Source organism: Eretmochelys imbricata, chromosome 8 (assembly GCF_965152235.1).
Source record: "Eretmochelys imbricata isolate rEreImb1 chromosome 8, rEreImb1.hap1, whole genome shotgun sequence".
NCBI classification, from domain to species: domain Eukaryota; kingdom Metazoa; phylum Chordata; order Testudines; family Cheloniidae; genus Eretmochelys; species Eretmochelys imbricata.
This window is the reverse complement of record NC_135579.1, coordinates 74,658,299-74,802,477: the sequence shown is the minus strand read 5'-3', so window position 1 is coordinate 74,802,477 and position 144,179 is coordinate 74,658,299. Positions and strand designations below refer to the sequence as shown.

Below are 144,179 nucleotides of genomic sequence, written 5' to 3'. Positions count from 1 at the left end.
AGTAGCAGCCGTGTTGGTCTGTATTCACAAAAAGAAAAGGAGTACTTGTGGCACCTTAGAGACTAACAAATTTATTTGAGTATAAGCTTCCGTGAGCTACAACATCCGATGAAGTGAGCTGTAGCTCATGAAAGCTTATGCTCAAATAAATTGGTTAGTCTCTAAGGTGCCACAAGTACTCCCTTTCTTTAAACAGGATCTGTTACCCAAGTAGAGTACTGTCACTGGGCAAGCCAAATACAGTGTGTACGTTAATAAGCATTTTGACATATTTTACAATAGAATTTCCAAGTTGAGAATTAGAAGTGAGTTGTTGTTTGAACCTTGTTAACTTTAGCTCCTCTATACAAACACCAAATATTTTGAATAACTTGCAAGATGAATGAATATTTTATGGAAACTCATTTGATGTTAATTTGCCAGTGTTAAATTCTTGTATTTATCTTGCATCAGTAAAATATTCTGAGATCTAAACAAACTTTGGAGCTAAAAGTACATCATGGCAGTGGGGTGAGGCCTAGGGAAAAAACAGGAGATAAGTCAGAAAAGGGGGATATAAGTTCAGATTTTATAAGAATATTGTTTTGGAGATTTGAGACTGTTTCTAATCAGGCTTTGTACTCTTTTAGCCATATTGTGCTAATATTTTTGTGCAAAGCTATTTCAAGGACTAATGGTTTGTAAAAAATTAAAGAAATAAAAACTTAATGTTTTTGATTAAATATTTCTGAATTCTAGGGTAGATATAGCACATCTATGCCTTTACAACCTAAGTGTTATTCATAAGAAGAAATACTTTGATTCAGAGCTTGAACTTATGACATACATTAATGAAAACTGGGATAGATTGCACCCTGGTGAGGTAGGTAGTTGAAATATTCTTTTCTTGTTTTTGTTTCTCTTAGCAGTCAATACATTCACAAAACTACTGGGTGAGTGTCTGCGGCCTGCAGGAGGTCAGACTAAATTATTATAATGGTCCCTTTTGGCCTTAAAATCTGTGAAACCAAAGTAATGAGACATATGATTTTAATAGACTCCTAGAACTATTCAGCATAACGTTTAAGTGTTATAGACTTTTTTGAGCTATAAAATTTAGTGTGATCCAGATAACTATTGCATAGTTTGTTGTTGAGATGACCACTTTCATTGTTTATACCCAAGCACTGAATCTTTGTTTGTTTTTGTATCTTCCTTTTTTTTCCATTTAGAAATATATCACAAAACTGTAAGCATTTTCCTGCCCACTGACCAGGCAAATTAAGTACCCAAGAGGTTAAATAGATTAGTAAACTGTTAAAAGTAGCTGTCAAAGTAACTCTGTGTGAAAGCCAGAACACAAGCTTATTAGCAGCTTGTGACACCTGAAGTAGCAAATGTCTGTGAATTGGTTTTAAAATAGTCCTTAATAAGAAAATATTAGGGGAAAATGAAGAGAAACTGAAGTCTGCAAACATTTTCCATATATGACAGAAGCTGTTAATTAAAAACCACCTAAACATATGCTGTTCTTGTAAGAGTATATATTTAGTTTTTCAAAAAAAAGTGAATCATAATATTTTCTTTCCATATCTCAATAATTAAAATAAATTTTAGTGTTCTAAAAAACATTTGAAGCACTACATTACTGCAGATACATCTAAGCATGACTTACCTAGGATCTGTCAGTTAGTATTTTGAATCATTCAAGTGCTGAAATAGAATGCTTTTTGCATTCTAACCACCTCAAAAAATATTTGTTACTATTAATACTTTTGCCATATTCGGTGTTTTGAAAAATGTTGGCTGACATCTATAAGTTATGGGGTAGAAATTTTGTTTATAATTTAAAAAAAAACCAGTTCATCTTTCTCTTTTTTTTACTAAATTGCAAGCTTTTTTGTAAAATTTAGCCAACACATTTTTCACAGAAGATCAGTATGTCAGTGCCGCCGAGTATTGTCAGTAGACTGTTTTTACTCTTTTCCAGTGACATAAGGCAACCTATTGTTGCTGCACCACTGTGCTGCTTATTTTCAAGCTAGTTGATTTGCTGGGTAATTGCCTGAGGATTAAAGAAATTCAGTTCCCTAAACAAACCTACTCCCCGATAAGTCTGATTAGGGAGAACAAGTGTTAACACCTGGGGTTGTAGTTCTGCATAGGTAATGACAGACATAATTAAATACAGACAGGGCTGTTCCTAGGAGGGTTTGGGGCCCGGGGGACCCCCCCAATAAGCTCCAGACCCTGTTCCCACTCCACCCCTTCCCCAAAGCCTCTGCCCCCACCCCACCTCTTTCCGGCTTCTGCCCCCTCCCCCGAGCGATGCTGGGCAGTCTGGGTCCGGTTGCTCGCTGCTGCCGGTGCCAGGCCCGCCGCTAACCCCCCAGGCTGCCCTGGACCCCGTGTGCCCCTGAAGCGCAGGGCCCCACAAAGCATGGGGCCCAGGGTGGTTGCCGCGGTCCGTCCTATCGACAGGACAGCTCTGAATACAGATACTGTATTTAATTGGCTTTTAAAAGTTTATATCCTGATTCAATATTAATAATTCAATAAATTGAATAAATTAATATATCTACATAGTCCTTTTTGTCTAAGCCAAAGTAAATTTGAGACACAAAATTCAGGTTTTTTAGATCTCAAACCCATGTTCTTTGTCACTATTCCTGAATTCTGGAAAAACACATTCAAGTAACTATGTTCAAAAAGTTTTGGGTGTGGATACTTTTATTTGAGTCATAATTATGACCCATCTTAAATAGCAGTAATTAAACAGAATTATTGTGATAGAGGTATCTGGATTACTTGGAATCTGATGTATAGCATCTGTTTGCTAATTCTGAAGTTGATTGATCATTTGTAGGAAGAGCCTTTTATATAAATAATAAAGAACAGGTCAATGTGTTCTATGCTTTTTTTTCCTAAGAGTATTCAGAAATATAACTTATTTTAGCAAAAGTGTAAATGTGTTAATCTATAATGAAATACAGTAGCAGAATAGTAGAGAATGTGGTGAGTACTCACTTTTCATGGCATTTCAATAAGTTTAAAAAATTGAATATTCCAGCAAGCGCCATGACCTTTTAATACATTGCATGACAAGTGGACTTGATATCTGGTTTTAATTTCTGGTTTCTTACTATTAGGCCAGAAATGCTGCAGAAGTAAACCTTTTTATTTATAACTATCCTCTGATATAAACAAAACTTGTTGCTAAAACCATTATGGCATAGAGAGAATGAAAACAGGATATAAAGCTGGAAAATTCACTCATGTCTGTTAAGTGGCACTTCCAGCTGGTCAAGCAGCAGCGTTTGTAAGCTGCCAGAGGAAGTGCTTCCTTTACAGAATTTGGCCTTCTGATTGAAATGAACTAGGAGAGTATAGATAGTATTGTACAGTAGAGGAAAAGTGGAGTGGGGGGATCTTCAAGATTTGGGTATAAATGTGGTAACCTCCATGCCTGTCTTCCACTACAGGAGAAACAATTTTTCACTATTTTTTTTTTTTGTGCTAGTCAACTCTGTATTTTGATATTGCTGGTAAATCTTGGGTTTTTGCAAAGCAGTGATTTATTAGAAATGTATAGAGTATAAATGTTTCCTAGATCTCTCCTTGCATTGCTGAGGAGTCCATGGTGTTTAGAAATAACTTTTTGATTTTTCCTTCAGACTAGTGCATCTTTAAATTAATAAGAGGCTAAGTTTCTTGACCCTTATGTAAAATAGGAGGAACGTGGTGGACTGGAACCAGACTCCTAAAACTAACATTTCAGTGTCATTGTTTTTAGAGTGATAGAATTGTTATAGAAGTTTTGTACTGATTCTGTAGCTCAGGTCCTGCACAGTTGCAAAATCTGCTGTTGGCCCCAGAATTTCAGAGACTCTAAATCATGGGGTGCATGTGTGTGTAGATATACCCAAAAGCTAGCTTGTGTGAAGTCAATTTTTTCCTGGATATGGGTTCTGGTAGAACTTTTATCTTACACAGTGTTGCGTCACTTTTGTGGGCTTTTTATTATACTAATAAAAATGAAGTGTTAAATGTGGTGCCTTGCCCCTCTGCCACCACTTTTATAGATGTGGGGAAATAGAAAGGATTTAAAAAAAAAATTACCTTTGGTTTTCTCCTTGATTACTTTTCCTTTCCCCCTTTTATTCCTCCCTTTTTTGTATTCTTTAGAGGTATGTGTTTGTAATTTGTTGCAAATTGTAACAGTCAGCCCTCAGTTACATGATATTTGTCCTGATCATGAATTGTGGTAAATTATTGGGCCTGACTATATAGTCAAAGGTCCACATACTCCACAGCAAACTGGATGTAAATTCTGGGGAACTAGAATAGAATGTATGTGGAAGCTTCACTGAAATAAAAAAAAATAAAAGATGTTAAATATGAAAATGAGGAGAAGTCAGTACTTTGGAGCCAGTTACTTACTATTTAAATAGTAAGTTACATTTATTTTATGTTGTCCCCATATCTTCAGTTCTTAGGGTTAAGTCGTTTTTTTTTTTTTTTTGTATTGGCAACTCATGAATGCATTCTATAAGCTTTAAGGGGCAAAGATGCAGGTTTTGGTAGCTGGGAAGAAACCATTTGGGACTTGTGGCACCATAAGAGGAAGTTTAGGATTGTGGGGTAAACACTTTGAGCCTAATTCTGATTTACACTAAACCCTATTTACACTATTCAGATAGTGAAAGGAAGTGTTAAAGTGGGGGGTAAAACCTCTATTACTCTTCCTGAGTGGTGTTGAGCAACCTTAGATTAAATAATAATTAGGCCCCTTAGCAGGATATGTCTGCTAAAATGATCAGCAATTAAATAGTTAACAATATTGATATATAAACTGTCTTGTACTTTCAGGATTAACCCATTCATCTCAGTGGAATATTTAACACCACAGAGTTCTTGTTCCAGGATATCTGCAGGCTCATGAAGACAACACTGCATCAATTTATAGTCTATAATTCTATTGTATTTATAAGTTCTGGTTGAGGTTTTCTAAAAAATTGTAAGAGCTACAAGAAACAATTTCCTTTTAAAATGAAAGTTTAGATTCTCTGGCAAGGATGGATTCTGCAGCAAATCGCACAGCCTAGACTCATGGAATACATTGGGTACTAACTATAATAGCCCATGCGTGGGGTAAGGCAACTTTCACCATAAATTATATCTTCAAGACCTACTATGATACCAAACCAGTAGTCTTTAAGCAAGCAGAGCTCTGATCTAGGTCATTGGACCTTTATTACTGAAAATTCCAGTAAGTTAAATCACTTCTTAATACTTTACAGCTGGCAGACACACCAAAATCTGAAAGATATGAGCATGTGCTGGAAGCATTAAATGATTACAAGACCATGTAAGTTTGAGGTTTTATTATACATTTTAAATGCTCTTTCTACATCTTACTTTAATGTAGATTCCCCACACACACACACACACCCCTCCACAGTTGTCTTAGAAACTTTACACAGAATTATAACTATTGGTGGCTGCAGGTGGCATTTTTACTACATAGACTGAACTCTTTCTGCATTGAATATTTTGTGGTGATTGAGGTAGTTTTGGAAGCCAGATCACCAGCAAAACTCGATTTAACTTCCATCTTTTTCGCAGTCTTGGCATTACATATTGGGGTGGAGTGGGGAGACCACAATAGGATACACAGAAATAGCATTAGAAAGAGTATTCTAGTTTGTTAAATGTTCAGTTTGTGTACTTTTAAGATATTTTCGGCTTTCTCCAATGTCTGAATTTTAATTCTTAATCACTTAGGTTTATGTCTGGAAAAGAGATAAAGAAAAAGAAGCATTTGTTTGGCTTGAGAATTCGTGTTCCTCCTATGCCACCAAATGCTGCTTTAAAGGCAGAGAGAGAACCAGAGGGAACATCTCACGAGTTCAAAATTAAAGGCAGAAAATCATCCAAACCCATACCTGATGCAAGGTAAAATAAATCTACAGCATAGTGACTTCAGAACTTTGTAATGGAACTGAAATCATACAAAAATAGCTGTCAAAAATACCAATATTACCTTAATGTTGTATCATGCTAAAAGTTTCTTCACCCATTTTAGTACAACCCTAGGATTGATGTGTAACTAATTAGCGAGGCAGAGGTAGCACATACCTATTTTGTAGCTCCTGACTACTTTATTCTTAACTTCTTAATGACAGTAGAAGACTTTTTTTTTTTTTCCTCCAGCAGACTAACTTTGCATTAGATTGGATTTTGGGTCTAAAACAATATTGATTTCAAACTTCCATAAATATTTTAAATGGTCTGTTATCAGAGAGGGTCTCTTCCCCAAAGATTTTTAGTACCTATTATGCATTATTAAACATGTATGAAGGTGAATAACTTACTTCTGCACTTTGAGGGCAATTGCTTTAAGAATATAGAATGATCTGTACATTTATGCACTGAACTTTTGAGGTTGTTGTGAAATCAGGAAGTTGAGCTTAATCTACTTAACCTTCAGAAAGACCTCATTGAAAACAGTTTAATGTGGCAGCACCGAGAATAGATATGAGCTAAGCAGACCTTGCTGCTCTTTAGTAAACAAAAAACATTGCTTCTCCTTGGGGCCTGTTATTATGCGATGATTTTAAACAGGCGATGAGATTTCAAGTTGTAAATCAAATTCCTATCTTGTATTGTAAAAATTCAGTATCTACTTTTTAAACAATTGATTTTAACACTGTCAGAATTCTACATAAATTAAATGTGCTGTATGAATGTTTGAACAGACTAATATGCGCTCTTCCTAAATCATTGAGTTGTGGCATATGTCCATGAAAAGGTTTTGGGTTTTGTCTGTTGTCTTGATGTTGCCATATTACACTGCAGCAAAGATCTGCAACTTTTTGTCGATTTGGCAAATTTTAATTTACAAGGAAAAACTCATTTAGCATAACTGACTTAGAGTAAATGTCTAAACTTTTATTTATTTTACACTGATTAAATCTTTTCCTTGGACTAGTCACTCCAGTATTTTAAAACAAAATGTCATCTTTCTTCTAGGGAAATAAGTAATGGCATTGAAAGACAGGGGAAGAAAAAATCAGTAGGTCGTCCACCTGGCCCATATACAAGAAAAATGATTCAAAAAATTTCAGAGCCATCTTCTTTGGTATGCGTTCAAATAATTCTCTTTCTATACTTTAGAATATCATTTCTTAGGAATGACATAACCACTAAGTTTTAAGTTGTGGTTTTCAAAAATTGATTGTTTCCATTGAAACTATCTGAATTTTTTCCCCTACTTCTCAGGATAAGGAACCAGTCCCAGTGCTAGAGAACCCGGCCTTGGATTTACCCTGCTCTGTTGGGTAAATGAAAAAACTAAACCATCCTAATAGCATCTCATTTTTGCTTGTCAAATGTCAGATTAATTGGTTAATATTAGATTACTTTCATTACATGGCAACTGTGTTCTTATGTCTCAGGAGATCTGATGGAACTGCTCATTCATCCAATACCTCAGATGTGGACTCCACAGGTGTTGCCAGTACAAAAGAAACTACCTCATCTAGCATTTCCAGGCATTATAGGTAAATACTGAATTATCCATTAAAACGAAACATGCAGAAACATCTCTAACAGTACTTTATCATTAATTAACAAGCAGCACTAATGTTGCAGGCATCCTACAGAGTTTGTACTTGTTGAAACATTGAATTTTCTCTTTTTAAACAAAAGCTATTTTAAGGAGAAATTAGCCCAATTTCTCTTTGATTACTAATTACTTTTTAATGTTGAGATACAGTCTGCACTTGAACTGATTACAACAAAAGGAATAACTGTATGGCCATTTCTTCAAATTAGATTTCTAATGTTAATTGATACAAAACTGAGTTTGGTAGGACTAAGTTGCACCCCAAATTCATTTCACTTTAACAGCGTTTGTTTTCATAATTTCTATTAAAGAAAATTAAGTACCCAGCTTATATAAAATTATCAAGTACAGTATATTTTCCACTGGGATTGAATCATCTTGACACATGGATTTGATAAGTTAATCAGTTACTTAAGAAAAAACTGGTCTTCTGGATGTTCGGCAAATATCTGTTGGACGGTTTTCTGTCCCATATTTAACATTCCTAAAATAATCTGTCAAACTGAGAAACAGAGTTCATAAGGGTCTTGATTCATGTCTTGCAAGTTTTGTCCCCATTTTGTAATTTCAAATACATTTGATATGACTTGTCTTTTTTTCCAGTCTAAAGGTGGGAAGTGTCTTCATCTGTGGAATGACCGGGTTTTACAGTTCTGCAGTTTTATTTTTAATGTTCAAAACACACTGAATGAAACTTTTTTTTAAACGAACAAGTCACTTCATTTAAACATTCTTACGTGTGCACCAGTTTAGGGTCATAGCTTTATTTTTTTTAATTTACCAAGCCCATATTATGTCTTAGTGCACCAACCATTGTAGTGTGCAAAAATGTAGGTGTAAATATGCCTTTTTTCAAAGACTTAAATCCCTCAACCCTATAATATAACACTTAAACAATGCTACATCTTGTTCTTCTCTAGTCATCAGTACATCTAATCTGTGAATTTTGCGCATAGACATTTTTTTCGCCTGTGTGTAAAATGTCCGCGAGGAGTCAGAAATTTAAGACTCTATTGAGATTAACTATTGATATAGAGGAGACCATGCAAAGTTTTTTTTTTAAATTTTTTTAAGAGAACAAAAATGAGGTGCACTCGATTTAGAAAATATGATATTTTCTGTAACTGAGGGCTTATCTAAATGAGAGAGTAGCACCTGGTTTAGGTTACAGTGTGAATTTAAACAGATTAAGTGAAACTGGTGCAAATGCCTGCAGCGCCTTTCTCCATTTAAGAGGGGCAGTTAGGAACAGATTTAAGATAAGCCAAAAGAAAAGTCACTCTTAAACCAAAATAAGGTGCCCATACATGGGCTTGCACTAGTTTAATTAAATTGGTTTAAAAACCAACTTCAATTCAACAGGTGCAACTTTCTCATGTAGACAAGCCCTTAGATTGTAAGCCCCTGAAGCAGCCATTTATCGTTTATACCTGTTGCTCGATATTGATTAAAATATCAACAAATCATAACTAATGAGTTGTACAGATATTACTAAAATAGTAAAGCAGAATAAAACTACACAGGAGGCAAACTTTTTAAATAGACAATATTTCTAGGACTTAATGTTGGTGTCTTTTTTGTGTTTTTTTGTTAAGTAGCTTATCAGACTCCAGAAAAAGGACTCGTACAGGAAGAACTTGGCCTGCTGCAATACCACATTTGAGGAGAAGAGGTCGCTTTCCACGAAAAGCACTCCAGCCTCAGAATTCAGAAATTGTAAAAGATGATGACAGTAAAGAAGATTATCAGTATGATGAACTCAATACAGAGATTCTTAACAATTTAGCAGATCAGGAATTACAGCTGAATCATCTAAAGAACTCAATTACTAGTTATTTTGGTGCAGCAGGTAGAATAGCTTGTGGTGAAAAATACCGTGTTTTGGCTCGTCGGGTAACCCTTGATGGAAAGGTGCAGTATCTTGTGGAGTGGGAAGGAGCAACTGCATCCTGACTGTAAGACTGAACATTATGTTCACTGCACTGTCATCTGTAGGTACAGTTTATAACCCATGGCTCTGAAGGAGACATGTCTTTACTGTGTTTCTAAAAAAGAACCAATTTAGCCTTAACACGTACTTGTTAACATTACAAATATTGTGATAAAGATTTTTCTTAATCAGATCTGATACTTAAATTTTTTAACGTGACCATTGTTAGATTGTTTTAGGTTGGGATATTTTGAGTTACAATTGCTTATAAAGTGCATGGTGTTTAAAAGACTTCTTTTTTTCTAGATAACATTCCATGGTTACAGTTTTTTGTGATTAGGCAAAATACCTAGATAGCACAAATCTTTGAAGAAATATTGGTCTGTTTTCTTACCCAGATGTTTGCAGAAATGTATTTCTATTTCAGTATGCTCTAGATTTCATAAAGTGCAGTGTATATAATGCCTACTGTAAAATATTGAAATTTTCTTTCAAGCAAAGTGTAAAAAAATATATTGAGCCTGTAAATTGCTCTTTGACTAGACTTCATTGTCTTTTTAATATATTCTTTCCGTGTGTGTGTATAAATACACACTATATATACACGCGTGTGTGTATATATGTGTGATTGTGACCTATGCAATACAAATTATGGGATTCGGCAGCTTCTGAGTATGTGTCCCATAATTCTTTTATCAGGAATAGTTGCAGTATTTACACAGCAGCATTTCTTCTCAGGCTTTATTGGGTGCTGTTGCTTTCTATGTACTAAGGAAAAGTGTCAAACCAGTGCAGTGTCTCCTGGCAATGGGTGCAGTCATTGATGTTCATATGCTCTTGCTAATACAGTCAATTATTTTCCTTGTAAATCAGCCATTCAAAACATAAAGCAGGATTTGAAAATGTTGAACATGAACTCTATTAGAAGTAACATTTCAAAGTTTTTTGTGGCACATTGATTGTAAATTTTGTCTCCCAGTTATAAAAGTAAGTCAACAGGAGCCACACACAAGATTCCTATGATGTCTGTAGTAATTGTTAGTCATGTTGGATAAATGTAGAATGAACAAATTATTTTATTGCACAGGGTCAACAAACAGTATGTTGCCATTTGAAGTAACAGTACTGCTTTTATAACAACTTTACCTCTTTTGTTTTTATAAAATGTACCAAGTTTTAAATTGATAACTTTATTTTACTTGTAAAGAGACAGTTTATCACCAGTGTTAGATGTATTTTTCTTTGTCTGCTATTTTGAGGGGTTTTAGCCAAAGAGTAAACAGAAGAATATTGTTGTTTTGGTGGTTATTCACTTTTCTGTCTGTCTTACACACTTGGAGTTTGCCACCGAAATAATGTTATGTAATTTGTTAATTACATAGTGGTTTAAATGTACTCTCTGGTTTAGTACTTATTTATTCCATTACTACTTTGACTCTTTTTTTAATTTACTGCCTGTCTTGAGCATCTTCAAAAGATGATTTTTCTGTCACCTTATTGCCAAAGGAAGCAGAGAAAACTTTGTTGCCCTGTGCTTGGTTCATTGTTGGCCAGGTAATAAATGAGCTTTACAAAAGTGCTAATTAAGAACTGCCACTTCTGTTTACCTTCACTAAAATGTGGTTGTTGTTTTTTTCTCTCACACACCCTCAGCTGTTAATTTAAAGATGCCTTGCCTGTAGCTGTAATATTTTGAGAAAAGCAAGTTTGTTAATTTTTGAATTTTTATATCTTGGGGTAATCCAAAATGTAAAGCCTTTGTAACCTTACTCTCACACCTGTATCTGTCTTATTTCACTTTATCCAAATCCTTTAATTCTAACTGAACACCAGCAGTATTCTCAGTAATGCTTCTTTTTGAAGATAAATATTGGACTATACATGGGGGAAGGGAGAGGGAAATAACAATTGTCACACTTACATTGTCCATAGACTTAACTATTGTGAATGTCTTTGTTTCATTTTATTATGGTGGTTGACATGAGACTGATGTTCAGTTTGTATTTTTGGAGTTGCGTTTCTTAGAATTAAAAAAGACCAACATTAAATGTGTGTATTTTTTGATAGGAGTTTTGCTTCTGTATTCACGTGAAATACATACTAGTACTTTGAATTTTTTTCCATGTCCTCCCTCAAACTATAGCCATACCTCTAATTTTTTTGAGCCTGTTGCCTTGCAGATACACACAGAAGCAATAGATCCCTGAAAATGTTCCAGTACACACACGGAATGTTTTGGTAATAAGAGTTCTCATGGTGGTACTCTTTGCATCCTCCTTATATAAATACAAATATATTTATGGTCATGGATTGTTAAAAGAAAAAGACAAAGTTTGCTGTTTAACAACAATTTGTGTATCAATCATTGTTTTGATTTACATGGGTCTAAGTGTGAACTTTCATGCCCACTGATTTTGCAGCTCTTTACCCAGGTGTCTGATAAATACTTTGTCCATATTTATTTATTCGTGTTACTGTAGTGCCCAGAGTATCAGAGCTCCATTGTAGTAGGCTCTGGACAAACCTAACAAAGGCCCTGCTCTGAGAGCTTACAATCGAAGCGTAAAGTGGCTAAAACAGTCAAGGGGAGCACAAGGACACAATGGAAGTATATTGGTCACTGGAAAAACAATGGTTACAGCAAAACAGCTGCCTAACCATTGTCAAGTTTTATGTAGGCATCTCAACAGAGAGGAGTTTCAAGGAGAGATCCGAAAGAGTACAAGGGGGTTACTTTGCAGATATTTACGGGGAGCTCTTCTCATCCATAGTAGTGGTCAAAAGGGGCTTATTTGTAAATTTTTTAAAATGGGCAATCAAGTCTGGTACCATTTATGGAATGAAAGCAGGGATTGACATCTTGCTACCACATTAAAAATGATAGGGCAGAAATAAGTCATAAAGAGCCATGAAAGTGAAGACATGTAGCTTGTATTTGCAGTGAAGGACAAGCAATTGTAGGAATGCAAAGAAAAAGTTGATGTGGTTGAAGTAATAAATTAGGAAAGATTTTTTCAGTAGCATTTTGAATGGAGATAAGTGGTGCAAAATGGGATTTGTCTAGGTTGGAAAGGAAGACGCTGTAGTAGTCAAGGCACAGATGAGGGCTTGGACAAGAGAACTAGCTGTATGCATAGAGAGGAAAGGCTTGATCTTAGAGATGTTATGTAGGATGAAGTGGCAGACTTTAGACACAGACTAAGTATGTGGAGATGGTAGAGTTAAGACCACACTCAATGTAGTAGTGTGGTTATACTGACCCAAGCACTGTTGTAGACAGCATTGTGGTGACAGAAGGGCTTCTCCTGTCAGTATAGCCACTACCTCTCTGGGAGGTGAAGTACCTATGCTGACAGGAGAAGCTATCCTATCAGAGTAGGTAGTGTCTTCACTAAGCACTACAGTGGTGTAGCTGCGTTGCAAGTGTAGACAAGCCCTGAGTGTTTGGTTTGTGGTTTTTTGGTTTTTTTGTTTTGTTTTGTTTTGTTTTGTTTTTGGACAGGAGGAGACAGGTCAGGAGAAAAGAAGTAGGTCTGAGAGTTGTCAGCATAGAGATGATACTTGAACTAGTTCTCTCAAATGAGATCCCCCAAAGACTGGGTGTAGAGGAAAGAGGAGAGGGCCAGGGATGGAACTCTTGGGCACCTGTTCAGAAAGTTGGAGGTTGAATGAGAAATATCCACTGAACAAAACACTGAATGAGCAATTAGAGATGTAGAAAGAACCAGGAGGGAACAGAATCATGGAAGCAGAGGGAAGACAAGATTTTTGAGATTGAGAGGATGGTTGAAAGTATTTGACAATTTTGGGAATCTGTCTGTGGTGCAGTTTATTAATTCTGGTCGATATGAAATTGCTGTATAATGGAATCTCAGGGCCTTTGAAGTCAGTCCTGTGCTGTCAGGGCTATTACATATTCCCAATACCAGAGACAGTGGAGAGCCATTTAACCTCAGTGACTGTACTCTGAACAATGGGTACGCTAACAAGGGTTGCTTGAAGTGGGAAACCAAGATTGTCTGCATGATTGCAGTATGGAGATACCCAAACAGGAGAACAAGAGTCAACTGTTAATGCTGGGTCTTAGCCTGAAGCTCTGTGGTTTCTATGTCTACGCATAAAATGCTTCAGCAGCATCGCTGCAGCTGTGCCACTGAAGTACTTCAGTATAGACACTACAAAGGGTTCTCCTGTCACTGTTAATCCACCTCTCCGAGAGGCAGAAGTTAAGTCATCAGAAGAATTCTTCCATTGACCTAGCACTGTGTACTCCAGGGATTAGGTTGGTTTAACTACATCTTGGGGGTGAGGGGATTTTTCACACCCCTGAGAGACATGGCTATGCTGATGAAACTTTTCAGTGTAGACCAGCCTTCAGAAGTTATGGGGTAACTCAGAGACTTGGACACAGGAACCTTGGGCTGGAAAGAGGAAGAGAATGGGCATGCTTTTGTAGCGATCATCTTGTTTTACTGTGGGACTACCTGAAGAAGAAGGAAGCTGGCTGCACAACAGAAAAGACAACTCCATGGTTTGGAGGAGAAGTCATTGGCTTTATGAGGGGGGATCCTGGATGACTTTGACCTAAGCCTAAAGAGTGCTGAAGAATGGTGAGGAAACCGAGGCATTTCTTATTTTGCCTGGATCCATATCTCTCATGCTAAGTAAAGAGTAATTGGGTTTAGAAACCTTTGAAGCCTATGTGTGTGTGCTTCATCTATCATTTGCCCACGAGGCCAGAGTTTTGGGAGAGTGTGTCCTTAATGTTACTGAAAAGACTGGGAGGTCAACACTGGTCTTGGGGGCCCACAGCATCTTACTGCAAGGCCCAGTATCCACAAAGCCTTTGCCCAGAAAGCATGCTAGAGGGGCCAAGGAAAGAGTGATATAGTCTGCTCAGACCAGGAGAAAAGAACACCAGGGTCTCTACAGTGTTAGGGACTCAAACACAGTGGCCTGGTGAGTATCCAGCAGAGGGAGCTTTACCCTGGCTGCATGTGACAATAGAATTTTGAACTTTGGCCAGAAAGAGATTAGAGTATAAAGAACTGGATCAGTGGAATGGAAGGAGCAGAAGCCACATTGGAGACCACTTATGATGGAATTGGAAGAGGAACTCCAGACATCCATTGTAGACAGCCCCAATTACTACTCATGTTTTTTCTTCCTCCTCCACTTGCTAAGTGTGTGTGTGGAGAGGGTGCACAGGGGATTGAGAGACAAACTTCCTTGTAGTGTGAGGGGAAGTAGTTAAGGAGAGGGAGAAGTTGGGGAGGGAAGAGCTGGGGGATGCTGAAGCAGGTGCAGAGGCTAAAGGGGGAGAAAAGATGTGAAACTTCTTTATCAGTGAGGGAGAAAAAAGAGTGGTGGGGAAGAAAGGTTAGATGGGGGATGGGAGAGGGTTGTTACACTGGAATTTGTTGATCTGTTTGAAAAAGCAAGATTCTGTGCAGAGAAAAAAAATGAATGGGTGGGGAGGATTTGAAGAAGGGAGAATAGAAGATGGCAAATAATCCATTAGGACTGTAGGAGTCGGTCAAGGTGGAAAAGTAATTTGCTAAGGAAAATTGCAGAGTTTAAGAGAACCTTAGGAGGAATCCATATGGGCATGGAACTTCTGCTCGAGATCCCCTACTGTCTAAGAGCAGAAACAGATGCTGGGGTGAGTAAGGCTAGGGGGTGGCAGAGCAGACCTTGTGATGGGGGATAGGGGCCAATGAGTCAAGGGTGGAGGAGAGTGTAGAATGGAGTATCTACTCTGGGGTAATTCTGAGCTAGTGCATGTGTGTGGAATTCATGTCACCTGCAGCTTTCTTTGCTTCCCTGCAGAAAAATTACTTTCTGATAGGGAAGCAAAGGGAAGTTGTAAGAGCAGTCATGTACTACTCCCTAGCACTGCAGGTACATCATTTCAGGCAGCTGGCAGCGAGGTAAATCACTGCAGGGCTGGGGCCATGCCAGCCAGTGGCTCCTACCCTAGGCTGGGATCAGCTGCTAGTCCTGGCAGGGCTGCAGGCAGGAGAGGATGGGATTTCCTCTTCACCTGCCAAGGAGTGGCTGAGACTGTCAGACCCACCCCCAGAAACCTCCCAGGTCCAGGAAGCTCAGCATCCTCCCCTGCCCCCATCACTCCTCAGCTGTGGGGGGAGGGGTTACTGGCGGGAGAGCTGCTCCCCATCCACCCAACCCCCATGCATCTGGACCTCCCATACTGACGCCCCTGACAAGACTCACACTGTATACCCGGAACCCCCCTAGGCCTCCATACCCAAACCTCAGCCCCTGCCTCTGGACCCTTGCACCCAGACCACCCCCAACTGAGCTCCCTGGACTGAAACCCCTGCACCACCCTGAGCTCCCATGCCACTGACCCCCAACTAGCTGCACTCCGCCACCCACCCAGCCAAGCTCCACTGCCCTCACACACAGACCCCTCTGCTGAGCCTCAACCCCCTTCACCTGGAAGCTCGTGCAGAATCCCCTTGCCCCTGCACCTGGAACCCCCTCCAGTGAACCTCTGTGAATCCAGATGCCCCCACACCTAGACCTCCCACCAGAGCTGCCTGGACCCAGGTTGTACCACACAGAATCCTCTCACCCCACACCTGGATCCCCCCCATGCTAAGCCCCTTCACACTTGAATCCTGCCTGGTTGAGCCTGCCTACCCTACATCTGGTGAGCCTGGTGCAGAGCCCCAGTGTGTTTCTGGGGCAGGTCCAGACCTTGTGCTGTGTCAGGGTCGGGTGTAGCCTCACTGCTGAGTCTGTGGCCCTGGCGTGGCTGCAGGGTGATCTCCCACCTTTGTGCAGCTAGTGGCCTGTGTTCACCAGTGCCATGCTGGAGCCTCTGCATTTATTGAGAAATAAAACTTGCAGAATTTTAAAAGACTGTGCACAGAATTTTTAATTTTTTGGTGCAGAATGCCCTCAGGAGTAAGTATCAAACGCCCATGTCAATGGAAGAAATTGAAATTGATTGGACTGGAAATTGCAGGAGTGGGTGGTAAATAGGCAATATTTAAAAAGAGCAGATTCTGGTCAGAGAGGGGGAACTCCGTGATGGAGAGATCACAGAGCAGTGCTTGGTCAAGACAAGATCAAACATAGCTGTTCTGGTGGGTGAGTGAGTGAGGAGGGGGGAGTGCAGTGTTTGAGGCAAGTCATCTGAGGCAGGTGTGGATTTGGAATCTGGATTTGTATAGGTAGGGCATGGAGACTGGGATGGGGAGTGGAAGAGGAGTGGGTGGAAATGAGAGTAAGGATAGAAGAGAAATGGAGCTGTTATTGGGAGAAGAGGGTAGATGCTATTGTGATGGGTTGGATCACAGAAACCCCCTGGAGGCTGTCAACTGATGTGCCAAAACTACTTCTGCCCCTGCTTTCCCTGCCCTCCCAGCTTGGGAATTCAGTGCCCTGCCTGGTTTCAGCCAGACCCGCTAGCCTGCTGCAAACCCAGACCCAGGTCTGAACCACATCCCCTAACAGCTGTCGGCTTAAACTGAAAGCAGCTTAAGAAGTGTTCCTGTCTTTAACACGCAGATGCCCAACTCCCAATGCGATCCAAACCCCAAATAAATCCGTTTTACCCTGTATAAAGCTTATACAGGGTAAACTCACAAATTGTTTGCCCTCTGTAACACTGATTGAGAGATATGCACAGCTGTTCTCCCCCCTCAATATTAATACATACTCTGGGTTAATCAGTAAGAAGTGATTTTATTAAATACAGAAAGTAGGATTTAAGTGGTTTCAAGTTATAGCAGACAGAACAAAATGAATGATCAAGCAAAATAAAATAGAACATGCAAGTCTATGTCTAATACAGTAAGAAAACTGAATATAGATATAAACCTCATCCTCAGAGGAATTCAGTAAGCTTCCTTTTATAGACTAGTCTCCTTCTAGTCTGGGTCCAGCGATCACTCACACCCCCTGTAAAAGTTACTGTCCTTTGTTCCAGTTTCTTCCAGGTATCCTTGGGGGTGAAGAGGCTATCTCAAGCCAGCTGAAGACAAAATGGAGGTGTCTCCCAGGGGTTTAAATACTCTTTTTCTTGTGGGTGGAGACCCCCTCCTCTCTCCTATGCAAAGTCCAGCTCCAAGATGGAGTTTTGGAGTCACATGGGCAAGTCACATGTCCATGCATGACTCAGTTTTTACAGGCAGCAGCCATTGTCCACATGCTACCTTGATCATCCTCATGTAGACTTCTTATGTGTATTGGAGCCTTCCAAGATCCATTGTGCATTAAGTGCTTCTTGACTGGACACTTAACTTGCAAATTCCTTTCTAAAGAAGCTGACCAAATGCCTTACTAAGGCTATTTAAAATCAAACAAGTATACAGCCAATATTCATAACTTCGAATACAGCAATGACATATGCATACAAATAGGATGAATATATTCAGTAGATCATACCCTTTACATAGATATGTTACATGGCATATGTAGCATAAAACATATTCCAGTTATATCATATATATATTCATAAACATATTTCCATAAAGCCTTATGGGGTGCACCATCACAGCTATAATACAAAAAGAGGGGTGGGGTGAGAGCCTGGTTGAATAGCAGATGGACATAATTAGAAAACAGTTGAGCAAATAATCACTAAATGTGAACCAGTTAAATCAATAATGAGTCAATCTGATACAAGATTAATCAGTTAACAGCGAGCTATTTATGTAAGCAGACAGGCACATGCGGTGTGGAGATGCAGCTGTTGTCAGGTGGGTGGCAGCCAGTGAGGAGCAGTTAGTGTTGGATGTGCAGGCTCACTAAAAGGAGGAGCTGGATGATAGCAAACAGTGAAGGTTTGGAATGAAGCAGGGGAAAATAGCAGCTGTGCATGGCTACCATAGTGATAAGATAGGGCCTGGGTCACTGAGAACAGCCCTTAATATGGCAGTGTGGTCAGTTATATGGGGCAGCCAATGGGAGCGAGGGGGAATTAGGTGCCAGTCCTGAAGGTAGCAGTGAAGATATGGATAGAGACCCCAGTATGCTGGGTGATGGCAATGTGTTGCCCCCATCTTGGGAAGAATGTAGATCAGGCACCAGCACCAGGAGCAAGAGAGAAGTGACTGGTGCTTGTAGGATCTCTCTCCTTCCCCTACAATCATTTACAAAATGTCACTGCCAGAGGGTATAGAGGAGGTGTGTATATGTGTACATAAGGAGAGACTGTGAGTGAATGCAGTACTGAACTATGCTCATGACACTGAGTTGTGCACCTTTCTCATTTCACCTGGATTGTGCAGTCAGTTTTCCAGTGGCTGGCCCATGTTTTGGCTTGATTAAGAGCTAGTTGGCCAAGTCAAATAATGTTGAAGCTTTTTTCTGGTGGACAGTTGCCTGTGCCATTGGGAGACTTGTTTCACTAACTCCCCTCTTCCCACCCCCCCACCTCTGTTGTTACATTTGGGCAGATTGGAAAAAGGAAACTTCTTTGCTAAAAAAAATAAATCGTGAATGCAAACTTGAATTGAAATCTTAGGGAACAGACATATGCCTGTGCCCAACTATGCTTCTGTAAACCAATTTTCAGTCTATACATACACAAATTATACTAGTCCTAGGTTATGAGTAATAGTCATAAGTATTTAGAATTAACTCTATTGTACGATGAACTCTACAGTAGCGGTAGACACATGTATAGCATTGCACTGTGATGGATTTGGAGTTGCTCTGTAATAATTTATGAATACTGCATGTAGGTATATGAATACCTGTAGTTTTGGGATGTTTATGAATCTATTTTAATGCAACAGGGGGCTGTTGGGGAAAACCAACAGGAAAGGAAAGATGGTTCAAGATCAGCCACTTAACAGCAATGGCTTGAGAGTTGTTAAGAGTCATTGCCAGGATGGCAAATGGCCTATGAACTCTAGCAGCTCTGAAAAGGAATCCTCTCTTGAGAGTGGGGAGTTAAACTGAAACACAACCTGCTGTGGGTGTCTAAAGAGGTTAGGCTTGCCTAGGTTACTATTAAGGGACAGAGGTGTGGTAGCTGAGTGGTTAAGACGCTTAGCTACAAACCTAAACATTATGACTTTAAGTCTTGCTCTGTCTCACACTGAAAGACCACCTCCAGTTCACTCAGCTGAAAAGTGGGTGCCTGATCCAGCAGGTTGGGGCAGTCAGAGGTGGTCAGATATGATATTGTGCACATGGAACTGCTGTGCCTTAACTGCCTCAGCCTGATAAGTCCTAGGCTTGTGAGAAACTCTGACTTTGATGATAAGCCTTTAGGCAAGATAGACGTGCACAGACCGTTTTAAAATCCTGCTTCTCTAAATGCTTTGTTCCTGCTGTACATTAATCAATACTTAGGCTGACTGATCACTGTGCACCACTGGTCTCAGGCCCCCAGAGGGAAGAACCACAGGTGCCTGAACACAATAGGACCCGCAGGGTAGGAACTGATACAGAGTACTGGTAGTTAAGGGCCCAGTCTAAGAGTAGGACAACTGCAGAATTCTACCCCAGGCAAGGTAGAGGCACAAGGCCTGACATCTGAAGGGACGCTGTCAGAGGGCCGAGGTGCAGGTAGCCCTGTAACTGCAACACCAAGCCTACAGTATCTTGCCCAGAGCTAGATAAAAATTTTAGGTTGACTTCCCTTTTATGTACACATTTTTTCATTAGAATAGTTTATTAATTTAGTTGCCTGAACTCACTGCTAATTACTGTATCTAACAACGTTACATAGAACCTTAATGGTAAGTATCTACATTCATTCTACTGAGATTCTACTCCAAGTTTGCCTCTGCCTCTTTGTGACACCATCAGCCTGCAAATGTTCCTGAAGTTAATCAGGAGCTTGATGAGGATTTTTTTTTTCTTTTAACTGATGGGCAAGAAGTTAAATGTTTGTTCGGTTCCTGCAGATGTTCAGTGCTTTATATGCCTTCTGAGGAGAAGCTCACTAGGCAGGCAACTTAAGGCAATTGATAGCTGAAAGAATAGTGGATTATTGTTGGCATCTGGAAAATGGAATCTTAAAATCAGCTGCTATGGGAGTGGCAGACATTTATAAAGTTATTAAATATTACATTATATAAAATAAATATTAAATATGTAAAATTACTTAGCAAAAATACTCCAGTGTTTATTACACACAAAATGGATCAAATCCTGATGTTTAATATAGCGGTATGTATTTAACATTGACAGGATTTCAGATGGCCAAGCGAATAGAAACTAAAGAGAGGTACTACTTGGATATCAGCCCGGATATCCAATGAAGATGATTTCTGGGGTGAGTGAATACTGCCTTAATATTCATTGATACTTTTAATAAGGAGAATCCTGGATACAATTGCAAGTTCTGAAGGGAAATGTTCTTCAGTGGTTAGACTTTTCCACCTCTGTCCCATCTACCTGTCTCTCTCTCTCTCCCTCTCTCCTCCCCCCGCCCCCCCAATCCCAAGGATGGTCCCCTCCAGCCTTTGTAAGTCCTCAGAGCTTCCAAGTTCTTTATGCCTTTAGTCTTATTCTACATCTGTATCCCCTGGATCCCGCACCACCACTTTTTTCTCATTTTGAGGTCTCCTCTGCCACCCTCCCCAGTGTCCAGTTCCAGTCCAAGGAGTCCTCCTGTACGCCAGCTCCTGTCACCCTTTCCTCTTCTCCAGCTTTGGTTTCAATCTACCTCTCTCCATGCTCCTCACCTCTGTATTCCTGGCAAGCTTCTTCCTGCTGCTCCACCTGTCCTGGACACTAGCATTGTTGGCACTGAAAGCCCAGGAGAGACAATTTCTGTGCTCTCAGTTATGGTGCTCAGTGCCACAGTGGCCTCTGGAAACTGTCAGAAGCAATTGCAGGAAAAATTCTGCTCTGCCTTTGAGCCCTGGGATGAAACATGCTCAGTCAGGACCTGCAAACTCTACAGGTTTTTTTTGTGGACTGTGGGTCTTCAGATCCTGTATAGGTCTATGGAGAAAAGCCCAGCTTTGTCTGTGGGGAACAGTCCTCCGGTTCCTGTCCTTTCCCATTTTGGAGACAGTGGTGCTGACATTAAGTTAGTGGATGTCCAGACTCTATGCTGGACTTGCACATTGCCAGATTTAGTTGATCGGGCTTGAGGAGCCCCTCTGCCATCCATGTTTCCAGACTCTGCCTGTGCCAGATGGGCATAATTTTTCCCTTGTTTTTACTACTAGAGAAACCTGTACTTACAGGCAATCTAACTAACTAAAAATAAAAATAGCTACAGAAGAAAGGAAACAGCAAATGAGGAAAGACTTGAAGACACTGTGTGCAATCCAAGCTTATTGTTTCTTGCAGTTAAGAAAGAACAGAGAGCAAGTGGAGCTGTTCCCTTTTCACACCCTCAGAACCCTCTGTGAGGGGAGGAGGGAGGGTCAAATGACCCCAGTGGATGCTGTAGTGTAGAAGATTCCACAGCTCAGCACCTTGTGACACCATCCCCACAACTAGAAATATGTAGAGACCACTGGAAGAATTATTCTTTTGAAAAACATTTTAGAGGTAGGATATGTGTGAGGTTTTCTTGTCCCCTCTTGGGAACATATTGCATCCACAGAGGGACCTTACGCTTTGCTTTATGCTCTTCAGCCCAATGTAGGCAGTTTAATTGACTGTGGACAAGAATCCTGATTTGGCTTGTGTAACTGTGACCTGTCAGGATACTGGCCCCTTGTTCACACAGTCCATTAAACCGACAGTGTGAAGCTTTCTAGAAAATAGTCTAGGATTTTAGATATTGAAAGATGCATCTTAGGTTTTTGGCTCCATAAGCTATGATCACAAGTATTTTCCAGACCAACAGATTAGAAGCCTGCTCTCATTACCTTAACCTGAAGCAAGATTGGGGCTGCATGTGAATGGATGACAGGACTTATCTACAGACATGGCACTATAGAAAAGGCTCGGTAACAGGGCCCCATCCATGGATGGCAATGGTTGAATGAGCCTGCCAGGATCCAAAGCAAGTTACCTAATACTCTTGAGAAAGGAGAGTAGTTTTTTGCCTCGCTCTGGTAGATTATGGTGCTTTTTAACTCTTACTTTCTTTTAAGTGATTTCTACAAAATCCTTCAGTCAATGGCCATGTGTTCTGGTGATATCTACTAATGAATGACCAACCTCTTTTCAGTTGCTTTCAGCTAGACACTGAGTGTGATTTCAGAAGCTTATTTATTCTTGCAAATAATGAGAAAATTGGACTAATATCTTCCTCCCTTCCCTCCCAAAAGCTGGCCTACTCCTGCTGCCAGATGGCCCACTGATTTTTTTTATGATCACATAGGACCAAATTCTGCAGTTCTCACTCAATCAACATTAAACATTTAAACATTCAATTAAAAATTTCAAATTGATTATAGCACTAGGAGTTTTGCCTGAGTAAGAACTGTGGGATTCAGCTCAAAATTAGAAATCTGACTCTAAACAGCTCAACTGGGAATCCAGAATTCCTTTGTCATCTTCTCCCCTGCCCACTTCTCCTTAGAAGAGAGGTGGGTTGCTTTATGGAGGTATAAAACATTTTTTCTTGAATACAGTATCATAACTGTATTTGCAGACTTGAAATATGTAGCCCTTTTTGTCCTACTAAGTCCACCCAGTTAAGTCTATAACACACATCCCCTGAAACCTGGCAATAAGTATTTAACAGATGGAGAATTGCCTGCTTTTGCATGCATACAAGCTCATGGCAAAGAGAAGCTAGAACAGTAGGAGAGGCATTTCCACAACAGATGGTAAATGCTATATTGCCCCTTTTTGAAGAGAGAGAATGCTTTGTCATGTGCAAATTTCTAGCTCATGCCAGGATGTTTCTGCATTCTTTCATGGCAAGGGGAAGAATAAAAGGTCAGTGATTATTTCTGTTGGCACATATTATGGTTGTGTAATGTAATAGTTTACTGTCAAAGGGATATCGTATCTTGCAATAATTGAGACACATTGTGTAACCTCCGTGACCACTGTATTACAGAATTATTTAGTTACTCTGGTTCTTAACTGTGTTTTGTCTGCTAGCAATCTTGAAACTAGACTAAGCCAATTGCAGTAGCATTTATGAACCTTACCATAATTTCCTTAAGATTGCACATATTACTTTTCCTAAACCCTATGTATCCTCCTTACACATAGTATTGAAAGCTTAAAGAGTTCCAAAAATTGTTTGCATTTTTTCACTTTCCTTTCCCCTAAAACATTGGGGGAGTTTTGAGTTCCACAGGCAGGATGAAATTCACACAAACACCTGGCAACATGTTTCATTTCACAATCTCGGCTTGCTTTCATTGCGCAGTGTGTGATACCCTAGTATTTTATGAAAAAACTGAGAGTGCTTAGCCTTTAAAGGATCAAGCCCTGAGGGTAGAGTGTGCAAAGATGCAGTGCTCTTCCTACAACTGTTATAATTAGTGTGCACAAACACAAATTTAGACTTATTTATTGTAAAATCTAAACTTCTGGCATATAATTTTATTCAACATCCACAGACTTTAACCATTACTTAGCACAGAATAAAAACAGTTCATCTTACACACTAGATTTGTTTTCCTTATTTCAGTTAATATTTGATTTGTACCTTTTATACAAAACACAAGAACAATTTAGTCCAACATCCCATTTAAAACGTCATTTATTGTGTCTAAGTTTGAACCCCATATCCTTCACCCATGGCCACTGATAAATATTTTTCAGTTGACAAAGTCTCATACAGCTGCATCTATAGTATATCCTCTGTTTAAAACTTTTTGTTATGAGATGGGGATTTTGTTATGGAGAAGAAGTTACAATAGGAAGGGTTGTTCTAATAACCGAGTTAAGAGCTAGAATACAGTAGCCTAACGTCAGAGGTAGACTTCTTAGTCACAGCTTCATGGAAAGAATGCAGCATTTCACAGCTGTGGTGCAGCATCACATTTGTGGTGCGACGTTTAAGGCCGCATCACTTCTATCTTCTATTAAAAGGACAGAGCCCTAGGAACATGGGTCTGCCTGTACTCAAAAGAGCCTGAGCCTAAGCCTACTGAAGTCAGTGGGAGCCATTCCACTGAACGCCTTCGATGAGCTCTGGATCAGGCCTATAGGAGATCTTTTTATTACTTGTTCCCTGTTCTGCAAATACTTTAGGTATAGGGCATTAAGTCCCTGGAGAAACGGAATACCTCATGGTGCTTACCACTGCCCCACTCATCAATTAAGGGAGAAGAGAGTCCTACCCAAAAGAATGCTCTGAAGGGAGTCCTACCCAAAAGAATGATGTATCCCATGGTTCCCAACCAGGGATACGCGTACCCCTGAGGAGTACACAGAGGTCTTCCAGGGTACATTAACTCATCTACATCAGTTTCTCAACCTGGGGTCATGGCATAGGTTTAGGGAAGTTGAAAGGTCAGGGCTAGTGTTAAGGGGTGGCAAGCAGGGCAATTGCCCAGGGCCTCACACAGCTAAGTTACATGTTTCAATTCTGGGTGGCAGGGCTTGGGCTTCAGGGATATAGTAGTCTGGAAAGGGTGAGAACCATAGATGTATCCAATACACTGTGGGAGCATGTGTAATTCTGTGGACAAGTTAATGAAAGGAAGGTAAGGATGGTGTAATTCAATTTGTAAAAATCTCCAGACTCGTAAGTTCAATGGTGTCACCCTCTGCAACATGGCAGGAGGGACTCAGTGCTCCCCCTCCCCCCCCACTTGGTGGAATTTTGATAATACAAAGTCATTTGAAATGGATTACGGGTTGGGTATCATTTGGAAGCCCTTTCTCTCACAAACACAATGGTATCAACATACCAAACCTAGAACAATTATGTATATATTTGAGAAAATGTTTTTTTAATTATGATTTAACACAGGGATGCATGGCTTAAGAGATTGATCTTTGGCAATCATAAAGAATCTAGCCTTGACACTTATAACTGAAAACATTTATTCATCAAAGTCATCCTCAGTGTTGTCTCAGTCTAGAGCAGCACTGCTAGACATGTCACATTGATCCTTGTCTGTGCCACCCTCCCGCATCTCTGTACAAGGCAGGCTGCTGGCCAAACATTTGCAGGGTCGTGAGCATTTGATCAGCTGCGAGATTGATTTGGGAGTGCATAGTATTTCACACAACTTCTGTGAAGTGTGATTCCAAACCTGACCCATTTCCAATGACACTATGATCAAAATGTCCACCAACTGGAGGAGCTGGGAGGGGACGAACAATGAATCCCTCTTCCCACACCACAGAGGGTAACACCTTGAAATTATGATTCTGCAAATTTGTACAGATCAAATGACACCTCCCTTAGACCTTTCTATCACTAACTTGCCCATCGAATGAGAATTTACTATATTATGTTCCCAGACTAATAGAGGGCAGATCCAGCTGCCCCTGAAGTCATATAGTCAGTAGCACCTTTTAAAGTATTTTTTTCTTAAAAGCAGTAATTTAAAAGGGTTATTGCTAGTCTTCATTCATACATCTGAAATTGAAACTAAAGTGTAATCTCTATATATGATAGCCCCTGCTAGAGAAAAGTGGCCAATGCACCTGTGCCACAATGACTGCATTTTAATAAGTCCATGCACTGAAAAATGTTTTCCCATCCTCTTCTAGGAGATAATGCTGGGCCCTCCAGCATAATGACCTTCAGGCAGATGTGATCACAAAGGAGACAGTCTAGTTGTAGTGTTTCAATTCTTAACACCAAGTTCAAAGACAGGCAGTACACTTGCATACCTAGGCTAGACCAAATGTTTTAAATCTTTTTAAAGACAGCTGATGTGAACAGTGGTACAGCCCTAGCAGTCTTAACATGGACTTTCAGAGCTAACACAATTTTCTATGGGCACTTCCACTGGGTTGGCACTTGGCTTGGATCTAGGCTGATTACAAAATACTTAAAAACTGCACTCAAAATACTAAGGTTATGACAAAAGAAGACAAATGCACAGATGAGACGTATTTTTCCACTCCCTCAGCAGAAAGAAATGGTAGGTTTGATGCAAGCCACTTGCCTTTTTATTGAGAAAGATAGCAAACTGCTTCTATGATTGAGCATTACCTTGCTTAATCAATTCATGCTCCAAATAAATCTCAAAATTTAGGGCCAAATTCTGTTTTATTTATGCAAGTAGTCCCATTAATTTCACAGGACTACTCAGGGGAGTAGAATGAAAATATTATGTGACTACAGATTTGTTGGGTTTTTTTTGTGGGGCGGGTTTAGCTGAACAACTTTAGCTCTGAAGTCTGTGAACTGCTACACATTGTGGCATAAACCTGCTTGACCTCAAGGAGCAAAACATCTTAGCAAAATTAGTAATATAGAAAGGATTTTGGAAGTATATGAACATTTAATGTCAAGTTAATGTTTCCAGACAATTTTACCTAAAAACTATGAAAGGAACACAGTCATCTGAAAAAACTCACTTCTGTCTGAATGTATCTACTGTTATAATATCTAAGATTACAATAACTAAAGATTAAATAATGCCATTTTATTTTGTGCATCTGACTGTACTTTGTATGGTCAATTTCACTGTTCCAGTGGACCTTTCACACAGCAACAACCAACTAAACAGGAAAATGGGACTGTACAATCACAACAACTGGCAGAAGGACTTGGACAGGTATAGTGTCTGATGCTACTTTTAATTAGTTTATAAATTGACTAAATTTCACATTAACTGTCTCTTTAAAGTGCTGATATATATAGAGAGATATATAACTATATATATAAAAGTGAAAAAATAACTTCTCATTTTAACCACTTCACAAATGTTAACCCAGTGTTTTTGTATTATGCTATACAATAAAGACTCAAGGAAATTTTGTACATTTACATTTATGGAGAACTTACAATAACTATAGCCTACATAGGTGGGCCTCAATCCTTTGGCACATCTGTAACTTTACTCAATGCTTATTTAAAAACTTGTAAAAAAACAAATTATTATTTAGGCGGACATAAAAAGGTTTTCAAGTGACTATGAAAAGATGACTGTCTGGCAGGTATTAACATTGGTTTGCATTTGATCCACCATTCTGTGTATTATGCATAATCTAGTAAGAATCATTACAAATGCAACAAACCAACAAAACAGATGCACCAGTAAGACTGTTAGTAACGCTTGCAGAGATGGAAGGATGCGGGCAAAGGTATTCTGTTCATGTTAGTCACATGTGAATCAAGAACCTGATTATAATGTCTATTCAAAACAAGCAGCAAGGTAACACCAGTCCCTTTTGCTGTAGCAGTTTATTGCATTTTCCCCTCCTCTCTGGTTATTGCTATGATCACACTTGCTGTTAAGTTCTGCTTTTCCTCTTATCTTCAAAAAGACTTTTCAGCATGTAAACCTGAACAGCTGAAACCACCACCATTACTCCCAAGTTGACCAAGGACCAAAAATTCACTCTGTCAAAGTTGCTTTCTTGTATATTTCGATCACGAGCTTCAAATGCTCTGAGCAGCGTCTGAATCTGGAGGCTTTTGCTTAACCTGGCTTTGACATTGTTGATGGATTCCTGGTAAGGAACAGAATAGTGTTTTTTTTAGAATAAAATCATTTGGAAGGAAACAGAAGTACATTTTCTGCTAATATAAATACATATCACACTTCTCACACTATCATTCACATTGCTGGTTTTTATTTGTGCATGTGTCACTACCATTTTTTCATTTTGTGGTTAGGTAACAGTTACTTCACTGATGAAAGTTACACATTATGAACTTTTCATTAATATTTTTTAGCCTTATTGTGTATATTTTCATGTGTTTGAATTTAAATACGTAATATTTATCCCAGGCTCTGGACATCTTAACAAATCCATTAAAAATAATCCACAACAAAAGAAGTCTATTTAACAAAAGAAGACCCCTTTTCATATTCTCTGTGTATATATAAAGTCTGCTGCAGTTTCCACGGTATGCATCTGATGAAGTGAGCTGTAGCTCACGCTCAAATAAATTGGTTAGTCTCTAAGGTGCCACAAGTACTCCTTTTCTTTTTGCGAATATAGACTAACACGGCTGTTACTCTGAAACCTGAAGAAAGAGAGACACTTAGAGCAGAATGCCCTAAAAGTAAACAAATTTGGGCTATGTCAGACCCATGTGGGACATGAAGACCAAAGATGAGGTGCTCACAACCAGCACCATGTGACCATGTCCTATAATATACTGTGTCAAGCAAGCATCTGATATGGCAACTACATTATTAGAGGAAAGACACCATACTGTTGTCCTCTGAATGTTTAGATTAAATTAGATTAAATGTTTAGATTAAACCAGCACTATACTTTATGTAGAACTAGATGGACATAAACCAAAACTGCTATATTTAGATTTAATAATCAAAATTAGTCAAGCTATTTCACAATGTACACCTTCAAACCAACATCATTGCAAATCTGTATCTTTAAGATATCCGAGTGATCCATTATCTGTATCAGGTGGCTCATGAACAGTTCCATTCTGCACTGCAAAACAAAGCTAACTGTTCTCAGCTGGATTATCTGACCAAGATACCCTTTAACACAAAATGAGCTAGCATTAGTATACAGTATGTTGTTTTTATTGATTTATAGAGCACCTATTGATACAGCAGTCAAACTGTGTTCAGGTAATAGGTAACTTTATTTCTTGAGTGTGTTCTCCTACTGCTTATACTGTTGACTATTTCTCCTATGTATTTGTATGGCCCCCAGTTTAAAAAGGAGGACTGGCAGACTTTGTCTGAACATTAACTCAGATTCTTGCTTGTAAAAGTTGTGGCATTAACATCCCACCTCTGCATCTTTATACTCCTTTAGAAATTAAGAGTTAATATTTCTAATTATAATCTTTATCTTCTGTTGGGAAGTGAAGGATAATCTAATTTTCAATATTTTAAAATGTATTTAAAATAAATACAGAAAGGATTTGGCATCTTAAACATTCTATTAAGTTCTGGTTTGTGTTAGGAAAGAAAGACCTGGTTTTCATTTATTATAGGAAATAGGACCTGATACACAAACTAGATCATTTTCTACATGGATGTGTAGTCTGTGGGACAGCAGATGGTATGTAAATAAATTTTTAGTGCATGCTGATTCTGCTTTTTTGGAAGGACTCTATTTTCTCTGTCTAACTCAATAAGTTCAGGGCTCACTATTGTAGCCTGCTAAGCACTACTGAAACGAGCACAGGCATAACCTTATTGTCCAGGACTCAGTATTTGCTTCAAAGTTTGTGCAGAAGAACCTATACAACAGTTTGAAAAAACTGTCACAGCAATGAGAGCAAGCTTCTACACCCACAGTGAACTGAATGCTGTTGCGAGGGAGGTGGAAAAGGCTATGACTGGGATGCAGGCAGTGGAGATAGGGTAAAGCCAGTATATGGTTTCAGTGATACCACTTAAAGCAAATGGTGTATGGAGTGCCTGTCATTAGGATTTTCAGTTATTCTGATTTCGAACTAGGAGCAGGCTGGCTCCAGTGTGCTTATGAGTTGCACGCCCCCCTGAGGGAGGGGGTAGAAGGATAGTTGGGCAGCCATGAGGGCCAGCCACTGAGACAGAAACATTTCCAAGGGCTCCAAGAAAATAGTATCCCTCCCAGGTATTTTCTCAATGCCTTGGGACATAATGTGTGCATAGCATAATGTCTTTGCCAATTCAACAAACTACGGAAGCCACTCTCTGCAGTTGACTTCATTGTATTTCATCATCAACAAAATACCATGCTCATTAGCTTGACTGGTGGATTAACACTGCTCTCCCTCAACTCTCATCTGCATCCCTCCAAGGTTGAGTCCTCAGTTGTATTATTCAGATAAACAGCTCAGTCACTGTTTAGAAGTATTAGTTATATTAAAGCTTTACTTATTTCCTCTTTCCCCATCTTTGTTAATTGCTATTTATTCCCATTTACTATATAGTGACTAGGGCACTAAGCCAAGATGAGAACAAGAGTTATCCAACAGCATAATTATGAGACACATCAAAGGATATATCCAACAAGTGCTTCTGACTCTACCACAGAGACTGAGCAGAGCATCCCTTTGAGAGAAGTATTACCACCTTTTAGCTATTGGAGGCATTGTCCCTTTTCCAATGTGGAGAAGGGAGGCACGTGGCCAGTGAAAGGACTCAGACTACTGCATACACAGTCCCTTCCAACTGTGCAAGGTGAGGCATAAACACACACAAAGATTTCCCATCCAATCTCTCATTTGGAAGGAAGAAAATTGTGTTGTTGGACCTCACATAGCAGGGTAGTGGATGCGTACAAGTAGAAGAATCCTCAGGGCTACAGAAGATTCTTTAGATGAAACAATATGCAAAACTGATTTATCCTCTGGCAGATCGAGGACTGTATATACTTTGTGATTAACCAAAACACCACATGGAAGAAAAGCAAAAGAGTACCGTGTATATAGGCAGAGAAATTTGTCAACATTTCAGGGCAACTTTTGGGAATGGGGGCTAGCTTATATGCACGTGAGTTTGATCACTTCTCTTCCCCTCTCTCTCTTCTGCCTAAGAATGATGATGATATATATTTATACAGAAGTTATCATCCAACCACTTTACAAATGTCAGCTAATTAAGCCTCATACTATGTTATGCAGTAAGTGGTAGGTAGTAATCGTTTTGCCCATCACTGAAATGCAGCTATCACTGAGATGTACAGCAGCAGCACTATTGCTGTTCCTCTAGGAAATATGTTTGCTTATCTTATGAAGATGAAGAGGTAGCCACTTTACATTTGTGTATATATAGTTACCAAATAGGTCAGATTTATGACTTTCTTTGTGCCTTCAAGTCACTTGCTCACTCAAAATGAGCTTGAGCTTGATCCCAAATTCTATATGTACATGATCAAGTTAATTGCTCCAGGTCGAAAATAAACCTTAAGTCATCATAAGCACAGACACAAAACAATGAAAAAACCTGCCACTATACACGCACACTGGGATTCTGTTTTAATAACCATAGTAATATTTTGTACTTTTTAGTGCCTTTCATCCAAGGAACTTATTAAAATCACACTGAGCAAAGACTCAAAGCTCCCCTATGATAGTTATTACTCACAGACACTTAGGGTATGTCTAGCTGCAATTAGACACCCGCAGCTGGCCCATGCCAGCTGAGTTGGGCCTGCAGGGCTCAGGCTAATTGTGCTAGCTGACTCGGGCTTAAGGGGCTGTTAATTGTGGTGTAGACATTTGGGCTCGGCCTGCAATCCAAGTCCTGGGACCCTTCCACCTCGCAGGCTCTGAGAGGCCAGACTCCAGCCTGAGTCCAAACACCTGCACTACAATTAAACAGCACCTTACCCCGAGTCAGCTAGCATGGGCCAGCCATGGGGGTCTAACTGCAGTGTAGACATACCCAGTGAGGTTAAATCACTTGCGGTGGGCCACACAGGAAATCCATGGCAGAGCTGGAACTAGAATCCAGATCTTTTAATTCCCAATGCTGCTCTTTAACCACAGGCCCCCCTCAATATGGGACAGAGTGAACATAATGTCCTATGAGGAACGCAGCTGATCACTCTGTTTCCCAGCTGCTCAGGCCCTCACATAGAACAAGACTAAGGCATATTCCCATGGCAGAATTATATGAGTTTTTCAGATTCTCTTAAACCTCAACCATCTGATGCTGTAGAGCAGAATACTTACCAGAATATCTTCAAGTTTCATATCCAACATGTCTGTGCCTGTAATATACTTCTTCCAGTCCTCTTGTTCTCCTTCTCCCATATTATCGAGGACCAATTCAAAGAAAATCACCTTCTCTGAAATGGTGCTGAATGTGTTGTCAAAGCAGAACATGTAATCTCCATCTTCTGTTTCCACCCTGTATATGAGCAAACATACATCTTTAAACTACACTGTATTTTTAATGCTGGCTCTAAACTTACATTTTTTAACATTCTTCCTTATGTGATTATGACAGTCATGCAAACAGAAATAATTAGATATGCTATACATAAATAGAAATAAATGAAATGCAAGGACACACTAGGGAATGAGATAGCAGAACCGAAAATTACAAGTTTTTCTAAGAAAACAAACTCAGATGATCTTAAATCTTAGTATGATGAGTAGTAGCTTTCCTTCACTTTATTTTTTAAAAATTAAAGCTTTGAAAGATTAATGCTCACAATCACTTTTAAAAATAAAAGACAGCAGCCACTTCTTCTAGCTATGGAAAATAGAAATACCCTTTAAAAGTTTAAATTGACCACTGGTTGCAAAAGGAGCAGAGGGGATAGAATCTTCATCTTTACAAATGGTCCCTGCTCCACTGAAGTTAATTAATTTTAATTGTATCAATATTGGCCCCAAATATTTGAGAAGGTACATTTGATATCAAAGTTTAAAAAACCAAACCAAACCCTGGAAAGAGATCAGACTGCCAGTATGCCAAATAAATGATTACTTGAAAGAGCGAACAGATTACTTTAGTAGAGAAAATACCCTGCAGCAAAGACCTTTTGGAACTCCACAATAGGGAGAGCTTGGCTGTTGACTGCCAATAAACAGACCACCACCATGGCAAGTCAAACATCCTTCACTCCTGGAGGAACCTATCTATGACGTATTAATAGACTAATACAAAATTAAGAGTACCTATATATGAAATATTTGTGTGCTCAAGCTGCTTTGTAAAAAAGCCTATAATATAACAATAAACTACGTAATTGAAGCATGTGAATTTATCAAGCATTTTACAAGCTAACAAGCTTCTTATATTCTACATTCATGAAATTATTTAGATTAACAATACAACCAGTTTTTACAACTGTTAAGAAAAACTATGATTTTAAATACTCAATTCTAAGTTTTGTATTTGTTTGAAGCAACTATAATACTGCTGTATATAATACTGAGTTCAAGTTTGGAGATTTTAGACTTACGTGTGGACTCCATCTGATTTTCTCTGATGAAAAACTAGAATTTCACCTTTTGGAGATTCCAAGTAAAAGTCAACATCTAATCCTGCTCCATCTAAAACCTGTGCAGTCAGCCAAAAAAAAGAAAAAAGAAAAACTCCTGTTTGAATTGTTGAAAAGAAACACTTTATGTAAAGGAATCGATACAGAGAGAATTTAAAGGGTGAATTCATCAACCCTAGAGTTCAAACCAAGTTAACCAGAACCAGGTTTTTGCCAGAAAGATGCTACACAGTTTCAAATTCCAGGATCAGAGTTTGTAGTGCAGGAGACATGCACACTCACCACGCTAGTTACAGCCATAGAAAAGGAGATTCCAGTGGTTTTCTGCCTGTCAGGGAAGTACTGCAGATTTAGGATCCCAATCCAGCAAGATGCTGAGCATTCTCATCTCTCATCAAAGTTAAAAGGAATTGAAGGCATTTAGTATGTCACAGGATCAAACCCTTTGAGCTTATCAACACTAAAAAGTTGTACTGCTTTAACTATACCAGTATGGATGCAGTTATATTGGTATAAAGGGGCTCTTTATACTGGCATAGCTATTCCCACATGGAAAGGAAAATAAATATACTGGTATAAGCCATCTTTATACTGGTATTACTGGTCCATACTAGGGCTTTTATCATTATAACTATTTATAAACACCACCTTTACTCAAAAGAGTTAAACTGGTACAACTTTTAAGTGCAGACTGGACCTTCCTCACTCAGGACACAATCCTGCTCCTACTGAAGTCAACAGCATAACTTTCAATGACCTCAGTAGATGCAAGATTGGAGGTTTACTGAAAGGGAGGAGGAAGAAAATAATTAAGGAAAAAGGTGACCAGAATGAAAGATAAGTAGTGATATAACTTTGATATAGCGATATCATCTGAGCACAGTGTATCAATTTCATATTGTTTTACTACATTGTGAACATGTCTTTGGAGAATTTCAGTCAGAAAGAAACTGTTCTTGTCCTTTATCCATTTATTGTGTAAGTGCATCTGAAAAAAATACAGAAATCTGAAGGCAGGTCTGAGAATTGTGAGAGTTTTTTCACATTTCAACATACCTTTGTATATAGGAGGATTTGCTAATTTAAGTAAAGTTAAGCAGTCCTATCTATACAGAAGAATTGTGTTAGCCTTAATTGCATCTTGGCATTTGTGTGACAACAAGGTTAAAAGATGGCACAGCCACACAGTTAGGAATTACCTACTAGTGAGCTGTGGGTGGACACAAACAGTGTGTAAGGAGTCAACTGTATTAGTTAGAACCTAGTTGCAAACATTGTAAAAATCTGTGTAAACAGACCCTACAAGTCAACAGCTAATTTATTATAGAAGTATGGCAAGTTATAAAGCTGATCATACAGACTGATGGAGGGGAAAAACAACAGAAATTGAGTGAGAGCAGAGAAGACTACATATTTGCATGGAACTGCAGGAGGCTGATTACTAACTTTAACCCTGCTGGACTATACAGGACAATCTGCTGCCTAAAACAGACCCCATCATTGTTTTGCTTTAACAAACTTTTAGACTGAGACTTTAAGGTCGGAAGGAACCACAATGATCATCTAGTCTGACCTCCACACATAATTGCCTCAGCAGCATAAAAAGGACCTTAACTTTTTGCCTGCCTGCTACCATCTGCTTAGTCCTTCAAAATCTGGAAGACAAACATAGTTAGGTCAGGAAGTTTGCTGTGTGAGGATCGTTTGCATAACATTTGAACCTGAGCTCCTGGCAGTCCAGTGTGGACATTAGAGGCCCATCTAGCATTTTCCTTGATTTTTCCCCTTGGCCAAAAGTTTCCATCCTGTGGTGGGGGCTGGTTTCCAGACGCACCTCTGAGATCGCTGAACTAGGGTTGCCAGTTTTGGTTGGACTTATTCCTGGAGGTTTCATCACATGATATAGTCTTTAATTCCCACAGACTCCAGGACAATCCTGGAGGGATAAAACCCTAGGCTGAACCTCACTGTCCCGTCTGCCTTTCCCAGGCCTATTTGCTCACCCAGTAACCCCAGTGACAGGCAGGAAGACTCCTGGGTTCCCCCTACCCCGTTACTGCCAATCGCTGGGACGCGGGGTCCGGAAACGAGCTTTATGCCTGGCTAATAAATCTTCCTGACAACGGAGCCAGGTAGCCTCTGCAGGCCGCGCCGCGAGAGCACCCAGCCCTGCTCAGCCTGCAGGGCCCGCTCCCGCCTGGCGCCGCAGGAGGCGGCTGCAGCGAAGGCGGCACATCGAGAAGGCCGAGCGGGAAAGCTGCTCTCCGCCACGCTCGCAGCTGAGGATGCAGGGCCGGCTCCGCCCACTGTGGCTCGCCCCGAGCCGGGTCCCCTCACCTGGTACTCGACCTCCAGCGAGGCGCCCTGCCGCATGGGCTGGAAGAAGCACTCCTTGCGGCCGGCGGGCAGCGTGAAGGTGAAGTCGCTGTCCAGGGAGGGAACGAATCCGAAGGCGCCGGGCGGCGGCAGCAGCAGCAGCAGGTTGTGGAGGAGGAGGAGGAGCAGGCGGGACGCTGTCCCCATCCCCGCGGGCAGCGCTGGGCCTGGCACGGCGCGCTCCGGCTCTGCCCAGCCCGCGGCTGACAGGAACAGGATGTTCTCGCGGATACGGAGGCGGGCGTGACTCCGGCCTGCCAGAGCGCCAGCGAGGTGGCTGCGGCCGAGAGCAGCCGGCCCCGGGGAGGAGCAGCCCGTGCCCGCAGCCCAATCGCCTCGCGGCAGCCACGCCCCGGAAGCGTTCTCAACATCGCCCGGCGAACGCGCCCCTCCACCGTCCTGTCAGGCTCCCGCGGCAGGGAAGAAGATACCGCGCTGCCAGCCGGCACAGGGAAGGGAGGATTTTCTTCAAGGACCGCCCCCAACGGTCATCGGGTGGGAAATGTAGTTCGATGCCCGTGGAAGTGGGCGGATGTGCCCAGACATCAGGCTGCCATTCCCAGGGGGCCAGGAGGGAAGGAAAAGGCGGCGGGGGAGGAGGGACGGTGAAATACGCATGCGTAGTAGGAGAATTAGGGCTGTTGCTGTCCTCGGAATGTAACGGCCCGCGCAGTTCGAACGAACGGGCGCCGACGGGGCGCCTTTCGGGACAGCTTTAGAGCGCGAAGTGCCCTCGAGAGAGCTCAGCAGCGCGCCCCGAGGGGGTGCGGGAAGACGCGGCTCTACAGGGGCTTTCCTGGCGGTGAGCCAACCCCCTTACTTGGGGAAGGTAGGCGGGGGGCTCTGGGCTGCACGGTCACGGGGCTCCCGCAAGGTGGGCCCGGGTCTCACTCTGCGGCAGTTCTGCGGGGACAGTGCGAGCCCGGCTCGGCGGGATCCTCAGGCCAGGGCCGGTGGCGGCGCCGCTGCTCTTGGTCCTGCCTAGCCGGGGGCTGCATGGGGAAGTGGAGAGCTGCGTTGCTGAGCGACGCGACGTGCTGCGCTCCGGGGCCGAGGAGCCGGGGTGGGTTACCGGGCTGGTGTTTGACTGGCTTGGGTGGTGGTGGTTTTTTTTTTTTAACGGATTTGCCAGACAAATAATGTAATTTGGGCTTTTTTCCGTGGGTCTAAAGCCTGGCGCTATTCGGACAATGCACTGGGATAGCTAATATTACAGGTTTCTGTGCCCAGCTACAGATGCAGCAGTGGTCCCACTTCTGCAGTTTAAGCGATAACAGATCATAACTGTTGATAATACTGGTTTCAGAGTAGCAGCCGTGTTAGTCTGTATTCGCAAAAAGAAAAGGAGTACTTGTGGCACCTTAGAGACTAACCAATTTATTTGAGCATAAGCTTTCGTGATGATGCACGATGAAGTGAGCTGTAGCTCACGAAAGCTCATGCTCAAATAAATTGGTTAGTCTCTAAGGTGCCACAAGTCCTCCTTTTCTTTTTGTTGATAATACTGTAGCTGTGGGCCCACCGACGCGCAAGCCCACCGCGTGTGTGTTGTGTGGGAGGGGGGCGGGGGTTGAGTCAGCTAGAGTGAGGAGCCTGGGATGTTATCAATCTTATGTATGTGTTATCTCCTTAAATACTATAAGTGGCTGTTGAAGGGGGAGTTGCAGAGTTGCCTTGTGGTTGGGGGTTGAGGTTGCAGCAGGCTTGCCTTGTAGTGGGGGTGCTGGGCTTTTTGCATTTGAAAGGTGGTAAACCTAAGTGGTCACCAACCCGTGGCTGCTAAAAGTCTGGCAGGGCTAAGGCAGGCACCCTGCCTGCCCATGCCCTGCACCACTCCCGGAAGCAGCCAGCATGCCCCTGTATGGGGATAGGGAGTCTCCAGGCGCTGCTCCTGCCTTCAGGCTCTGCTCCCATTGGCTGGGAGGGGAGGGGTAGTGCACGGAGTCATGTGCGTGCACGCGCACACACACACACATACAGCCCCCCTGGGCCACAGGGATGTCCCGGCAGCTTCCAGGAGCGGGGCAGGGCAGGCAAGAAACCTGCCTTAGCCCTGCTGCGCTGCCACCTGCGGTAAGTGCTGCCCAACAGGAGCCTGCACCCCTCCCATATCCCAACCCCCTGTCCCATCATTGAGCCCCCTGGTGGAGCCTGTACCCCAAACCCCCTCCCGCACCCCAACCTCCACCCCATCCCAGAGCCCCCCTCCTGCACCCAAAGTCTGTCCCAGAGCTTTCACACTCATCCCCTCCTGTACCCCTGCCCAGGCTCAGCCCGGAGCCCCCTCCACACTCCAAAGCCCGCACCCCCTCCAGTACCCCCTTCCCTAGCCCGGTGAAACTGTGAGTGAGGGTTGGAGAGAACAAGCGATGTGGGGAGGGGGGATGGAGTGAGCAGGGCAAGGCCTCAGGGAAGGGGCAGGGTAGATCTTGGGTTGCACTTAAATTCAGAAAGTGATCTTGCGCTTAAAAAAAACTCCTATGGGCTGGGTAGGAGGGGCTCAGTCCTAGAGGCAGGGCTGGTACTGGGAGCAGGAGATCCGGGGACAACGACACACAAGGGTAAAGAAAGCACCATGCAAGGTTTCTTTCCTCTCTGCTGCTGTTGCAGATACTTGTATGAATAAAGCTTTCTTCCTCCTCACCCACCTGCTTCTGTTTGCCTGTCTAATCTGTGTATGTGTGTAGTGGCACTGGGCATGCTCGCTGGTGAAGGCCCCTCTCCCCAGAATTCCTTGCCAATGTGTCTTGAGTCTGACTGGGAGGAGCCACTTTAAGGGTGAGATGAGAGGTCAGTCCACTATACCAGTGGTTCCCAAACTTGTTCCGCCGCTTGTGCAGGGAAAGCCCCTAACGCGCTGGGCCGGTTTGTTTACCTGCCGCGTCCGCAGGTTCGGCTGATCGCTGTTCCCCGTGACCGCGGTTTGCTGCTCTGGGCCAGTGGGAGCTGCTGGACGACACTGGTGCACTCTGTGTGGGGCTACTGTTGAAGATCACATGGAAACTTCAGCTAGTGGAGAATATGACATCTTGTTCCATTAGTGATGTTCTTAGGTATGCAGGTACCTGGGTGATAAAAGCATAGTTAAATATACTTGCATGAGACACACACACAACAGTTGTACTGTGTAGATTGTACTGGCTATCAGTTTTTTTTCTGGTCTAAATGTAATGCATGGGTCTTCCACTTATAAACTCCTATGTGGTTTGGGTTCTGGCGATTGTCTCCTTGTGTACCATTCTGACCACTGAAAGTAGTTGCTAACTTGCTAATGGTCCCCCATCTGAATTGTGAGAGCTCAGGGCATTGTGTTTTCTATATGAGAGGTCTGGGTTCTGAAATTCACTTCTGCCTTTGATAAAAAAAAAAATTAGGGTACCTCACAGTGTCCATGTTCACCAGGGTGGATTTGAAATCACTATGATTTAAATTACAATTTAAATCACTAGTCAGGAAGACTTGATTTAATCATGGATTTCTACATAAAAGTGCATTTTTTTTGGTTGTTACAACCTTTAATACATATTCTTCACAACTCATAGATAGATGTAGGTTTCATTTTTGGAAGGTACACCCTATACATTTTTAAAGTGATTTATTTTGAAAACTTTTCAGAATACTTTTACAGCTATATCAGAAAATGAATAATTGTTTGGTTATTTCATTTATCAAAGCTAATTGGAGCAGGTATTTATGAAGTCATTGGGAGGTGAACTATCTCCAGTTCAACAGGTTAATCATTAATATTTGGAGGATTTTCTTGCCATGCTGTATTAGGAAGAGAAGATCACCAGACAGACATTTAAATTGTTTTATTTAACTAAGGGTATGTCTACACTACGAAATTAGGTTGAATTTATAGAAGTCGGTTTTTTAGAAATCGGTTTTATATATTCGAGTGTGTGTGTCCCCACAAAAAATGCTCTAAGTGCATTAAGTGCATTAACTCGGCGGAGTGCTTCCACAGTACTGAGGCTAGAGTCGACTTCCGGAGCGTTGCACTGTGGGTGGCTATCCCAGAGTTCCCGCGGTCTCCGCTGCCCATTGGAATTCTGGGTTGAGATTCCAATGCCTGATGGGGCTAAAACATTGTCGCGGGTGGTTCTGGGTACATATTGTCAGGACCCCGTTCCCGTCTTCCCTCCGTGAAAGCAAGGGCAGACAATTGTTTCGCGCCTTTTTTCCTGAGTTACCTGTGCAGACGCCATACCACGGCAAGCATGGAGCCCGCTCAGCTCACTGTCACCGTATGTCTCCTGGGTGCTGGCAGACGCGGTACTGCATTGCTACACAGCAGCAGCAACCCATTGCCTTGTGGCAGCAGACGGTGCAATAGGACTGGTAGCCGTCATCGTCATGTCCGAGGTGCTCCTGGTCGCCTGTGTGAGGTCGATCAGGAGCGCCTGGGCAGACACGGGCGCAGGGACTAAATTTGGAGTGACTTGATCAGGTCATTCTCTTTAGTCCTGCAGTCAGTCCTATTGAACCATCTTATGGTGAGCAGGCAGGTGATACGGATTGCTAGCAGTCATATTGCATCATCTTCTGCCAGGCAGGCAAGAGATGAGGATGGCTAGCAGTCGTATTGTATCATCTTCTGCCGAGCAGCCCTGAGATGTGGATGGCATGCAGTCCTTCTGCACCGTCTGCTGCCAGCCAAAGATGTAAAAGATAGATGGAGTGTATCAAAACAAGAAATAGACCAGATTTGTTTTGTACTCATTTGCAAGCCCCCCCCCCCCCTCGTCCCCCATCTAGGGGACTCATTCCTCTAGGTCACACTGCAGTCACTCACAGAGAAGGTGCAGCGAGGTAAATCTAGCCATGTATCAATCAGAGGCCAGACTAACCTCCTTGTTCCAATAAGAACAATAACTTAAGTACACCATTTCTTATTGGAACCCTCCATGAAGTCCTGTCTGAAATACTCTTGATATAAAGCCACCCCCTTTGTTGATTTTAACTCCCTGTAAGCCAACCCTGTAAGCCGTGTCGTCAGTCGCCCCTCCCTGCGTCAGAGCAACGGCAGACAATCGTGCATCTGAGTTGAGAGTGCTGTCCAGAGCAGTCACAATGGAGCACTCTGGGATAGCTCCCGGAGGCCAATACCGTCAAATTGTGTCCACAGTACCCCAAATTCGAGCCGGCAAGGCCGATTTAAGCGCTAATCCACTTGTCAGGGGTGGAGTAAGGAAATCGGTTTTAAGAGCCCTTTAAGTCGAAATAAAGGGCTTCATCATGTGGACGGGTGCAGGTTTACATCGATTTAACGCTGATAAATTTGACCTAACGTCCTAGTGTAGACCAGGGCTAAAACAACAACGTTATGTATTCTGGTTTTTTTTTCTTCAACAGCAAACGTATAATATTTTAACAAAACAAGCACATGAATGTTTGAATTTACTTAAGCATTCAAGTTTTTTTAAAATCAGGTTTGTTTTTATTAAAATTGTTTTAAACTAAAATAGTTAAAAGAAATATTTTTTTTTAAAAAAAACAAAACAAAAATTAAATAGACTATGTCAGCCAGGTCAGTATGAGAAACTTAAAATATTGACTTCTGCAGCTAACTCAGTCATCTTCACCTTCATTTTCCTGTTTGTTCATAATCTGGAAAAGAAAAACAGGCTTTCCTGCTTTTTCAGGTCCCAAACAATTTATCAGTTTGCAAGGAATTAGTCCAAAGGAAGAAAATATTCTTTCTACACCGGCAGAAGAAGCTACTGCTGTTAAAAGCCCACGAAAGCTTATGCCCAAGTACATTTGTTAGTCTCTAAGGTGCCGCAAGGACTCCTTATTGTTTTTGCTGTTAAAAGTGAGATGATCACTTCAACAGTCTCTGAATCCAAGAGTTTAAGTGACTTCCACCAGTTCACTGGTCTGACTTTCTTTAAAACATCATCAGCAAACATATATTTCTTGAATGGTTCACCCTTAGCTCTGAAGTTTATTATAGTTGGCATTATGGATGGATGATTGCTGGATGTCCATGTCATAGCCAACTCCTCTTCTTCAGCAGCTAAAGTTTGACTCTGGTACTGAGTATTGAGAATATTTGCAAGAAAATGAGCTGGAGATCATGTTTGTCCCATTTGTTTTTTTAATGCTTGTAATTTAATTCCGTCATTGCATATTTCTCTTTTAAGATCTCACTCAGTTCCTTCCAATTCTGAACAGCGTCAGCAACAGAACAGCTATTTCCTTGCATTTTGTTCTAGGCCAGTGGTTCCCAAACTTGTTTCGCCGCTTGTGCAGGGAAAGCCCCTGGTGGGCCGGGTCGGATTGTTTATTTGCTGCATCCACAGGTTTGGCTGATCGCGGCTCCCAGTGGCCGTGGTTTGCTGCTCCAGGTCAATGGGAGCTGCTGGAAGCAGCGCGGGCCGAGGGACGTACTGACTGCTGCTTCCAGCAGCTCCCATTGGCCTGGAGCAGTGAACTGTGGCCGCTGGGATCCGCGATCGGCCGAACTTGCGGACGCGGCAGGTAAACATACTGGCCTGGCCCACCAAGGGCTTTCCCTGCACAAGCGGCAGAACAAGTTTGGGAACCACTGTTCTAGGATATAGAAATAGGCTTCAGGGTACTCAGCATGTGTTCAAGATTTCTCTTAAGCCTAATGTTGAGCACTTTGGCTGTGACAGTGCCATCTATTTTTTCACGATTCTGTTCGCAAACTGTCATCAGATTAGGCCAGTTCTTGATATAGAGCTCAAAACAGACCATTACTGAGTTCCATCGCATATCTTGTGGGAGAGTTAGTTTGGTTCCTTCCACTTTTTTCAGAGCAGGTGCTGCAAAGTGGTTGTTACGGAAGTATTTTGCAATTTCAACAACATTAACCTTTATTTCTGGAACACTGAAGTCTTTGGTTAGGAGGTGTATCAAATGAGCACTTTAACTGTATGTTATTAGCTTGGGACTCTCTTCTAAATTTCTTCTCATCTTGGATACATTTGCAGCATGGTCTGTGACCAAGCTGCGTACTAGACATTTGAATTTTTTTTCAGTTTGTTATAGCTTTTACTGCTACTTCTTGTAAGTGTTCTGCTATGTGTGCATTTCCTGATGTATCAATTGTTTCTGTAAGGAAGACATTACTTTCTTCTGTTGTCACGCAAGCACATACAACAGGATCATTGTGGACATTGCTCCATCCATCAAGACTCAGGTTAACAGTTTTACCCACTAGACCTTTTGCATGCTGCTCAGTTTCTCTTTCATATGCTTTATCCAGCAATTTGCCTGTGACGTCTCCTTTGGGTGGACTGTATCCTGGTCTTAATGACTGAACCGTGTTAATGAAGTGTGGGTTCTCAATCATACGGAAAGGAGAGTTTGTTGCATAAACAAACCGGGCAATTTTTTCATCAATTACCTCTTTTTGTAATTTGCTGGGTTTTATCACAAATTTTTCTGTGGTTGTTTCTGGATGATGGAGAATTCTTTTTCTTTTTGCTACTGTGGCTATGTGAAATATATGATATGATTGAAACACTATCATTGGCAGATAACTCTGAAACTATAGAAAATGATGGTGATCTTGAAGGTGGATAGTCTTCAGAATCCTGTATGTTGAGGATGGATTCTCGTAAACAAAATAAGTCAATGCAGTTATTTAATTATTATTACCATACTGCTTATTTAGTATTCCTCATTGCATTCACTGACACTCAGTCCTACTTTAAAGGTGAAATTGTAATAGGAAGTTCTGCCTATTTCAGCTATTTATTTTTTATCACAACTGCATCTAAAATGGTAGTACACTAGAGTAACAGCTATATTTTTTTTGTTCAAACATGAGAATTCAAGTCCAGAAGGAAGATGGGCAGTCCTTAAGAAAGAAGTATGAAATAAAAAAAGTTTAACCACCTGAAGATCCTGCATGTTCAGACATGTTCCTTTCATAATCTTCAGCGCAGCTTCCTCCTGAGAAGGAGCGCTTCTCATGATGTTGTTTCATTCGGGCAACCAGGCCTTGCATTTCTTTGTTGCACTGTTTGCATTTTGCATGCATGCCTGTGTTACCCACAGGAAGAGGAACTTCATTAAAATATTCCCAAACTGGGTCTCTTTTATGGCCTGCTGCCATTTTAGGTTTTCCCTTCTAGTGAGAGAATGGTATGGTAGATCTCAAATCAATGAAGGCTACACTCAAAGACCTCAAGACTTCTGGAATATGCTGCTCAAACAGTTTCACTTTTGTTTCTGCTGCCTGTCCCTCCCTTCTCACATTTCTCTCCAGGCTTCTTCTCCTTGTCCAGATCTATACCACCCTGAACAATCTTCTATTCATTGAACTTTTTGAAACTTTTCACTTTTAGAGAGAGGTAAGGGATTGACTCTCTGTACACAAATTTGCAGAGGGAGAATAGGGTTGAGCTCTGTCTGTTGTTTCTCACTTCTATATATTATTTATTTAAAACATTTTTGCTGTTTAACAAGCATGTTATCTCTGGAGACACAAATCTACAGTTTGAGAACTGCAAAACTGAGCCTCTCTGATGGTATCTTCTAGACTGAGCACTGAGTCCCATTGGGTAGATAGAAAGATTAACCTGAATAATCTATACAGAAGCCCCTGGAACTCCATAAAATTGGGTCCCTGATCCATGAACTATTGGAACTTACTTTCAAAACTTTTCTTAAACATTAAATGAATATATTGTTTCATACTATAGAATTAGAATTTATAATTCCTATTCCATGATGAGATCTCTTTGAGCTATAATGTATCTTAATTGAAACTATCTTTAGATAGGTTTTTTCCCCCCCCTTAAAAAGCACTTTATCAAAAAAACCTGATTTAAATAAAATCCAATTCTTTTTTTAAATAATTGATTTTTATCCACCCTGATGCTCCAGGACTTTTTTAAGTAAGTGAGATGCACTGAGAGTTAAATATTTTTTTATTTTGTGCAGTGTTTCTTTAATTGAAAAGAGCAGATGTGCCTAATGACTATCAACAGTACATATTTTCTAGATCATAAGCCAATTCTTCATTCTATTCTATTTCTTTTTTAGAAAATAAACCTATTCTTCAGCTATTTGTACTTAGTAACCCTAGTATGCTCATTCCTGTCACTTCTCAGGCGTAGGAAAGATGTGCGTATTAAAACACAAATATATTTGTTAACAAAGAGAATAAAGAAATAGCTAAGTAAAAACAATTGTATATAGATATGCTTTCAAGTTTTTATTGGTATGAAAGGAGGCAATAAGTGAGACTTTGCATGTACTGTATGTAAGGAAAACAAATATACATAAAACCTTTTAAAATATTGAAAAAATATCTGCTACTTTCTAGAAATAGTGTACAATGATGACAAACTAAATTTTAATATTAAACTTATTTTAGACAAATGTAGAGTACCAATGGAATCCAATTTATGGATTTACCATAAAAAAGATGATGATGAAGAACTCTTGCTTGCAAATGTAGAGGCATTAAGGAATCAACTGAGGAAGACTGAGAGAAATCTACAAAATCTAGGGGAAGAGCTTTCCAGGTATGTGTGTATTTAAAAGAAAGAAGAGAACTAGGCTGTAAGTCTTTCCAGTAGTTTAAATCTATATTATTCACTATATTATTGTAACTCATTGTCTGTCTTTGTGTTTTGTTTCTGTTATATTTGGTAAAAACAGTACTGGAGGGGGAATGCTTATTATTGTTTTGTTTTTGTATCCTAGTACTAGTTCGAGTGAACAATCTGTCCACAGCTCTCATTTCAGTGAGTTTGTTGGACTAACATTGGAAGATCTTGATGAGCCGAGCTGCACTGAATTTCAAAATTATTCAGCTCACAAGAGTGCTGGTAAAATGTCCCACCAGAGCAGGGATTCTCAAAGAAAATCCCAAACCAAAGTAAGTGTTTATTTATTTTTGGTGCCATGTTTGTTTTACACATTTGTGATTTTTATGAACATTTGACTTTTTACCCTTTCATTTGTAGGCTTCTCAGCTAATATATAGTAAGCACTGGGGAGTTAGGCATGGTAACATATTGCTGATAAGTCATAGAAATAAGATGTTTAAAAAGTTAAGTAAGATTGGCCTACAAAGATGCATTGTTGATATACATATATATTTTTTTTAACCTCAAGTCTTACCCAGTGTCCGCTCCTTTTAATAAAAGTATGGAACAAGAAAATGAGCATCTTAGAGAGAAGCTGAATGCCCTTCGAGAGCAAAATGCATCTTTTACTTCCCAGAACCACTGTCTAATGAATAAAATTGAAACTATCAACTTTGAACTGACTCAGTCAAAAACGAGAGTGAGTATCTTAGAAGGATTACTCCTGGGAGAATTCTGTGCCTAAAAATTATATGTACAATATTTTAAAATTCTGCAAATTTTATTTGTCAAATAAATAAATAAATGTGGCTCCAATATGGCAGTGAGGCGCATAGGCCACTGGCTGCACTGAGGTGGGAGATCACCCTGAAGCCCCCCCTTCCTCTGATCACAAACTTGGCAGTGAGGCTGAACCTGACCCTGACACAGTGTAAGGGCTGGACCTGCCCCAGAAACACCCTGGGGCTCTGCGCCAGGTGTGGGTGGGCAGGCTCAGCCCATCAGGATTCAAGAGTAGAGGGGCTTAGTGTGGGGAGATAGGTTTCTGTGTGGGGCAATCTGGATGCACAGGGGCAATGGGACTCTGCTGGGGATCCAGGTGAAGGTGGTTGGGGCTCAGCACAGGGTGGGGTCTGGGTGTGGAAATATGGGGCTCAGTTCGGGGGGGTCTAGGTGTGGGGGGGCTCAGTGGGAGGGTCTGCAGAGGATACAGGTGCAGCTGGTTGGGATCAGTGGGGTGGGGGATTGGGGGTGGGGATTTGTCAGAGGAGGCCAGGTGTGTGTGGGGGGTACGGTTTGTCAGGGTGAGGGTTTGATGAGCCTCCTTAAGGGGGTAGCCTCAGCTGTCTGCCGAGGGCTCCTGCTTCCCTCCCCCATGATTGTCTTATCCTCTTTTTCTTCTCTATCCCCCTGCCCCCATTCTCCTCCTTCTGCCCTATTCCACCCTCCCTTTCTTCCCCACTGCCTCTTCCCCCCCTCCCCCCATTCTCTCAGTTCCCCTAGCCCCACTTTGCACAGAAAACAGGAAGGCTCCCAGCACACAGAAGGGGAGCACCACTGGCACTAGGACCCAGGAGTCAGTGTTCAGCCACAGAGTCTGGAGCAGAGAGGCATCCTCCTTCAGCTGGGCAGCTCTGCACTTGCAGAAATGGGGGGGCAGGAGGCAGTGGCACATAAACCCGTGTGCCTCCTACCATGCCTCACCTCTGTTTGGAGGGGGCAATCCTCCCAAAAACCTGCACCCATGGTCATCTCTCCTCCTCTTCCACCCCCCTCTTCACTTTGCTTCCCTGCTGTTTTCTACAGGGAAGCGCAGGAATTTGCGGGGGGCGTTTTCTGCAGGCGCATAGTAATGCCGAATCCCCCCCAGGAGTAAAGGATGAGTACGTGGTCTCTAGCAACACAAAATATCTTAGAAAAATAAATCACTGGTAACTATATTGTAGTTTTGAGTAGAATATACCGGTTCACCTTGGATTAATCTACTTAAAATCTATAAATAATCTATTATTTATTTGTATAGTAGTAGCAAGTAGGAACCCTAGTCAAGGACCCATTGTTCTAAGTGCTGTACAAACATAACAAAATGACAGTCTCTGCCCCCAAAAGCTTACAATCTAAGTCTAGTAATAAAGATGCCCTGTAACCTATACAGGAAGTAACTTGATAAATTATTTTAGCATTATACATAAATATATTTGCAGTATATCTGCCTGAGACAAATTGGGCTCCTATATACATATTAACAATGAGAACTGAAGAAGGCTGGTCTTATTTCCAAATAAAGAGCAATATGTCTGATGTGTAGAGAAAGTGAAGATGAGTTATGAGGGAATATTGCAGACCATGGAGAGAGGTAGATTGTTAATATAATTTACACATATATTTAAAAAATACGGATACTTGAATTAAAGAAATACTATTTTGCTTGTTTACACAGAATCTTTCTAAAATCTTTGCAGACTACAGCATTGCAGGAATATTGTGAAACGCAGTTACTGAGAAGTAAGCCACTCTATTGTGTGCATGTTGGTCTGCAGAATAAATATTATAGTATATTATAATTTGCAACTGTGCTTCTCAGACTCTATGCAGAGGACAAGTGATGCTGGAGAAAAAACAAAGAGGAAGAGATAACAGCTAGTGGGAGTGAGAGGGCAAAGAACAAACTACCATATATACTCGTTCATAAGCTGAATTTTTTTTAGTAAAAAAGGAAGCATCAGAGAAGGGGGCCAGCTTATGAATGGTTATAGTGTGGGAGAGGTGGGACACAGCCCCTTCCCCCAAGAGAGGGGGCAAAGAGAGGCAGCACAGCCAGAAGGGAAGAGGTGGGGCCAGAGTCTCTCCACTTCTGGCAATGCTGCTCTCCCCCAACCTCTGAAGCAGCTGCAGCTCCGGGGCTGGTAGGCTGCGGCCACGCTGCCCAGGCTGCCGGAGCAGCTCTGGCCAGGCCAGAGATGACATCCCCTAGCCCGCCCCAGCTAAGGTGGGAAGAGAGAGGATGGGAACAGTGTGTGGGTCCTGGGCTAGGGGTGGGGTCATATGGGGGGTGGTCACAGGGGGTTACTCCCTTGACCCCCAGCTTCTCCCCCCCACCTCCCAAAAAAATTTCCCCACCAGTTGCTGTCCTGGCCTGTCAGGGTAAGCAGCTGGTGGGCCGGGACACTTTGTTTACTTTAGTTTACCTCCGTGCCTGCGGACACTTGAGGTAAACAAACTGTCTCGGCTCGCCAGCAGCATATCCTGATGGGCTGGGAGCCAAAGTTTGTCGACCCCGGAATTATAGGGTCGGTTTATGAATGGGTCATAAAAATTGCCCATTTTTACTTCGCCATCTTGGGTGGGTGGGGGGGTCGGATTATAAACAAACCAGCTTATGATCGAGTATATATGGTACTCATTTTTCTGGCTTGTAAGGGGAAAATGGAGGAATATTAATTTTTGGAGGAAAAAATTGTTTTGGTATGTTAAAAAAGAATTTGTTTACAGTTGTCTCAGAGAGGAATGGTATTTATGGAACTGGTATTGTGCAAAACTGAAGGGAAAGCTTGAAGTCAGAGTGAATATGGTGTGGAAATATCCTGGCAATTTCTATAGCAGGGTTAGGCAGACAATGTCATTCAATTATGCAAAAACCTTTTGGCACAATTCATTGTAGGGTATGTTTGCAAATTTTAATGAAGTCCCAAATATGTTTATATTTCAGATCTCTTTTCTTGAATCAGCTTTAGGTACACATTCAGTCAGTATTCCTATGTTAGAAGAACAGATTGCAAATTTGGAAGCAGAAGTTACGGCTCAAGATAAAGTCCTGAGGTAGTAAATGTACTTTTCCCCTCCCTTATAAACCTTTTGGTCTACTTGTTTAATTCACCATATTTCCTGTTCCTGGGAAAAACTGATTCCTTCCAAAACTAGTGCTTTTCATCAGAACCATTACGGAGTTTTGAAATGTGTCCTTGAGAAGTTGCCGATTTATGTGTGTTATATTGGTGTTTTATATTAGTGTACGTAAGATATGATGAAATGTATTCTAAGAATTAAAAGTAATTGATGAAGATTTGGTAAAATAAACAAACTAAAGAATTCTAAAGTAAATAACTAGTTTATAACCTGGGGTAAACATAAATGTGCTCCTATCATTGAGATTATATATATACATTGCAGGAATATAGACATTTGTGCCCATTGTACAATGAGCAAACTTTTTGTCTTCTCAAATATATCCACTTACTACACTAGAATCAATCATGGCTGTCCAAATAAAACTTACCTAAGCAAAGTGTCCTGCTTGTCCCCGAAAGTTGTCAGTCACTAAAGCCACACATTGACTTACATGCTTCATTTGCTTAAGTATACTGTAAGAACTTGATCTCCCTGCTGAAGCAGATTTCACTGTCTGTGTAAGTAGCATTAGATTTGGCCCTTTTGGACACACTTGTAATCTTCAAAACCATAGAATACTTTAAAAAAACAGACAAAATTTCTCCTGGCAAACAAATACGAAAAGTCCTCCACTTTCGCAATAACACTTTCATTTTCTCATCCACATAACACAGAGAGATACACAGCTGTTGCAAACCCTCTTATGGAAGCAAGTTGAGACACTTTCTTTGCAAATATATTTTACATTGTTTTATATGTCTGTGGGTTTTTTTAAACTAATGTAATGATGCATGATAGAGCACTAAGATCGCCTTTGCACTTAGTGTGGCGGGCTATCACAAGAACACACTCAGTCCTCTGTCCCCTGCATTGCTAAGGATAAAACAGATATTCCACTGGTCGCTACTATGTATCTCTATAATGATTATATACAAATGAAGGCAGTGTCTTATAAATAGATTTGGAAGGATCAAATTTTTATCAATAAATGTCGGTAAACATCAATTTCACCATACACACACAAATCACTGAAAAAATATTTCCATGGATGATGATTGAAATTTTCTGATCGGCAAAGTAAGAAAAATGTTGCTTGAGAACTTATTAGAGTCAAAATCCAGTGATTTAGACTTTTGAATTAGGCTTGTTAGAAATGGACTAGCAAATGAATAGTAAAAACAGGTATGATTTGTTGAGTTAATGATATTTGATATGTGATGTTGACAGTTTGTGTGGTAATGGTTTATAAAACTCTTAAAAGACATTGAGATTCAAAAAGTTGTCGTTAAATAATTGTCTGACCTCCTCCACATAATTTTCTGCAACTGTGAAAATTTAAATCAATAAAAATTTAAGAAAGTCCTTAAATATTTATATTATCTCTCAAAATTATAATAAAGCGAATTCTGCCAAGCCTGCTTATAAATTGACTCTGAATTTTGTGTAAGGTGACTTTCCTGATTATTATTATTTTATTATTATATATTCGTATTGCAGTGGTACCCAGAGGCCTGGACCAAGATAGGGCCCCACTGTGCTGGAAGCTGTACAAACAGATAGTAAATGAAAATTCCTACCACAAATTGATTAAAATCTCAATACGCAGTTTAATAAGGATGAAAATAGGCAAAACTTACTTTACAAAATAAGTAACTTTATTAATTTTAATATCTTTAATTGGGTTAGTCCTTATTGTATTAGCTCAAATACAGGATTGTTGCTTTCTTTGGATAGAGAGGCTGGTAAAATGATTTCCCATATATCAGACTAGCTAGTCCCCCTATTGAACTTCATATATGGAAAAGGGAAAAAAAAATTGCTATTTGATATCTATCCACCAAACCAAATGCTTCTGATATAAAAAGCTACCCTGCTAATTTTTTTTTTTTTAAAAAAGTTGTGGTCTAATAATTCTTAATTTCTTTTTCTAGAGATGCAGAAGATAAATTAGAGCAAAGCCAGAAAATGGTGGTAGAAAAAGAACACATTTTGCAAAGGTTTAAAGAAGAATATAAAAAATTGAAAATGGATTTAATTGATCGAAGCAAGCAAGGGAAGAGGTGATTATATAATTTAAAAACAAGCAAAACTTTTTTAGTAGAAAATATTTTACTAATGTGCAAATGCCCCCTCTCCAATTATTAAATATTATTTTGTGCCACCAAGTTGTCTTTTCTTTATGGGTGTATTGTAGAAGAAAAAGGGAGGAAAATCAAGTTTGTTTAAAGGTGACCTGCAAGATTAAGATTATTATTATTATTATTTTTAATTTAAATTTGAACGGTGTCTGTTTTGTTTTTTTGGTTTTTTTTTATCCTGGCAATATCCAATGATCCCTGTCCCAGTATCACTCATTAAAACACACCTTTATTTGGCAGCGATAGGTTAGCTAAATAAACTTTTTTTCTTTTTTTTGTAAATACAAAAAAACCCCTGATGATGCAAAATCAGGTGAAAGTTGAAATACATGTTCAAAGTCTATTTTTGCTACAATAATTTTAACTCATCCTCACTACACTTGTATGGAAGCATAAATATAAAAATATAGACCCTGAACTTGCAAAGACTTATGCATCTGTTTAACTTTACACACTCAGAGTAGTCCCTGTGAAGTCATTAGGACTACTCAGTGCATAAAGTTCTTTACATATGTAAATTTTTGCCAGATTGAGATCATAAAGAGTTATCAAAAATACCACTTAAATGTAATGTGACAGTCAGTCTTGCTGTGGGTATAATATCTTTTGAATTTCCAGAGGTTTGGAAGCATCTCTCAGGCTTAACAGTGCAGTAATAGTATTTTCTTTTTTTAAAGACAAAAGAGAGGAAGAAATAAAACGGGTAGGCACTAATCCGTTTATATAATTGCACTTTCACAATCAAAGATGTATTTGGATTTGAATGTAGTGGATGCCATGTGGACCCAGGGCTTGAAGGGGTACAGCAGTGATTTTGCTCTTAAATTCTTAGCCTTATTATTGCTTGGATGTAGCTTATTTAATATATTTGCAGATATGCCTAATTTTTTTTTTAAACATGAAGCAGTAATTCATGTGATAAGTTAAAGTCCATTTTATTTAAAAAGTTGTATCTAAAAGAACTGGAAAGTTGAAAGGAAGCTCAGTTACCCTATGCTATTTAATTTATTCTTTGTATTTCAAGTTTGGGTAATTTGGGAGATAGTTATATCAGTATTGTACCAGTATTTAAAAATATGACACTTTTTTTTGTGTAGAGCTGAACAGCAAAGAAACGAGGCTCTGTTTAATGCTGAAGAGCTGACGAAAGCTTTTAAAAAATACAGAGAGAAAATAACTGAAAAACTTGAAAAGGTAAGACTTGATTATCTGTAGTTTTTGGCCACACAATTTGGATTTAAAATGGAAACTGGAATCCATTTGGTCATATCTAAATGCTAAATGTCAACAGCCTTGGTTCCATTGCATAAGAAATGGGGTAGAAGGAAGCCTACTGTAACTTATTTTACTTAGCCAACATTTCTGAAGTGTGTGAATAAAACATATTTGTAGCCAGCCCCACATTCAAAGGGTTAGCAGAAGAAATTTTTATTTATACTTTTTTAATCACAAAGGCTTAAGTGAATTTGCTGCATCACTGTACCCATGGTAGGGACAAACTATTAGAATAGGTTTTCTGTTCCCTGTGCCATGGCTACAGTGGGAAAGCAACTCTCATAAGCAGCATTAACAGTATATAGGGAGACTTTGGAAAAAACTGTCATTTAGAGTGCTTGATAAGTATTGTTACCCTTTTTGACCCAAGTGACTAGTCAAAGTGTGCGGCCCTGCAGATTGTTCCAGTTGGGTGGAGAAATTGACAGTGGTCTGGTGGCTTTGATGTAATCTTGTTTATTTACGAAGAATGTCCAAAGTCCTGTTTCTCTCAACATAGAAGGAACAAAATAAATGAGATGGTTTCTTTGCTCATAGCACCAAACTCTTTCAGACAGCTTGTTCAGGCTGTCTGTGTCTGGATTTCATTCTGCATGTCTCTGTGGTCCTTCAGTTTGACCTGCGTGTCTTTCTTCCTTCCTTCCTTACACCCATCCCCTTAGTCAGAGACTATATGGAGCCCTTCGCTCACTACATCCGCTTACTGCGTTGGCTCACGTACCCTCTTTGTCTTAATTGGAGCTCCATAGCTATCTTTCACAGGTATCTTAAATGAGGGGTGGCTGTCACAACAATTTAGATGAGGTTTAACCCAAACAACAACAGTATCATACAAATATATTATCACACACAACTCACCTTTTCTCCTTTTAGTTATAAAGTAAGCTCTGAACTCTTGCAACCAAGCTTTTTCTTTTTGTTTCAGGAATACGCCTTGAAAATTCTAAGGAGGTCAATGCAAAATTAGGATGAAGGGAAACCTAGGCTTGACTAATCCATCCCATGCCTCCAGCAGGAATACCTACTTATTCATTATAGCTATCAAGAAAACAAATAGCTTCCATAGGTAGATTATATGTCCATAGTGTGTTTTAAATTAAAAAAATAGTGAGTATGGCCATTTTTGCTAGGTAGTCTATTTCTCATGTGGAATCTGCTGGCTGAAAACCCCTTTTATCTGACATGTAAACAAAACTATCTTATTCACATTCGCTGCATTCTCTTAGCTGTGAGTACTAAATTAGGGTGGCCACGTTTTAGTCCCTCCTGGTTGTCTATAAATCATCCAGAGGAACCCATGCTGGGAGCAAAGTTGAGGAGAAATTGAGCATGGACTGTTTGTCCCTAATTTTACCTTCCATGGCTATTACGGTGTAAGTCTGTAATTTTTTCTCTTGGGTAGGAAAAGGAGTCAAGGAATCACATAAGCCTTCAGCAGTTGCCCCTGAAGGCGAATTTGCCATTGGTTAAGCTTCTTTGGTCATGGAGATTGGCAAGACTGTGCTGCATACCTTGACATCACTGCTGACCAAAAGTAGGCCCTAAAATACCAGAGAGATTCTTCCTTTTTTTCCTTGTCAACTAAAGAAAAAGCTTTTTTCTTGCTCTCCCATGCCTCAGAACAGCACTCAGTATGGTTACTTGTCTGTCTACTCTAAAGGAAATGAGATAGTAGCAATCTTTGCAGTATAAAGCAGCTTAATTTGTTTATTCTTTGTCAGAATATTCTTTGACTATTTGTGGCTTAAATCATTGTTTTCATCATTATACAACGTTTTTTAAGGTTCAAGCTGAAGAAGAAACTTTAGAGAAAAAATTAGTTAATTGTGTAAAAGAAAAAGAAAAGTTGCATGAAAAATGTGTTGCCTATAGAAATGAACTTGAAATCACAAAGAAACGATTAAGGTAAAAGTGTTTCTTCTTCTTATTTTTTTTTAAATTGATATATCTCAGTTTTACCATGTTTCTGGATTTCTCTATCTTCAAAATAGTTACAGTGGCATTGGCATATCTCTCAGCACCCTGACAACATTTCAGCCTTTAACTGGAGGGACCAATCCCAAGAATGAGAGGATAATCTAGTCTCCATGTTGTTTTATTCCTTAGCTTCTCTGCTTTTGGCACTGAGAAAAGACTACTGAGAAGTTAGTCTCTTTTAGACTCCCAGATGAACGAAGATAATTAATCAGTTTTTGTGTGGGGTGCCTTTCTGCCAGTATCTGATAGCCGAAGTCCTAGCAAAACTCCAGCCTTCTAGAGTTTTTGTTGAACTAGCCTTTATTGTGTGTGTGTGTGTGTGTGTGTGTGTGTGTGTATGTATGTATCTATATCTATTTGTTTTGTTTTTTTTGTAGCCAATTAAAGGATGAGAACTGTAGTGCAAAAGAAGAGATGAAGAGTCTAGAGGCAAAAAACACTGAAATTGTGTCACAGCTTACACAGTCTGAACAGAAGATCCTGATGCTTGAGGGTGAACTTAATGACAAAGTAGTAGTACTTAGAGAGAAAAGTGCCCTAGTAAGTGAAAATGCAGAGCTAAAAGCACTTATTGCACAGCAAAATGATCGCCTAAAATTATGTCATCAAGAAATTGAGGATTCAAGAGAAGAACTGAGCACCTTGGAAACTATTATCTCCCAGTTGTCGCTAGGTACATCTAAAGAGGTACAGTAATTGATAAATCATTATAAATTTGTATTGTGCACCTTGTAGAATCCTAATCTGGTACTATCTGGAAATGTTGCTTATCTTCTTAGGGGCTGTCTGTATATTGTTTTTTCTGCTTCCAAAGTGCACTGATGAAGATACAGTAATGTTTAATTAAACATTTTACTTTAGCTGAATCAAGAACGTGTGTGTCTGAACTCTCAAGAATGTAGAAACTGCAGTACTGGAGCAGATATCTGTCTAGTTTTGTACCCTGCCTCCTTCTGTGGCCTGCACTGATTCTTCAGTGGCAGACTTACTCTCCAAAACACAACTAAGTAATACAGTGTGATACTGGGGCTACTGTCTGTTGAACAGCATGAGGTTTACCAGATGGTGAAGGTGTATCCTCTGTAACAGCCTCAACAGGGGGTGTGGAGCAGTGAGAGCAAGGGAGAGACTTGCTGACAAACGGAGCTTGTAGATACATTTTCTGAATGGCAAACTTCTGGTGTCTGTGCCTTGTCATGGTGGGACAGCTTGTGTGCTCTAATGATCCCCAGACTCTGTGTGTGGGGGGGGCGGGCGCTTTTTGCTCCTAATAGGTTCAACCATGCTGGATTGGTCTGGGCTAACAACCCTGTCCCATAAAAAACACAATATGTTAGGAAACAGTGATGAAGAATTCGACCATTACTGTGTGTGATGGCCTTCAGGAGTCAATGACCTGTGTGACTGCCAGTGATGAAAGCCAAAATGAAGCCACTGGCATGAAGACTGAAATGCTCAACACCAAGACAAAAACCAAACATGTTTTTTGGAATGTACAGACAATGTATGGAATAGGAAAGCTAGCTCAGGTCACAGCAGAGATGAGACGCTACAGCTTACACATTTTGGGTGTCAGTGAGAGCAGATGGATGGGATCAGGAAGATTAACAACAGCCTCAGGAGAAACTTTGCTGTATTCTGGATGGGATGATGGACAACACCATGGGAGTGTTGCCATCCTTTTGAAGAAGGGAGTGGAGCATTCGAGAAGGGAATGAAGTCCATCAGCAGCAGACTTATGAGAGCCAGACTGAAAGGGAAACACAATAATATCACCCTGATTCACTGCTATGCTCTGACAAATGACAGTGATGAAGACGTAAAGGACAAATTCTACCTTGCATTACAGACGGAGTTGGAGAGAGTACCATGCCATGATCTAACTATCGTTGTGGGAGACCTGAATGCCGAGGTAGGTAAGGACAACACAAACAAGGACAGAGCAATGGGAAGACATGGGTGTGGCACCATGAATGAAAACGGAGAGAGGCTTGTTGTTTTCTGTAATATGAATGACCTAGTCATTGGCGAAACTCATTTCAACATTGTGAAATTCACAAGCTGACATGGTGTTCTTTAAATGGCAGAGATAAGAACCAGATTGACCATATGATAAATGGCAAATGGCGACGCTCACTGACAGATGTGAAAGTGAGAAGGGGTGCAGATGTTGGCAGCAACCACCACCTTGTGACAGCCTCCATGAAGCTAAAACTGAGAAGTGGTGGGTCCACCAAACAAGGGACATAGGCTTTATGACATTGAAGGCTTTCTGTGTTTCAGGGGACTTTAGCTTGTCATTCTGTAGTTAAAGAACAGGTTTCAGGCACTTGCAGACTTTGAAAAGGAGGGGAATGCAGATGAGGAGATCAACAAGAAGTGGGACAAAGTAACAGCAATTCATAAACAGAGCAGTGAAGCCTGTCTAGGCTACAGGCAGAAGGAAGGTGTGGATTATACCCAGCACATAGAACGCTGTAGAAACCAAATGAACTCTGAAGAAAAAAGGTTTAGACACAAAATCCCAGAAGGTAAAGGACAGATACTGTGAGCAGTATAGCAAGGCACGCCGGGAGGTCAAATGCCATGTGAGAGCGGACAAATGACATTATATTGATGATCTGGCAACACAAACAGAGGATGTAGCTGCTTGTGGTGAACAAGGAATGGTCTGTAAAATGTATCAGAGGGATAGCAGTGTTAGTCTGTAGCCACAAAAACAACAAGGAGTCACGTGGCACCTTAAAGACTAACAGATTTATTTGGGCATAAGCCCATAAGCATAGGCCCTGTCAGTACTGGTTCTCTACTTGTAAGTGGTGACAGGGTCAGGCCAGATGGCTACAGGAGAGTGGTAGAAGGCAGATATATTAGCCCCAGGTTAAATAAGTCCCTTTTCCCTGGGTAAGGTAACAAGGAAGCTTCCAGAACAATCAGGAACTTTCTGGAAACAATTAAGGCAGACAGGCTGACTAGAACACCTGCAGCCAATCAAGAAGCTGCTAGAATCAATTAAGACAGGCAGGCTAATCAGGGCACCTGGGTTTAAAAAGGAGCTCACTTCAGTTTGTGGTATGCGTGCGAGGAGCTGGGAGCAAGAGGTGCAAGAAGCTGAGAGTGAGAAGGCGTATTACTGGAAGACTGAGAAGTACAAGCATTATCAGACATCAGGAGGGAGGTCCTGTAGTGAGAATAAAGAAGGTGTTGGGAGGAGGCCATGGGGAAGTAGCACAGGGATTTGTAGCTGTCACGCAGCTGTTACAGGAGCCACTGTAGACAGCTGCAATCCACAAGGCCCTGGGCTGGAACCCGGAGTAGAGGGCGGGCCCAGGTTCCCTCCATCCCCCCCCCACCCCAATTCCCTACTTGATAACGGAGGAGTTGAACTGGACTGTGGGTTCCACCAGAGGGGAAGGTCTCTGGCCTGTTCCCCGATCCGCTAGGTGGATCAGCAGAGACTGCGGAGATTGTTCTTCTTCCTTTCCCCATGCTGGCCAGTGATGAGGTTAACTGAGTGAACGGCAGATTTGAGCCACGAAATGGCCAAACTGAGGGCTGCCGTGAACCTCTGAAGCGAGAAAATCTGCCAATAAGCGTAGGACCCACCAAGGCAGAGGAGGAACTTTGTCACATAAGGTAACTCCCTTCTCTTCATGTGTCAGTATATTTATGCCTGCATCTGTAATTTTCACTTCATGCATCTGAAGAAGTGGGTTTTTTACCCATGAAAGCTTAGGCCCAAATAAATCCGTTAGGTTTTTAGGGTGCCACCGAACTCCTCATTCATTTTTTTCATCTATAAAATGACGCGGCTTATTAGTGGTAAACGGCAGACCCCAACAAACACTGTCATCAGGGACAAACAAGGCCACCTACTACCAGAAAAAGAACTAGAAATGCGCTGGACAGAGCATTTCAAAGAATTCCTGAACAGGGAGTCACCTAAAGAGGAAGCAAACATCCAAGAGGCAGAAGAAGATCTTGATATCAGCACAGACACCCCAACTAAGGAAGAGATCATTCAAGTCATCAAATCCTTAAAAAATGAGGGTGCTCCTGGCAAGGGTAACTTGAATGCAGAATTGTTCAAGGTAAATCCTGAGTTAGCAGCATCTATCCTGGCCCCTCTATTTACATCAGTCTGGAAAAGGGAAAAAGTGCCAGATGAGTGAACCAAAGAAAAGAACTATCAGTGATTGTAATAACTGGCGTGGTATTACATTTTTATCTGTGCCAAGTAAAGGATTGTGTAAGATCATTGTCCAGCATATATCAGAGGCAGTTGATAGCGTTCTCAGAAAAGAGCAAGCTAGTTTCAGAAAGGGCATGGATGCACAGACCAGATCTTGACTCTATGAAACATGATAGAACAGTGCTTAGAATGGCAACTCTACATACATTTCATAGACTTTGAGAAGGCTTTTGATAGCATTCACAGGACCAGCTTATGGCACATTCTGCAGGCATATGGAATCCTTGTCCGTATAATCAACATAATCAAAAGCTTTTATTTCAGCTTTACATGCAGTGTTGATCACAGTGAGCTCAGTTTTGAAGTCAAAATAGGAGTATGTCAGGGATGTGTCATATCTGCAATCCTCTTCAACATTGCCATCAACTGGGTAATGCAGTGTACACACAGAAGACGTGCCAAGCGGCATTAAATGGATATCCTTCTCATCCCTTGAAGACCTGGACTTCGCATATGATCTCGATCTCTGATCACATACCCAACTCTATATACAAGAAAAAACAACTCGACTTAATGCATTCAGCCAGCAAAATGAACTGAAAATCAACTGCAATAAGACGGATATAATGACCTTTTAATATTGCCTCACCATCACCAGTATGGATAGAGGATAATGTTCTCACCAATTAGAAACATTCACATGCTTGGGCAGTACCATCAGCCAGGACGGTGGAACAAACCAGGATGTCCAGAACAAAATCAATAAAGCCAGGAACACCTTCAGGAGCTTAAATAAAGTCTGGAGAACATCAAAATACAACACCAAAATCAAACTCCCAGGATTTATCAGAGCTGTGTATTTTCAGTATTACTTTATAGTGCAGAATGCTGAGGAATGAGACTGTATGACATGTCCAAACTGTCTTCATTCCATACAACCTGCCTCAGAAAAGTCCTCCGTATCTTTTGGCCCAGAACAATCTCAAACCAAGATCTATTGGCACAGTGCAGCCAAGAGGCTAGGAGGACTATCATTGCCAGGAGGCACTGGAAATGGATTGACCATGGCTTCGGATGGAAACTGATTTCATCACCAGAGTAGCAATAATATGGACACCTGAAGGCAAGTGAAAACTAGGCTTCCTGAAAACATGGTGAAGAACTGTGGAAGCTGCACCGAAAAACCTGGGGCACAGCTGGGGAACCATTGAAAGACTTGACAGAAACAGACAGGAGTGGAGGAGCTTTGTCGCTTCCCTAGATGCCAGAGGTGTAATGGGAACATGATGATGAAGAAGAAGAAGAAGAAGAAACTTCATGAATCTCTGGCCCATCAAACTGGGACTTGCACTTGTGAACTTTATCAGGTCTGCAAGAAATTTGGTGGGTAGAGCATAGATGGGAAGGAGTCACAAAGAAACCTAAGATTAGATGCTGTCTGGAGGGTAATTTGATGAGCATAGAGGGAGGTGGACTGGGTAGCAGAGCCAGAGAGGCAGCACTGGAGAGCAGGAGTACATGGTGGATGCTGATCTCTCCATCTGCTTTTCATTCCATAAATTTACAGAGTTATGAAGAAAGTTGAATAACACTGTTTCTTTGTAATTTTTGAATCTCCAAAGTGGGCTGTCTCAGAGATGTTGTAATAATGCCAATTTCAAACTGAATGGATTTGGGGGAAGGGGGGGAGAGTTAGTAATTATTTTATCCGAATAATTTTAATAGCAAATTCAGATGTACTCTCAACTGTAATTGTGAAAAATTGGGAGATTAAATTCGCTCATTGAAATAAAGCAGAATTAACGTTCCTTTAAGTGAAAAGTTCAAAACAAGCTCAACTTTGGAGTCCATTACTGATACTCTGGAGTACAATGGAGTCCATTATTTAATGGCTAAAATTTTCAAATTTGAGTGCCTAAATTTAAATTTAGGCATCTAAGTATATGACCTGAGTTTCAAGGTGCCTGTTGCTCACAGCTCGATTTGATGAGACTTCTGATGCTTACCCCCTCCAAATGTCTTTTTTTTTTTTTTTTAGGAATCTATGTACATGTACTCACTCAGGCCAGGATGTTCAAATCTTTGTGCCTTGCAAAACATTCTGCTTGTACAGTATGTGAATTTATCATAGAAAAAGTTTATATTTTCATTAGTTCTTTTTTCTTAACTTGCAGTTTACATTGCATCACTCTAAACGTCAAATGGCCAGTTCCTCCGCAAAGGAAGCTATGTATGCCTCTTGTTGTGAATCAGACAAATCCCTGATTGCAGACCTAAGGTACATTTTAAGGGTCCTGAACCATAACAAGACTTTGCCAGTAGCAATACCTCCTGAATACTATTCTAAAGGGAGAAAAATACTTTCAAAGAATACATTCTCATAACATTTTATATCTTTTTCTTTGTGCTAGAATCAAACTGGCAATGAAAGAAGCAGAAATTCAGAAGCTTCAGGCAAACCTAACTGTCAGTAAAGTAACTCAACATCTTTCTAATGATTATGAGGGACAAGAAAGTGGCAGATTACATGGCCTAGAAACAGAGCCTGTAAAATTGATTGGAAATCAAACAGGTGAGCATGGTGAAAAATAGTGCACTTAAAAGCTATAAAATACCTTCTGACATAGTTAGTTATTTAAAAATGACTGCAGAATGCAAGTTAACATTTTTTGTGGGTTTTAATTTTGCTATTTTAATATTTTCTGTAACAAGATAACAGATGCCCTTATGGAGAGCAAGGTTTAGCTACCTTGGTGTTTGTTATAGTCTTGAGGCTCAATGTGCATTTTAACTTTATTTATTTATTTATTTTGGCTAATGGGCTCTCCCTTGCTTGCCCTGGCCCCAGACTCAAAATATATTACAAATGGAAAACGTAGGTTTCTCCCTTTTTTCTGTTACGATGGGGTCTCCAGTTATTAATTTTTTCTTTTGTTCTTTTTCTACCATCATTAGGGCTCTTCAGCTCTAGAAAAGTAGGGTTCTGATTGCCCTCAGTGCTGTGCTATAAAATGACTTCAGGTGTACATTCAGAGCAGTGCATTTTGCTCCCAAAGCCTAAATGTAACCTCCACAACAAGCACTGACTTCTGAGGGCAAAGTTTTCTGAGGTTACTCTTGAGCCCTGGAGATCATGTGGTAGTTTAACATGGTACTGTCAAACTAGTCCTTGTCTTCATCAGGCATGTCTTTTTTTTTTTTATAACTTGATTATCTCTAATTTTAATTGTCATCTATAAATAAAACCTTTTCAAAAAAAGAAGAGAGAAAATGTCAACAATTGGAACTCATCAGTAAACAGTTTGAAAAAGAGCATCGAAGATTCACAAGAGAGAGAGAAGAATTACGTGCTAAGCTGTCAAAAGCAGAAGAGGAGAATTCTTCTTTAAAGACCAGCATGGCCCAAAGAGCCAGTCAGTTTCAAATTATACAGGAAGAACTACTGGAGAAAGCTGCAAAAACTACTAACTTGCAGCGAGAAGTAAGTTGTTAGGAGGGCTGAAAAGTGTATAACCTTTGATCACTGAATTAAATGTAATAGTTGACATAGATTTTCCCCTTTTTTTGAAAATTTTCATTGCCTTGTTTGTTTTCTGATGCAAGACTATTTAGAGAGAATATGAATTAGTAAATTTATTGGGGGTGCAGGAAAATCTGAAGATAAAACTCAGATCTTTGTATGTTAATAACATCAGAAATCCCAGGTTATAAAGCTGCAGTTTAAATTGTTGCTATTTAGATTGTCAGTGTGTGCCCTCTTGTGGTAGACGTGTGAGAGAGAGAGAAACCTACTAGTGGATACCCAAATGCTGAGTATGTATTTAATGAGAAATATGTCATATATTTGCCAGAGACCAGAACTATTACTGGATAATCACAAGAGAAATTAAGGCAATGAAAGCTGTTACTCACCAATGGCATTAAACTGCATTAGCATTCAGATTCTTAACATGTATATACAGTTTCAGCATAATTTGTTTTATAATGGCTGTTTTACTGACCCTGTCAAGGTTCCTTCCCCACTCTGAACTCTAGGGTACAGATGTGGGGACCTGCATGAAAAAACCCCTAAGCTTATTTTTACCAGCTTAGGATAAAACTTCGCCAAGGTACAAACTATTTCACCTGTTGCCCTTTTATTGCTGCCACCACCAAGCGTCTAACAAATATATAACAGGGGAAGAGCCCGCTTGGAAATGTCTTTCCCCCCAAAATCCTCCCAAACCCTACACCCCCTTTCCTGAGGAAGGCTTGATAAAAATCCTCACCAAGAACACAAACCCAAACCCTTGGATCTTAAGAACAATGAAAAAACAATCAGGTTCTTAAAAGAAGAATTTTAACTGAAGAAAAAGTAAAAGAATCACCTCTGTAAAATCAGGATGGTAAATACCTTACAGGGTAATCAGATTCAAAACCTTAAGTTACAAAAAGACACAAAAACAGGAATATACATTCCATTCAGCACAGCTTATTTTATCAGCCATTTATACAAAACAGAATCTAATGCATATCTAGCTAGATTACTTTTACTAAATTCTAAGACTCCATTCCTTTTCTGTTCCTGGCAAAACACACAGACAGACAGAGAGCCTTTGTTTCTCCCTCCCTCCAGCTTTGAAAGTATCTTGTCTCCTCATTGGTCATTTTGGTCAGGTGCCAGCAAGGTTATCCTAGCTTCTTAAGCCTTTACAGGTGAAAGGGTTTTTCCTCTGGCCAGAATGGATTTTTAAAGGTGTTTACCCTTCCCTTCATATTTATGACAGACCCCAAATATTATAGCTTTCGAACATTTGACTCACTGTTGTGTCATAGTAATTTATAGTAAATTGCACACATTGAAGATAAATTGCCTTACAATTTCTTTTCTTTGTAACTAATAAAAAGTAATAGTTAATAACAAGTCAGTTTTCAAGAAAGCATTCACAAATAACTGAACAAACCTTAAATCAGTTGTCCTACATAATCTTTACCTACCATACTGCTCTTAGCAGGCTGTACTTACAGTACATAGGCACCATTATATCAACGTCACAGTTAGAAAAATATATACATGTACAGGTCTTTATAATCTTACATTTAGGAAAGAAAAATAGATCTCTTTTAATGGTTTATATTCTGTTTATTTTCAGATAACAAAGAAGTCCTCTCAGCTTTCAGTACTTGAAAAGCAGTTGGAAGAAAAGACAGTTGCTTATTCTGCTGCTGCTGCAAGATGTACTGAGCTGGATCAGGAGCTCATAGTAAGGAATTTTCATTGAGAAGTCATAATTGTGTAAAATCACACACATTTGGTGTGTTACTATATATTTTTAGTTATTGTGCTGGCATTATACATGTACAAACCAGATCGAGTGCAAGATCTCTTAGTACATATCACACAATTTTAATAACGCAAATAATCTTGCTTTAAATAGACTATCCTGGCATTTTTTACCCTTAAACACCCATGAAAATTCTTAAATGGATATAAATAGTTTTCTTTATATTACATGTGGAATGAAATCCTGGACCCATTGAAGTCCATGATGGTTTTGCCAATTACTTCAGTAGGGCCAGGATTTTACTCATATATTTTTTTTAAATCCAAGAAGCAGTTTTTTAATTGTCTTTTTTTCTACAGTTTTTTGCAGTATAGGAAAATATTTGTCAGTTAGAAATATTTAATGATTCAAAATCCAAATCTTTCCTGCATTGTTAAATTGAAAAGGAATTACAGTACAAAGTATTAAAATATTTTAGTTTTTATACTCTCTCTTAAGATTGCTCTCTTAACTTCCTTCATATTTAATATTCCCTGCAGTAAAATTACTTTATTTTCCTTTCATGGCCTCATGATATTTCCTGTAAGAGTAGGGGTTTGCCTTGGTGTCCTTGGCCAACATTTTCCTTCACTCACTACTGTGTGCCGTCATCTGTGCCAGCTGTCCATCTGGCAGCTGCCCTCCATGTCTGAGATGGATGCATTTCAGTGGTGCTTCATGTATACACTATACTTTTGTACACTGCTTTGAGATTTTATAGGGTGAAAGATGCTATATAAATATAAAACAATAATATTAATTTTCAGTTTTATCTGTTGTTCTTATGAGTCTGAGGCTTTCAAACTTCCTTACTGCTTACACAAAAAACTCATTACCTGATATCAAAAGATCTATATATTCCTATTAAGGATTTTAAAAAATATTTCCAGGAAAAGAATGGCCAGATTCGCAACTTGGAAACAAATATCAATGAAGAACATGAGCAAGTAACTATAGCCTTTGAAAAAGCAAAGTTAATTCATCTTGAACAGCACAAAGAGATGGAGAAACAGATTGAAATAGTAAGATTGTGCACTAATGTGTGTGTCTTATATATCTCTAATGTTTTCTATGTAAATTTAATTTCCATATCTTCATTCCTCAGTAATTCTGGGGTTAAAAAGTTCATGGTATCTCCTCTCTTTAGCATTCAGCATTATAAAGACTGTCCACCGGAGACTTGTGACTCTCTTCTTTGCCATATAGAAGTGAAAGTAAGACACCTTTATAACACCATCACCCCATTTCCCTGGACCCCAGGAAGACCTCTCTCCAGGGTCCTTAAGGTGGGGAGAAGGTGGAGACTGACTTGAGCATCTCTCCTCTAGCCATGAGGAGAATCCCCAGCAAAAATAATACAGCCCCAGGCAGTATTTTCTTTTCCACTGAGACTCTTCCCATCACGGGTCCTGGGGGTCAGGGTGATCTTTGATAATGTTCCTCCAGTTTTTTTAGAAACATTTAATAACTTTCAGATGACATTTTTTGAAACTGAAACCCTTACTGCTTGCAGTCATGGAAGATTTCATGTCATATTTTGCAAAAGTAGAGTTGTATGTCTTGTTGTCCTGACCAATTTCAGCATGCAAAGTAACTATATTCTGCCTATGTTCTCCTGTTGCTTTAATCAGTAATGTAATTTTTATACCTGTTCCTAGGTTGTACACTGTTTCTGATGGCATCAGTATGATCATTTTTGTGTTCACTCTAGGGGAGACTGCATTTTGGTGGTAAATGGACCCATAGGTGCAGATGTTTTTAAATCTCAAGAGGCTTGTATAAGAAACTACATGAAAACAATAAATAATGGGTTTTTTTTTGTGTATAGCTTCAGACTAAGCTGGCCATGAAACACCAGCAAATTAATGAGCTAGAGAAGACCATGTTTGTTTTACAAGAAGATATTGTATGTAAACAGCGTCACCTTGAATCATTGGATCGGCTGCTGATAGAAAGCAAAGAGGTAATATTGAGTATTTATTCTCTCTAAAAGCAAACTAAATGTTGATTGACTAATTTTTAGAGATGAAGGGCCAGGTTCTATCTTACTCTTTTAATTTTGCTGGGTACAGGAAAGGTGGGGTTAGACAAAGGTGATTTTTTGTTTTAATTTGAAGCCATCTTTGCCTGCTCCCTAATTCTGGCCTCTGTACCTGCTGCAACCTAGACTAGTCCCAGAGCTCCTCTAAATTGCTCTGACTTCAATGACCCTCCATGGCTCGTTATTCCAGCATAGAATAGCACTCTGGCCACATCCTGGGTTGCATCTCAATATGCCACTTCCACTAGGGACAGGGAAGGAGGCCAGCATAGAGCCTTACATCAGCTGTGTGTCAGGTGAAGAACTAGCCTATAATTAAGACCCTATGTACCTTGTGATATTGCGGATTCTACAATATTAGGCTTCCACTGCACTTTTGACAGTGGGAGCCCTGGCCACCCCAGAGCTGAGAGCAGGAGCCCTTGCTGTCAGCCCAAGGTGGCCGCTGTCAGCCCCAGACCCCTGCTCTCAGACCTAGGTGGCCAACAGCGGGAGTGCCCACTCTCAGCCAACTGGAAAATTGCAGAAAAGTAATAATGGGCTTTATTACTGCAAATAATAAATAATAATGGGCTTGTCTGCAACTCGGCTGCAATTTTTTTTTTTTGACAATCATCCTGCAATTCAAGTAGGGCCTTACCTATACTAAGAATATTCTGCAGGAGCAGCCTACTCTTTATACCCCCTTTCTGCCACGGGAGAAGTGTAAAGGGACCACAACATGACAGAATCAGGGCCAAATTCACTTAGAAGTAAAGTGCATGCTAATACAATATAAAGATAAACATTTTTGTCACTAACCAAATCTTTTTTCCGTTTTCCAGTATGCTGGTTTCCAGTAGTATAACTTTTATATATGCAGTTATATTCACATCTTGTCTCTTTTGGTAAATCTATGCAAACAGGAAACGGAAAAGCAAAATATCAAGAAAGAAGAAGCTTTGAAAATGTTGCAAAGCCAATTAACAGAAGAAACAATCAAAGTAAGTATGATTTTTGTTGTTTTTGATTGAATACCTTTTTTCTTTTTTGAATTGCAATATTTATGTAGCTCTTTTCCATTCCCTCTGGATGAGACACCTCCAAGTTACTTATAGAGCTCATGTAAATATTCCAAAAGGTGTCATTACCTTCCAGTCCTTCTCTCATCCTTCATTTAAGAAAGAATGAACGAAAGAGAAAAATTATAGTGAAACCTGCTTTAAGTGACTGCTGTATGTACCAACAAAGATCATTGGCCTTGCTAAGCTGCTCTCGTAGTACAAGTAGAGCAGAATTGGAATCACAATATTTGGAGATAGTTTGGGGAGTCTGTAAAGACAAAAGAGTGATGAATAAGTGTCCCATCACTCCCCTCCCCCAGGTTTCACTAAAGATGCAGTATTTATTTTAGGCTCAATAGTAACTGTAAAAGTAAACTGACTTCTTCAACCTCTTTAGCGTGTCTACTCCTTCTATTGGTGTCCGTCTGGCAAGCCTCTTCAATGCAGTACTGGCAACAGTAGTTTTACCAAGCAATACCATCTTGTGCTATGATACCATCTGAATTCATAACCTAATATTGGTTGGGATGAGAAGCCAACCAATATCATCCAGGAGCTGTAAGGAGTGGCGTTGGTGATTCAGTAGGTGGCTTGCTTCCATCTGAGTTTGTACTGAACCAGTGATCTGTTATAGGGTACTGCTACCAGTGATGTTTGTCAGGTGAATTATAAAATGAAAGTCCCTGACTACTTGTAATCAGAGAAAACTTGAATTTTTTTTTTAAGGGAGGGGAAAAAATAGTATGTGTGTGTTAACCTTATGGTCTAGTAAAATTCTAGTGTGGAAAACTGCAGACTGCCTATCTAAATTTTCCACGTCTGTTGCAATTTGATATAGAAATCGTCGCTTCCTACCCACAGCTGTTTAATGTTCCAATTGCTGCATTTCACCCGAGAGATAGTTGCGCTTCAGTTGGGGGAGAGGTCCCTAGTTATTGTTGTATATAAATTGTATATCTGTCTAAGTTTGTGATTTCAGGGTGGAAGTCCAAATTAGTAGTAGTATAAATGTAAGATACATTTTGTTGTCATCGTCATGCTATGCTGTTTTATGTTTACCTTGTCCTTTCCCTCCTGATGAAACTCAGGAACTGCAGTCTCAATGAAGAAAATAAGTGGATCTGCTATTTTGTAATAGCACAATAAAATGTTTTGGTTTTAGATATTAATCTACTTTTTTGAATGTTGACTTGTCATAATTTACTCAGAATGTATCATTCTCAACCTTATGAAGGTAATCCCATACATAAAGCTGGCATTTTATAGCCTTTTTATCACTTTCTCTGTAAATGATGCACAAGTGGATAGCTGACTCAGAATTGTGAATATATATATCTATCTATAGAGTCCTTTAAGCTGTAACTGTTGACAGGTATTGTAATGTCTTTGCATAATTGATGATTTTGCATGATTTAAACAAATACATAAATTTCATAAGGTTTTATATGAATATTTTTCATTATTTAAATGTTAGTAAATTTCAGAGAAATTTGTTTTTTTGTTTTGTTTTTGTTTTATATCCATCTTTGTAGTTATATCACTCAAAATGGCTGAATTAACAAACCGGTTCTAATGAATTATTTTAGACTTTGATCAATTCTGAACAACTAGTCATTGCTTATTTTAAATGGTCTCTTGCACCTAACTAGGTCAGACAACTAGAGTCAGCACTAGGCATTTGTAAGGAAGAACTTAGATTGTATCTGAGTCAATTAGAAGAAAATAAGGAGTCATTTGAAAAGCAGTTAAAGAAGAAGTCTGAAGAGGTAAACTTGAATTTGTTTTGTCAATTTAGTTTTTCTCTGTTACAGAGAAATATGAAATATTATTATGAAATATCAGAATTTGTGTCTAAAAGAAGGATATAGTAGGCAAGGAGAGAGGTGAATAAAATTTTAGCAGTAGGGATTGTGAAAAGGGGGCAAATTTTTGTGACCAAGAGGGAGAAGCAAATGAGAGTGGGTGTGGTAGGTGAAAAGTAGTAGTATCCAATATAAGGGAGTTGTTAATAGAGCCAGAGAAGCAGGATCAGGAGGAAAGATACATTCAGTTATGGAATGACTGAGATTGAGAGGGTTATAGTAGTTGTGTGAATGTTTAATCAAAAAGAAGTTAGTAAGGTGACTTGATTATAGTATAGGAATACCTTCATTTGGGGGGCGAGGGGGGACAGGTACTAAATAGCCCTTGAATTTTGTGGTGAAAAGCATAACAAGAACCAGTCGTTGGAAATTAAAGCCAGACATATTCAAATTAGAAATAAAGCATAAAATATTACCAGTGAGTGATTAATTATTTGATCAAACTGCCAAGAGAAGTGATGGATTTCCCCATCTCTTGGATGCCTTTCTGGAAGATACGCTTTAGCTAAAAACAAGTTATTTGGCTGAGTACAAGAATAACTGGATGACATCTTATGGCTTGTGATACACAGGATGTCAGACCAGATGATCTACTCATCCCTTCTGCCCTTAAAATCTATAACTGGTATTTAGAGATGGGGAGACTGGATAGTCGGGCAAGGTTAAAGGTAAAGATTGGTAATCATGGCCAAGATATTCATAAGTGACTGATGATAATGGGTGCCTCCATTTTTGGGTGTGCAACTTGAGATGCTTTAAAGAGGCATGACTTTTCAGAAAATGTTGAGCATCTACCTCCTGAAAATTAGGCTCCTTCAATGTGTCTCAAGTTAGGTACCGAAAGTCACCAATCATTGAAAATCTTGGCTCATTTACGTATTGGTAGTAATTGGAGGAGAGGGGAACAGATGGAGGTTACAAAAATAGAGAAGAGGAGAGGAACCAGGACAGAATGTGGAGGGGAGAATGAGCCGCTGAAGGAGTAGGATAGAAAGAGAACCAGGAACCACCACAAAATTGCAAAGCCAAGAGAGGATAGGAAGCTGAGGAAGAGTGATCGACTGTTAATTTTACATTACCTCTTTTTATATAGGAAAGATAACCTATAGATAAGACTTTGTGTAAATCACTTTTTTTTTTTAATTTAACAGCAGTGTCACGGATAAATGTTTTGAATTTCATGGGATGTGTACAGCTGCCAAGCCTCCTCCTATCCCTGAAAATTGCTGCATTTTTTTTCCCAGCAGCAAAGAGGAAGAAGTGGCAATCTCAGCTTCCACTTCCCTGCTAAGGCTGCAGCTGCTTGTGGAGGGTTGCCAGGCTGGGAGGCAGCGGGGCCTATCGTTCCGAGTAGGAGGGGTGGCAAGCCAGAGGGTATTGGGGGTGTCTCATCAGATGGCGCCAGACATCTGGCCCAGTGTGGCCCAGGACAGGGATTTTAAACCTAGCTCACGCTGCACTCAGCTCTCACCCAGACTGCTGCTGCTGCTGCTTCGTGACTAGCAGGTGGGGAGAAAGGGGCAGGACGGACAAAGTGCAGTTATTAGGAGTCTTGGATTCCCTTTCCCCGCACCCTCCCCAGCCCAATAGTCCCCAGCAGGTCCAGGGGAAACACTGTAGGGCTGGCTGGTGAGGAGCTGAGAGCAGGATCCACTGCTTGGCACGCAAGCAGGTGTGTGAGAGGGCCATGTCCTGGTGGAGGGATTGGAGTGCAGGGATCAGGGTGTGAAGGATCTGATCTGTTCCCCCACCCTGATCCCACACATCTGCCCATGCTCCAAGCAACAGATACCAGTCTCAGCTCCTTGCCGGCCAGTGCTAGTGTCTCCCTGTTATTCCTCATAGTAGAGTTGAGAGCCTTTTTTTGTATGTTTGTTTTTGCATTATGGGTCTGATCATCCTCTCATGAAGAACAATAGGATGACCGACTTAAATGGAAGCAAGATAAGGCATAAATATCTTTGTTTCATTCTAAAGAAAATTAATGTATTTTTCAGGTGCACCGGTTACAAAAAGAAATAAAACTAAGAAATCATAATCTTCAGGACACCACTGAACAAAATGTCCTCCTACAGCAAACTCTGCAGCAGCAGCAGCAAATGTTACAGCAGGAGACCATTAGAAATGGAGAGCTAGAGGATAGCCAAATTAAACTTGAAAAACAGGTAAAGTACATTCATAATGAGAAGAATTAAATAGGTAAGCATAAATATTTAAATGTATTTATATGGCATTGCAATATCTGTCTATTTGATAGCTTACTTTGTTTATAATCTTTTAATTATCAGATGTAATTGACATAATTATTATAGTAGCCTGAGCGAATAAGAGGTTCTGAGTGTCTGAGATGCCACTTAATTTCAGGTGGAGTTGTGGATGCTCAGTACTTTGAAAATCAGGCTGCAGGTGTATAATTAAAAACCAATACATCATAATAAGAAATTTTGGGTCTAGTTACTTTTGTAGCACTTATTAAACTGATAAGAAATAATTTATTCTCTAAAAGTATCTTTGCAGATTTGTATTTGATTTTAATGTGCAATTTTAGGATCTAACCAAAGAAATGAAATATTTTTAACCCTTCATATGTGATTTTTTTCAAGAGGGATATTTTTATTCATATATATTTTAACAGTATAGATATTAAATACCCTATTAAATACAACTTTAAATAGGTATCAAAACTGGAGCAAGAGCTTCAAAAACAGAAAGAAAACTCAGAAGAAGAGCTGAGAAAGGCAGAAGGGAAGCTCCTTATAGCCTCTCAGGAAGTAGATTTAAAAAGACAGAAGGTGGTTGAACTTACTAGCACAATTGGGTATGTGTAGAACATTTAAAAAAAATTTTTTTCCCCATTTTGGTGTATTCTGAAGATCCAATATTGTAAAACTACTAAAAAATTGTATTACAAAATGTGATGCTTTTCTTGAAATGAGTATGTTTGTTTTACAGGTATATGTAGCTTTAGAATACTTTGGTCCTGATTCTGCAAGGTACTTGAGTATGTGCCTATTTGTAAACATGTTAATAATCCCATATACCTTATTGAATTCAGGCCTTTATTTCTAGCTTAAGGACACTTCTATTTTTTGTTAATTTACAAACAGATATCCAGGCTTAGTCCTTCTATATGCCTCTATTCAGGAAAGCATCCTTATTCAGGAAGAGTGCATAAACACACTAATTTCAGTTTCATGTCTAAAGTTAAGCATGTTCCTAAGTGCTTTCATGAAATTGGGACTTGAGTTGGTTTAAAAAATAAATGGTGGATGGTTTTGCTCTGGGGGTTGACCACTCTCCATGCCGAAAATACTCTTGTCAACATCAGAGAAGCAGAAAAGCCTTCTAAATAATTTAAGGATTTTTAATCTATTTCTTTCCATTTGTACAGCTTAAAAAGTGCGCTATCCAAAAAAATAGTTTTTACAAAAATTAATATCCGTGTCCCTTAAAATGTGGTGTTTTTCTGAATAATGTCTGTGAAAAGGCATCAGTAGGTTCCCCACTTACTGTTTTTTTTTTTATTCTTTGGGGAAACTATACAGAACTGTTACCTGAAATAAATAATAATAAAATTATTTATTTATTTATTATAATAATTAATAATTAAAATAATACAGTATGTTAAATTGATTTGCTTAACATAGTACTGTTGAAATGGTATCCAACTCGTAGAGAGTTGATTAGATGCAGCCTTTGTATAAATTTCTCTGCTTGTGTTCATTGCATACACAAAGCATTGATTCAGGTATGAAGATAGCAATCTGTCCAGGATAACTGGCCCTTTCTAGGGAAGATGGGCTCAGCTTCACCTCTGGGTAATCAGCTACCTTCCAACTGAGGCTTTGGGGTAACGGGTCAGGTGATAGTCTGAAGAGCATCTGCGCCTTATAAAGGCAGCCAGAGCTCAGTTGAGCTGGTGAACTGCAGGTTGGTTCCTGTAGGAGGAGCAGGGGAAAGAGCCCAGCTATTAGGTGACTCCTAGGCTTATGGCCTAGTGAGTGAGAACTGCAGGGAGCAAGAAGACTCCTGCAGGAGTCTCTGGGGTAGAGCAAGGACCTGGAGGGGCACAAAGAGGTGAGGAAAAGTGTTGTCTTTATTATTCCAATTGTGATTTGTTCATTCTGTTTCCTTTTGTGTTTTGTTCAGGCAGATTAAGCTGGAGATGGATCAGTGCAAGGATGAGCTAATTGGTATGGAGAAAGAACTAGTGCATTTAAGACGAGATGGTGAAACTAAAACAGTGCGGTTAAATCACTTAGAAATGACTTTGGAGCAGACTCAGTCAGAACTAAATAAAAAAACACAACAAGGTAAATAATTTACTATGTGTATAAAAAAAAAAATCTTTAAGGCTCATTTTCTTATGCTTTATGTAGATTCTCTCCCCCTCCATTTATTTTGCAGTTAGTTGCGAGGGACTCTCTACATATGACTATTTTGACTTTTCATAATCTTGCAATTTGAAAAGATCTGGGTAGTAGAATGTTATATGGGCTTCTTCATTTTAGGTGGCCTCTATATATTCCCATTTGTGAGGTGTGCCTTTCCCCCATGGAGCCTCAGGTACACTGAGAATCAGTGTTGCCAATTATCAGGCTATCATGGCCTAATATCAGCTTCAAATTCTTTCGCATTCCAATAAAGAAATTCCATCATGGACATGAAGATGATGAACAACTACATCAGAAAGTTCAAATTCCTACCGTATCCCTGTAAGACTGGCTCAGGTCTCTTGTCACAATCTCGGTCCAATCTCATTCTCTGGATGGACACCAGTTTCTTATAATTGTATTCAACTGCTGAATCCCACGTGCTTCTATGCCCCTTCATCTGAGTAATGACTGATCACTGCTTGTAGTACAGGATCTCAAGGGCAGTCCCAGGTGCATACCCATGACTGACATGCTTCTTGGGCAGTGGTACCCTGCACTCTGGCTAGACCCTGTAACCAATGCTGCAGCCCTCCTGAGCCCCCATTTGCTTAGACATATTCTCCCCTAGAGTTCAGTTGCCTGTGGGACCTCTAGTTTCCTAGTTACACCCTTCAGGGACAACATGGTAGTAAAGCAAGGCACACAGACTAAACAATATAATTTTTATCAACAAACACTTTGCTCTTAAAAAAGGACAAGAGGGCTATAGATAGATAGATGAAAAACAAGAAACACTTAAACGCAATCCCTCTCAGTTGATTTCACCACCCCTGTAAGTCCTGGGTGTGGTCTGAGTCCTTAGGCCAGGCAGCCCTTCTGGCCTTCTTGGCTTGGCTATCTTGCTTCTGGATTTCCTTAGAGAATGATAACTTCTTAAAACTGACTGTGTCCCTTGAGTGCTCATGTACTGCAAGCTTGGGATGGGGAGACTCCAGCTCCCACCCTCATCAGCTTTTGTGTAAAGAGAGAGTCTAAATAAATCAATGGTCCTGTTGGTAGAAAACCCATTTTTCCATTAGGAAAGAGCCGTTCAATGTCAGTGGCACTTGACCGCTCTGCCACAGCTTCTCAGCCATCGTCTGTCCACTAGGTATCCAATCTCAGCTACAAAATGGATGCTTTAGTCCACAGTGAAGGTTACACTCATAAATGGCATTCACAAAACAGAATGGAGTTCATAAAGTATGTGTATTTTTTGTGTGGGAGAAAATCACTACCAATGCAAAGTCTCATCTTTAGGCTTCTATACAACATTGATAGGGTTAACTAAGACATTCAGGAAGGCACCTAAACTGTTTGTAGCCATTGAGGATCAGTGTGAAGGGAATGCCATTTCCACTTAGTACCTGTCAAAATGGATTAGATTATGTACCAAGATGTGTTGGGCTAGAGGACATAATACCACCTTATCAGAGTGAATCTTAATAGCCTGCTTCTGTAATATTGTCATCATAGAAATCTGCAGGAAATTTTGTTGACACATTTATGCAGCACTGCATACTCAGCAGCCTGGTATTTAGATCAGATACATACTTTGGGAGGGTAATTCTGGAGCTCCTGCTTAATTAGAACTTCTGAGCCTGCCTTACTAAACTCCCACATTTAGGAATATGCAGAGGCCAACTCAAAGAAAGGTAGATTTCTTGCAGTGACATTCAAAAGAAGAACCAGTTAATATGGGTCCCACTATAGGGGCATATGCCCCTAATGTACACAAGCTCAGAATCTTTTGAATAGAATGTCCACCATGGCCATTCATGCATCTTATTTCTTCTCATGCCAGGGCATAAAGGGCAGTGCAGCTGTGACCCTCCCTCAGGCCTGGTCTACACTACACAGTTAGGTTGATGTAAGGCAGCTTATGTCGACCTAATTATGTCAGTATCTACACTACAGCCTTGCTCCCACCGATGTAAGTGCCCTACTACACCAACATAATAACTCCACCTCCACAAGAGGCATCGGGCTTATGTTGGTGTAGTTAGGGCAACACAGAATCTGTGTAGATGCTGTGTTCCTTACATCAGCTGTTGGCGGTCTTGTCAATTCAAAAAGGCCAAGCTGCCCCGCATATCCCTGCGTGTGGCATCAAGATGGAACATTGAGTCTGCTCTTCTGTTTCAAATGCAATCTTTTTCTGAAGAAATCCTCTTCACCCTATTAAAAATTTTCTCATTTTAATTGGAGAATCTGTTCTCCCCTCCACCCCAAAAAGAAGAGACAGATGGAGGGGAGACCCTCACATATTTCCTTGAACAGTGGAGCAAAGTCCTTAGTTAGTAGTGGCAGACTCTAAGCCCACAGGGTTTATACCCTGTCCTTTGTGTGATGGTCTTATGCCTTTAATTGATGGGCACAACAGATCTCTCTCCTGCCTCAGGGAAGGACATATCCCCAATCGATATTCTTGGAGCATTCCTTTGAAGATAGCATCTGATCCCAGAGAAGAGAGAGCCTCCAAGCTGAAGTCAAGGAGGCTATCTTTAATAACTGTCCTGGTAACTGGGTATCAAGGCACCATATCTCTGGTTCTGCCAGGGAGAAGAGGCCTAAAAAATGCCAATGTCATTGGCACTGGTGTAGGCATTCTCTCTGCCAACCTCATCAGCACCAATGACCTCAGTGCTAGCACCGACCCCAGGACAGAGAAACCTTATGGCATCCACTTTGGATGCCAAAAGACATACCTGCTTCAAGTGTAAACGCAGCTCAGAGCAGAAAATGCACCCGTTCCTCAAGGAGGACTTGAAGTCTTTTCCCTCCTTGACATCAAGAAACCTTTTATGCTCTTTTACAGGAGCACGAGGAGCCACAGGGCACACATGGCCCCCAAAGCCCCAGAACGTTACTATTGAAAACATTCCGTATTTGCACACAAGATGTGCACTGACAGTGGGATTCACACTTACTACAATATCTCTGTCTGTAGAATAACCATTCTTTCTTTGAGTGTTGCCTCTTCATTTCCCCACTATTCACCTACTTTCACTTCTTCCTCCGAATTCAACTCTCTTAAAGACCAAGTTAGCAAAAAGAAGTGAGGAGGTTGGGGAGTGCACAACCTTCATAGCATCACAGAGGGATTGGTCATGCAGTCTTGAATGGGACTCCGCTTTTCTAGAATGTCCTCAAAGCTCAGTGACGTTGGGGGTGGGTGCATACTGCAAGTATTAACATATAGAGGTGACACTTAAAGAACCAGTTACTGGTGAGTACCTTTTCTTTTCAATTTCTATTCACATAACAGTGAGTGATCTGGAAGATAAACTGCTTCAGAGTGAGACTGAGCAAAAGGATGCTTTACACAGAATAGAAGACCTAGAGGCTGAACTACAAAATGCCCATGGAGAATTAAAAATCACTTTGAGACAATTACAGGAACTGCGAGATGTGCTACAGAATGCACAATTCTCTCTGGAGGAGAAGTATGCTGCTATCAAGGATCTAACAGACGAACTTAGGTGAGCTAACTCCTATTCAGGTCTTGAAGACTTAATCCCAGTGATTTTTTTTGTTTTGTTTTAGGAACAGTGAAGCATGCCTCTTGGTTTTGATGGTGCTTCCCATCTTTTAGCAGTCCCCTATAATCTGATGGATGGATATATATATCCAAGGACCATGAATTTTATATATATATAAATTATATATAAAATTTTATATATATAAAATTCATGGTCCTTGGATAACTCATTGAAGTAGCTCTTCAGTTTATTTTTAGTTTCTAAAAATGAAAATACTAAGATTAAAGTATTTTTTGGGAATGCCTTAAAAATAACAATAATAAAAAAAAGTTAATATTTTGCCCAAGTCCAAAGCTGTTAAATGACAGTAAAAACAATGACGGTCTTGTACAATACAACTGTTTAACCTTTACTATTGCAAATTAATGAAACTTTCAGTATACACTTTTTATTGCAATGTAGTTCTGAAATAATTTTAATAGAAAAGTTAGTGGGAAATCTCCATTCTGAAGATAGTCGTGAAAAGCATTCAGGTTTTTTTGCTCAGTTCAGAGTTTACCTATACTTTAAAATAATTAAGCTTGTAATAAAGAACAGAGGCCAACATTTGCAAATGTGTGTGCTTAAAGTTACACACCTAAATCCACATTTAAGCACCTAAAACATAAGTGGCCATATTTTCAGAGGTGCTAAGTAGCCAAAGTATCTACAGAAGTAGGTGCCCAGCATTCTGAAAATCAGGCCACTTACGTTTTAGGTGCTTAAATGCAGAATTAGTTACCTAACTTTAGATAACCCAGTTGCAAAATTTTGGCTGGCATGGTGTATATTCAAAGAAAACTTAATTCAGTTTGCTCAGTCAAGCACTCTGAATGCTTCTATAGCTAAGAAGTGTGTTACACCATGAGTACGCTATAAAATAAATGAAGTTTTAAATTGACAGCTGTAATTTAAAATTCCTGGTTGAGAAAGGGTCTGCCTGGGAGTTGCTTTGTTGATATAGAAGGTGACACTTACAGCAGCACTACTCTCTGTCTGTCTATCTATGGCCCTGTCATTTATGTCCTAAAGGAGGCCATGGCATGGGGGAGAAAACCACAGGGTGCAGCATGCCACCACTATCAGGAGGAGAGAACAGAGGGACCCAGTGACATCAGACTTCTATCTTCCATCTCTGGTGCTTAGGCAAAGCCACTAGGGGCGAGGGGAAGGAGTCTTTTCATTTCCTGAGGTACCTACTCTTTCCATCTGTTTATCTATCACAGTGGTGGCTTGTAAAGGCTTTACCTAATTGTTTTCCATGTAAACGTGCTTTTCCACTCCCCCCACCCCCCATTGGACCATTTGTTGCTGCATGCTCCATCCTTTTTCTTATCTCCTCTCCACTGACCCATACAAACCATATGAAAACAGGAATGGAGCATGCAACAGCACCTGACACCAGTGTGGGGACAAGGAGGCTGGTAAGTAAAGCCTGAAGAAGCTACTATTAGGGCAGGCAACAGGGAGAAGCAGGGGCCTCAAGAGATAAAGAAGCTCCAGATAAGGCAGTGGTGGAATCACTCTCTCCTTTTTCAAGTATCCATGTATCACACCCACTTTCAGATTTCTCCCCTCCAAGATGTACAGTCAGAAGAAGGGATGCGCTATGTCATCAGAGCAGCACCAAGGCAGAAACTGTTCAACCAGGAAGTTGGGTTTGAGAATGCTAAGTATGATCAAAATTAAATTAACAAACATTTTTAAAAGAAAAAACATTTGGAGTTTTAGACTATAACATCTATCAGATTTATGAAAACTTGATTTTTTTGGAATCTGGGAAGGGAGCTGGTGAGATCTAGCTTTATAAAGGAGAGAGAACATCTACATTGTTTTTATATGGAAATTGCAGGTACTGTAAGGATGAAATTGAGGACAAAAAGCAAGAACTTCTTGACATGGATCAGGCACTGAAAGAAAGGAACTGGGAACTGAAACAAAGAGCAGCTCAGGTTAGATCTTTCTAAGCATATTACCAGAATATCCTATGGAGTGTTTATTTAAAGTATAACAAGTCCAGCGTTTACTAATGCTCTAATGATCACTAAGACCGCTTGGGCACGTTTCAAGAAATGAGGACTTTTTCAATACAGTTCATTTATCCTAGCTGCATATTGTGTTCTAGTTCAAGTGATTCTATGTCTGTTTGCCTACCATTGAGGCATTTGTAAAGGGTATGTCTAAATTTTTTCTGTGTATCTTTGTGAGGGTTCAACCTAGTGCTGACCAAGCTGATGGACTCTATTAGAGCCTCTGGAGGAATTTTCTCTCTGTCACCTGCCCCAAAGACTGTTTAGCATGTCCATTAGATCAGCTAAAATGGTCTGTGAGCTTCAAGCTTAAATGGGTTGACTTTCCTCACCCAACTTGATATGAGAATAAGGTGTGTCAAGGTTCCTTCCCCACTCTGAACTCCTAGGGTACAGAAGTGGGGACCTGCATGAAAAACCCCCTAAGCTTATTTTTACCAGCTTAGGTTAAAACTTCCCCAAGGTACAAACTATTTTACCTTTTGTCCTTGGACTTCATTGCTGCTACCACTAAGCGTCTAACAAATATAACAGGGAAAGAGCCCACCTGGAAATGTCTTTCTCCCCAAAATTCCCCCAAGCTCTACACCCCCTTTCCTGGGGAAGGCTTAATTAAAAAATCCTCACCAATTTGCATAGGTGAACACAGACCCAAACCCTTGGATCTTAGAACAATGAAAAAACAATCAGGTTCTTTAAAAGAAGAATTTTAATTGAAGAAAAAGTAAAAGAATCACCTCTGTAAAATCAGGATGGTAAATACCTTACAGGGTAATCAGATTCAAAACCTAGAGAATCCCTCTAGGCAAAACCTTAAGTTACAAAAAGAGGAATATACATTCCATTCAGCACAGCTTATTTTATCAGCCATTTAAACAAAACAGAATCTAACACATATCTAACTAGATTGCTTATTAACCCTTTACAGGAGTTCCGACCTGCATTCCTGCTCTGATCCCGGCAAAAAGACAACACAGACAGAGAGAACCCTTTGTCGTCCCCCCCCCACCCCCAGCTTTGAAAGTATCTTGTCTCCTCATTGGTCATTTTGGTCAGGTGCCAGCAAGGTTGTCTTAGCTTCTTAACCCTTTACAGGTGAAAGGGTTTTTCCTCTGTCCAGGAGCGATTTAAAGGTGTTTACCCTTCCCTTTATTTTTATGACAAGGTGGTATTGTATACTCCTCCCAAATTCATTCCTAAAATGGTCACTTTCCTCAAGCTACGCCCGTTACCAGGGGATGGTCAGGTGACACACTTTGGGTGCTAAGAGGGCCCATAACTACTACTTTAATAGAACAAAACCCTTCTGTAAATCCCCAAGACTTTTCTTCATTTATAGTAATAACTTTATGATACAGGCAACTTCCTGTCAGAATTTGATAAACTGGATGAAGACCTGCATTGAAAAATGCTATCTATTGACCGGTATCCCTGTCCTCAGTATCTGAGCACATTTGACTAGATCAGGGGTTCCCAAACTTGGTTTGCAGCTTGTTCAGGGTAAGCCCCTGGTGGGCTGTGAGATGCTGAGTGTCCGCAGGTACAGCTGCTTGCAGCTCCCAGTGGCCATGGTTTGCTGTTCCCGGCCAATGGGAACTGTGGGCCATTTTTTGCTTTAGTGCATTATGTAGGCACATTGTCAGTATAGATCCTCATTCTTGGAGTCTACTCCAGGGGTGGCCAACCTGCGGCTCTTCAGAAGTTAATAAGCAGCTCCTTGTATAGGCATAGACTCTGGAGCTGGAGCTAGAAGCACCAACTTTCCAATGTGCTGGGGGGTGCCCACTGCTCAAACCCTGGCTTTGCCACAGGCCTCGGCCCCTGCCCCCACTCCACCCCTTCCCACCCCCTCGTCTGAGCCTGCTATGATCTTGCTCCCCTCCCCCCCCACCTCCTGCATGCCACGAAACAGCTGATCGGGAGGTGCAGGGGGCACTGATTGGCAGGGCTGCTGGTGGGCAGAAGGTGCTGGGAGAGGAGGGAGATGATGGAGGGCTGGTGACGTATTACTGTGGCTCTTTAGCAGTGTACATTGGTAAATTCTGGCTCCTTCTCAGGTTGGCCACCCTGATCTACTCAAATAACTCAGTGTAAAGCTGAGTAACCATTCTGTCTTGTGCTCTCTGTGTTGAGGTATGGACAAGATGTGTGAAATTATGGAATTAGAATTGTTTTTTCCTTCTCTTTATTTACTTGGCCTCTAAGAATAGATTTCTAAATGCCAGATCTCTAATCCATTCTTAGATCTGTTTCACTAATTACACTTGGGACCACATTCTCAGGGCGAAAAGGGATTAGTTTCATTAGATGTGTTGAATTCTTTTATATTCCATAAAAGAATGTTTCTAAATTTCTAAATACTATTTCAAAACAGTGTTGTTGTTTTTTCTCTTTCTTTCTTATATTTAGGTTACCCAGTTGGATATGACTATTCGTGAACACAGGGGAGAAATGGAACAAAAAATAATTAGATTAGAAGGTAGTTTGGAGAAAACTGAGTTAGAAATTAAAGAACGCAATAAACAGGTATTTTTATTAATGATTTTAAAATAAAATCTGGCTAGCATGGGAGAATGAATAACCTATGATCCCCATGAGATTGGGGAATGGATGCAAGCAAGAGCTGGCCTGGGATAAGACCAAAATGATATTAATAGTTTGAAGGTTTCTTTGTTTTTTGGGTGTGTTTTTTTAATCAGAGAAATTATTTAGAGTTCACCAATTAAAAAAAAAAAATAAAAATTGTGCTATGTTAAGAGAAGCCAGCCTTGTTACTTCCTAAAATATACACCTTAAATCATCCTTTAAAATAGGAAAATGTGTTGGTAAAATATCATCAATTGGTAAGGAAACTCAAAGGCAGATGTAGTATCTGAACTACTTCTAATTTTTGAATTTGTCAGGATTTCATGGTGTACCGTAAGGGTGGGGGGGAAAGCTGTTCTTCTGACTTTAAATGTTTTTTGTATTTAGATTGAGAGCTTAGATTGCAAGCTACAGCGTTCTAAAGATGAGATTCGTGAAAAAGAGTTCGAACTGCTCCAGAGAGATCAAGAAATAAATCAACTAAAAAAGGAAATTGAAAGAAAACAACATAGAATAACAGATATTGAAAAAGTAAGTTGTTTTCTTGGATAAATGTGTTTTTTCCAATTATTAGTTTATTAGTTGAACATTCTTTGTCTTCAGTCTAATGACTTGTTTATTTTACTAAGCAATAAACAACGGAAGAAAATTATCTTATTTAATGTAATGCTTTCAAGAAGGTATGTTTTTTCTACTGAAATTACTTGCTGGAGTTCTTGGCTGAAGTTTATTGTATTTTCATTATTGGATTGTCATGGTATTGGTGTAACCAGTTGTTTAGAAATAGTTGTGTATAGATCTTCCCAGTCTCCTGTGACGGGTTGGATCACCTCGGAGCCACCTGATGTGCCAAGACTACTTCTGCCCCTGCTTTTGTGCCCAGTCAGCGTAGGACTTCAGTGCCCTGCCTGGTTTGAGCCAGACCCACTTGCCTGTTGCAAACCCAGACCCAGGTCTGAACCACGTCCCCTAACAGCTGTAGGCTCAACTGAAAGCAGTTTACAGAAGTGTTCCTGTCCTTGGCACCCAGATGCCCAACTCCCAGTGGGGCCCAAACCCTGAAAAAATCCGTTTTACCCTGTATAAAGCTTATACAGGGTAAACTCACAAATTGTTTGCCCTCTGTAACACTGATAGAGAGATATGCACAGCTGTTCTCCCCTCTCCCCCCCAATATTAATACATACTCTGGGTTAATCAGTAAAAAGTGATATTAAATATGGAAAGTAGGATTTAAGTGTTTCCAAGTAGTAACAGAACGAAGTGAATTACCAAGCAAAATAAAATAAAACCCACAAGTCTATGTCTAATAAAACTGAATACAGACAAAACCTCACCAGTTCCAGTAACCTTCCTTTTACAGACTAATCTCCTTCTAGTCTGGGTCCAGCAATCACTCACATCCCCTGTAGTTACTCTCTTTTGTTCCAGTTTCTTTCAGGTATCCCTGGGGGTGGAGAGGCTATCTCCTTTGCCAGCTGAAGACAAAATGGAGGGGTCTCCCATGGGCTTAAATAGACTTCAAAAATCTCCCTTCAAAAACAGGTTTCAGAGTAGCACCCGTGTTAGTCTGTATCTGCAAAAAGAAAAGGAGTACTTGTGGCAACTTAGAGACTAACAAATTGATTTGAGTATAAGCTTCAAAAATAGAGTTCTATACTTTTCTCCTGGTATTTGTCTGCAGAATCATGAATCCCATAAATTAAACTAGGATTCCAAAGCACACACTCAAACTTTTCATTATGTGGGACTTTTAAGGCAATCTTGCTGCTTGTTTTAGGCACTAGCAACCTTCAGACTTAGCTAGGGAAATGGGTTTCATTGAAATGCAATTGAAAAGGCAAAACATTAAAAAAATTTAAAAATGTAATAGCTAGTTATGCAGCATGAAAAAAGTTTGTGGAACTCATTGCCACAAGATATCAATGAGACCAAGAGCTATAGAGGATTCAGAAAAAAAAAAAAAAAAGACATTTATATGGAAAATGAGAACACAAATATTGTATCCTATCTAATTCATTTTAGAAGGGATATAAACTTTTATCCTTCAGGGTATGAACCAAGCACTAATTGATGTGCGTTAGAAAAAAGCTTCTATTATGGGCAAGTTACTTCATAAAATGTTCACTGTAGGGTTTCTTGCACCTTCCTCTGAAGATCTGGTACTGGCCATTTTCGGAGAGTTAGTACTGGAATAGATAGGACTTGCCATAGACCACAGGTCTGATCTGCTATCTTCTTTTATAATCTCCAAGAATCAATGGAATCAAAAAGGGTTGCTGCATTGATTTAAAAACCAAATAATTCAATATCTGTTTTCTTTAAGAATTTAAATTATTTACCTATTACAGACAGTGAAAGATCAGGAGAAGTGCATTGCAGACCAGTACAAGGAAGCATTAGATTTAGGTCAGCAGTTGAGGCTAGAACGAGAACAGATGCAGCACATTCACTTGGAGCTTTTGGAGACTCGCCGGCTGTTGGTTCAGGCTCAAAGAGAAACGGACAGACTCTCACAAGAACTGGAAGAAATGAACCATCTGTCTCGAGAAAAGGTGACCAAACATGTAACATACTCAAAATAGCTTTGCTTTTAAGTGGGAGTGGAATTACTCATTGAACAATGTTGATTTTAGAAAGTGGACTATACAGTTTATTTGGTGTATGGAGTTGTCAGCACAGATACATGTATTTAGTTTTGTATTGACAATGAAGTATTGTGCTGATTTTTATTATAAAATTAAGAAAAAAGACAGATTGGAATTGAAACACAACTAAACAAAAACCTAGACTTTCAATAAGATTTCAAATATGGGTGTCTGTGAACCCAAAATGCCCTAATTTTAAAATACTAATGACTTGGAGATTTTTATTTATTTATTTATTTTTAATAAAATCTAGGTCCCTTTGGTACATAAAACAAAAAGGAACTAATTGAAATATTTACATATGGAAACTAGCTACTAGGAAGTAGATCGAGGGTGACTCTCTTGCAGGGGCGCCTTCAACCAATCTTCCTCTTTTTTTTTTTTTTTTCTTCTTCTTCTTCTCCCTGCACGGGGTCAAACTCAGATTCAGTTCCTGAGCTCTGCTGAACAAAATACTGGTCCCTTTTAGTACCCCGAGAGTATTAGCCACCTCCAAAGAGGGTGGGGAGGAGGGGCATGCATGCTGTATCCTCCTAAGTGGTAGTCATGCACCATGTATATTCCCCTACCTCACTCCCACCATGCTCCAGAGGGATTGTGCTTCACTTAAAGACATTAGCATCCTTCTGCTCCTTCATCACTGTCTTGCTTTGCAATGAAACTATTTAAAAAAAACCCTTACTGTATGTGCATGAGGCTGAGTTATAACTTTTAGCCTCTGCCTCACACTGAGGACAATTCAGGAAGGGATTATTCTAAAAGCTATATCTGAGCCTTGGGTATACAGTAGGGGGTTTTGTAACTTTATTGCAAAGCAAGACCCAATGATTAAAGAGGCGAAGGAGGTTCTTATGCTTGAGACACTGTGCTGAGATTCAGGAGGTCTGGATTCTGGTCCTGACTCTTGCCTGTGAACTTCATCTCTCTGCCTCTCTCCCCCATTTGTAAAATGAGTATAATGTTTACCTACCTCAAGGATGTTGTGAAGATAAATATATCAGTGTTTGAGAGGTGCTCAGATACTACAGTGATAATGGCCATAGAAATACCAAGAGAGAGTGAACCTTACAGGTCATGATGAAATATTTTCAATGAACGTGACATTTAATTTAATTTACTCCTGTGCCAGTCATTAGTCTCTGGCAATACCTACTTGCACAGCCACGCTGTTTTAGCTGAATCTATTAGAACTGCTTTGGATGAACAGTAACACAATTTTTTTTTTTAAAGTTAATTTGTAAAGAAACTGATTTGAATAATAAATAAAACCTTGTTTCTAATGATTTAATAATCATTTGGGGGTACTGGCCATGGTGACACAATGGCCAGTACCATGTTTATTACAAATAAATCCTAGTCAAATGAATATAAATATATTCTGGTGCTATTCAATTGGCTTGGATTTGCTTTAGAAACTACCTAAAAAGAAACTGGTTGTGGCTTACTGGCTTCTGGTTCCGTTTCTTGCTCTGCTACTGACTCAGTGTGGACAACTGAGGTAAATGTTTAATCGTTGTCACTGCATAAAATGGGGGAAAAAAAGTTCAGTCTTAATTAATATGTTTGGATGTAAGGTGCCATATAAGTGCAAAGTGCCATTAACATTTATTATATACTATCTTATAGGAAGCTCGTGCAAACCGTTTGGCAGAAGAACTGGGTGCTGCCCAAGCACGTGAAGCTCAGTTACAAGCAAAAATGCAAGCCGAGATAAAAAAGCTTTCATCAGAAATAGACTCATTGAAGGAGGCTTATGAGCAGGAGGTAAAAGATAAAACTGAACTGACCCTAGCATTTTTACTGTATTGTGCTACATGTGTTTTCTCCTCCACTCAGTCCAGACCAACTGCACACCTTTCCATGCAGATATCAAAGGCAGTTGAAATTTGTCCCAAGATTCTCTGGCTTGGCCACGTCCGTTCTGCCAGTGTTCTGCATCCAGCAGTGCAGATAGAGCAGCAATTTAGCGCTCCCACGGTACTTGTGCTCAACAGCTTATTTTGGAACAGTAGTGAATAATCATCTACCCACCAATGCAACTTTTTCTGTCCATCTTGGAGCATTTTCTGAATGGTACCACTTATGGAACTGCTGACTAGCCACTTCCTCCTCCTCATCGTGGAGCAAGCAAAAGAAAAGCCTAAGCTAAAACAGTATTCCATTAGAGAATAAACATTCTCTGGAGCTGCAGATGGGGAACTTTGCCAACAATTGCTCCCAATCTGGTTATCCTTGCCCAGCTGGGGTAGAGGTTCTGAGTCTGGAACGCAGGTTTTGGCCTTTGTTCCTTGGTCTATGAGCTGAGACTCCCCTGGAGATGCCTCCAAAAGCCTCCTCAGTACTCAACAGGCTGGTCTATCTAAGTTCCCAAGGAAGTCTTCACAGGTAGTCAGGATATCCCTGCAAACCCTGGTCTAAAAGGGAAATCTGAAGGGATCCCCTCTCACATGCTTTAATGAGTAATTGAGTCATTGGTGAAATAATCCAACATATACTGTCAGACTTCCAGAACTTTTGGGAATAAGAAGTGAATTCTTATGAAGACATTTGCTTGCAATATATCTCAAATTATATTTTTGATAAAGGGGAAGACTTAAAGACACTCACTTAGACTAGACCTTACTGAAAAGCCTTAACCAGAAAAAGGGGATACTGTTTCCAGAAAGGAAGATCCCTCCAAAAGTCCAAAGAAAAGTAAAGAATCCAAAGCACAGAAGAGAAAAGGAGAGAGAAAAAACAAACACAGAAACAAAAAAAAAACACAAAGAAAATGTCCAAGAGACCAACCAGGTCCTCTCTCCCTTTCCTCCTATTCTCTCTTCTGGGAACCATGGTACAAAAACCAGATAATACTCCTCACTCCTAATTGTCAGGGAAGGCTGTTTTTCTCTTTACAGGGCTTACCCAGTACATCTTCCCTGCCAGCAGGATCTCCTATCACAGGGTCTGCTCCGATATCCAAACTCAAATTAATTGACCCAGACAGCCTGTGTATTAAAAATGTAACCTGGATGAATACTCTTCCAAGGTGATTAAATACTGTTGTCCTCTCCTGCAGCCCATCCACCTGGTCTGTCTACACAAGTCTGGACAGAGTGCTCTTGGTAGTTGTTAAGAAACAGAAATTAACTCAAAGAAACCAGGCATTTCAGTTCATTTAGATTTTCTTTATGATAGTCTGGACTTGTCTTAATTGCTTCATCATGATGTCTCAGGTCCTGAGATTTGAAGGTGTTATAAATACATGCTTATTCAAATCACTAGTGGACCATCTCTGGGGGTCTAGTTTTGTAAAGGCAGTGTGCCTATCCAAAACATCAGTCAGATCTATGTTTCTGGACTTCACCCCCCAACTACAAGCCCTTGCACCTCACCCCTTTTAACTAGAGACATCAGGCTCTATCATTTGTACCTAATAAAATCTGCTTCTTAGTAGGAATCACATCAACAAGACAAGTCTCAGAAATCTGTGTTACTAAGATGTAAACCCTGCTACATATTCCATAAGGACAAGATTGTGTTTCATATTCACAAATCATTCTTATATGGAGGCAGTACAGCCTTTCATACCACATAGGAAATTGCATTGCCACACTTTTGCCCAAACCCCAACACCAGAAAGAGAAAACATGGCACAAGATTGATGTGAGGAAAGCAATGAAGATATACTTGAAGTGAAAAAAACAATTTAGGAAATCATCCTCTGTGTCCTTTCATCACAAATGTCTCGATTTTAAAAAAAATTTAATTCCACTGTTTCAAGATGGATAAAATATGGCATCACAGAAACATTCTCAGATATAGGGAAAGCTATTCTAGAGAGGATCTGAGCCCCTTCAAAACTTTCTATGGCTGTTGCTTGATCTGAAAGAACATCAGCTACCATAAAAGAAATCAATTAATACCTCCATTAACATGTCTGTCTGTCAGATACTACAAACTGATTTGATACCCTTTGAGGCAGCTTGAGTGCCCGCTGCTGCACGCTGGTATAAAGCGCCCAGCTGATGCCCCTTGCGCCCCCCTCAGTTTCTTCTTACTGCCCATGACGGTCGCTAGAACTGCTATCCTTGCTTTGGCAAGCTTTCTCAGTTGTCTTTTCTTCTCTGTCTAGTTTGTTAGTTTTTAGTCAGTTTTAGCTAATTTTAGTGAAGTTCCGTAACTTCGTGTTTTAGAAGAGTTTTGTCCATTCCCCTGTGCCGAGGCATGCTTTGATGACCAGGCTTTATGCTCTGCTCCTCCTGCAACTAGGCTATGCCCCTGCTCAACCCTTACTCAAGCTGCCTGAAGTGCCTGGGAAAAGCTCATGTTGGGAACCATTGCCGGATCTGGAGGGACTTTAAGCCTCGCACAAAGAAGGACCATGAGACCAGGCTAAAATTTTTGCTTATGGAGGCAGCACTGAGACCTCCGTCAGAGCCAGGCCGGTCAGACTTGTCACCAAGTGCCTTGCCATCAGTAAGGAGTGCTCCTCCTACCGTATTGGAGTCCTGGCACCGATCACCATCCCAGATGGCTGAGAGGGGGTGATCCTGGCACTGAAGATGGCCAGGCCTGGAGATCAGATTGGTTTAGATTGCACTCTACTCTTCTGTCTTGGTACTGCAAAAGTTGGCACCGTTGACTCTGATGCCTATGCAGGCACTGTCGAGTCCAGGACTGGAAGAGCTGTTAACATCTGCACACAGCGCAGTACTGATACTATATTGGTACCAATCACATGGCGTTTGCTGCTGCCAGATAATTTCTTTTGCTGTTGGTACTGGTATTACCGGCAATACAAGATTCAGTGTTATTGGTGCGTAATGGACAGGAGGGAATCCATTGGATCCTGTCATTGTTTGGTACTATGCCTTCGGTACTGTCAAAAGGGAAACCATGGTACCGGTCTCTGGCACTGGTAGGAATGGAACCACCATGGACATTGGAGAGAGACTGAATTGGAGGTTGGGTCTTACTCCTCCCATCCAAGGAGCCTCTCTCTAGCTACTCCTCCAGGCATTTCCACCCTTCAGTGCATCCAGACACAGGAGTACCATCGAGTGCATGGTCAGGAGGTCACTGGGGACCTATGCCAGTCCAGTGGTCCTTTTGGAACCCCTGGGGTTCTCCCCAGTTTCCAGGGCTTATTCCAGGTGTGCCTATTGGGTGACCTAAAAAGAAAGGCGTTATTGTCCTCTTGGACATAGCCTGGTCTGGACTCCGGTACTGACCCCAGAGCCGAACTGCATGAACCAGCTCAACCAGATCCTGCTGAGGAAAAAAGAGAAGAGCTTCCACAGCTGGTGCTGGCCTCCTTCCCGATGAGGCAGTCTCAGGAGGGGTAGTGTTGCCTCCCCCAGATAAGGCTTACCAAGAGTTGTTGAAGAGGGTGGCCTTAAATCTGGGCATACAGGTGGAGGTAGAGAAAGTCCTCCCATAGCCTGGTTGACATTTTAGCCACTGTGGACCCCTCAAAAGTAGCTCTGCCTCTCAATGAGGCCATTATGATGACCCTGTTAAGACCTGGTGGCAGACCCCCATGTCCCTTCCCCCCACGTCTAAAAGGGCTGAACAAAAATACTTTGTTCCTGCCCAGGGTTATGAGTTCCTGTACCCCCATCCTCCGCCCAGGATCCCTGCTGGTAGCTGCTGCCAATGAGAGAGAAAGGCAGGGTCATCAGGATGAAACCTCAAAAATCAAAAGACTTAAATTAAACTTGTTCAGTAGGAAAGTTTATTCTACTGGGAGTTTCCAACTCAGAATTGCAAACTAGCAGGTGCTGCTGGGCAGGTATTATTTTAATATGTAGGACTCCATGCAGAAGTTCAAGAACTTGCTCCCACAAGAGACTATGCAACAGTTCTCACTGGTGGACAAGGGGAAAAAAATCAGTGGTGAGGACCTTGTTGCAAGCTGCTTTGGATGCGGCTGACTCTGTAGCCAAGTCCCTGGCTTTGGCAGTGGTCGTGTGCAGGAGTTCGTGGCTACAGTCCTCTCGACTCCAACGGGACCTATCTTCTGAAGGAGCTTCACTCTTTTCAGAACACATTGATGCAAAACTGCATGGCCTAAAAGACTCCAGGGCGACCCTTAAATCCCTTGGATTATACACAGCTGCTCCTTTCAAGGAAGCCCTACAGACCTCAAAAGCCATCTGGTATTCTGCCCTGGCTGGCTGTCAGGATCTGCAGAGACAGAGAGAGAGAGAAGCAGAGGTTTTAGGCATAGGCCACCCCCCACTTTTACCTCAATATCACTACCTTCCCCCCCAGTCATCCAGGGGGTTCTAAGCAGGTATTTTGATGGGATGCTCGAGGACTTTCTACCAGTTCCTGTGATGCCAGACTCTTTCGCCTTTATTTGTAAATCGCCTTTTCCACTTTCTCAGTGTGTGGTCCTGTATCACCCCGGACCATTGGGTGTTGAGCACTGTGAAACTGTGGTGCACCTTCCAGTTTATTTCTACCCTTCCTTCCCACCTTCCGTCTGTGTCTCTTCAGGGACCCCTCACGAAGAACTTGTTGTCTGGGAGGTTCAAGCTCTCCTTTGGGTGGCTGAGGTTCCATAGAATTTAAGAGTAAAGGGGTTGTATTCCCGTTATTTCCTAATCCCAAAAGCCAAGGGTGGGCTCAAACCCATTTTAGACCTGCGGCAGCTTAACAACTATCTCAAGAAAATAAAGTTCTGCATGGTCACCCTGGTATCCATTATCCCTCCCTGGATCCCGGGGTTTGTACGCCACTCTTAGGAGATGCCTATTTTCATAAATTGATATTCCAAGGACACAATGTTCCTCAGATTCATAGTGAGCCACTCACAGTTCTCCCACAGTTCTCTGTCTGTCTTTGGTTCAGCAGGTGTTCACAAAATGCACGGCAGTAGTGTCCACTTTTCTCTGGAGGTTAGGGGTGCATGTCTACCCTTATCTGGATGATTGGCTAGCTAAGGGCCAGTCCAGGGCTCAGGTAGTGTCCAACATTCAACTCATCCAGTCAACTTTCAGTCCCGGGAAAAATCATGGAGCAGGTCCTCAACGAATCCATTTTGAAGCACTTGGAGGAGAAGAAGGTGATCAGGAACAGTCAACATAGATTCACCAAGGGCAAGTCATGCCTGACCAACCTGATTGCCTTCTATGATGAGATAACTGGCTCTGTGGATATGGGGAAAGTGGTAGATGAGATATCCCTTGACTTTATCAAAGCTTTTGATATTGTCTCCCACAGTATTGCCAGCAAGTTTAAAAAAAGTATGGATTGGATGAATGGACTATAAAATGGATAGAAAGCTGGCTAGATCATCTGGCTCAATGGGTAGTGATCAATGGCTCCATGTCTAGTTGACAGCCGGTATCAAGTGGAGTGCCCCAGGGGTCACTCCTGGGGCTGGTTTTGTTCAACATCTTCATTACTGATCTGGATGATGGGATGGATTGCACCCTCAGCAAGTTCACGAATGACACTAAGCTAGGGGGAGTGGTAGATTCGCTGGAGGGTAGGGATGGAGTCAAGAGTGACCTAGACAAATTGGAGGATTGGGCCAAAAGAAATCTGATGAGGTTCAACAAGGATAAGTGCAGAGTCCTGCACTTAAGACGGAAGAATCCCATGCACTGCTACAGGCTGGGGACCGACTGGCTGCAGAAAAGGACCTGGGGATTACGGTGGACAAGAAGTTGAATGAGAGTCAGCAGTGTGCCCTTGTTGCCAAAAAGGCTAACAGCATATTGGGCTGCATTAAGAGTATTGCCAGCAGATTGAGGGAAGTGATTATTCCCCTCTATTTGGCACTGGTTAGGCCACATCTGGAGTATTGCTTCCAGTTTTGGGCCCCCCACTACAGAAAGGATGTGGACAACTTGGAGGGAGTCCAGTGGAGGGCAATGGAAATGATTAGGAGGTTGGGACACATGACTTATGAGGAGAAGCTGAGGCAACTGGGCTTATTTAGTCAGCAGAAAAGAAGAGTGAGGGGGGATTTGATAGCAGCCTTCAACTACCTGAAAGGGCGTTCCAAAGAGGATGGAGCTAGGCTGTTCTGAGTGGTGGCAGATAACAACAAGGAGCAATGGTCCCAAGTTGCAGTGGGGCAGTCTAGATTGGATATTAGGAAGCACTTTCATTAGGAGGGTGGTGAAGCACTGGAATGGGTTACTTAGGGAGGTGGTGGAAACTCCATCCTTAGAGGTTTTTAAGGCCTGTCTTGAGAAAGCCCTGGCTGGGATGATTTAGTTGGGGTTGGACTAGATGACCTCCTGAGGTCTCTCTCAACTCTAATCTCCTATGATTCTATGAACATTCAAGGCTGTATGCCTTCTGATAAATGCAGAAAAATCTGCCTTCACTCCGATGCAGAGGATAGAGTTAACTGGGACAGAGTTTGACCCTACTCAAACCAGGATCTACCTCCCAGAGGGAAATTTCCATTCAGTTGGATCCCTGATGATAATGCACTCAAAGGTCATCCATTCACAACAGCTCGAAATTGTATTAGACTTTTAGGTCACGAGGCCTCGTGCATTACCTGGTACAACATACAAGGCTGCACCTCAGATACTTCCAGACGTGGCTGGGCTCAATGTACTTGCCAAACCACCACCATCTGGACACTGTACTCACGGTACCTAAGCAGGTCCTCATCTCCCTCAATTGGTGGTTGGATCCACTTACGCTTTGTGTAAGTGTTTTCTTTGTACACCCTCAACCATTAATGACGTTGGTCTCATATGTGTCAGTGCTAGGGTGGGGAGCTCACCTGAGGCTCTCAAAACTCGGCCTCTGGTTTCTTGTGGAACTTTCTCTCCACATCAACATCAGGGAACTGAAAGCAGTTTGCCTGGCCTGTCAGGCCTTCCTGCCGCATATTATGGGCAGAAACTTGGCTGTTCTCACAGACAACACTGCAGCCATGTTTTAACTCAGCTGGCCAGGAGGAGCTTGTTCCTCCCTCTTATCATGAAGCAATGCAGTTATGAGACTTTTGCATAACCCAGTCAATCAACCTTGAAGCATCTTACCTTCCGGGAATGCAAAATGAGTTGGCAGATCACCTCAGTAGGTCTTTTCCAGTCACTACATGTGGTCCCTGTGCCCAGATATGGCAAGAGACATTTTCCAGCAGTGGGGGACTAAGACAGACCTATTTGCAAATATGTACAACAAGAGTTGTCACCAGTTGTGTTCCTGTAAGGAGCACAGTCTGGGTTCTATCACGGATACCTTTCTACTATCATAGCTGGAACATCTTTATGGTGCACAGAGTGCTGCTAAAGATCAAGCTAGACCAGGTTATTCTAATAGCCCCAACATGGGCTTGTCAAAACTGGTTCTCCACTCTTCTAGATCTTTGAGGCAACTCCAATCACGCTTCTGTTGCGTCTGGATCTGATTTCCCAGGACCATGATCAGCTGCTCCACCCGAACCTGAACTCCCTTCATCTAATGGCTTGAAAGCTTCATGGCTAAATCCCAGAGAGCAGGATTGCTCAGAGCAAGTTTGTCAGGTCCTACTTGGTAGTAGAAAGCCCTCCAACAGAGCTACTTACTTCTTTAAGTGGAAACTATTCTCTGTTTGGGCGTCCCAGTGTGGAGTCTCACCCACATGTTCGTCCATACAAGACATATTTGAGTATCTACTGCACCTGAAACAGCAAGGTTTAGCAATCTCCTTAATCAAGGCTCACCTTGCAGGAATAATAGCTTTCCACCTGCAGGTGTGTAACTCGTGGTTTTTTTGTTTGTTTGTTTTTCTTCCCCAAATGACATGTCTGTCTGATTCCTCAAAGGCCTAGGAAGGTCATACCCCCCAAGTAAGAGAAGCAGTTCTTCCCTGGGACCTGAACTTGGTCTCATCGAAGCTTTTGGGACTGCCATTTGAACCTTTTGGCAACGTGCTCCTTATTATACCTCTCCTGAAAAGTGGTTTTCTTAGTGGCCAACACTTCAGCCAAAGCTCTGTGCCCTCACTTCAGAACTTCTGTACACAGTCTTCTTTTAAAGATAAGATGTATTTCCCCTCACCCCAGTTTCCCCTCCAAAACTGTTTTTGCAATTTCTTAGCAATCCGGCAGTCTGCCTACTGATTCTACCCGAAGCTGGACATTAGACAAGCCTTAGCATTCTACATAAAAAGAACTACACCATTCCAAAAGTCTACCCAACTGTTCATAACTTTGGCTGACAGGATGAAAGGCATCCCAATCTCTTTAGAGAGAATTTCATCCTGGATTATTTCATGTATTTGCACTTGTTACGATCAGGCAGATGTTTCGCCAACAGCTATTCTGACTGCTCATTCCACAAGGTCTCAAGCATCCTCCGCAGCATTCATAGTGCAGATTCCTATTCAGGACGCTTGTAAAACAGTGACCTGGTTATTGGTGTGTACACATTCTCCTCCCAGTATGCCATTATTCAGCATTCCAGAGACGATGCCAAATTTTGCCAAGCTGTTCTGCAGTGGGTGTGTGTATACATGAACTCCTTCACCTATTCAATTGCTTGGGAGACGCTTGGCGTGAAATGCATGTGCAGTCACTCGAAGAGAAAAAAAGTTACTAAACTTCCGTAACTGTTGTTTTTCAAGATGTCTTCCACATGCCCATTCCATGACCTGCCCTTCTGCCCCTCTACATTAGTGTTTTCTGGAAAGAAGGAACGGAGGGGGCGCAGGGTCAGCTGGGTGCTTTATTCTGGCACTATCAGTGCGCATCAGCAGAAGGCGCTCAAGCCACCCTGACCAGTACCACTGAGGGGGAAAAAATTTCTGGCAACTACTCAGGGCATGCACACACTTAGTGTGGAATGAACATGTACAACACATTTCGAACAACAACAGTTAAGGAAGGTTAGTAACCATTTTTTCTTAGTCAAAACCCCCTGATGTGTTAATGGTGATGAGTTTTGAAATTTGTTACTTGCACCCCTTCCAGTCTATACATATATTATGTGAAATGAGAAAGAATAGTATTTAGGAAAGTTGGCATAAAACAAAATCTGTATAATTTTTTTCACTTTATTTCTTAAAACTTCTAGAAGCTTGCACATCAGACCAATCAGGAAAGGTGGCAGATGTCCACAGACAGCCAGAAATCTGGCTCTCATCATCTAAGTGGACAATTGCAGCAGCTGCAGCAGGAGTTAGAAGAGGCTCAGGACACTGTCAATAATCTTCAGCAACAACTTCAGGCCAGAAATGAAATGGTTCAAGCTGCAAATGAAGCACTGCTTGTGAAGGTAAGTTAACACAGCAATGTGTTGTACATGAGACATTTAAGGTGTCTGTGGGCAAAAACAAAGGCTCCCTTATGCCAACAAATTAATTACCCTGTTTTACCTCATGTTTGTTTTTACAAGGAATGAGAAGTACCTAGAAGAGTTACTGTATAGGCCTGAGTTTTACTCTGCCATGTGGAAGAACTGGATTTGAGAGCGGCAGAGGATTACACATGCTGTATGAGTGGATTGTGTCAGAGCCGTTCAGTCCACAATGAATTAATATACATCTACACACCTTATAACTTAGCCATTTTGTTTTATGCAAAAATGTCTTTACAAAAGACCAATTTTGTGTTTTACAAATGTAAAAATTCTTAAGGAAATACACTATTGTGAATATATACTGTAATAATAATAGTCCATGTAACCCTGTGACAGCGTGCGACTCACCACTGCAGCGTCTCCTGCTGGCTGTCTTGGGAATTAGCTCTGTGTCCTCTTCTGGTGGTGTCTTGCTGCCGTCACTTCTGCTACGGGGACCCACATGACTCTCAGGACCGCGGCATCCTCTTCATGACACAACTCTCTGGCTGTGCTGCACTCGGTTCTCCCCCACTTCTGGGGGAAAGGCAGTTCGTTGTGCAGCCACTTCCTGAGTCGTGAGTGGAGACAGGCCAGCCCACTACTCCAGGTCCTGGCCCAGAGACCCTGTAGATGACAGCTACGTGCTGCATTCCCTCTAAATAGGACTCTGTCTACTTCCCCGGGTCACTTCCTCACAGCCCCAGCACCTTATCTGCTGTTGTCTCTGGCCTCAGCATGCTAGCAGTCAGCTGGGAATTCACTCTTGCTCCCCTGACCCGCACTGCTCTGTCCAAGGTGTTAGCTTTCTTCCTCTTGCAAGGCAGCCAGTCCTCCCTCCTTGAGCTACTGAAGCTGCTCTGTTCTGCAGTTCTCCTTATATGGGCCAGCCTGGCCCTGATTGGCTGCTCCTCGCAGCCCCTCTCTGATTGGCTGCCTCCTGTGCAGCCTCCCAAGGGCTCCATTAACCCCTTATGGGCTGGTGTCACATCACAAACCCCATTTATTTTAATTAGATGTAAAAAGATCATACAGATATAGGTGCAGGATGTAAACAGCTAGATGGCCCCCCTCTTTTTAAAGGGAAAAGCTAAAATACAACAGGTGTCAGAATGTCAAAATTCCAGTGTTACCACCTAGTGTATAACTAGCAGGAGTAGCTCTGTATGGTGATGTCTAACATTTCTTTAACAGGTTTCTTTTTTCTAGTGTGCTAGGTTAGATAAAAGTTTCTTCAGTAGATGTTCTAATTTACAGGTAGACAGTTCTGCTTCTCTAGGACAATGCAGATCATAAAGCCCAGAATAAAGTGCTTAAGAAATCAGGACAAACCATTCTCAGTTGAAGGGATCCAGCTGTAGAATGAATTTTCAGAGGAGGTTAGATTAATCTGATTACCTTTAGGAAATCGTAGAAATGTAGGGTTGGAAGGGATCTTGAGAGATCACCAAGTACAGCCCCATGTGCTGAGGCAGGACCTACTAAATCAAGACCATCCCTGACAGATGTTGGTTCAACCTGTTCTTAAAAACCTTCTTTGACAGGAATTCCACAGCAGCCCTTGGAACTCTTTTCCAGAGCTTAACTACCCTTAGAGTTAGAAAATTTTTCCTAATATCTAATATAAATGTCCATTTCTGCAGATTAAGCCCATTTCTTTTAGTCCTACTTTCAGTGGATATGGAGGACAATTGATCACCATCCTCTTTATAATAGCCCTTAACATATTTGAAGACTGTTATCAGATCCCACTCAAGTCTTCTTTTCTCAAGATTAAACTTTTTTAACTTTTTTCCTTTTAGGTCAAGTTTTTTCTGAATCTTTTACTGTTTTTGTTTTCTTCCCTGGACTCTCTGCCCATCTTTCCTGAAGTGTGTTGCCCAATGGGATACAATACTTCAGCTGAGGCCTTTCCAGTCCTGAGAAGAGCAGGACAATGACCTCCCATGTCTTAAAATACAACACTCCAGTTAATACACCCCCAGAATTTTTTGCAAATGCATCACGTTGTTGACTCATATTCAATCTGGTGATCCAGTATAACCCTGCCAGATCCTTTTCAGCAGTACTACTGCCTAGCCAGTTATTCCCCATTTTGTAGATGTGCATTTCATTTTTTTCCCCTCATAAGCATAGTACTTTTGCATTTCTCTTTATTGAATTTCATCTGGTTGGAGAATTGGTCTGAAATCAATTTGTTTAAAGTTGTTTTGAATTCTAATCCTGTCCTCCAAAGTGTTAACAACCCCTCCCAATTTGGTGTCATCCGCAAATTTTATAAGCCTGCTCTCTACTGCGTTATCCAAATCGTTAATGAAAATATTGAATAGTACTGGACCCAGGACTGACTCCTGCAGGATCCTATTAGGTAGGACCCTTCCATCTTCCACCTACCCTCCACCCAGTTTGTCAGCAAATCATTGATAACTGCTCTTTAAGTATGGTCTTTCAATCAATTTTGACCCCACCTAGTAATTTTGTCTACCATGTTTCCCTAGTTTGTAGATGAAAATGTCATATGGATTGTGTCAAAAGCAATACTACAATCAAGACATAATACGTTATCTGCTAACACCCTATCCACTAGTCCAGTAACCCTGTCAAAGAATGAATTAGGTTGGTTTGGCATGATTTGTTCTTGACAAATCCATGGTTGGCTAGTCCTTATAACCCCATTATCCTCTAGATACTCACAAACTGATTTGTTAATAATTTGTTTTGGTATCTTTCCATGTATCAAAGTTAGGCTGACTGGTCTATAATTCCACAGGTCCTTTTTGTTCTCCTTTTTAAAGATAGGTACTGTTTGTCCTTCGCTAGTCCTCTGGGACCTCACCCATCCTCCATGATTTCTCAAAGATATTTCCACAGTTACTTTTTGATATAGCTTTTCCACCATAAACAGAATGACATTCACAACATCAATCATCTGCTTTTCCTCTTCGCAGGAAAGAAATAGAAAACCTACCCCAAGCAGAGTTCCCATTCCTCAGTAAGGGAGGAAAGCCAGAGACTCCATGAAGCCTAGTAAGAACATAACTGTTGCTAAATCTAGTTTGTGTAGAAGGCACTCAGATACTCTAGTGGTGGATGGCAGTGTAAAACCCTGAGAGAGAAGATGGTACTTTACTGCTAGTGCTTATTGCTAGTACACTGCCCACTCCACTAGGTACAACTTTGAAAGGAGAAGAGCCACGTTTCACTTCCCTGTTCAAGTCTATTGACATTTGAGGTACTGCTTCACTGCTTTTCAGATTCTACTTCTATATTCATCTTAATTTTCCCAACTCCCTCAAACTTATGATTTTGATTTTCTTTATTAAAATTTTTGCAGTGACTGCTGGCAAGAGACTCATCTTTTATACTGATTTTCACTGCCCATAATATCTCTTTAAAAATGCAGCATTATGAGTTTTTCAGACTTTTCTCTCCACAAGTATTCACATTGTGCTAGATAGATATGGAGGTTTTTCTGTCCCAGTAGTCCTCTTTTTCCCTTAGAAATTTTATTGATGAACTGTTGGTGTCACTGAGGATTGTCAACTCTAATAAAATTTCTGTTTTTATGGCAAACGTTACTTCTGTCTCCTCTTGTACACTCCAACGCTAGCTGAGGGCTTCCTTCATGGAAGTGCTGAGCGTGGGTGGCAGTTAATTCCCCTCCCCCCCAGTCTGGGTATCAGTCTTTTTTCCACTGTTTTATAGCATGTCCCAAATGGGCCATCTTAGTGTGAATCTCTTGTTCTGTAGATTTAAGATGGCAATTGTTCTCCAGTTTTTCTAATGTCCTTCATTTTGGAAATGGATTTTTTTCAAAGGGCGGGTCTTTGAAACCAGAAAAATGGAAGCGCAGTTTTCTAATGAGAGATGCTTACAGTGAGACTGCCTTCCACATGGTATTCCAGGCATTTGTATATGTTGGAAATATCATAACTCTGCCCTTTGTATGATTATGATCATATTGTTGCTGATTTCTGTTTGGCACCAAATAAAAATTGACCCTGATGTTGGTACTAAGGGACTTTGCAGGTGAATCATCATTTTGTTTGTATAATGATAGTGCCTAAGAGTGCACGTTATAACCAGGACCAATTGTGTTATGCGCTGTACAAACACAGAATAAAAAGACAGTGCGTGCCCCAGAAAGCTTACAATCTAAGTACATGCCAAGACGCAACAGACTGTTGGCTGGAGGAGTACAAGGAAATGAGACTGTATTGGTCAGCATGAATGGCAGTGGTCTCAGCACATTAGTGGCCTAACCACTGTCAGTTTTTGTTTTGTTTTTTGTAGACATCAGGGCAATGGAGAGCTCTAAGGAGGGCTTAGAACAGGGGTTCTCAAACTGGGGGTCAGGACCCCGCAGGGGGTTGTGAGGTTATTAAATGGGGGGTCATGAGCTGTCAGTCTCCACCCCAAACCCTGCTTTGCCTCCAGCATTTATAATGGTGTTAAATATATAAAAAAGTGGTTTTAATTAATAACGGGGGGGGGGGGTCGCACTCAGAGGCTTGCTATGTGAAAGGGGTCACCAGTACAAAAGCTTGAGAACCACTGGATTAGAAGAAAGATAATGAGGTAGCTTCGTCAATGTTTGCAGGGGAGCTCCTTAAAAGCATGAGGGGCAACATGGGAGAAAGCATGAAGGTGCTTGTTTGAAAATGTGACCAGTGGATGATGATGGCTGGCATCATTTGCCAGTCAGAGGCAAGATTTGACATCTCTATAGTGAGTGAGAGATGACAGGTAGGGTGGGATAGGCCAGGAAGGGCCTTGAAAGTGAGGTCAGGTACCTTGTGTTTGATGTAATAGAGAAAGGGATGCAAAGAGGAGATGTTAATGATGGACTGAGAAAATTATCTTTGCATAAAATTATTCTGAATGGATATGAGCAGGGCAAGACTCTAGTTGTCAAGGACAGAGAAAAGGATATTGCAATAATTGAGACATGAGGTCAGAACCTGGATGACAGTTTTAGTCCTGTAGATCCGTGGTTCTCAAAGCCGGTCTGCCGCTTGTTCAGAGAAAGCCCCTGGCTGGCCGGACCAGCTTGTTTACCTGCCGCGTCTGCAGGTTCAGCTGATCGCGGCTCCCACTGGCCGCGGTTTGCCGCTCCAGGCCAATGGGGGCTGTGGGAAGGGCGGCCAGCACGTCCCTTGGCCCGCGCTGCTTTCCGTAGCCCCCATTGGCCTGGAGCGGCGAACCGCGGCCAGTGGGAGCCGCGATTGGCTGAACCTGCGGATGCGGCAGGTAAACAAGCCGGTCCGGCCAGCCAGGGGCTTTCCCTAAACATGCAGCAGATCTGCTTTGAGAACCACTGATGTAGATGCTATGCAGAAAGAATAGGCAAGATTTAGATCTAGCCTGGGCATGAAGACCTAGAGAGAGCTCCAAGTCAAAGATGATGTCCAGGATTGAGTGAGAGGCAAGATGATGATGATTCCACAGTCATTAAGGAGGTAGTGGGAAATATATTTACACATGGCACAGAATACAGAGGATAGTTCTAATGAACATTAGCATTTAAAAAAATGAAAAATATTTGTTTTATTGCACTGTAGGAATCTGAAGTAACGAGATTACAAACGAGAATTGCTGGGCATGAGAGAACAGAAGGCATCAAGAAGCTACCAATCCCGCTTGTATTATCAGATCATACGCTCTTCGATGTTCAAGAACAGGATTCTTTCAAACATTCTCATACGTCATACTTCAAACATAGAAAACTGCGTCGTTCTATAAGTGCTAGTGACTTAGGTGTTAAAGATGATGATTCCCTAGATCTATCAAAAAACATGTTAAAAGACTTCAAACAAATGCTTACGTTACAGCCCTCAATGATTCCAGAGAGTCAAAAGGATTTTCTTCATACTGCACCAAACAGTTTGAATGAATCTTCATTCGATCCCCTCACATACACTGTAGATGAAGATGTGACATCAGACAGTAATGACTTCCAGACACTTAGTGGAATGCTAAAATATATCAACAAAGAAATGAGGCAGTCTGAAAATGCTTCTGTACAAATATCATGTAGTACAAACTCAAAGGAGAATCAAGAATGTGGTTTGTGGTACAGTAATTCTTAATTTAATTGTGACTTTTTATATAGGGATGGTTCATTAACGTTTGTATCTATTTATGGCAACGAGTTCCCAGATTTATCCAGGGTGTGGATCACATTTTAGTGAAGCCATTTCATAGATCACCCAAGTTATTTTGTTTTTTTTATTAAAGATACACTGTCAAGTAACTAAGGCCCAAAATTTAACTTTTTGTTTAAAACATTCACAAAACATAATAGGCCAACTTCTCCTCTCAGTTGCACCAGAATAATTCCACTAACTTTAATGGGACTGCTCCCAGTTTATATTGGCGTAAATGACAGCAGATATTTCCCCTGTGTCAACAGAAATATTTAATAATTCATATTTTATTAGCATTTCAATAAAGAATTTTTTTTAAAAAAAATTCCCCTACAATACTGGGGACTTGAACACAACACTCTTTGAGGTGAAGTTTTTGTTTGCCTTTACTTTGGTGCCTTTAAAGTCTTCCACAACATAACTATTCCTAGTAGTGACTCTTAGCAGCCAACACTTCCTTATGGAAAGTGAAATAGATATATAAACCAAATGAAACTGACTAGTTCACTTTCACTATTGAAGCTGAGTGAAGTGCAGAATACAAATGGCACAACTGGAGAAAAATCTGATTTTTAAAATTCTTACAGTTTTGATAGTTACAGTAATGTTGCTAATGACATTATTCCTTTAAAATGTATATTAGTTACGGATTTAATCGGATTATAAATATGAGTATTCACAAATTATTCTGCTTAATCTGTTTTCTTATTTACAAGATTTTTGTATTCTTATCAAAGTACTGTATAAGTCAGTGTGGAGTCTGAGCAACTGTTGGATATCTGTAGACTACATTATAATATATTTATTTATTAAATATTGAGATATTTTAGTCCTGTGGTCTGTACTATATTATGTATCTAAATGCTGGCATTTATGGATTTCCAGAGAAGTTGTCTCTTACTGTGGTAGAAACTATTATAAAGCAACACCTATTAATGTTTCTAGGCCAGGCTGCGGGATGTGAGACAGAGACTGTGTGGCTATCAAACATGCTGTAACTAGTTTATTTTAATGTCTGATCAGTTCCATAAGAGAGAGCTTATTTAAGAGAAACTATAAAGAGATATTACTGCAAGACCACCCTCAATACAAATGGATTTTGATCTGGCAAATTAAACAAGGAAGTTGAAAGTAAGATTCTGACTACAAATACTACTTTAACTAGCATACATATCTGTTTCAGGGACAAAGATTGTGAAGAAAGACTATTGCCGTCTGACAAGCAATAAAACATAAGTGAAATTGTTTTAACACAGCATTGCATTCAAAGAAGACATTTTTAATTCAGTCGTGATGTACACAGTTAAATATATTTATATTGATTGTAAATCCCAACCCTCTTGTTTTTCCAATTTTGTTTTAATATTATTGCTTTGAAATAATTTGTATGGTAACTTTGTTTTGGAAATAAAGGATTTTTTTTTTTTTAAAAAAAAAATCCTTAAATTATAGGGATAAATTTGGCTGGTCCTTTGTGACTAGGATTTTTAAAATCAGAGTCCTTAATCTTTATATCTAAATTCTACCTAAAAGTGATCCTGAATCACTGCTTCATTAGCAATTTTTGTTGAGAGCGTTTTATCTTTAGTGTAGTAAAAATACACTGTTGCTGACAAGGCTTTTCTTCAAACCATCAAATATAAGGCAATTTAGAATATAGGGTGAGCATAATATTGAGTCAAGACTTTAAACAAAATCTTGCTTGTCTCACTCCCACAAGTAGTTTCATTCACTGTTAGGGGAAGGAAATTCAAGGCCTAATCCTGCTCCTTTTGAGGTCCATGGACAAGTTCCCATGTGCTTCAGTGGAAGCAGAATTGTGCATTTAAGTTGTCTTATTTTAAGTTGTAAATTAATACATGAAGTTATGTCATTTGGTTTTTAACTTCACAAAAATCTCACTCAATTTAGCCCTTAAAAATGTCTTCTCTACGCCCCCAGTCTCTAAAGTTAAAAAACAAACAAACAGATGTATAGGGATCATATACAACAAATCCAGGAACTAGGTGGACTTAAGGGCATGAAGTCTGAATCCCCTATGAAATCCTGAATCTACACAGTTGAGATTCCAAAGCTTTATAGTATTAAATCACTCAGAATGAGCCATGCTAAAAATGTACTTGCGTGAAAAACGCATCAGCAAAGCTATTAGCAATGAAAGTGTTTCAGAAGAACAGAAAATAATAGTGTAATGCAGTTAAGAATTTAAGGCCCAAATGTGCATATTTAGAAATCATTAAGGGTGCATCTCAACCAGTAAAACTAGCACTTGTATTTCAGCAGCTGTGCAAATGAAATTGCTGTACAGACACAGAGCTCAGGCATTTTTACCAGTGTCAGGAAAACCTGCTCCACTGGTGCTGGCAGCTCCTGAAATACAGGTACAGATTTTGCTCCTATAGAGAAGGCCTAAATACACAAGATACATGTTCTTACAGCCCCAAATAATGTATAACTGGTTTTGGCTGTTTGGAAAGATTTATGCACTGTAACAGAAGGACTTAGTTTACTTTTGGAAATAACCACATTTTAAATTTTTTTCATCAAGCCATTTGCTTCCCTACAGAACAACAACAATAAAATCTATTAGAACTGTCTTGGCCAGTGTAATAACAGAAAAACAGTTCAGAAGATTTAAACCATTTTTTTCCTCTAAACAAACCAATAGGCCTCTAGGCTAATAACGTGTGTGCCAAGTTTCAGACAGATCTTTTAAAACAATAGAACTTTAAACGTTAGACCTCTCAAACCAGGATTTCAAATGGAAAGCTTAACCAGCCCTTAATTAGAGTTGCATTACCACATCATTGGAATTTCATCATCATAGGTTGTATAAAGCCTAGGTTGCCCCTCTTACAGGTGCTAAATATAAATGTGCATGAACAGCGGAAGCATTTTGTCTAATAGCTGAATCAGCTAAATACAGTGTGAGCTGAAATTTTTTATCTGGCCATTTGCTTTCCCTAGTGAAGTCAGGATCAAACCTGATAGCCAAGGTTAAATTATAATTACATTTAGCTCATTCATTTTAGATGTCATCTTGTGCCTTATTTGAAAAGCTAGTTATTCTGCTTGTTACATTAGCAAATGTATTTTTATTAGTTTGGAAAGTAGGGAAAGCCTTTGTGCCAAACCATAATTTCACTTTAGTAGGGATCTAAACAAGTCATTTCTTTATATGCCTATATAAAATGGTTATTAACGATACTGGAACATTGAGTGCACTTTTCCAAACTGTATTAGATAATATGGGATTATTGATTCTTGGAAAATATTCTTGTTCTGTGTATACTGGAAGCATTGTCATCCTGAATGCTATTTAGAAGTGTAACTGTTAGTATCATTTTATGTAGCTCTAAAGTTGCAAGAGACCCACTCAGACGTTTCTTACTGACTTGTAATTTATCTATTTGTTAACCATGTATATGGACATATTGTAACATTAAGGGTGGACCCATACTAAATTCCCAGCTCTAAATACCCCCAAATTTGGGAGGAATTCAGATCTAATCCAAACTTTTCAGCCAAACCTGTTTGTGTGTAAGTTTTTTTGTTTTTGGTAGTAAGATCTCAAGGCATGCGAGTTCCTTCAGCCTGTTCAGGAAGCAAAACGCAAAGGGCTTTTGCATCTGAGTGACCGTTAGAACTGTTCTGCTACAGCGCTTGTCTTGTAACCGCCTTAGGATATCTCTTTATTTTCACTTCTTCTGGGTGTGGCTCTTCTCTTCTTTCACTGATGAAGATAGAGGGAAATCAACCAGGGAGTTACTTCCCCCTCTCTGATTCGGCTGCTGTTGGGGAACTATCACTCTCCTAATCAAATACCCAACAACTACTTGTGTTAGACCTGGTGCATTATGAATTCCCTTTCTTACAATGCCCTCTGAAATGGTGTCTTTATTTGCTTAATTGCTGTTTATTCACTGCCTCAATTCACTTAATAGCACTTTGAGTGGCCTCTACATATTTCCACTCATGGGATGTGCTGGCCAGGTGTGGTTTAGACTGTGGAACTAGCAGTTAAAATATCTAATGTGCCCCTCTACTCACCATTTGTGAATGTTTTGAGAGCTATGTTATAAAAAGGGAGTGTGGCACTCCAGCTGAGCTCCCTCCGTTCCATTCTATCACATCCAGCTGACAGTTCAGAAAATGCTCAATCCATCAACCTTCTCTTCAGTGCCTTTCAGACCAACACTTCAATAGGTTTTAGATAGTTTTGGTACATTTTAAAAAATCTTAGTGTACTCTCCCTTATTTAGGCAGAAAAAAGGGCCAAATAATTTCTAAATGGGTTTAATTATATATCCACAAGTTTTATAATTTAACACCAGTCTCTCTCCCTTAAGGGATTAGAGCCCATTCCACTACAACCAAAGCAGCATCTATGCCCCACTCATTGAAATACCTTACAGATTTAATTTTACAAATGCCAGTCTTACAAAAGACCAGTGACAAACTATTTTTCAAAGCAGGGATAAAAAATCATATGAAAGTGATGTTGATGAAGAACAAGTCAACACTGCTTCACATTCCAATGCCGTCAGTGTATTGGAAATGGCTTCACTGTGATTTGAAAGACAAAGTGATGCAGTGCACTATACTGCAACTTATGCACCACATTTACTGTAACTTTGAGATGTTCAATTTTATGAACTTTTCCATTTTAAATTCCTCAATCCCTGATAAGTTTGTAAAACATGGCTATTACTATATATAAGGCAGCAACCTTGGGTTCTGTTCGTACTTTCTCTAGACTTGGTATCCAAATAAAATGCTAGATTTGGCAGAGCAGTTCTGCAGTCTCTGTTTAATTAGGACTCCATATCCTTCCTTACGAGCTTACGGTTTTTTAAACTATTCCATGAGTGAGAATATGCAGAAGTCGCTCACTAGAGGAAGAAATGAAGGTTACTTACCTGGAACTGTGAGATCTGCTATGTGTATTCACATTCCCTGCCCACCTTACCCTCTTCCTTGGAGTCCTAATTTCTAAATGGAACCTGACTGAGTGGTGGAAGGAACTGAGGTGGTTGGAGCTCTATGTCCCTTCTTATAACTGCCCTCAGGATGTTTGCAAATGTTGGCGGGAGTAAGAAAGAGGGCAGAGGAGTTTTTCCAACAATCATTGCTTAAATTCCAGTCTAAACTGCACGCAATTGGCACATCCCATGAGCATAAATAGGCAGAGTCCATCTCAAACAACTCTGGTTACAGGTGAGTAACCTTTATATTTTAGTGAAAGACTTAAATATGTGATTATACATGTAAATTAAGCTTTTCTCCATATGACTATCATGTTTTGTTATAAATGAATAGTAATATAAAAATTTACTAAAAAGGAAAGGTAAAAGCATTGGAAACTCTAACGGGAAAGGAGGCAAACTGCAAATAACAAGGGAAAGCTGCAAAAATAGGGAAAAAAACATAAAATGTTTTGGATTGGAGCAGAGGCAAGTGGAACATTGGGAAAACTCTCAGGAGCGTTCAGTCATCTTTCTGTCTCTCTCTTCAAAGCCACACTCCTTTTTCCATTTCACTTCTTCCAGATGTTCTATTAGGACTTTTAGTTGCAAACATTTAATAATATATCGTCAATTGGCATTGTGTGGTTAAATCCTTGTGTGCCTCTTTGAGGGACAAAATCTGACCCCGCCACTGTGGCTGTGGAGAGATTGGACTATAATCTGGATAAGTGTTGTCCTGTTACACAAACAAACAGGGAGGAAGCTAGGCCTGAACAGCAGGGAGCTATGCTTCATGTGCACCCTTCGTACCCCAATGTGGAGGGTAAAGTAGGGGTGGATAGTTTATCTGTGACTGCATAGATCACTAGTCATCACTCTCTTGTGCATGACTTGTGGGTACTCCCCCATGGGGGCTGTGATAGAGGCAGTGGAGTATGACAGGAGGAGATGGTGACTCCACCTCCCTCCCCCGATATGCATGGCCTAATTATTCAACTATCTAAAACTTTTTGGCACAAATGTTTTGCAAGATTTTAAAATGGATGTTGTAATTGTGTTGAATGTACTGTACATTGATGATCCCCATCAGAGGCGGTTCAAGACAATTTTCCACCCTAGGTAAATGTCAGTGTGCCTTCTTCCGTGCCACCCAAATTTGGCCCAGTCGCCCCTGCATCCTGACAGAGGAGTGGCCACACCAAATCTACTGCCCTTGGCAGCTGCCTAGTTTGCCTGTACATAGAGTAGCCTCTGATCCAGATTATGTATACATGCAGAAGCATCTGCTCCTATTTATTAGTGTCCAGTTGGAGATTATCCCCCTAATCATACAATGTCCAGGTGTGCATTTTCAGTTTTGTTGGCTCAGTGAAGCTGTAAATAAAGCATAAAGGGTCAGTAATACTCAGCTGTAGCCACAACATTTAGGTGATTGTTCATCAGAGTAGCAAGACTTCCCACTATATCTGCTGCCGTCCAGCTGAAAATAATGGCTCAGAAAACTGTACTCATCACAGGTTGCTCCTCAGGAATCGGACTGGCCTTGGCTGTAAAAATGGCCAGAGATGAACAGAAAAGATTTAAAGGTAATGATATTTCTGAAATTAATATCACACAGTACTGCATCTTCCATGTTGTTAGTCACTTTCATTTTGTGATGTGACAGAGTGGACTGTACTAAGTGCTGAGTGTCTCACCGTCTTATGGATAGATTTTCACCAGTCTGTACCTGAATTCTGTTTAGCTTCCCTTCTCCGCCACTCTTATTACTTTTCCCTTTCCTGACAGGAAGATACAATGCAATCAGATGTACTAATTTCTGCGAACAGATGGCAGTTCTGTAACTGTATTGAAATGAAATGTTTATCTGAACTAACATGATAAATGTAGCAGTGGTATAAAAATGGAAACTTTTTAAATTAAAAAAACAAAAATGCATTTGCAGCACACTAAATAAATGTACCTTTTTACAGGTTAGTCCTTCACACAACTGCAGATAGCTTTACTTGGCACTTAGCAAAGTTTTGTTGGTGTAAATGCAATTCCTAATTTTAGGAGGAGAAACATTGTGTCTGGGAGCCCTTAATTAAATTAGCAATTTGTTTCTGAGAGGCAGGATTCAGTATTTCTTCCTTGCATTTACTCCCATGAGGGAGGAGAGGGAAAACTTGGTTCCACTGTCTGCCTTACAAAACAGAAATATTTGCTGCAATTGTATGTAGTTGACTAAATAAATTTAGCAATTCAGATCAGGTTTACTCTCAGTAAGTGTCTTATTCACCAGGGAACAACTGTATGGATTTATGGAAGTTAGAGTAATTAAGTCACAGTAATATTAAAGCTGATCTATACGATGATAAATATCTTGCAAAACAATTCTGCAGTCTGAGGAATCATTTGTTTCACTCCCATGTAAAATCCTGGCTGCTTTGCTAAATACACTGGCTGTGATGTTCAAAAATGAGTACCTAAAGATAGGCTTCTAACTCATTATTTAGGTGCCTAAATGTGGACTTAGGAGCCTAACTTTGGCACCCGTTATTTAAAATCTTGGGCTTAGTTTTTCTACCGTATCTTCCCTAATTGATATAGAAATAAAAACACATAGCTATGAACGTGGCTGTATAAGTGGTTTATTTCTCCATTCGCTCCTTCCCAAAATCTGATTTAGGAAAGTTAGAAGCACTATATAAAAATTTAAAATACATTCTGTTTTAGGTTGTTATCAAGGCCCTATCACCAAGATATCTAAGCACTAAAATACAGACTTAAAGGTTGTATGCACTGTAACTTGTGTCTCCTGTCATTCTCAAAGGAAAAGCTTTCTCTGTAGTTACATTTCTGATTACTTATTTATAATACTTTACAGTGTATGCTACCATGAGGAATCTGACCAGGAAGGACAAACTTGCAGAAGCTGCAGGCAGAACCTTGGGTAAAACCCTGGAAATTAAACAACTGGATGTCTGCAATGAAGAGTCTATTAAAACTTGCGTCAGTAGCATCCCTGACAGAAGGATTGATATATTAGGCAAGTAATGAACACAAATGAAAGATGGACAAGAAGTCAGGATACAAGATTTAATTTAAGGGTCCTTTTAAATATTTCAGAGATGTTTCAGTAACATATTATTCTTTCTAAAAATGTTTATGGATTTAAGTATAAAACCAATAATACTGTACACTTCTATAACGTCTTCCATTCAAGGTTCTCAAGCCATTTTACAAATACTAATTAATTGAATTCAGGCACAAAGAGATCAAATGACTTCTACAAAATCATCCAGTAGGTCTGTGGCAAGGTTGAGAACAGAACTTGGATCTCCTGATTATCCATCCTGTGCTTGAGACCTAAGACCACCTCTACCCTCTGAACACAGTAGACCCCTATTTATTTGCTCTAACAATAGGGTGAACCTTTGTGAATTAGCAAGTAAGTGAATAAATAATTAAAAGACTAATGCATCATCAAATGCACATGGTTAATTTCTAATAACAGTTATAGTTCCATTTTATTTTATACTTTACTAGTAAATTTTCTGTAATATATTTTGTAAAAATAAATTATAACATAATATGGCAACTAACTACACCCTCAGCTTTTAAATCTTGGCTAAGAGGAAGCAGAGCCTGCCTTTTGGGGGGAGATGATAGGGGAGCAGCAGAACAGCAAGGTGCAAATTAACATGATTTTCTGCAAATTGCACTATGCTCCAATTTGACATTCCACTTCTTACTATCAAGTGTTCATATTATGGCATGACCATTCTGGATTTTTGAAACCACAAGCACTCAAATGGAATCTTCTCTTGACCCCCACATAGTGACAAAGTTCTCAACCAATGCCAGTTCATTTTTAAAAAAAATAAACTGACATTATGAGGCGCTAAACACAAAGTAGACCAAAAATATCAAACAAACATACTAAGGCCTGATCCAATACCCAGTGAAGTAAACTGAGACGCCATTTGACTTGATTGGGCCCCTAATTCTTAATACTGAATTATAAGCAAATATTATAGGGAAGTTTTTGCTCATTTTTTCCCTTATCTTTTCCTGATTTAAAGAAAAAAAGTAAGGCATAAATCAGAAATAAACAAGAAAAACTTCAGAATAGCAGATATTTTAAAATGTATTTGAGTAAAAGCAAAGACATTCCATGTCAAATGTAATCTCAAGGTTTCAGTGAGAAGCTGAATAACTAATTGCTCTTGTGTGTTTTAATCCCTTATTCCAGTCACTCATTTATACCACCATGTGTTTTCCAGTGAAAGTGCTAAGTTAATATTTATTGCCGTTACTACTCACTATTGTGTTTTGCATCTGTACAGTTAGCAATGCTGGAATGGGGCTCATTGGACCTATTGAATGCCAGACCATAGATGAGATGAGAACTGTGATGGACACAAACTTCTTCGGATTGGTTCGCCTTTTGAAGGAGATTTTACCTGATATGAAGAAGAGAAAGAGTGGACATATAGTTATAATAAGTAGTGTAATGGGAATACAAGGCAAAGTATTATTATGTACTAATTATTTGTAATTTAAAACTCACATTTTTCAGTTCAGAAAAATGTGAATGCGATCTAGTATATGAAGTTATTGTTTCCAATTTACAAACATGGGCTTCAGTTCTACATTCTTACTCACACTGAGTAATATATTATGTCAGTACTCTCATTTAATTTTAATGGGACTACTTGCAGAGTAAAGTACTACTGCTTGTGAGTAAAGCTGGCAGATTTAGGACCATAATAACGATGTCTGATTTTTCTGGAAAGTAGCACTTTGCTCTTTTCAAAAAGTGATTTCATGTGGAAACTTGTCTCTGTGTCTTGCTTGAAGGGACTATGCAGGAAAGACCAACACATTTTAATACACTTTTTTTATGCACAGGTATTTTGTGAAACTAGCTTTAAAAAAAGCTCTGCCTTAAAAAGATTTAGTACATATGCAGTCTGTTAGTAATTCACATATTTGACACAGGAAAATATTCCAAGCAGTATATACAAAGTTGGTCTTCCAACACTGCTCTCTCTCTCTGCCCCCCACAAAAAAAAACAGAACAAAAAGATGGAATCAACAGTTCTACACTGAAATATTCTAATTGTTTGATCAGTAGGTCCTTTCCCACCTCCATTGGAGTCCTCCATGTCCCAAGTCCTCCATATCCCAAACTATCAAATCAGTATTTCCTTTCTGTAAGGCTTTCCCTCTTACTAGACACCCAGGTGTTGCCACTAACCCCCAAAGGGGAAACATCAAATGGACCTCACTTTAGAGCCAGATAATGTTGCTCTTAATTTGGTGCTCCACCCTGCATAAACTTACTTGTATGCATCTTCTCAATAACTTTAATAGGCCTCTCACATATGGATTATTCATGTGAGTGGGCAGTTATAGGGTCAAGGCCTTGGCTACTAACAGTTGCTAATGAGCAACATGATGCTCACCATCCATCTTAGAGGGTTGTAATATTGCCTCCTCCGAGTCACCAAGAAGTGAAAAATCCAAATCTTTTAAATCTTAGATCTCTTGCTTGCATTGCAACACAGCTGCCATGCCAAATGCTGCAGATTGTATTACACATGTAGATCGCTGTATTAGACCACAAAATATCTAGCATAAATACCATGCACTAGATCCTCTGCTTTGGCCAAGGAACAGCTTGAAGGCTGCTCTAACCTGTGCCAGTTGCAATGGCACCTAGGGATCATAATAGTCAGGGTGCAAAGGAGACAATCGCTGCTCAGCAGGTATGCAAAAAAAACAAACAAACAAAAAAAGGCTTGGTCACCCCAGTGCATTTAATAGGAGTGGTTTTAACATCTTCATAACTTGAATTAGCGCAACATAAATCATGAGGATTTTTTTTCATGCTCTCATAACCACAAACAGCTTATATTTTAGGAAATATAAGCCCCTCAAAAACTTAAAATGATCTTAACATGATCTGTAACTATTTTGTTTTTGCCTTCAGGTATTTTGTTCAATGATGTTTATGCTGCATCTAAATTTGCTGTGGAAGGATTCTGTGAAAGTTTAGCCATACAAGCACTCAAGTTTAAACTTCAGTAAGTGTTGACCCAAAGGTGTGAGGTACATATCAGACTGTGCTTTAAAATATATCTTGAGCTAGTAGGAGTCGTACAACCCTTATATAGCAGGCTGCTATCCTGGAGAAAGAGGATGAAGAATTTTTCCTCTTGAATTGAAGCTATACATTCACAAGAAGCCATTGAAACCTTCTTATAGAAGTTCCCTTGCCCTCCCTACCAAAGTACTGCAAACATTTAAATGACAAAATAAACATGACCTACAGCATTCAGATTAGGAGTAAGTTTAGCTTTGAAAAAATATGTATAGCTTTCATATACATCCCTGGAAACCTGGTCTCTCATCTACCGTACTATGGGGATGTGGTCAGGTAATATGTGTATCTCAAAGAGAATGTTTTCTCTAATCTGTAGTACCCAGATACATTAGTGAAAATGATCAATAATGACTTTCATTATAATGATTATTGGAGACGTTTATATAACAACATAGTGGTATGTAGCACTTTCAATAGTGAATAAAAATGGGGCCTTGCCTCAAAGAGTTTACAATGGAAATCAATCAAAGCAAGACAGAAAGAGGAGATGCCTACAGTCTAAGTGAACAGAGCATGAGCAAAAGGGATGCACAAAATAAGATTGTGAGGTAGTTTACATGGTAGTTCATAACTTTTTTTATATCATTACTTAAAATGTATTAGTTTCTAATGAGAATTTAGTAGAGAATTACTGTATGTGTAAATAGGTGGGCTCTGAGAAGGGGTTTAAAGGAGACAAGAAATCTTTGTGGCATATAGGGTTAGAGGACATTAAAGGCATAGGAGGCAGCATGAAAGAAGGAAGAAGAAAAAGGTTGCATGGAGAAATGTGGAACTGCGATAATGATAGTGACCAGCGATAATGTAAGCAAAGGCAGCACTGTGCAGAAGTTTTAATTTGGGAGTTCTGCTTAAAAATCAATAGCCTGGTATAGCCCTTAGGAATAAGGGGCAAAGTACAGATATTCGTTAACACTTTAACCCAGCCACAGAACTGGCCAAAAATCTTTTGTATAAAAACCTTGTTCAATAGATAACTATGGTTGTAAACAGGAAGGACTTTTCATACTTAAAACTTGAGAATGGAGCTGGAGAAGGAACTGGTGCAAGGACCTTAAGTATTTCTTAGCTTTACTATTATGCACTTCTGGGCAAATCCTGCTCCTCCTCCATAGGTCCAGTGAGCCCAACAGCAGCAAAAGTCTGGGCAGCTGGACTTTCTGCCTAAGCATTTGTACTGTACTTTGTGGGTACCACAGAATAAGAGTGCCTTCCAGAATTATATACACCCAAGAGGTAACCAAAGAGAATCTTTGGGTGATCTCTCTCTCTCTTTCTTTTAAATACTTCTACTATTACTACTATGTAGGAGAGATAGCAAAGAGATCCATTTAGCACTTTGTCCAAAAGGCAGTGAGGTTTACGATCATTTTTAAGTTTTGTTACAGAGATCTACAGCTGTGAGCCAGCAGCTGAGGCTTTGTCTCCTGCTCCCACTTCTGCCCTAGACTGATAGTTCCACTGCTCCCCAGCAGTGCAGCCAGTGTTGTTCTCCCACTTTCTCCCATGGAAACCCCCAGTGCCTGTCTGAGATACTCAGGGCAAGAGCTGTGGTATGGATCTCCCCCTTAAAGAATTTATTGTTTAAAAAATGTTAACAAGTGCTCATTTATTTGCAGCCAGTCACTACCTATATAAAGGATAGCTTTACACGTTTCCCATATAGAAGGACAAATCACCAATATGTTATTGTTCTTGTAACAGGCTAAGTCTGATTGAGCCAGGCCCAGTGATCACAGAATTTGAAAAAAAGGTGTTTGAAGATGGAATGAAAATGGATCTTTCGGCTGCTGATGAAGAAACTGCTGACATGTTTACTAATATTTACCTTAAAAATTACAAACAGATTTTCCAAAGCCTGGGACAGAGTGCAGAGGACATAGCAGAGGTAATTAGTCAAACTATTTTGTGTAGTCTTAGAATGCTCTGTTTGGTTGTTGACCCACTAGACTTCATTAAGCACAACCTCAAGCATTTACTGGATCTAGAATTTAGAAAGATCATGTTCTCCCAGTTTTAAAAGGCAACTGTGAATCTTAATCTGTAATACCATTGAGTGGATAGTTGCAATGTGATCTAATCACCCAGTGAAGTCAGAATGACACAAGTGTGCACGGCCACCAGAAATCTAGATGGGTTACTACCATTGTTTATGGCCCCTCTCTTGCTCAGATTCCACTAGTGCAAACCCCTACACCCATGTGAAATCCAGCAGACTATCCCAGGAACCAACAACAGAAATGCAGCAGCAGATCACAGCAGAACATAGCTGGAGGCAATCTCTGATATTTGAGACTTTATAGAGCACAACCAACACCATGAACTGCTTCTAGAAGCATGTAGGTAGACAACGTAGAGTATGGAACATCAGTCTTACAGACTCACCTCTCAAATTTAAGCTGTTGCATTGTGCCAGCTGACATGCTCTTCAAAAGTAGGCCAAAGTAGAACTCTAGGGTAAATGAATGCTTGAGGTTACAAGGGCCTGAATCACTGTGGAGAGGTTGAAATACAGGAAAGTTTGCAGCCTTCAGATCAACCATAAGTTAAAAAGGACAGTGTGTGATTAAGGGCATCTTGGAATCTAAGAGCAGAAATGGATTCTAAATGTTTACGAGCAGCATTAGTGAAGGTCGGACACACAGTCCACCTCCAATATATGAAATACTAGGTAAGGCCCTGATCCTGCAACTGGTTTTGTGTACACAGATTTGTATGCATTTATACAGCCATATTCACTTCAATAAGACTCTGCCCTGGCATAAGGATCTGCCTGTGCAGGACTGGGAAACTTACATAGAGTCCCAGTGATTTTGTTTGTGTTTTACCTTAGATCTATAGGGTGTGATTCTTAACACCCTCAGCATTGGCATAACACTGCTCCCACTGAAGTTAATGAGAGCTTTACCGCTGACTTCAATGGGAGCAAAGTTAGGCCAACACTGTGCACTTTGAAAATCCCATACAATGTATTTTTTTAATTTGAATTTGATTTAAATAGTGTCAGGCTCCTGAATCTCATGTTGTTTGTAAACTGGTAAATATGAAACATCCCGATTCACACATTTGATACCATATCTGTGAATTCAGTCTTGTTCTGTATTTAGTATTTTATTTTTAATAATTCCACAGTTAATCACTTCTAAATGATGAAGCACTTTAGTAGCTTTTACAGCAATATACAGTTGGAAAACTTAGATGCATGCAATTAATTCTTCCAGATAAGTGAGTGCAGCTAGAACTTTACAGCTACATTCTGATCTTGACGTATAAGGATGTGTGTGTTACTCCAGCTGAAATTGAGATAACTCACTCTTTGCATGCCAAGTTGAAAATATACCTCTGTCAAACGCTTGTAGTTTGAACAAACAACAAATCAACAGAGACCCTTCCTTTAGGCTGAGTTCTTCTAAGCAAGAGCTTCTAAATCAGAATCAGACTCCTGCCCTAACTTCAACCTGCATAATATGTCTTCACTGCAGAATTTACCCAGTGGATCAACATGCAAGTTTGCCTAGCTTGGGTGAGAGTGGCCACACTGCAAAGCCACGCTTGCGTTGAGTTAGTGTTATACTCACCTGTTTGAGATGCTAAAACTTCTGGGATTATATCCCATGGTTCTTAGCACTGCAGTACACTAAGCCAGTCTGATTCTCTCTGAGTGAATTGTGGGAAAACTTGTCTGTCCTTTTGGGCACACAGGGGGAATTGGGGGAAAGCACTGGACATTTATCAGGTTTCAGAATAGCAGCCGTGTTAGTCTGTATTCGCAAAAAGAAAAGGAGTACTTGTGGCACCTTAGAGACTAACCGATTTATTTGAGCATAAGCTTTCGTGAGCTACAGCTCACTTTATTGGATGCATTCAGTGGAAAATACAGTGGGGAGATTTATTCTTTCATGTTCTCTATGTATATAAATCTCCCCACTGTATTTTCCACTGAATGCATCCGATGAAGTGAGCTGTAGCTCACAAAAGCTTATGCTCAAATAAATTGGTTAGTCTCTAAGGTGCCACAAGTACTTCTTTTCTTTTTGGACATTTATCAGCACTTGAGGGGTTCAGGGTGTATCCTCACTGCAAAGTGGGCAGCTTACCAGCCTGAGTGAACATACCACTCCAGCTTTAGTGTATAGCGCCAGATGAGCCAGGTATCTTGGGTGCAAAGCACAACCAAACTTGGGTGAGAGGGGTGCATGTGTGTGAGAGAGAGAGAGAGAGATGGGATAGGGGCAAAACCCAAGCGAGAGCCCAAGTTAACCCTGCAGTGAAGATGCACCCTGAATCTCACCCTGCACTTTCTTTGCTTCACCCATGCTTATCTGACCACCTCCTTTCTCTCCTTTGCCTACATCTAATTTCATGTCCTCTTTCTTACCACCTCCATATGTTCTCAACTGATGTTTGAGAAGGTTCTCCTTGACCCTCAAAAATATCCTGAAAATCTGCTCCATGAAGTGCTCCTGCTTTAGTCACCACTTGATTACTCTGCTTTTCTTTTGTTTTAAGACTCTTAAGGTCTTAGACAGAACTTGTCATTTGTTCAGCATGCATTGCATATCATACAGCACTATGTACAGGTTTAAAGAATACAGAGACACAACCCTTTGGGCATGAGCAGAGAACTGCTAACCAGCAGTGATCCCTGGAGCCACAAACCCCTTACATATGGAACCCTATACAAGGCTAACAAAGAGATGGGTCTCCTACCTTTATTCCTTTCCAAGTTCAGTGCTGCAGTAGATTGGAGCCAGCTAGCAATTTTTATTTTGAATTTTTTTTTAATATTGTTTTGCACCAAATTGGGAATTAGTATTAGAGCCTTTTTTGGTAGTTTATATGGTAGTTTTTAGCTTTAGTTAAGAAACCACTCTGTGCTGAAGTTCCCTCAATATCCATTTCAAATAAAAACGAAAAACCAAAATGCAGCCCTTGGACCCCCAATGAAGCTTAAGTCTTTCATAATACCAAACAGGAGACATTTGGGCCAGAATTTAATCACTATGATGCTTTTTAAAGGATAAAAGGGTCAAGCAAAATACTGCACCATCCTGCTTGCCCAATACTTCCAAGAGCAGGAAATGATTGTACTCAGAAATAGGACTGATGTTGGCACTAGATGCAGTATTAGTATTAAAGATGCTCTGAAAATGTCACTGATACATGTCTGTATAGCTCCAAAGCTTGTATCTTCCACCAGCAGAAGTTGGTTTAATAAAAGATACCATTTTACCTACCTTGTCTTATTGATGCAAACAGCAAGTTTTAGAGAAAAATCCCTGTGGGAGTAAAAAACAGATTTCTGGCTTTGTAATCACACATTCCACCACTGATCTCAAATTCAAATGTTCTAAATAGTAAATATATTACTTTTGTTTAATATAAACTTCCGCTATATTTTCTAATAAAGTTGGAAAATAAAATTATGCTGATTAGTCTTAAAGAGAAACATGTTTTTTGAGGTTTCTAAATTATCCTAAGAAAGTCTTAATGGATTAACTGCCTGATTAAAATGTGGTCAAATTTCCTAAAGGATTTTACAAAGCTACCTTTGGTACTTTGCTCAGTCATTTTGTTTGTTGATTCTTGTACATCTATTTGGATGAATGATGTTCTCTAAAGATCCCATTTCTCATTCTAACAGCATACAGTAAAGATAATTCTTGCAGAAAATCCACCTTTTCGCCATCAGACCAACACCCTGTACACACCAATGACAACCCTGAAATACGCAGATCCAAATGGAGATCTACCTATTGATACCTTCTACAAAATGGTTTTTCAGCATGATAAAATCTTCAGTGCAAGTCTTAACTTCATCAAACTGCTAAGGTGGAGAAGCAGAAAAAGCTTTGATTTGGGAAACCCTTCACAATGAATATATGTATGCTATTGTGTGCATCTGGATCACTGGTTCTAGTCACTGCTGACATATTGTTTTGAAAAATATCTTTTCAATATAACTGATTACAAAAAGACATTCAAAATGTTTGGTTAGCGAGCTTAATTGAGGTATTAATGTTGATTAACTTTTATTTTGAACTTCAAGTTTCCAGTGCTTTGAAAGTAAACTGTTTCACCCACGTCAGTTATTGTCAGTAATCTTGGCCATATATTCTATTTCCAGAGTTGATCCTGGTAGAAATGTATGACCACTATTTTTTCTGAACATCAACAAATCCATTATCAAACAGCTCCCTTCAGCATTTATTAGAATTAAAAAGAAAAGATACTAAGATTAGTACTATGTGTATATCTTATTTGTAGAAAACCTGATTTGTTAGTATTGTAAAACATATTGAATTGCTTTGCTCATGTTCTAGTGATTTTTAAATCACTTAACACCTTATTCTATAATGCTATACTTCTATTTAAAAGGATTAGAATAAACTACTTGTTAGAAACCTAAGAAGTGCAAGCATTTTTATAGTTTTTAAAATGTATTTAATATGTATATCCATATTTTAGGCATCTTCTAGTCAACTTCTATGATAGTGGTGAATGGCTTATGATAATTTCTGTGCTTTCTTAGGGAACACAAATCAATATACTCAAAATTTTCAAACCTGAGGGCCTAAAGCTAGGCCCCTAAATCCAGATTTAGACATCTAGATAGAAGAGATCTGATTTTCAGAGGCGCTGTGCACCTGCAGCTCCCACTGAAGTCAGTGTGAGTTACATGTGTTCAGCACCTTTGAAAATCAGAGCACTATCTAAATCAGTGGTGGGCAACCTGCAGCCCATCAGGGTAATCCGCTGGCAGGCTGCCAGACAGTTTGTTTACATTTGCATGGCTGCCCGCAGCTCCAAGTGACCGCGGTTCACTGTTCCTGGCCAATGGGAGCTGTGTGAAGCAGTGACCAACACATCCCTGTGGCCCGCACTGCTTCACGCACCTCCCATTGGCCGGGAACGGTGAACCACGACCACTGGGAGCTGCGGGTGGCCATACAAACGTAAACAAACTGTCTGGTGGCCCGCCAGTGGATTACCCTGATGGGCTGCGTGCGGCCTGTGGGCCACAGGTTGCCCACCACTGATCTAAATGTCAAAAGGTGGATTTAAGACACTGGCTTTAGGCACCCACATTTGAAAATTTCATAGGAGTTGATTAGACATCTAAATGTCTTTAGGCTTTCAGGTTTGAAAATGTTGGCTTGTAGCTCCACTTCATTTACAGCTATGTTTGAGTGTCTGAAGCATGGGTGTTTGTATGTATGTATGTACATAGATGTACCAGTAGCTTTGATAAGGTTGGCAGTGTTCTTGGGAATAGGATTTGCTGACTGTGCTATATAACATGCTTTGGTTATACATAGTGGGATTTTTTAAAATATCTTAGCTACACAGCATTTTTTTTTAATATTTAGAATTCAAAGAATATTTGTCATCAAACAGAATAATTTTAAAGCTAAATCAAAGTTTAAACTGAATGCAATAGTATTCCTTTAAATTTCATGTTGCTTTACTGAAATGGGTATGAAAAATTTGGTTTGCACATAACAGAATCAATTAATCATAACAGAATTTAAACATACAAATTACATATTTAAGATCAAGAAATGCTATTATAACACTTGCTTTTTATAAGGTCCTGCTTTTTTGAAGATCTTTAACTATATAAACAAAGTCAAAAACCGAACATAAGAATGGCCATACAAGGTCAGACCAATAGTCCATATAGCCCCATATCTTACCTCTGACAGTGGCCAGTGCCAGATGGGGCGATTATTGACTGATCCATCCATCCTCTATCGTCAAGTCATAGCTTCTGGCAGTTGGAGGTGTAGGGTTGCATCCCTGACCATCTTGGCTAACAGCCGTTGATGGACCTGTCCTCCATGAACGTATCTTTTTTTTTTTTAAGCCAGTTATGCTTTTGACAGTCACAACATCCCATGGCAACAAGTACCACAAGGTTGTGTGAAGTAGTACTTCCTTTTGTTTGTTTTAAACCTACTGCCTATTAATTTCATGAGGTGACACCTAGTTCTTGTTTTAGGTGATGGGGTAAATAACACTTACTTTCTCCATACCATTTATGATTTTATAGACCTCTATCATAGTACCCCTTAGTTGCCTCTTTTCTTAGCTGAGCAGTGCAGGTCGTTTTAATCTCCTCATGGAAGCTGCTCCACACCCCTAATCATTCTCATTGCCCTTCCCTGCACTTTTTCCAATTTTAATCTCTCTTGAGTAACTTTGTATCATCTGCAAATTTTGACACCTTACTAGTCATCCTTTTTTCCAGATCATTTATGAGTATGTTGAACAGCACAGGTCCCAGTACAGATACTTGAGGGACCCTGCTATTTACCTCTCTCCATTGTGAAAATATTTATTCCTACCGTTTCCTAGCTTACATAACGGTTGTTGATTTATGACAGGACCTACTGTCTTATCCTGTGACTGCTTAGTTTGCTTAAGATCGTTTAGTGAGGAATCTTGGACTTTCAGAAAGCTTTTGACAAGTACACTATATCCACATGCCTGCTGACTCACTCAAAAAATTCTAATAGCTTGGTACACCTATTCAACTATTCTAATAGTTTGAAGCATGCTTTCACTTTAAAAAAGCCATACTGACTTTTCCACAACTATATCTGATAATTTTATTATAGTTTAAATTAATTTGCCTGGTAATGAAGTAAGCTGTAATTGCCCTCTAATTGCCAGGAACAGCTCTGGAGCCTTTTTTAAAAACAGGCTTTATGCTAGCTACCCTCTGGCACACAAGCAAATTTAAACAGTAGGTTAATATATAACAATTAGTAGTTCTACAACTTAATATGAGCTACTTCTGAATTCTTGGGTGAATACCATCTGGCCTAGTGCCTTATTACTGTTTGTTTAATCAATTTCAATCTGGAACAGTTCCTCAGATTTGTCCCCTAAAAAGAATGGCTCGGATGTGGCTCTCCCCCATATCCTCTGCAGTGAAGACTGATGCAAAGAATTCATTTAGCTTCTCTGCAAAAACCTCATCCTGAGTGCTCCATTAGCACCTCAATTATCCAGTGCCACCACTGACTGTTTGGCAGGCTTCCTGCTTCTGATGTCCTTAAAAAACAATTTTTTGCTAGTTTTTGTGTCCTTAACTAGTTGCTCTTCAAAGTCTTTCTTGGCCTGCCCTATTATAGTTTTACACTTGACTTACCAGTTTCTATTTTCCTCACAAAGATTGGGCTTCTAATTTTTAAAGACTGTATTTTTTAATCTAACTGCTTCTTTTACTCTGCTGTTTGACCATTGTTGAATTTTTTGGGCTAAGGTATGCATTTAGTTTGAGATGCTATTATGGTGTTTTTAAATAGCCTCCATGCAGTTTGCAGGCATTTCATCCTTGTGCCTGTTCTTTTTTTATTTCCAATTAACTAGCTTCCTCATTTTTGTGTAGTTCCCCTTTTTGAAGTTAAATGCTACTGTGGTGACTTTCTTTGGTATTTTTTCCCCTACAACAGTGTTAAATTGTATTACATTAATCCTATTATCTACTGGTTCAGCTATATTCACCTCTTGAACCAGATCCTGTATTTCACTTAGGACTAAATCAAGAATTCCCTCTCTCCTTGTCGGATCCAGAAAAAGCAGCTCCAAGAAATTGTTGAAATATTCTATGCTAAGTATTGTTGCACTGATGTTCACACAATTACTTCTGATACTTGGCAAGGTTATAGGGAAAAAAACATTAAATGATTCTAGTATGCACACACATGTATCACATTCATTCTGGGGAGAGGTCTGAATTTTATTTTTAATTATGGTTTTTACCCAGCCTATACGTTTAGGACTAAGTACTCCCCCAAAATCCACAGCTCTCCCATCTATGTCAATGGGTAGTTTGCATAGTGCTCATGAGGGGAATGTGGCCTTTATCTAATAACTGAATTTATTTATTCTGTACCTAATTATTACATTCAGCATCATCCAGTGGGGCAAACGTTCACCTTGAAGACCACTATTACTTCTGCCCTTCATTTCTTTCTTCCCTGTCTTCATTTTTGTTTCTTTCCCCCTTTAATGTTTTTGTCACTCCTCTGTTTTTTCTTCATTTCCTTTCCTCCATCAACTCCTGGTTCCCAACCCCTCTTGGAGGGTGTAAGACATCTGGAATAGATTCCCTACCTCTATGTGACCATGCTGCTACATCTGTGAAATATATGGGAGAAAAAAAGTGTCACTTTGTCCACAAGATGCTCCTATTATTAGATTACTCAATAAAATGTAACATAAAGAGATCCAGAAATTGCCATCGTATTCAGCTTTCTGAAGTCGACATATCATTTATCTAACGTAGAATACTCTGCAACTTGATGGCTAAAAATTGTCTTAAAGATGGGTCAAACTGTATTAGCACTGGCTGAAAAGCTTTATAAAGACAACTGCAAAATGTCTCGGAAATGCATTTAGAAATCTAGGTTTACTGTAGTACCTGCTGATGACCACCAAAAGGTCTACAGTTAAGGGCTTGTTAGCTGGGGAGTTATTGCAGAATAGTCATTTCTGATTAACTATTTATAAGCAATACATCAGATATTACAGGCTGACAAACTCTCTCCTGTTTGCTGAAATAGTAGACCTAAAATATGGAATTGCTGATGGTATCACATTGGGAATAAAAATAAATGTTGGAGCTGTGGGACTAAAAGCAGAACTCCAATCAAACCACTGGCTTAAATTTAGATTGTGCAGCAGTGTGAGTTAAGTCAAATAACCCTAACTTAGACATGATATACTGTGTGCTACTGTCTGTGTGCTACATCAGAATACAACTTTGAAACTACTAGTATAGATATCAAAATGGGTTATTTTTAAGATGATTTATTTTGAAATTTGTAAATCCTGAAAAACTATGGTAAAATCAAGGTCTTGCTGATGCCTATAAAGTACTCAAAACTATTCTGAAGGTATCGACCGTGTACACTGGGCTCCTAGTCAGGTCACAACACTCAGTGCAACGAAAACAAATGATCACGCCTTGTCATCCATTGGGGACGCACTGCAGACGGTGAAGTAGGGCCTGCTGGAGCCCGAGCTAGGGGCACTGTTAAGGAGTAAAGGTGTGCCCCCCACTAGGAAAAAAGATGGGTTTTAGCACGTGTTAGCTCACATGGAAGTAGTAACTAACAGAACAGAATCCGCATGCAGACAAGGCAGCGGTTGTTCTTGCTCATGCGTGTTAAACCCCGCCTGGTGCACAGGGGCCTTCAGCACGACTTGTCCACCACATTAAAACCCACCTTTGCTGCTAGAGAAGAAAGGCCCCAGAGGTAACACAGCCGCACAGGGCGCATCGCGCCGTCTGCACGTGCGGGCGCCGCCTCCGCCCCCGCCTCCGCCCCCGCCTTGCCCCGGGCGGCGCACACAGCAGCGCCACGAGGCTACTGAGCACGTGGGTCCAGCCTTGCCCCTTTCCTCCGCCACCGTCCGCCCGGTGCTGCCCCACTTCAGCTTCCGGAGCCCGGCTAGGGGCGGGGGGACCGCGGAGCGGAGTGGAGCGCCCCAGGGTGGGCGCGGGGCTTGCGCCAGAGCTCTTTCCGGGGGATGGGGTCCCGGAAGCGGAAGTGTCCGAGGACGGCTTCCGGCGGAAGTGGCGCTGGTCGTTGGCTGTGCTCCTCGCTGGCTCGTTTCCTTCTCCCGGCCGCCCTCGGTTCCGAGGGAACGGCCGCCGCTGGGTGAGTGCAGAGCCGGAGCCGAGCCGTGCGCGGGCTTTTCGGACGGCTTCCTGCGGCTCCCGTTCACAAGGCGGCGGCCGGCATGGCACGAATACCCGGCGGCGGTGCGTGAAGGATGTGGCAGAGCCTGTAGCCGAGGGAGCCCTGAACTCCGGGCAGCGCCTCCCGCGGCTGCTCCCAAGCTGCTGGCACCGGCTCAGGGGAGCTGGCAGCGGGCCCCGCGCCGGCCCCCGCTAGCGCTCTCCCGCCTTCGGGCGTGAATCTGATCCCTCCCTTTCTCCCCCAGCGCGCGGTCCCCTCAGCACCCGCCCCGCACCCAGCGTCCTCCCGCCCGCAGACTCACGGCACCTGCTCTCATCCCCTGCTTGGACCTGCCCCGGCAACACCGCCTCGGGACTCCCTGAGCAGCGGGTCTCTGGCGCTCTGCGTGTCTTGCTCTGGGTCTGAAGATTTGAGTTCAAAGAGTCTCGGAGAGTGTGTGTGAAATATAATGGCTTCGTCGTCTGGAAACGACGACGACCTCACCATCCCAAGAGCTGCTATTAACAAAATGATCAAAGAAACTCTCCCCAATGTCCGGGTGGCTAATGATGCCCGGGAGCTGGTGGTGAACTGCTGCACTGAATTCATCCACCTCATCTCCTCGGAGGCCAATGAGATCTGTAATAAGTCTGAGAAGAAAACCATCTCCCCAGAGCATGTCATACAAGGTGAGTTCCTCGGGGGCAGTCATCTGGTAGATGACAGACCGTTTCGTTTAATGCAGTGCTGTTGTAGCCATGTCGATCTCGGGATAATGGAGAAACAGGATGGGTGAGATAATTTTTTTTAGTTGACCAGCTGGTGGTGGTGAGAGAGGTAAGCTTTCCAACAATACAGAGCTCTTCTTCAGGTCTAGGACCCTACAACTGACTTCTCCAAAAGTACTGGCAGAAAAAGTCAATATTTTAAAGAATATGAGTAAGGTTATTTGTTGCCTTGCATTGCAAGAGGGAGGCTACTTTTGTGGTGAAGGGGGCAGGAGTTTTCAGTTCCTCCCCTTGTTCTTTTCCTGTGTGACTTTGGGTGAGTCACTTATACTTCTGTGCTTCAGTTTCCATACCTGTGAAAAGAGAACTATCTCTCAGGGTGGTTGTGCAGAATACTTCCCTGTTTGTTACAGAAATAAAATAAAATATTAAGCACTTGCAAACCAGAGGCTGACACTGTATAACAGATGGGGATGGGAGGTGGGCTTTACAAGAGAGTTCCAGGCTCTTGCCCCCATGATCCCTAACCAATCCCCTAGCTGATGTAAAAAGAAAAATACTGGGATTCCTACCATACTGTCCCTAGACTTTCTTTGTGGCTTCATCTTTTGTATCAGTTCTACTGTAATAAGTGGGTACACTTAAAAATATGCTGTTGCACCCTATTCTGGCTGTTGGCTCCCACCTTCTGTGGCTGCAGGGTGGAAAAGTTTTCTGATTCTTCTTTTGTTCTCTCTCAAATCTCGGAGCCTCCTGATTTTTGTGAGTATCTGCTGTTCTAGTCTTCTTCAGCCTGCATTTTTTTTAGTTTGTTCATTATGAATAGAACCAGTGCCTGCTACTGCTGCTCATAGCTTTCTCAAGCAGTAACAAAATGAAACTAATGACTTGGGTTACTTCCACAGCTGCTTTTGAAAGCCACATGGGCTGCTCCGATCAAGAATCATGTTAATTTTACTCAGATACTTGAGAAAGCTACCACAATTCTTGACAGTTTCATTGCTGCCCACAAAGTTGTGAATTAAGGTAGTAGTGAAAGTGATCAGAGTTTTGGTTTTACTCAGATACTTGGCAAGTCAGTGAATAGTGGCATAAGCAGTAGAACTTCAGGCTCAGGAAAACAATCCAGTATTGGTTTGTATCAGTTCACATGGAAAGTTGTTTTTGAAACTATAAGTACTAAATGCTCAATTAATTAGATTCTGCAGACTATGATGGGGTATGATAACTCCACTTAACAGAAAAAGTTTCCTGTTTGCAATATAGAAGTGAATTTTTCAAGCTTTGATTACGACGACTTATAATAAAGAGCAATATAAGAAAATATGAACCATATATCAACTTTTGTTATAGTTAACATTTTAAGAAAATGGTGCCTTGCAGTAAAATTGATTCTTAAAAATCCTCTCAAACTCAGACTTTAAAAAGTAAAACCCAGACTTGCATTGTGAATGAAATTTTGTGCTGGTTAAATACATAAAGTTGCCACCAAAAGTATCAGTACAAGTTTTTAGGTTAATAGAGATTATCTCAAAAGAAAAGTAGAACAAAGTTATATTGGAAACCCAGTGTTAGTGGGAAGAAATAATTTAGTGATGAAAGACTGGTTGCCTATGATAAATGATTCTAAATGCAGATTTCACTTAACACTATCCTGATTAGTCCAGTGGATTATTTTTCATAATGCGGATTAAGAAAATTTGTATGTGGTTGGAAGCTGAAGTGAAATGATTACCACATACATACTGTGTCTGCAGCGTGTTGTCTACTAACAAATATTTTGTCAAGTTATAATTGCTAGTGTGTTCAAAGTTCTAACTTTTGATATAAAGCTCTTCTTGAAATTTTGTTAAATGAATGTTGATGTTTACCCATTTATATGGTCAAATGTGATAGGGAGGATGTTATAGGCATAAAATTTTATATTCTGCATCTACCTTCATTGCTATCCTTATTATCCTTCAGAAATACATATGGTACTAATTCCTTCCTAACCTGTCAGGTGATTCCTTGAAGCATGAGGGTTAATATTACTATTTTAAAGAAAATTATTTAAGATGTATGTGATACATATAATTTAAATATTTCTATCCCATTCTGTATTGTGAAACTTATTTTGCTTTTTTTGACTACTATCTTTAAGTTGTCTACAATGACTGACTTTTTGTCAAAAGCTTCCTGAAAGTTCAAATACATTTCAGTAAGTTCTTCTTTGCCTACTATTTTATCAACATACTAAAGGAAATATTTCATTGATATGCTCAAATTTTTAGTAAGTAAGCTGCAGTTTGCTCTTTCTGTCATAGTCATCTAGATTTTTATAATCACTTAAACCAGTTTACTTGGTACATAAATGAGGCTTACTGGTTGATTATTCCCAGGATCACCCCTACTTGTTCAAAATTTGCTACTCTCCAGAGCACCAGTATAGCAGCTAATCTTAATGAGAGATTGTATCTCTTTATTGGCAGCTCAGCCACTTCATTCATTCTTTCAGATATCGTGGTCCATACTATATGGCTCTTGTTCCTGCACTACCTTTTTTGACACATCAGTATGTCAGTTGAATACCTGAAAAGAGTAGGTCTAGGGTAGGTATCACCAACATTCTTTGTGGGGAAAAATTGGAAAAAAATAAATAATTTAGCTTCTCTATTTTTTTTTTTTTTTTAAATCCAAATTGCTATATGCTATTTTAGAAGATCACCATTTCTTCTGTAACCTTTCTGGTTCATATATATTTAAATAATTCCTTGTAGCTTTTTTTATGACTTTGACTATTTGCTCTTCAAAATTCCTTATACCCTACTAATTTTCCTGCCATAGTTCATACTTTCTTTCTGTTGGCTTCGCTGGAGTTAGATTGGCATTTTCTCAAAAGATACCTATTTGGTTCAAGAGTAACAAACGTGTTAGTCTGTATTCGCAAAAAGAAAAGGAGTACTTGGGGCACCTTAGAGACTAACCAGTTTATTTGAGCATAAGCTTTCATGAGCATAAGCTTTCATGATGCATCCGATGAAGTGAGCTGTAGCTCATGAAAGCTTATGCGCAAATAAATTGGTTAGTCGCTAAGGAGTGCCCACAAGTACTCCATTTCTATTTGGTTCAGGTAACATCTTGTGCATTGCCATCTTGTAATTGAACTATTTTTTTGTTTAGGTCCTTTCTGTTTAGATGTCTGTGACTTTGTTATGGTATGTTTTAAGTGGCCTCCATTGAGTCTAAGGATTCTAATATATTTACTTTCAGTTTTAATGTGTTTTTAATTAGTTTCCTTCTCTTTTTGAAGTCTCCTTTCTGAAGTTTAATGGAACACTACTAGATTTTGGTATGATTTCTTGCCCAAGCAAATTTAATCTGTTTCCTTCAATTAATGGAAGTTCTGATTTAGTTTTTAAAGTAAGATCCTGCAACTGCAGCGGTTCTCAAACTGTGGGTTGGGACCCCAAATTGGGTCACGACCCCATTTTAATGGGGCCACCAGGGCTGGCTTAGACTTGCTGGTGCTGGGGCTGAAGCCTGAGCCCTACCACGCGTGGCTGAAGCCAAAGCCCAAGGCCTTCGGCCCTGGGAAGTGGGGCTCAGGTTACAGGCCCCCTGCCTGGGGCTGAAGCCCTTGGGCTTTGGGCCCCCCGCGTGGGGCTCAGGTGGACTCCGGCTTTAGTCCCCCAGCCGCTGGGGTCATGTAGTAGTTTTTGTTTTGAGAAGGGGGTCAAGGTGCAAGGAAGTTTGAGAACCCCTGTGCAACTGGATCTATGTGGGCTGATCCCTGTAGTTGCTCAGAGCCCCCTGAAGTCAGTGGCAGATGTGCTATTTGCTTTACACACTATTGTACTCAATATTGACAGTATAATCTTTCTTAATTTCAATATGCTGTGGTAAAATTCTGTTGTTTTGCTGAATAACAGGATACGTTCAAAAGTATTCAAGTCTCTACCTATCCTAGAAAAAACACTTATTTGGAAGATTTCATCATTGTATTTCTTATTCTAAATAATGCATTGCATAGGTAGTATGTAAAATGCAAGCCCACCCATGATAATGTATTCCTTATTGTATTTCTTTAGATTTAATAAAATACTTAAGACTGGAACATTCTGTACATTGATTAAAATACAAAATATTTAATATTTTAAAAATAAAATACAAACTTTCAGCCAGGCTACTATGCACAAGGCAGCTTGCATTATCACATAGTCTACCCATTACATAATACAACTGTAAAATAAAAACCACCATAAAGAATAAGGCTCCTCAACTAAAGTTGCCTCAGATCCCAGCTGTTCAAAATGGATGCCAAGACTCTCAAACTCACTCTTCTGAAAGAGTTCTTTCAACGTGTAGGAACAGAAGAGACTAAGAGTGAACCTTTTACATACACTATCTCTAATCAACAGCAAGATTCCAGGGTTGATTCTGAGACATCTCTTACCCCTCTAGTTGACAGAGCAATTCAATTGTACCTGTGGAGCAGAGGCCAAACTTAAAGGCCACAGGGGCGAGAGTTAGTTTTCAGTTTACTGATACCCTACCTGTTCAGAAATGAGCTCTCTACGAGGCTTTTTTTGTATAATTCAATAAAATGAGTCACCTGATAAATCTTTGAAGGGGACGCGGTCTAAATTGTCTATGATCACTGCAGATTGACTGCTATTTTCTGTATATGACTGGAGGGCAGATCTGGACAAACCAGTAATCTTAGTCACTGAAACAACAAGCTTTGGTCACTTAAAAGCTGACCCCAAATGGCCATTAGACACCACTCTAAAACCAGTAGATAATTCTTAAGTCAGACTGGAGTCTACATAGGCTACCACTGTTGTTCAAGTGCACTTGAAACGTCAAAACCACAGCCTTCTGAATCATATTCCCTTAAAAGAAAGCAAAGTGTGAGAATGGGCTTTAATTGACAAAAACTCTAGCCTACAGACATGGCTTTTTGAAGATACTGACCTTTACACTTGTTTAAGAATAGCAGGCATTCTCCCTATGGTGAGGTATTTATGATGTCTGACCGTAATTTGTATTAGTCAGTCATGCCAAAACTGGGTCTAAAGCTTCCTCCAGGTCTCGGTATGTTAACCAGATCTGGAACATACTACTAAGAGAAACATGAAGTCACACATTGCATATTCAGACCAAAACTGGCATCACAAAATCAAAAACTCATGCATGTTAGCTGTCCTGTCTTGGTTGCATAGTTTTTCATGATGGGAACCAAGGTTTCTTTGGCAAATTCAAAACCTAGGTAATGGGCTTCAGAGCCTGAGCTCCAGCCTGAGTTGCAACTTCAAAGAGCTGTAGCAGGTGTTTTTAGAGCATTAGTGTGAGCCCCTCTAACCCAAGTCTGTCAAGCTGGGCTTTCTCCAAAATGCTGTGTAGATGTACCCTGACTGTCTCTCACTGTTTGTACAGTGCCTAATTACAATTGGACCTCAGTCTGTAGGTGTTAGTGCAATACAAATACTAAGGATAAGTAATAAACTAAAATTAATGCATTCAGATTTTTAAATCTAGTGATTTATGGAAACTTTTTATTATTTGTTAGAAATAGAATATCAAACCTGTTTGCTTGGCTTTGAAACTAAGACATCTGGTGGATGTTAAACCTGTAGCATTTAAAGTAAACCAAATAGATCAGAACGTTGATATCTACGTGTGCAAATAGTAATAACAAAGCTGTTGAAGGTTGTGCCATTAACTTAATCAGAAAATATTTGTCAGTGATAAAGTAATACTGGTATGTCAGTTGGCCTTATCTACAATAGGCTTTAAAACTAATTTTGAAAACAGAATATAAACTTAATTAAAAAATTAAATTTAGATAAAAGATGCTGTCAACTAAATTTGCCAGTTTAAAAGTGAAACTGACAACAAAAGGAAGACTGTCTTTATAGATTTTCATTGTCTAAGATTAGCAAAATGTACAAAATAACTAGAACATGAATTGTGACAAGGAAATTCTATTTTTACAGTTTTTATTTTTAATAATCAAAGATTTTACTAATAAAGAAATGTACTTGTCTTATTAATTATAATTATTATTAGTTTTCAAACACTTTTTGGCTGGTGAAGAAAGGACCAAACCTCTTCCTCTTATTATTTTTTTATAAATCAAATTCGAGCCAGGGCTATTTATCCAGGTACTTATGTGGCTACCATCACATTAGTTTTGTAGTGCTTCCAAAATATATTTAAAAACAGATAATCTGTCTTCCTAGTTTAATTAATTTGAGACCTTTTTCGTGTGTGAAGAACTAAGCTTTCGCTCAGTAAGTTGAAGAAATTAGTTTTACACTGACTTTTGAAAGTGGAGTGGTCCATAGTCATCCTTCTCATCAAATCTAAGATCTTTACCAGCAGCCGGTCTATCTCTCTCACTCCCAAGCTCGCTCTTCATTTGTCGTCTGTTTCTTTGTTCAGGGGAATGTTGCTGTTGTAGATGCTCATGGAGCTGAGAGGCAATCTCTCAGGTATCGCCTAGTCTACACTGGGTGGGGGGATCGATCTTAAGTTATGCAACTTCAGCTACGTGAATAATGCAGCTGAAGTTGATGTAATCAGATCTACTTACTGTGGTGTCTTCACTGCGGTAGGTCAACTGCTGACGCTCCCCCGTCGACTCCGCCTGTGTGTCTAGCTTCAGTGGAGTAACGGAGTCGACAGGAGAGTGCTCGATAGTCAATTTATTGCATCTTCACTAGATGTGGTAAATCGACCCCCGCTGGATCGATCGCTCCGGAGGTAAGTGTAGACATGCCCTTAGACTAGTCCCAATGAGGGCTTTGAGTACCAAGACAGACTAGGATCCAGAATAGAGTCTGAGACTAGAATGCTCGGGTGGGGGTGATAACTGGGAGGGCCTCTGTTAAGCAGATGCATTTTGTACTACACGGAGCTTTTTCTGGGTTTGACTTCATTCTTAGATATGAGGTGCAATAATCCAGCATAGAGGTCACTGATGAATCAATCACTGTGGACAGGTCTCTGTCTGTTAAGATGGGGTGTAATTTACTGGCTAGTAACAGATGGTTGTTACTGCTGCTGTTTGGGCATCTAATAGCATTGAAGAGTCCTTAAGCCCATGGCTGCTGACCAATTTGGCAATCTAAACGCAGATGCTCTCTGTAGTACAGAGGCAAGTTTTTCAAAGTATTTCTGTAGCTTTCGTCCTATTTTCAGTGGCTACCTGAATAATGTTTGAAACCAGTGTATCCAGAACCCTTTTTTCCAGTAGTTCAAACTACTTTAAAGCATGGTTCAAAGCTCAGTATAAACAAGAGTTGGATCCTATCTACAGTAAAACTTTTAGGAACTTGGTTACAACAGTTCTTCCCTAATGCTCTCTGTCCAACCCTGTTGTATCTCTTGTGGAGATTATTAATACCATGATTAGGTCCCAGCTATGTTACAAATTGGAATAGTGTCTTAGCATTTTAGGGAGGGTTGGAGGACAGTTACTGAATTGCAACTAGGTATGCAACACACTATTATTTACATTGCGGGTAGGGACTTAAATTAGCAATCCTTTCTCTCCTGAAATGGCCAAGTTGTTGCATATCAGTGCTGACTTCAGCCCATTAAGAAAATGTGCTTTTCTGGTTGGTCCATTATGCTTAAATAGTGGAAGGAGGGGACTTTGGGCATGTGTGGTGTGTATGGTACATGTTACTATATATCTGTTCTTAAGCAAATATGGGAAATATGGCACTGGTTCCATTCATCGGTCTGGTTTATATGAAATTATTTTAAATGTATAACTAAGAAATTAAACTGTCTCCTTGTCTTGCTGTTTTTCTCTGACTAGTTCCCTCACCTTTATGAAATACAGCTAAGAAATTTAAAAGTACCAGCAAAACCAAGAAGAGCACACTTGATAGTCTCAAGTTTTGAAGATAGTGCACTTTTGATGCAGGAAGGGAGTAGGGGAATATGACTTAGGCCAGTGGTGTTCAACCTTTTGGAGCTGAGGTGCCCTTCCCCACCCCTCTTGAGTTAAAAGTATTGGTTGTGCTGCTCCAACGCATACAAATATAGACACAACACCTGCCCCTCAGGTTTTCAGGGTGTGGGAAGGCACATGTGACAGTCTCTGGGGACGTAGCCAGCACTGGGCTTGGAAGCTGCCAGGAGCAGAAATCAGCAGAGCATCAGTGGATATTGACACTGACCCACAGGCTGGATGGTCTGTTGAAGTGAGTCAGGGGGGTGGAGGTGGTGCTCCCTCCCCAAGCCCCAGCCTCCTGGGGACACCACTCGCCCCCCGAATGTTCCTCTGTGCCCCTCAGTTTGAAAATCTCTCGTTTAGGCCTTTATATACTACAAGAGTAAAAAGATGCACATTTTTAAAAAAAACTGTTGTGGGTCACTTTAAATAAGCAATCTATAGGACAGAACAACTTGGTGTCTTATTACAGGAAATTGTTTTGATGTGACTACAAATCTTAGTTATGCTAATTGATCATGTTTTCTTTTTTCCAGCACTAGAAAGCTTGGGTTTTGGCTCCTATATCAGTGAGGTAAAAGAAGTCTTACAAGAGTGCAAAACAGTAGCACTAAAAAGAAGAAAGGCCAGTTCTCGTTTGGAAAATCTTGGCATTCCTGAAGAAGAACTTCTAAGGCAGCAACAGGAGTTATTTGCAAAAGTGAGTGAGGCAATGTTTCTGACTAAGAAATCTAATGTGGATTTTTTTCCTGTTAATTGCAAAAATCTATCAGTGAGGTTGAATGAACTAGACACTCCCTGATTTAGTGCCATAGAAACATGCATAAGTCCAGAAGAATCCCCTGTTTTATGGATTGCATGGCCATGAAAGATTTTACTGAATCTGACCTTGCGAAGTCAGGGCAAGAAATGCAAATGGATAAATAAGATGCTGACTTTTCTTTGTTAATTCTGTGATCTGACATGCCAGAGAGATTGTATAGAAATGTGTAAGTTTTATTAGTCTGAGTTTTAAATGAATGTATTACTTTACCACTGGTGATATCAAAGCCGTGCCACTCAATCATGTATTCCTATTTTACAGAAACTTTTACAAATGTTTGAGTTTTAAAAAGTTATTTTCAACTACTTTTTGTATTCCTTTACGTGTATTACGAGGTTGTCTTTAGTCCAACTGTATATATGAAGGGAAATGCCAACTAATATATTAGAAAATGATCACTTTCTTTAAACTATAATCATAGAAATGTAGTGCTGGAAGAGATTTTGAGAGGTCATCTAATCCTATCGCCCTGTGCTGCGGCAGGGTCATGTATACATAGGCCATCTCAGACATGTTTTTATCTAACCTGTCCTAAGAAACCACCAATGACAAGGATTCCACAACCTCTCTTAGAAACGTATTCCAGAGCTTAACTACTCTTATAACTAGAAAGTTTTTCTTAATATCTAACCTAAATATCTTTTGCTGCAGATTAGTCCGTTACTTCTTGTCCAGTCTTTAGAACAACTTTTAAAATAGCCCGTAACATATTTGAGGACCGTTATGAGGTCCCCTCTGAGTCATCTTTTCTCAAGACTAAACATGCCCAATTTTTTTTTACCTTTCCTCGTAGGTCTTAAACCTGCTATCGTTTTGTTGCTCTACTCTACACTCTCTCCAATTTATCCATTTCTTTCCTAAAGCATGGCACCAAGAACTGGACAGAGTACTCCAGCTGAGGCCTCCCTACTGCTAAGTAAAGCAGGACAGTTATCTTCTGTCTTTTGCATATGACACTGTGTTAACATACCTTTTTTTTGCAACTGCATCGCGTTGTTGACTCATGTTTAATTTGTGATCCATTATAACCCCCGATCCTTTTCAGGAGTGCTACCACCTAGCCAGTTATTTCCCATTTTGTAGTTGTGCATTTGCTTTTTTCCTTCCTAGGTGTAGTACTTTCCACTTATCTTTATTGAATTTTATCTTGTTGATTTCAGACCAATTCTTCAATTTGTCAAGGTTGTTCTGTGTTCTAATCCTGTCCTCCAAAGTGCTAGCAACCCCTCCCAGTTTAGTGTCCTCTACACATTTTATAAACATACTCTTCAGTCCATTATCCAAGTCATTGGTGAAAATGTTGAATAGTACAAAACCCAGGACAAACCTCTGTGAGATCCCACTAGAAATGTCCCCCCAGTCTGATAGCAAATGGTTGACAATTACTCTTTGAGTAGGGTCTTTCAACCAGTTGTTCACACACCTTATAATAATTACATTTAGCCCACATTTTGCTAATTTGCTTATAAGAGTGTCAGGTGGACTGTGTCAAAAGCCTTACTAAAATCAAGATATGTCACATCTACGGCTTCCACCCATCCATTAGGCCAGTAATCCCATAAAAGAAGGAAATTAGGTTGATTTGTCATGATTTGTTTATGACAAATTTATGTTCAGTTTTACTTATAACCTTATCCTCTACATACTTGCAAATTCTCGTTTAATAATTTGTTCCAGTATCCCTCAGGTCTCAAAGTTAGGCTGACCGGTTTATAATTCCCCATGTCCTCTTTGTTCCTCATTTTAAAGATAGGAACTATGTTTTTCCTTCTCCAGTCCTTTGGGACCTCACCATCTTCCATGAGTTCTCACAAATTGCTAATGGTTGAGATTTTCAGCTAGTTTTTAGGTATCCACAGGTGAGTTTCATTGGCCCCTGCTGATTTAAACACATCTAACTTATCGAAATATTTTAACCCTTTCTTTCCTTGTTCTAGCTTGTTCCTTTCCCATTCTGGTTAATATTAATTATCGAGTCACAATTTAATATTTTAGCCAAGACTGAAGCAAAATGGGGATGTCATCTGTTATTAGCTCTCCTTCCCCACTAAGTGAGAACCTACATCTTCCTTCATCTCTTTCTCCCTGTGTATTTGTAGAACCTTTTTATTGCCTTTTATGACCCTTGCTAGGTGTAACTCATTTTGTGTCTTAATCATTTCAGTTTAAATATCTGTCTTGGTTTTGGTTCCATCACTTCATGGGGGAAAAGAGTAATTTCCATCTCTCTAATAGTTTTTGTCACAAGAATGCTATATCTCTAACATGTCTCTTTCCTTTCTTTCTGTTCCCATGGTGAAAATGCTTATTCAGGTTCCTGGTGATCTTACATCTTAGTTGCAACCTCCTCCTCGCTGACCTTACTGAAACTCATGTAATGCCAAAACCCAGATAAACTTTATTTTTGTATGTTGTAAAGTGCCAAGTACATTATAGCTAAATAGATGATGATGATGAGACAGTTGAGGTTTTCACCAGGTTTGGAAATTTATCACATGGCTAACACATGTAATGGTGTAGTCCTGTGACAAATTAACGCATAGATACTTTTTTCCCCTTCATGCTAAGATTAAAAAAGCCAATGTGGCTGCTGCAGAAGCAGTGTTTGGTTTTATAACAAACTGGTTAGTTTAAGTTTTTATGTTCTTTTAAGCTTAATGCAATGAAGTTTAATGTGGATAACTTAAATAAAAGCTGCACTCTACACAGGTCAAAAGCAGCAGAGGAGGGGTGGGATAGGGATATTATAGAATATTATAAACAATGGGGAATTAAAACAATTGACATTTCATTTAAAGAGGTATTATCAACTTAGACCTGATTTGTTTTTACCTACTTTAAAATTGTTTAATCTAGTAGACACTGTCCTCTGAAGGTATGCATTAAATTTTTTAATTATTAGAGTTTAATAAAAAATGCATTATAAAATTGTTAGTACATGCAAGTTGCACTGTCTGTGTATTCGATCAGTAAATGAAACTTAAAATGGTCCTCATTTGATATTGTACAAAAATCTCTGATCAGATTCTAAAACAGCGCATTTTTATTTTATTCCACAATTTATGAAAGTAGTTTGTGGATGTATTGTTGGAACAAGTGCTGTACTTGCACTCCAGTCCTGCAAATACTTATACATGTGCATAACTCTTGCATGTGATTAATCCTATAGATGATCCAGAATTTACCAGTGGTTATATGCAGAAGGAATACTGGCTGCTTAAATGACAATCACACTTCTTAAATATTCATTTACACACCTGAGAAATTATGTATGCGTATAAGTGTTGGTAAGATCAGGGCCCTAGTTTTCCGTCATTTACAAAGATAACTTCCTTAATGAATGAATAAATCCAAATCAAGAGGCATCCTAATTTGTTGTGAACATTAGGCTGAAGTTTGTAGGAAAAATTCTATGTTGTAGTATTTGAGAAGTGACTTGATTGTGCAATAAAGACTGGCATACTGCATTATGGCATGAGGAGGCAGATTTAAGATTGAGGACACCTTAAGTTCTGACTCTGAGTTCTTAGCCATGCAACCTTAGGGAGTTTCCTAGTATTTTCAAAAGAAAAAAGATGTGAAGAAGTGGTTATATAATCTGGTGGCACCTAATATTTCCAGAATTATCTGTCCAGCAGAAGGTGCACAGTCCCTTGGAGCAGTGTTTCTCGTCCCTGAGATCTCCCTAACACAGTTTAGGAAGATAGCAAGCTGGTCCCTGGTATCTGAAAGGTTGAGAGAAAATACTGTAGAGCCACTGACTCTTATGGAGCACTGACACATTGAATGTGTATCTTAGACATGCATGTCCACTACTAATGTGTTCACGTGTTGCTTTCATTTGTTTAGAACTTTGGTTAAAATGGCTAAAAGTGTACCAAGTATTGACACTGAACAAATTTTGATTCTCTTTCAAACCCTAGTGACTGCATATGAATACTTTTAACTGAAACATTTAAAGCCTCTTTTCAGTGAGGGCTATTTCCTTTGCAGATGTCAACTTTTTTTTAATCCAGCACATTTGTGCTAGAGCTTTCCAAAGAATTGCCACAACTCTTGGAATAGGGACAGTATCTTTTTGTACTCTTATTGACTGACTGAATTGTCCTTGATGAAATGTTCCAAAATATCATCCTTAGGTAGATAGTAGGTTCAGAAAATTTTTGCCTGATAGGCCAGTTATGGAAAATTCAAAATGAAAAGGGGATTTTAATAGAAATGTGCACTTAACTTTAAAGGTGTCCTATATAGAGGGGGGAAACAGGCTTTTGTTCTCTTTTGCTTTATATATAAAGAAGACCTGATATTTTTGTTTCAAAGGTTTTTTTTTTTTTCTGCTGGGTGTTTTTTTACAGTGCAAATTCAGGTTTTAAGTGGACTTAACAAGCTGTTCAAGTAATCACCTATATGACCCCTGTCAAATAGTCTCAAATATTTCTTCAAGAATACCCTGATTTAGGCAATGGCCTACCTTTTTGATTGCACCATTATACCATTCTTTCAGTTTTTAGAACTTCCATTTATTTGTGCTCCACATTTTTCTGAGTTAAAATAGCTCAGTTAAGAACTTTTGTCGTTGTTGTAATTAGGCATAAGTGTCTATCTAAGGTTAGGCTGATTGGAGACCATAAAGGCTTACTTTGTTTTCTTACTGTTATTACTATTCTAATAAATTAGTGCTTTAAAATATTTGGCCAATGGTTGACTGGTCAGTTGACCAATTATTTTTGGTCTGGGCAAATGCCCATCCCTAGTTTTAACTATCCTGGAGGCGACTATAGTGACTAAAGTACTAGAAAAAATATGACATCACAAGCAAATGAAAGCTGACAGTTGAGAGGAGAAAGGACTTCTAATCAAACTCTTTTTAGTTTGTTTGCACTTTTTGTACTCTCAACTTCAGTACCTAACAATCACTTAACAAAGGCTTCCTATCAAATGTCAAACATCCTCTCTCCTTGAATTGAGGAAGATGAACTCACAATAAACTGCTGAAAATCTTGAAAATTCATGTAGCAAAAGCAGACTTAACATTCCTGATATTTATGTAACAAAAACAAGCAATTTTTTGGAGATGGGGAAAGAAGCAAAAATGGTATTGGGAGGTGGAGGATGATAGGGCTGAATTTAGGTTCAGCTGCAAAGGTTAGGCCCTTATTAAATAAGAATATTGGTACATCACTACTCTAGTTCTGACACTTTCAAACTATAACACATTGCACATGTTTCACTTTACTTACCCTCCATTTTTCCATTTAATTTAATTAATTTAATTCTTGCTTAAAGTAAGGCCTGGACTTCCTGATCAGTATTTCCTAGGCAGTTTGGGTAAGTGGTAGAGGGACTTGTTAATGCTAATTGTACTTGTTGCACTTCTAGCCACTCTGCAACGTTCCTGGTTAATTTTTCATTTGAAAGTGGTGCCTCTATGACCCTGTGCAACCCCCAAAATTGACTTTTTTTCAAGTACATTTTTATTTACCCCAACCTCTTTGGTTTTCTGAGCATAAATGTTCCAGATGATGGTTGAACTGCATACCATCAAAATAGGTTATGCCAACATGAAGAAAAAAAGGTACTGTATTAATAGTAAGGCGTTTAGAGTGTGGATGAGAGGGAAAGAATAACTAAATGTTAATATCAGTACAAAGCATTGCAATATTTTGAATACCCTTTATGTACAGTGATTATTTTTAGGTATAAATCTTGTACTTTGCACCTGCAGTTTCTGCTAGACCATTAATGTAATCTTTGCCAGTGTGCTATACTAATTCCTTAAAAGGTTATTGGAAATTGGGTTTTGTTAACAATTTTGTCTGTTTTCAGGCTAGACAGCAGCAAGCAGAACTGGCCCAGCAGGAGTGGCTACAGATGCAACAAGCGGCCCAACAAGCACAGCTTGCTGCTGCATCAGCCAGTGCATCCAATCAGGCAGGATCCTCTCAGGATGAAGATGATGAAGATGATATCTGAAATTCACCAGCTGAGATTCTATTCCCACTGAGAAATATCTTTCCTGCACAATGAAAACAGTGATATGAATGCTTACCTGTAATTTTGTACGCATCTTGGACTGGCCATTGGTATTCTAGGGATGTCTGCTGTTGTGTGCTGTACATGTAAAAACTGTCTTTTTTTGAACTCTTAAAGATTTAAGGTTCAATATCATATCAACTTTGGATTTTTAATGGTGTATATGGAAATTTTAGATAGCAGTGCGTCATTTATTTGATCAATAAACAGTGTTAAAATAAACAACAAGTTTATAAAATAGTGAGATTTATACAGAAGCTCTAAATCCACATTTGCATTTCTCTTCCCTTTTAACTAAACTATAAAATCTTACATAAAGAATTTTTAATTGGTTTTTTTTTTTTGGGTGGGAGTGGTTCAGTAAACACTTAATCTGCATAATGGGAAAAAAGCAAAGAGGTCAGCATAGTAAAGTCTGAATTCTTTGTCCTTTTAAAAATGAGGATATATATATATGGCAGTAAATATTATATGTGCTCAAATACCACATTTGTTACAAATTTGAAAAGATACATTTTCACTAAGATAGGAAAAGGTATGTTTAATAGGAGTTGTAGAAATTCGGTCATTTTTTTTGTATGGGGTGAAAAAATAAACCCATGATTTTATTATATCTATGAAGAGTCCTGAATCAATGAATATTTCATTTCAAAGACTGACCAGTGTAGAGAACTAATAATTCTTATTATTTCACTCCAATTTAATGTTAACTGTTGTTGATGGTATTACTTGCATAGTCCAGATATGTTCATATTGTTCACATGTAAAGCTGGAACTTGGTGAAATGCAATTGTATTAGTTCCATTGACTTAACTGGGAATTATTAAATGTTCAAGCCTACAAAAGCAAAAATTGAAGTTAATGAACATGCTTTCAGTAAAGAGGGATTTTTATTTAACCCTGATTTGTTAGTTATTGTTGTCAGCATAATGTTAACATTTTCCAGACTAGGTTACCAATGGATTCCTCAGCTACCTTGTGAAACAATAACATTTTCTTCATTCAAACAGGTTAGTAGGTGCAAATGATTCTGTCCAAGTTTAGTTAAAGTATGCCCCACGAGTAATCAGGAAAGAAAATCAGGATAAGGAAAGGAAAAGGAGTCTTTTTGACAATTTGAAAATTCTGTTTATATAAATGGATGGGCAGCTGTTCTTTGTGTTGAAATAGACCATAGTTGTGTCCGTTATAGAATTTTAATGTTGAATGAAGAAATGTTGGCCAATGTTCTGGTACTCTTGTTTCCAGCAGAATGGAAAAGCCACTTGCATACTACTGCAGACGATCAGATCAGATAGCTGTGTAAGAATGCACTGTCTTTTCTTTTAGTATGCTCTTGACAATTTTCTCTGGAAAAAATTTTTGGACTAAAAGCTTTGCGTGCAGCAGTCTGTTCACATAGCGAAATAAACAGAAAACAGTGTGCCCATTTTAAGTAGAGATCTGAACAAGTACAGTTGGCATATATTCAGATCTCCAAGGATCGCCCAGTAGCTTTTGATTTAAATTTTAGAGAAGTTAGGTTACATATTGAATAAACTTGCACATTTTCTAAATGCATCCTTGCAGTGATGGTTCAAAAAGTAAAGATTAGTTTGTTGAATGTTAAGTTGAAAAACTTTCATGAAATATGTTGGACAAGATTTGACTAAGGAAGTGGTTTTCTGTAAAGACTTCAGTACCAAAGGTAGTAAATCTAGTCTAGTGAAACAATGTTAATGTGCAGTGTTGGCTTTTCTAATTTGTACTGTAACACCTTACACTTTATATTTTAAATTAGTCTTTTTCTTTTAAGTAAACAAAATTAGGTATTTCACACTTGTTTTTTCTGATGCAGAATTCAGGTTAACATTTTACTGCATCTGGTATGTATGGGATAGTATGTTTGGTTCCTTGTGACCTTTTCTTTGGAAGTTCTTGTGCTTTTTTCATATGCTGTATTCTTCAAGCAATAAAATTCTGATGTGTTTTTATAAATGGTTTTTATATTTGATGTTGAGTAGCCACTTTTCTTCACTGCATTTGCAACGTTATAAGAAATTTAAGGTTATTTAAGCACTGCTGCCATTTTGACTGGTGAGTAATTTTTGTGACAAAGATAATGCTACCCAAAATCTGCTGTATGATGTATTCCTGCTCAGTTGGGCTAATTATATACTTGAAAACAATATCTCTGTTTTGTCATGTTGACTCTCCTTCCAGGAAGTATATTCTCCCTATTTGCATTTTTGTAAAGTGAACAGGTTCACTTGTTTAAAAAACTGCATTTCCAGCTTTTCAGTGCTAAAGGGACAGTCAAAACCTCTAGGTTCAGATACACATTACTTATTACATCTTTTAGAATGTTATGGTGAGAAGAAATTTTTGTGAATTTTTTAATTTGAACAAACTAGCCATTATTTTTGTAGGACTTACTGCATTTATGTCTTGCCTTCTTCTGCTGGGTGTCTAGTGGCAAAGACAAGGCTGTTTCTAGAGCTATGATACTACTGATGCTGGTACACAAATAATAAATAGGCATAAGACATTATAAATTTAAGTTTGGTGAGTAAATCAGATGTTAGTACTTAGTCTCTATTTGAAATAGGTGTGTCAGGAAATCAGTACAGTCCTTGTGGGAAAAGAAAAGGTGCAAAGAATATTGCAAATAAGTTAAATTACAAAAATTAGTTGTTCTTTTTAAGCTTATCAAATTTAACCTTGAATGTTCCATAGGCAACTTTTCGTTTTCTCTTGTCAATTAGGCTCTCTATTCAGTATCCAAAATACAGTTCAGGAATAGTGAAACTTGAAATTAACTTCAGTACCAAATGTGAGGCTTTGACACTTTCTCAAGGTAAGACTTATAAGAAACCAATAGAAAGATGGAGCAGAGTTGTTTGCTACCTAGTTACTTGTCATGTGTGTAGCAGATTCTTTTCAAGCTTGTCATAGCACTAAATTGACACAGTACATCTCAGCAGAAGACATTCATTGCTGAGTAACACTTTCAATTCAAGGCTGTTATGGAATTTGAGTGAAGCTCTGTTTTCTGTCACTTCAATGAAATGTGTATGCATGACATTTTACATGGTGAATAAAGTAGTTCCTTTTAATACTGCTTTTCTGGGATAAAATGAAGAGTGAATTTAAAAAAAAAGAAAAACAAAAAACTTAAGCTAGAATCCCCCTTAAAAATATATTTGAATGTCTCTTGTTCGTACAGAAGTGCTTGTTACAGGTTTGTTGTTAATACGTTAAAAAAAAAAATCACGTTTCTAGGAATGGAGAAAGCTCCAGTGGTAGATGGTGCACCTCAGATTTTGTAAAAGTGCCTTCATTAAAGAAGATTTTTTTATATGCATAATAGTACATGTTCATTGATCTTCAAATCACTTTGAAATACTGTCAAATTAAAAAAAGACTAACTGTAAATTCTTCATTGTGTATGTGCAGAACTCAATTACTTCTAAATGGAACCACTTGCACAACTTCAGTAATCTTGCGTTGTAATGTAACGTTGAATTTGAATGCAAAAGCTAAAGTTCCATAATGTTGCCTTACGATTCTGAAATGAAATATAATACTGAATGTGTAATGACTGCAGTATACAAAGGCTGCCAAGGATGACTTGAGTGCTGTAGTTCAACTGGCTAAATAGTAACAGTTTTACTTTCAATATTGCTTTATTATCTCCTGTGAATCATTCCTTTTGTATTTGACAGTTTTTACTCCCCACTCCCTTTAAAGGGACACTTTGTTAAAGTTAAGATGGGGTTCCAAAATATATCTGTTTGTGAGATCTATCTAGTTATTGAAAAATTAGGATTTCAGTGCTGGGTCAAGTAAATGGACCATCCACCCATACTGAATATAGCCATCATAGCTAAATGTTCCTGGTATAACTGTCAGGGGAGGAAAAAGGTATGGCAGTAAGTTTAAAAGTTGGTCTGTTAAGGTGCACTTGTAGTCAGAAGTGGCCATTCCACTTCATCGACAGATGCTCTGTGTGCATTTTGTTTATTTTATTGACTAAGCTTTTATGGTACTTTTGTCTTCCAGCACTGCAGAGCTAACAGAGGTCCAGAAGTGAGCTGAATTCT

General features: G+C 40.0%; 5 protein-coding genes and 1 long non-coding RNA gene across 16 annotated transcripts in view; 4 read left to right on the top strand and 2 right to left on the bottom strand.

Annotated features, from left to right (window-relative positions):
- Positions 1-11,584, top strand: part of MTF2 (metal response element binding transcription factor 2) — a 48,729-nt gene extending 37,145 nt beyond the window's left edge. Inside the window, exons 9-15 of one of the 3 annotated variants that reach the window (XM_077823708.1) lie at positions 739-862; positions 5,280-5,347; positions 5,764-5,934; positions 7,012-7,120; positions 7,261-7,319; positions 7,437-7,541; positions 9,205-11,584. In XM_077823708.1, coding sequence (XP_077679834.1) covers positions 739-862; positions 5,280-5,347; positions 5,764-5,934; positions 7,012-7,120; positions 7,261-7,319; positions 7,437-7,541; positions 9,205-9,559 — 991 coding nt within the window. In that variant the 3' untranslated portion in view covers positions 9,560-11,584. Of the gene's footprint in view, positions 1-738; positions 863-5,279; positions 5,348-5,763; positions 5,935-7,011; positions 7,121-7,260; positions 7,320-7,436; positions 7,542-9,201 lie in introns of those variants that run through there. The other 2 variants (XM_077823707.1, XM_077823709.1) reach the window with 2 other exon arrangements.
- A 12,394-nt stretch (positions 11,585-23,978) lies between these two features.
- On the bottom strand, positions 23,979-36,127 carry TMED5 (transmembrane p24 trafficking protein 5). The gene is made up of 4 exons (XM_077824779.1): positions 35,793-36,127; positions 33,417-33,514; positions 32,176-32,353; positions 23,979-28,034 (listed from the first exon to the last, which is right to left on the bottom strand). The coding sequence occupies exons 1-4, from the start codon at positions 35,976-35,978 to the stop codon at positions 27,816-27,818; spliced, it is 681 nt and encodes a 226-aa protein (XP_077680905.1). The 5' UTR covers positions 35,979-36,127; the 3' UTR covers positions 23,979-27,815.
- Positions 36,128-36,465: 338 nt separating this feature from the next.
- Positions 36,466-109,753, top strand: CCDC18 (coiled-coil domain containing 18). 9 transcript variants are annotated; one of them, XM_077823797.1, is made up of 29 exons: positions 36,466-36,660; positions 38,722-38,884; positions 45,187-45,337; positions 45,519-45,693; positions 45,933-46,103; positions 49,113-49,222; positions 51,223-51,351; positions 52,527-52,623; positions 54,488-54,609; positions 55,059-55,368; positions 61,048-61,151; positions 61,285-61,445; positions 62,134-62,354; positions 64,006-64,116; positions 65,067-65,198; positions 66,005-66,139; positions 67,123-67,200; positions 68,910-69,026; positions 71,120-71,287; positions 71,798-71,940; positions 73,272-73,435; positions 76,806-77,019; positions 78,911-79,010; positions 81,498-81,614; positions 82,062-82,205; positions 84,026-84,229; positions 85,949-86,086; positions 95,339-95,539; positions 101,164-101,691. In XM_077823797.1, exons 2-29 carry the CDS (start codon positions 38,875-38,877, stop codon positions 101,689-101,691), a joined length of 4,455 nt encoding a protein of 1,484 aa, XP_077679923.1. In that variant the 5' UTR covers positions 36,466-36,660; positions 38,722-38,874. The 9 variants fall into 9 exon arrangements, with proteins under 9 accessions (XP_077679923.1, XP_077679925.1, XP_077679927.1 ...); XM_077823804.1 differs by lacking the exon at positions 36,466-36,660 and adding an exon at positions 109,585-109,753 and having other exon boundaries at positions 38,376-38,884; positions 101,164-101,675; XM_077823799.1 differs by lacking the exon at positions 38,722-38,884 and having other exon boundaries at positions 36,466-36,633.
- LOC144268680 (uncharacterized) lies at positions 109,742-124,409 on the bottom strand. Its single transcript, XR_013346832.1, has 3 exons — positions 124,110-124,409; positions 122,774-123,018; positions 109,742-111,163 (listed from the first exon to the last, which is right to left on the bottom strand). It is a non-coding gene; the product is annotated as an uncharacterized LOC144268680 (long non-coding RNA).
- On the top strand, positions 112,671-119,014 carry LOC144269135 (retinol dehydrogenase 8-like; the record flags this gene model as incomplete). Its single annotated transcript, XM_077824634.1, has 3 exons — positions 112,671-112,789; positions 114,574-114,757; positions 118,514-119,014. Coding segments are annotated over 3 exons (537 nt in total), but the record flags the coding sequence as incomplete, so codon positions are not given.
- A 67-nt stretch (positions 124,410-124,476) lies between the features above and the next one.
- On the top strand, positions 124,477-142,090 carry DR1 (down-regulator of transcription 1). The gene is made up of 3 exons (XM_077823805.1): positions 124,477-125,254; positions 133,778-133,941; positions 139,891-142,090. Exons 1-3 carry the CDS (start codon positions 125,035-125,037, stop codon positions 140,035-140,037), a joined length of 531 nt encoding a protein of 176 aa, XP_077679931.1. The 5' UTR covers positions 124,477-125,034; the 3' UTR covers positions 140,038-142,090.
- The last annotated feature ends 2,089 nt before the right edge of the window (positions 142,091-144,179 follow it).

Bases quoted from the DNA above. Each gene is read 5' to 3' on its own strand.
- CCDC18 (XM_077823804.1), top strand. The intron at 61,446-62,133 runs GTGAGCATGGTG...TTTCAAAAAAAG, and splicing joins ATTGATTGGAAATCAAACAG to AAGAGAGAAAATGTCAACAA. The intron at 81,615-82,061 runs GTATTTTTATTA...TTTTGTATTTAG, and splicing joins TTAAAGAACGCAATAAACAG to ATTGAGAGCTTAGATTGCAA.
- DR1 (XM_077823805.1), top strand. From the start codon at position 125,035: ATGGCTTCGTCGTCTGGAAACGACGACGACCTCACCATCCCAAGAGCT. The intron at 125,255-133,777 runs GTGAGTTCCTCG...TCTTTTTTCCAG, and splicing joins CCCAGAGCATGTCATACAAG to CACTAGAAAGCTTGGGTTTT. The intron at 133,942-139,890 runs GTGAGTGAGGCA...GTCTGTTTTCAG, and splicing joins AACAGGAGTTATTTGCAAAA to GCTAGACAGCAGCAAGCAGA.
- TMED5 (XM_077824779.1), bottom strand. From the start codon at position 35,978: ATGGGGACAGCGTCCCGCCTGCTCCTCCTCCTCCTCCACAACCTGCTG. The intron at 33,515-35,792 runs GTGAGGGGACCC...CTGACTGCACAG, and splicing joins CGCTGGAGGTCGAGTACCAG to GTTTTAGATGGAGCAGGATT. The intron at 28,035-32,175 runs GTAAGTATTCTG...GTTCCTTACCAG, and splicing joins TGAAACTTGAAGATATTCTG to GAATCCATCAACAATGTCAA.